The sequence below is a fragment of the Notamacropus eugenii genome, chromosome 2, assembly GCF_028372415.1.
Source record: "Notamacropus eugenii isolate mMacEug1 chromosome 2, mMacEug1.pri_v2, whole genome shotgun sequence".
Taxonomy (NCBI): domain Eukaryota; kingdom Metazoa; phylum Chordata; class Mammalia; order Diprotodontia; family Macropodidae; genus Notamacropus; species Notamacropus eugenii.
Genome location: NC_092873.1, coordinates 94,919,216 through 95,063,394, shown reverse-complemented (window position 1 = coordinate 95,063,394; position 144,179 = coordinate 94,919,216). Strand labels below are relative to the sequence as shown.

The following is a 144,179-nucleotide window of genomic DNA, read 5'->3' as shown; positions in this document are numbered from 1 at the left end:
GTTAGAAGAAGGAAACTAGACACAGGTGCCTGGGGCCTCCTCTGATACAGAGAAAATCTACCTTAGTGTGGTCAAATCTCAATAGATATAGTAGTGGTTAAGCAGTGAGCTGGAGCCCGGACACTGAGGAGTAACTACAAAAGTGAGACACGTTTGATTCGCAGCAGGGCTTCCTGACTAGAACATGAGTCCTGCAGGTGTTTGTTAGAGCTCAGGTACCAACTTGTGCTGGTGTGAAACAGTTCTGGAATTTTGTTGCAGATGTGTTCATCCAGAGGGTGAGCAGAAAGGATTGTTGTTATGCTAGGCTCAGGACACAGCTTGCTTGCTGGGCCTTAGCACTGGAAAACAAGGTTGTCTCCTAAGAGTAAAGAGAGGGGAGCAAAAAGAGAGCGCTGGTCTTGGCATGCGGATCCTGACATTATCATGCTTCATATGTTTATTGTAGAGCTCAGCTGTAAAATTAGGGGTTTGTGTTAGATGATCTCCAAGATCTGTTTCAGCTCTAAATCAATAGATCCAAACTTTATTCCTCCCCCCAAAAAATGGACATATAAAACCTGTGACTTAAAATTGCTTATCTTTTTTAGTGCATAACTTTTTTTCCTTTTTCAAAGTGAGGCTTAGGGAGGTAATCTATATTTGGGGATGGTTTCTGTTTGTGCAAATAGAGTATTTCACATTGGCTTCTCCTCTTTCAACGTCATTTAATCTTATTCTGTCCTTATTGAAACAGAGATAAGGGCCCCCTGGCAGGAGTGTGCTGTTAAATGTTTAACTGGCTCTTCCAAAAAAAATATGCAAGACACTTTTAAGTTTAATCTACATTATTAACATTTTCTCCATCACTTTAGACAATCAACAAAACAATAATTCAAGCCTTTGTTGATTTCAGAGCATTTAGATGACCATAATAGGTTCTTCTTTTCCCAGCTGGCTCCAGCACACTGCCTTGGGTACACCTCATATATGGTGCATCTTTTCATACTTTGCTAAGTTAGACCCCTTTGACGTTTTTGGTTAGTCTCCTTTGCTTTTACACAGAATGTTTAACGCTGGTTTTATTAGTTCATGTCATTCATAAAACAGCAAGGCACCCTGAGAGACAGGAGGCCATCATGTGCCTCACTCAACTCAACAGAACCACCATCTTGACCACCACCTCCCCTCAGACCCAGATAGAGACAGCCTAGGACGATGAATACAAGAGCTTGAAAATAGCCATGCTTCCAGACCAGCCATCATCCTGGGAAGCAGCCCCTGTGAAGATACAGCCTGTTCACTGCTCCTGCAGGTGCTGCAGCCATGGCTACTGAAGATGCTTTTCTCACCAAAGTCCTTGTCATTGTCAAATGGTTTGGCATCAGAAACTGACAGATTTTATCAGTGGAAATGACATTAAGAAACATAACTAACCATATGCTTTGCCACTGCCCCCTAAGGATCCTGGGTCTTTTCCATCTGTCTTGGAGTTGAACCTTTCCATGAGTGTTGTCTCTTCAAGTTGAACGTGAGCTCCTTGAGAGCAGGGACTGTCTTACTTTCCTATTAGAATCCCCCGCACTTAGCACAGTGTGTTGCACACAGCAATGTTTAATCAAATGCTTTGTTCATTTGTTGTTTGAGTCATTATTTCTGAGACAGTTTTGGTCCCCTTCTTAGATTCTAAGGAGAAAGGTTCAGAGGCAATCAAAGACTACTCAGTTTGGGGAATAGCCAGAGGTGCGGTTTGGGTAGAAGGTAGACTATGTGAAGAAAAGTAATGTTAAATAAGGCTGAAAAGGTAGGTTGTTGCCAGATTGTGGAGGACATTAAATATCAGGCTAACCACTTTGCATTTTATTCTAGGGGCAACAGGGAATCGCTATTTCTTCACTTTTTTTGAACAGAGAAGCAATCTGCTCGGACCTGTATCTTATGAGTATTATTTTGACAGGTTGTGGAAAATGGATTGGAGAGAGATGACCAGGGAGGAGGCAAATTAGCAGGTTAATAACAGCAGTCCAGAGGAGAAAGTGTTGAAAGAAAGAAATGTGGCATAGGTAGAATGACAGGATGTGAGAAATGATTGGATGTTGGGGGTAAGAAGAGCATAGTATCAGGGATGATTCTATAGTTTTGAGCCTGAGCGCCTGGGAGGGTGATGCAGCATCCTTAGTAGAACTAAAGAAGTTTGGAAAGCAAGTGAGTTGACTTTTGGTCAGGTTGATTTTGAGATTGTTATAGAAATTTTTTATTTTCTTTTATTATTTGAGATTCAGGGCCATTCCTTTTTGCAAATTCTGGCTAACTAAAACCCTGTCTTAATATCAACCTATCCCATAAGATGTGAAAATTTACTTAAAGCCATAAACATTCTTTAGATAAAAAGCCCATGGAAGAATCTCAGCTGTTCCTGACTCCTTGCCAACATGTAAATCTGCCTATTTGTGAATAGAAATGTAGTTTAATCTGTAACCTCACTTAGTTTACCTGTAGAGTCTGTTTGACAAAGTTTATTTCCTTAAGGCGATGATGAGAGATCATGAACTAAGAGATTATAATTCAAGTTTGTTTGACTTTTATGACATTGGAAAAAGTATGAGCTGATGGATCTATCTTATGTTTAACTTATGTGATCTAAAAGAAATTTACAAGATTGCAATATGTAAAAGCATTATTTCTCTTGTCACTCTGATATAATTTTACCTATAAGAGGGTTTGTAAGACGTCTAGTTGGGGTTCAGGTTTTGTCTTTCTTTGAAGCATACTGTGCTTGAGCATATAAATAAAACCTAGGTTTTTTACCTTTAAAATTTCTGCATTGGGGTAAATATATACAGTATTTGGCAGCAGTAACCTACCATATGAACTCAGAGAGGAAATATTTTTCTCCCATAAGAAAATCTAGATTAGAAACACTCCAAATCAGAGACAATGGGAAACTGGTGCTGGACCCCCATAGCATCCTGGGGGAGGACTGTGAACTTTCCTCCAGGGAGGGTTGATTCTTTCCAAACCCCTCCCAATGTTGGTGGCCTTATCTGCCTGCTTCCTTCTTAGTCAGAGCATCCCATCATCTCTCACTTACCCCAAGGGTCATTTGTCTACCCAAGAATCTCTCCATCTGGCAAAGGGATTGCTTTCCCCCAAACCAGATGAATTGCCTTGCCTTGGAACCCATGCCCTGGATCATCACAGGATCAGCTGGGGTGGGGAGGAGCTGGGGCAAAGGGGAATCATCATTGAAAGCAGCTTCCCCTTGAAATTTGTAAGCTGCCTCTCTTCCCCCAACCCTCCACTCTCAGTTTAATAGAAATAAAGCACCAGTTCAAAACCAGACTCTGCCATTTAATACCTGTATGGCCTTGGAACTTCACTTTTCTTTGTGGACCTCAGTTTCCTCCTCTGTAAAATGACTGAATCAGATTGGATGATCTCCAAGGTCCTTTCCACCCACCTCTAAATTTATGGTTCTGTGATCCTACATCTCTTCCTTTGACATTCCTCTGTCTTTGATGCTTACGGAAATTTATCTTTCACTTGAAGACATCTTGCCTCTTGACACGCTCTCCAAGACTGACTTTGACTTGGCTACTTCTTTCATTCTACTGGACACAGAGCTAGAAGGAGGAGGAGTTGGAATACTCCTAGTGATGTGGATACAAACAGTGCCTTAAGAGTTAAAAATAAAATTAAGAGTTGACTTTGTGAGGCCACTAGTTTATTCTGTAACCTAAAGCCCATGGAAGCTGATGAGATCACCAAATAAGACAATATGGAACAGACCCTTCCTTCTTCCTTCCTTCCTTCTTCCTTCCTTCCTTCCTTCCTTCCTTCCTTCCTTCCTTCCTTCCTTTCTTCCTTCCTTCCTTCCTTCCTTCCTTCCTTCCTTCCTTCCTTCCTTCTTTCCTTCCTTCCCTGAGCCATCTCCAGTCATCCTGATGAATAGCTGGTCACTGGATTCAGATGGCTCTGGAGGAGAAGTGAGGCTGGTGACCTGCACAGCCCTCCCTCACTCAAAACAAAGTCAAGTGCAAGTCATAGCATCATTGCTCTGATGCCATGGTCTTCTTTGAAAATGAAGGAGGAACACAATCACAGTTGTCTCTCACAATGAGAGACACTGAGCAAAGAAGTCAAAGTGATGTACTGAGATCTAGGGGTAGCTGATTCTCTTGGTACTAATGCTTTTTTGAAGGAACTCAAAATTCTGGCTATGAATCTCATCAAAAAGTCTTCTTATCATGTAGTTGGCAGATCAGAATCAGTAACAGAATATATACACATGCTCAAGTCTCTCCAAAGGTGCTTGTATTACACACCTTCCCATAATGGGAAATTGGGTCAGCTGAGGACATTGATGCACTCTGCACACACATACACACACACACACGAGTCCCTCATTCTATAGGTAAGAACATACAAGCTACCTGCAGAATAACTTGGGATAGCATTACAAAGGAAGATATTAGCATCTGAGGAGACTAGGAAAGGCCTCCTATAAGAGACTGATTTCAACCTGAGTCCTGGAGTAAGCCAGAGATTCTACAAGGTGGGGGATGGGAAGGAAAGCATTTCAGGTATGACAGGCAGAGCTACACATTAGGAAGATTAGATTGGCAGTTATGTGAAGAAGGGATGATAGTGGGGAGGAGGAGTAAAGGAATCTATTTACAAGGCTATTGTAATAGTTCCAGCAATTGGCAACAAGGGATTTCCTGAACAAGGTGGTGGTTGTATAGTAAATAAAATGGGATGTACATGAGAAATGTTTAAGGGAAGAAATATTAAGATTGGGGTTGCTATTTTAACCCTTGAACTGACTCAGTATTTTATGAAACAGCCAAAGAAAGGACTTTTCTATATCTTCAGTATTTTGTTCTTTATCCTAGAGTGGGAGTTAGTGTTAGATGGACCTATCAGAGATGTTTAGTTATTGAATTGCCTCTACACTGCCTTCAGAAGAATAGACCCAAGGTTGGGAGTATTTCATTTTTGTCTTTATAACTTAGAACAATACCTTTCTTTTTTTTTAAAAAAAATTCAATGGATATGTGAGACAAGTAAGAAAGAGGAGTTGAGGATAACACTGGGGTATAAGAACATGGATGATTGGAAGTGGTTCCATGGGAATTTGAGATGCCTGTAGGACACTCAGTTCAAAATGGCCAATAGGTGATTAGTACTGTGGAACTGGAGCTCAGGAGAGAGATTAGGATTGGATAAGAAGATCTAAAGGTCATCTGCATAGAATCCAGGGGAGTCGATGAAATTACCAAATGAGAGAAAAGAAGAGAGCAGAAAGGCTAGGAGAGAGCCTTGGGGGGAGGGGAGGCTATTTTTAGTAACTGTGATATGAATGAAGATCAAGCAAAAGAGACAGAAAAAATAGGTCAGACAGGTAAGAAGAACCAAGAGAGCAGAGAGGAGAGAAGTACCCAGGACATCAATATTGTTGAATGCTGCGGAAACATAATGAAGGATTAGGTTTAAGAAAAGACCAATAGATTTGGCAATGATGAGAGCACTGGTAACTTGAGTTAGAACAGTTTTAGTTGAATGATCAGGTCAGAAGTCAAATTGCAGAAGGTTTAGAAGTGCATGAAAGGAGAAGTGTCTACTTTAAATTTCCTGGTTTTTTTTTTTTTTTTAACACAGTTCACATTTATTATCATTGCTATATTTGTTACATGTCATCCTAATCTTACCTTTCCCTTCTATCTCTTCACAACTGAAAAAGAAAAAAGGAAAACAAATCTTTGTTACTGATAATGTTTAATATAAAATTTTGGAATAATCTCTTTGTTCTCTCTGAAGCAAACTCAGAGAATGCCTTTTCCTATGTCAGCAAAAGCCAGCCAAGGCTGACTCTACACTCCTTAGGAGACCTTTAACCTAGGTCATAATTTCTATTGAACTTTGTTTACCCTTTCCTATGTCAGTTATCTGGTAGGGCAGGAAGCCTGCCACTTACTAGTGGTGGGATTTCCTTCTTTATCACCGAGACATGTGTTTACCCAGCTGGAATCCCAAGCCTGACCAACATTACTTTGTTAATTGTCTTGTCTTACTAAATTTATGATTTGTTCAACTAGGAGAGTTCCTTTCTCATGGCAAAATGTGTGTAAGCCAGAAGATTTCTGCACTGGGTAGCCAGAACATTTCTGGCTCCATAATGCATTATGTTACTGTTTTCTTTAATAGGGAATTGATTAATTAATTAATTAAATTATAAAATGTATGCATTTAGCCTGTTGCCTTTTCTTAACAAAGTTTTCAGGTCAACATTACAAATATCAGGACACCATGAGAATGAAGAACAGGGTTTGGGGTTGAAAGGCAAAGGGGATGGTGGAATGACAATGAATTGTGACCAGATAAAGGAATTTTAGAATTCATGAACATGGAAGCAGAACACTTGTGGGTGATGGTATGACCATATCTGTGTGTTGCTGAGGATGAAGTCATGGGAAATAAGTTGAGGAACTCAGAAGTTAGAGAGTTTGAGGGAATATCAATATATTTATATTAAAGTCCCCTAGTATAAGGGCAGGATACTGAGAAAGATAATGAACTAGGCATTGAATTAGCTGAGGAAGGAAGAAAAGCAATTAGCAGAAATTAGTAGACATTTTGATTGGGTAGTAGATATGGATTGAGCCAACCTCAAAGGAGGAGAAGTTTCTGAGTAGTGGTGGTAGAGGGAGAGTCTGGAAATGTCAAGGAGTATTCCAACTCCTACACCTCAACCAGCGAGTGAGGGAAATGAGTTAAAATGCAAACAGTGCTAGAAAGAGTAGCAAAGAAGCTGTATGGTCAAGAGGGAGCCAGGTATCAGTGAGAGCCAGGAGACAGGAGTAGGAAAGGTAAAGATCTAAGATGAAAGCAATATATCATAATTTGCTTAGCCATTCCTCAATTGATGGACACCCCTCAGTTTCCAGTTCTTTGCCACTACAAAAAAAATAACTGCTATAAATATTTTTTAACAAATTAGTTTTTTTCTTCTTTCTCTCATCTTTTTAGGGTATAGGTGTATTAGTGGTTTTGCTAGATTAAGGGGCATGAACATGTTAGTGGCTTTTTGGTTATAGTGCTGAATTGATTTCCAGTACTATATCACAACTCCACCAACAATGCATTGGTGTATCTGTTTCCCCATAGCCTTTCCAACATTTGTAATTTCCCTTTTTGTCATCTTTGCAAATATTATATGTGGGATACTGAACCTCACAGTCATTTTACTTCTAATTTCTCTAATGATTTTGGAGAATTTTTTCATCTGGTTATTTGTAGCTTGCATTTCTTCCTTTGAAAGCTACTTGTTTATGTCCTTTATCTGTTAGGGAATAGTTCCTATTCTTAAAAATTTGAATTGGTTTTTCTATATATCTTGGAAATAAAAACGATCAGAATAACTTTCTGCACTGATTTCTTTTTCTAGTTAACTGTTTCCTTTCTAATTTAAATCTGTTATTTGTGTTTGTGTAGAAACATTTGAACTTTAATCAAAATTATTTTATTTTCTGTAATCCTCTTTATCCTTTTTTTTTTGGTTCAAGAAAGCAGATCCATGTACCTGAAGTATAATTTCTTCTTTATCTAATTTGTTTATGATGTGACCTTTTATATCTTTTTTAAAATTATTTTTTCAATTAACAAGCGTCTGTACTTTCCCTTTTTTATTTGCTTTCTCTCCCTCCCTAAGAAAAAAAGAAAAAAAAAACCCAACAAAAACATATAGTCCACAAAATAAATTCCCACCGAGGCTGTGTCCAAAAGTGGTAAGTCTCACTCTGTATATGTATTTCATCATCTCTCCTTCAGGAGGTAGACAGCATTTTAAATCACCGGTCTTCTGGAATCATGGCTGACGATTGGGCCTTTCAGAGTTCTGAGGTCTTTCAAAATTCTTTGTTTTTACAGAGTTACTGAAGTATACATTGTGCTTTCTGTTCACTCCACTCAGAATGAGCTAAAAGGGAGACCTGAGCGTTCCCTGCTCTTCCCACAGCTTCCTCCTTTGTATATACATCTCCTTACATTCCCCGATTGGGTGAGATACGATCTGCCATTCCCCCCGTCATTGCTCTACTGGATCGGTATTTCCCTCCATTTCCTTTTTTTTTTTTTGGAAGATCATCATTTAACAAAAGTCACTAGCAGGCCCTCTATCCCTTTTTATTTCTTTTATGACCCTTTAATGTAGATACTTGTTTCTTAGGGGCTCATAGCATTCCTCTTCCTCCATTAAAATGCAAATATGCGGGGAGCCCGAGGCGCCGGGGCCGTAGAGGCGGCGGGCGGGGCGCCGAGGGGAGGGTTGGGGGGATGGCGCGGACCCCGGCACAGCTTCCCTGGGCTTGTCCCCGGAGCACAGCTCCTCCCGCTCCCCCCGTTCCCCCCGTTCCCCCCGTTCCCCCCGCTTCCCCCGCTCCCCCCGCTCTTCCCGTTCCTCCCGTTCCTCCCGCTCCTCCTGCCGCTGCTTTTCCAGCTGTTCTTTTTCTCCCGGTCCTGCGGTGCCTTAGCTGGACCAATTATTGTGGAACCGTTTGTCACAGAGTATGGGGGAAGAATGTTTCATTGAAGTGTATAATTGAAGTAAACGAAACGATAACACAAGTTTCATGGGAGAAGATTCATGGCAAAAGTTCACAGACCGTTACAGTTCCTCATCCTCAATATGAATTCAGGAGGCCTATCAAGGGAGAATCTTATTTAAAAATCATTCACTTAACGATGTAACAATTGTTCTCCACAACTTAGACTTTTCTGATTCAGGAGAATATATATGCAAAGCAGTTACATTCCCATTAGGAAATGCAGTCATCTACAGCTGTAATTATACGGTTGAACCTACTGAGAGCTCAAAAAAAGGGAGCATACCCTTTAATAGATGGTGGATATAAAACAGTAGCAGCCATTTGTACAGCAGCCACTGGAAAACCAGTTGCACAGACTGAGTGGGAAGGTGATCTTGGTGAAATGAAATACACCATAACTTCTTTTCCAAATGAGACTGTGACTATTGTAAGCCAATGAAAGTTTATTCCAACTAAATTTGCTCGAGGAAGATGTATTACTTGTATTGTGAGGCATCCTGCTTTGGAAAAGGAAATTCATTACTCTTTTATATTGGATATGCAATATGCCCCTGAAATTTCACTCACAGGGTATGATGGGAATTGGTTGGAAGAATGAATGTTAATCTCAAATGTAAGAGGGATGCAAATCCACCACCTTCACAGTCTAAATGGAGCAGGTTGTATGGACAGTGACCTGAGAGTTTAGAGACTTCAGAGAATACTCTGTATTTTATCAGTCCACTGACTTACAATTACTCTGGTGTTTATATCTGTAAGGTTACAAATTCCCTTGGCCAATGAAGTGCCCAAAAGATCATCTACATATTAGATCCTTCTACTACTACCACTCTACCACCTACAGTTCAGTGGTGTTTCTCAACAGTTGAATTTGAAGATGTAGATGCACCACCTAAAAAATTGCCTTTTCCATGATCAACTTTGGCAACAATTAAGGATGGCACAATTGGCACCATCATCAGTGGTACAGTGAGTGGGGCTCTCCTCCTGATACTTGTGTTTTGGTTAAAATATTCTTCTATAGGAGAAGACAGGCGTTTGGTGGTGACTACTTTGCTAAGCACTACATTCCACCATCAGATATGCAAAAAGAATCACAAATTGATGTTCTTCATCAAGATGAGCTTGATTCTTACTCTGACACTGTAAAAAAAGAAAATAAACATCCAGTTAACAATCTAATATCTGAAAACTACTTAGAAGAACCTGATAAATCTCAGTGGAACAATGTAGACAACCTGAACAGGTCTGAAAGACCAATGGATTATTATGAAGATATAAAAATGGGAATGAAGTTCGTTGGTGATGAAAGTTATGATGACAAGAAGATAACTTAGTTTCACGTGTAGATGGTTCTGTAATTTCCAGGAGGGAGTGGTATGTTTAGCAACCACTAAATGAAAATGACTGTACAATGTTTCATTCATTTTAGTTGATCATTTTCAAATTGTTCATACTTTTTCTTGAAGGAAGAATAAGCTTTTTGAAGTTGATTTTCAAGCTTACTTTTTATATTCTAACTTGACAAATGGAAATGTAAAATCTAGGTTGAATGTATATGAGCTGCTTTATACATTTTTTCAATGCTGTACTGTCTCAAAATTTGAATTTTAATGCAGGGTACTTTATTGGTCTGTGGCACAGGTAAGAAGAAAAATGTTAACTTAAAGTTAAATGTATAATTTGTTTTGGTACAAAAATTTAAAACAGCAACTACTTTGGCAAAGAAAAAAATGCGAATATGGGACAGCTGCAGTAGATAGAGCACTGACCCTGGAGTCAGGAATACCCGAGTTCAAATTGAGCCTCAACTTGACACTGAATATCTGTGTTGATGGGGTGCTTGGGTGCGTGTGCTTGGACTCCAATTCTAAAATCACATTTCTCTTTAAAAATCACATTTCTCCCTAGCCTCAAAACTCCATCTCAGACAGTTTCTTCCTAGACCAAGGATACAACCTGCCCTAACAAAACTTTTATCTCTTTTCCTGATACAGCAGCCAGCTACACCTATAGAACTTATTAGTCTGAACCAGTTGTTTACTGGTTGAACAGGTTGTGCATGGTCATAACGACATTTACTACTCACTGACCAATTATTTGTATCCTAGACTTAGACATACATATACTCCCTTACATTTGTCTTGTGTAATGAGATATTGATGAGAACAGCCTTGTATTCTTTAGTCAGGAATAGTTGACTTTGTGACTTTTCAGGCATAAAACCACACCTCCATGTAGCCCCACCTTTGGCTATTTCCCTGATGAACTCTGGATAAAATATCTGCACAGTAGATACTAAAAGTGTATGTTCCTTTAAGAAGTAAACACTCCCTAATCCTGCCCTGAATCACCTAGTTAGCATATTTGGCACAAGTTTTACTATAGAACATCCTCTATAAACTTTACCTGCACCCCATTCAAATTGCAGGTTCCTTAAGAACTCTTGCTCACAGAAAAGCATAATAAATCTTTACCAACTTGAACTCATTGTTGAGTCTGTGAATTCTGTTCCAGATGGCCCACACTGGGAGCTGCAGCCTTAGAGTTCCTGTACCCCTATCTCTACAGTCCTTATCAGTGTGACTTTGGGCAAGTCACTTAACCCAAATTGCCTTGCAAAAAAATTTGCATATATGTCACACTTTTAAAGTCTTTTCTCATCACTTACTTGTATTTACTTTTTGTTTCTCCATACTCTGGTGTTTTTATTTAAAGGTTTTAACTCAGCTCTCATCTTTTCATCGAGAATTCTTGAAAGTATTCCACTTAATTAAAGATCTTTTTTTGTTAATCCACTGTAGGACTATATTCAGTTTCTTTGAATAAGTTATTCTTGGTTGTAAGCCCATACTTTCTGTCTTTTGGAATATTGTATTCCATGATCCTTTTTTTAAAATAATTAATTTATTTGTGTTCAATTTTCAACAATCACTTCTGTAAGTTTTATATTTTTCTCCCCCTTTCCTCCATGTGATGGTACGCAATCTTATATGGGTTCTACACATATATTCTTATTAAACATATTTTCACATTAGTTATGTTGCATTGAAGAATTAAAATGAATGGGAGAAACCATGAGAAAAAAAAAACAAAATGTAACAAAAGAGAAAATAGTCTGCTTCATTTTGTGTTGGAACTGTATAGTTCTTTCTCTGGATGTGGATGGCATTTTGCATCAAGTCCTTTGGAAATGTTTTAGGTCCTTGCATTGCTGTGAAGGGCTAAGTATATTAGAAATAATCCTCGAATGCTGTAGCTGTTACTGTGCATAATGTTCTCCTGGTTCTGCTCATTTCACTCAGCATCAGTTCATAGAAGTCTTTCCACGTTTTTCTGAAGTCTGCCTGTTCATCAATTCTCATAGCACAATAGAATTCCTTTACATTCACATACCACAACTTATTCAGTCATTCCCCAATTGATGGGCATCCCCTCAATTTCCAGCTTTTGGCCACCACAAAAAGAGCTGCTATAAATATTTTTGTACATGTTGGACCTTTTCCCATTTTTATGATCTCTTTGAGATACAGCCCTAGAAGCAGTATTGCTGGGTCAAATGGTATGTACATTTTTACAGCCCTTCAGGCATAGTTCCAAATTGCTCTTCAAAATGGTTGGATCAACTCATAGCTCCACCAAGAATGAATTAGTGTTCCAATTCTCCCACATTGTCTCCAACATTTACCATCTTCCTGTTTTGTCACTCTAGCCAATTGGATAGATATGATGTGGTATCTCAGAGTTGTTTTGATTTTCATCTCTCTAATCAATGGTGATTTAGAGCATTTTTTCATATGATTATAGATAGCTTTAATTTCTTCCTCTGAAAACTGCCTGTTCATATCCTTTGACCATTTATCAATTGAGGAATGGTTTATATTCTTGTAAATTTGACTCAGTTCTCTATATATTTTAGAAATGAGACCTTTATCACAGACAGTGCTTGTAAAAATTCTTTCCCAGTTTTCTGCTTCTCTCCTAATCTTGGTTGCATTGGCTTTGTGTAAACATTTTTCAATTTAATGTAATCAAAATTATCTATCTTGCATTTCATAATGTTCTCTATCTCTTGTTTGGTCATAAATTTCTCCATTCTACATAAATCTGACAAATAAACTATTCCTTGCTCTCCTAATTTGTTTATAGTGTCAGTCTTTATACCCAAATTGTATTCCCATTTGGACTTTATTCTGGTATATGATGTCAGGCATTGGTCTATGCCCAGTTTCCACCACACTATTGTCCAGTTTTCCCAGCAATTTTTGTCAGACAGTGAGTTCTTATCCCAGAAGCTGGGGTCCTTGGGTTTAATCAAACAGTAAACTGCTATATTCATTGACTACTGTGTCTTGTGTACCTAAACTATTCCACTTATCTACCTCTCTGTTTCTTAGCCAGTACCATTTTTCTTTCTTGATAATGTTAGTTGCTAAGTCTTGTTTGATCTTGAGTGTGACTCTTTCTGGTTGCTTTGCAGGACATTTTATTTTTGTTTTGTTTTGACTAAAAGCTTTGGATTTTGATTAAGATGTTCCTGGGAGTTTTCATTTTGCAGTTTCTTTCTAAAGGTGATTAGTAGATTCTTTCCATCTTTACTTTGTCCTTTGGTCTAAGAGATGTAGGCAGTTTTCATTCATGATTCTTTTTCTGAAAAATGACATTTAGCCTCTTTAAATTCAGGTAGTGCAATGATTTTTAGATGATCTCTCCTTAATTTATTTTTCTAGGTCATTTGGTTTTGACATGATATACCCTACATTTTCTTCTATTGTTTTTAATCATTTTTGTTTTAATATATCTTATTTTCTTGTGAAATCACTTCATCTTTCTAATTTTCTTATTTATTTATTTTTAGATTATGACATTCATTTCCACAAAATTTTGAGTTCCAATTTTTCTCCCCATCTCTCCCCTCTCCCTACCCCACAACACCCTGCATTCTGATTACCTCTTCCCTCAATGTGCCCTCCCTTTTATGACACTCCACCCTTCCCTTATCCCCATCTTCTCTCTTTTCTTGTAGGGCAAGATAGATTTCTGTACCCCATTACCTGTATTTCTTGTTTCCCAGTTATAAGCAATAACAATTCTCAACATTTGTTTCTAATACTTTGAATTTCAACTTCTCTCCCTTCCTCCCCCCCCCCCCCCCCCCCACTCATCCCCACTGAGAAGGCAAGCAATTCAATATAGGCTATATATATGTCATTTTGCAAAAGACTTCCATAATAGTCATGTTGTCTAAGATTAACTATATTTCCCTCCATCCTACCCTGTCCCCCCTTTATTCTATTCTCACATTTGACCTTGTCCCTTCCCAAAAGTGTTTACTTCTAGTTACTCCCTTCCCCCATTTGTCTTCCCTTCTATCATCTCCCCCACACCCCACTTGTCCCCTTCTCCCCGACTTTCCTGTAGTGTAAGATAGATTTTCATACCAAATTGAGTGAGCATGTTATTCCTTCCTTAAGTCAAATGTGATGAGAGTAAGCTTCACTTTTCCCCTCTCACCTCCTCCCTTTTCTCCTCCATTGAAAAAGATTTTTCTTATCTCTTTTATGAGAGATAATTTGCCTCATTCCATTTCTCCCTTTCTCCTCCCAATATATTCCTCTCTCACCCCTTAATTTTATTTTTTTTATAGATATCATCCCTTCTGATTCAACTCATCCTGTGCTCTCTGTCTATATGTGTGTGTGTGTGTGTGTGTGTGTGTGTGTGTGTGTGTGTGTATAATCCCTCCACCTATCCAAATACTGAGAAAAGTCTCAAGAGTTACAAATATTATCTTTCCATGTAGGAATGTAAACAGTTCAGCTTTAGAAAGTCCTTTATGATTTCTTTTTCCTGTTTACCTTTTCACATCTTTCTAATTTTCAAGGCATTTATTAGTTAGGAAAGGTTTTGTTTGTTTTGTGCTATGTTATTTTCTTTTCAAGTCTCTCTTCCATAACTCTCATTTCCTTTCTGATTCCTCCCTTTATTACTTTACTTAGTTTGTAGTATTTTTAAACTCTTGCATTTCTTCTAGTGATTCTAATAGATTTTGTAGGCAAGCTGTGCTTTTCTTTGAGGATTGGCTTTTAGGTATTTTGGAGTTAGTCTCCTTTTTTTGAGTTTGTGGCTTGGGCTTCCCTGGTTTCATAACAGCTCTAAATATGTAACAAAAATTAAATTAAATCAATACAAGACATCTCTAAATATTTTTGTTTTCTCTTTTTTCCAGAAATCTGCTTGATTTGCTTTGGATAACCCAGCATTTCTAATCTAGTTAGGAGCTCTGGGGGCTGAGTCTACAATCCAGGCCCCTTTAGAAAGGGAAAAGAAGGCACTAAGGGAGTGTTTATATAGAGTCAGGTGCCAGGCACTTTGTAAGCACTTTTTACAATATCTTCTTTGACTCTCACAATAATCCTGCAAGGCAGATGCTATTATCTACATTTTCCAGATGGGGAAACCAAGGCAGAGATTAAGTGACTTGCCTGGAGTCACACAGCAAGTAAGATTCAGAGACTGGATTTTAACTTAGTCTTCATGACTCCAGCTCTATTCACTGTGCCACCAGATACCTGAAAGACCCTTGCACTGCTATCCAGGGTAGAGGGTTGGCTCTGAGATCACCTCTGGGTGCCCCAGTACTTCTGGCCTAGTACCCAGAGCTCTAAGACACTTTGGGAGACCCCATAGCCTAGCCTAGGGGCTAAGTCTATGATCAGCTCTGAGTATCCTTACTTTCCACCCTGATTACTGCCCTAGCTTGAAATTCTGGGCGCTGAGTCTATGATCATAGCTTGCACCTGTTCCACAGTTCCTGCCCTGATCTCTTCCCAGTAGGTCAAATTTGAGATCTTGAACAAAAAGATGCCCAACTCTAATTTCTCCTTCAATTTCCTGAAGGTTATTAGAGGAAGCTGGTCATACTGCTTCCTACTGGTCTGCTATCTTGGCTGATCTTCCTGTAAAAGACTTTTTTATTAAGTCTAGCTGAGAACAGGAGAAATAAGGATGTGGACATGGTAGAATTCTAGTGAAGGATTTTTAAAGACAGAGCTGTAAATAGATAAAGATTAAAGATTAAGGAGAGAGGCAAGGGAGGATGGTAAAGGCAATCTGTTGAAGTCAACAGGAAGGGATAAAATCAAGAGTTCATGCAGAGGAGTTTGCCTTGGCAAGCACAAGGTTTATCCTATCCTCATTGACGAGAGCAAAGAAAGATACAGTGGAGGCTGATATCAGAGAGATATGAGATGAGAAGGAAAGGAGAAGGGGGAACTGTCCTCAAAAGGCTCCTTTTTTTTTTTTCCAGTGAAGTATAAGGCAAAGTTCTCAGGTGAGAGGGCAGGGGAAGGAGGTGATATGGGAGGAGAGACCAGAAGGTTTGGAGCAACCACTGTGGTGAATAGGATAGGGAGCTGGTTAAGGAGGATTACGTTAAGTAGGTAAGGTGTGTGTGTTCATCTTTTATTGCCAAAGAAGACCATGCCATCAGAGAAATGATGACATGACTTACGTTTGACTTTGTTTTGAGTGAGGGAGGGCTGTATAAGTCACCAGCTTCACTTCTCCTCCAGAGCCATCTTGAATCTAGTGGCCAGATATTCATCAGGATGACTGGAGATGACCCAGGATGAGGCAATGGGGTTGAGTGACTTGCCCAAGGTCACACAACTAGTGAGTATCAAGTGTCTGAGGTGAGATTTGAACTCAGGTCCTCCTGACTCCAGTGAGGGTCCAGTTGAGACTAGATCAGGGGTGATGAATCTTTTATTAAGGGGATTTGTTCTGTGAAGTTTGGATTCAGTCAAAGGTCACACTTGAGGACCTGAGGGCCACAGGTGGCCTCAAGGTCAAATGTTCTGTAGCCCTGACCTAGGTAGTATAAATCTATAGTGGATACAGTCAGCATAATGTCTTTATTTCCTTCCAATTCCATTCATAAATATACAAGTAGAAGGGGATAAAAGGTAGTCGGTAGGAATAATCCAGGGCTGAAATTTGGCAAGATACCACTGGTGACAGGACAAGAGAACAAAAGAACAAGAATTTCTAAAGTAGAGAATAGTGTAGAGTTGAACTGAGATTGGGAAGGAGGAGAATGTAAGTCAGAGCAAGGATGACTGCCTGGAACAGAACTGAAAATGGGAGGCATTCAAGTTCACAGTGAAGATGCAGAGTAAGCTTAGGAAGAGTTGTGTTGGTATGTTTGTCCTTCATTCTCGAAGAGGACCATGACATCAAGAGGATGACATGACTTGCAGTTGACTTTGATTTCAGTGAGAGAGGGCCGTGCAAGGTCACCAACCTCACCTTCTTCTCCTGAGCCATCTGGACAGCTGGAGATGGCCCAGGAAGAGTAAGGCATGGAGGAATATGGAAAGATTAAAGATGCTCCGATACTGGAAATTCAGAGTTCCCATGCATGGAAGTGGCAAGATCAAGATTATGACCTTCTCTGAGAATAGCTGAAGTAGAGAAGAGGAACAGGTCTTGGTAGCTGAATCTTCCAGAGTGGCCACATTGTAGGCTAGGCTAAATTGTTTCCCCCTAAAAGGTAAGGAAGCTGTCTCTAAGACCTTACTGGTCCACAGTGTTAAGGCTTAAGCCTTTACTACTTATGGGCCTGAGGTCACTTGCCTCTCAGACTTGTTGAACGTCCTACTGCCATGCCAGTAATCACACTGTACTGATCAGATGTATTTCTATGTGGAGAGGAGAGGGTAGAGCTGCATTTATCTGAACCAGTGCTGTGTCCTTGCTAAGTATCCTTTCCATGCTATGGCTAAGAAGCTTTTTTTTTTCTTTTTTTTTTTTTTGTAACAGAGAGATAGTCTATGAATGTCGTTATATTCTAATCTTGAACCTGAACTACAATCCTGACCTGAGTCAGTCCTGATCTATAATAAGTGTACAACTGAACAGGTAAAGACTACAAAGGAAGTACCATGTAGTAGGGAAAACCCATTGAATTTAGAGTCTGAATTGACTATGCTACCTTTGTAACCTTGGGCCAAGTCACAACTTCTCTTGGCCTCAGTTTCCTTTTGTAAATTGAGAGGACTGCACCCAATGACTCATATGGTCCCTTCTAGTTCTGAAAGCTGTGGGCTCATGAAAGCAAAGCCAAAGTTGTGATATTGGACCAGAAGAAGCAGGTATGGCAGGCCTAGAGATTGCAGTGGGGACAAAGAATAGTTTTAGGAAGATTGAAGCAGAAGGTGTTGTTGAAAGGATAGGAGAATATAATCAGAGATGGGAATTTCAGAGTTAAAGAGTGAAGGCAGCAAGTTCTTAACCTCTTATGTGCCATGTACCTCTTTTGTAGCCTGATGAAACCTACAGATCTCTTCTCAGAATCATGTTTTAAAATGTATAAAATAAAACACAAAGGGTTACAAAGAAAATCAATTATATTGAAATAAAGATGCATTTTTTTCTCATACAAGTTCATGGATCCCCTGAAATCTGTGTAACTGTTAAGAAGACTGATGAAATTGGAGACATTAGTTCAAAAGTACATTGGTATGAATACTTAAGTCTCAAAGTATGAAGACAAAGGGTTGGGATGCAGACAGTGGTATGCTAGAGCCACCTTGGACAGCTCTGGTTAATGACTTTTATTAAATTTTCAGTGTGAGTATTTACACCTCAGAATTCAGTTCAATTCAGTCATTTTTCAGTTCTCTCCAACTCTTTATGATCCCATTTGAGATTTTCTAGGCAAAGATACTGGAGTGATTTGCCATTTCCTCTTCCAGCTCTTTTTACAGATGAGGAACTGAGGCAAACAGAGTTAAGTGACTTGCCCAGGGTCATACTGCTAGTAAGTGTCTGAAGCTGGATTTGAACCCAAGTCTGCCTGAGTCCAGGCCTGGTAGTCTATTCACTTTGTCACCTAGCTGCCCCTCAGAAAGTAGTAAATACTATGAATTGGGGGCTTGATTCATCGTTTTGTTGTCTAGATGAAAAAGTGTTGAAGAAAATATTAGTAATGCAGATTCAGTTTAAAAGTATGTCATGTGTACACCCTTCTCCCTCCCTCCTCCCCTTCCCACCAAAAGCTGGTTGTTAAATATTTTATAAGCACACTCCTGAGTGCAGAAGGTAACCCTTCAGGTCAAGTACTGAACTCTTTGTAAAACAGGAGTGACCAGAAAGCTAGAACATAGAAACAAGGTTTAGACAGGGTGATCTTGACAGATCAATTGAATCTCAAGAAAGTCTGCTGAATGATACAAGCAGAGGGAAGGTCTGGAAATGTCAATGAGTGGCAAAGATGTTTGAGGGTGGGGTTGGGATGGAAGGAGCTGAGCTAGAGAGATAGGAGAGGAGAGGTATTATTGGAAGAGGGATTTTTTTGCCTCCACAAGATAGCATTTCTGAAATACAAAGATGGGAAAGAAGGAAGTGGGACTTTTGCCCAACATGGGATGATGGCCATTGGTGGTGATGGAGCTGCATTGATTTCACAGAGAGTAATGGTGGGTTGTACATAATGAGGGGGGGGCAGATGGTGAAGGCCACCAGGAGGATGATGTGGGCAGGAAGACCTCTAGTCCCTAAGCTGAGGTACCTTTCCCCTAGTCATGTGATGATGAGAGAGTCTGTGCTGCTTCCTCTTTCTTTAGCTGTGGTAAACTCCAACATACCAAGACCTTAGTTTCTTCTTCAGTTAAATGGGCATACAATTTGTATTAATTATTTCACAAAGCTAGAGTGAGAAAAATGTAAACATTAAAGCCCCATCTAAACACAATTATTTTTGAAAATTTCTTCAAAACAAGGCATTATCTGAGTATGTAAACATCAAAGGACAAGTATAAGGAAGTAGATGGGGGTTGTTCATGAAATCAGAAAGATCTGACATGTGATCATACACAAGTCACTTCCTGGTACCACAAACTATTCTCTTAAGTTACAGGGGAGCTGCCAATAAGCATCAGGAGAGGAAGTTTCCACACTGGGAAGTTTACTACAGCAAAGAAATCACAGATCTGATTTTTAAAAAATAAAGAACAATGTTTGAAATTTGTGTGCATGTGCATGTGTGTACTCCATGTTCTCAACTTGCAGAGACCAGGGAAATTTTGAGTATTTTGGCATTTTTGACCAGCAAGCTTATAATTTAATCCTTCCTCTTACCCTGCTGTGCCCTGATCCAATCTAATTAACAATTTGGGCTTGTTGATTCTCCTTCCACAATGTCTCTTTTCTCTTGTCACATCATCCCTTCCCCAGGTTAGCCCCTCTGCAATAGTCCCCTAATCCACCTCCCCCCTTCTAGTTCCCCCTTTTATCCTACACACAGCTGCCAAATTGAAAATCCCTGAAACGGAGATCTGAACAAATCACTTCCTAACTTCTCTCTGATTATATTGGCTTGTCATCCGCTCTTCCCCTCATAGAACACCCTATCTCAACCTCTGGGACTTCGTGCAGGCTATCTGTCCTCCTTGTTTTCTATGTATTCCTTCCTCATCACCTCTTAGAAGTCCTAATTTCCTTTAAAGCACAGCTCAGTTGCCATTTTAAACAAAAGGATTTTTCTGACTTCATCTCTCTTGAAATGATTTTGTATATATTGTATATTTTCTTATTTTTAAAAATAAAATTTTGACATTTTTTTTTTACATCATTAAAACTTCTCCCAGGATCCAGTATCCCAGTATTCTCTTTCTAGGAAGGTACCCTAGTGACATAAAAAAGGAAGAGAAAAAAATCCCATCAAAACTGATCATTGAAAAAAATCATCAAAAGTCTGAAAACATGTGCAAGGAACCACAGCTACAAAAGAGTGCCACTGGGGCCAGGGTTTGGGTGTCTTCACATCTCTCTCCTTTGGAGCCAGGCTTATGCTTTGTAATTTTGCAATATTCACTTTGGATTGTTTTGTTTTTCCTTTCCATTTTCATTGCATTCATTGTGTGTGTTGCATACTTGATTCTGCTTTGCGTATTTACATATAACTCTGTGTGTGTGTATGTGTGTGTGTGTGTGTGTGTGTGTGTGTATTTCATACAATGGACTCTGAGGAAAACACAGAAGGCAGTATGTTCCAGGCAAGTCAGACCACCACTGCCACCTTGACCACCATTTCTCCTCAGACCCTGATGGAGACAGCCCAGGACCCAGAGCTCAAGAGCCAAGCTTGAGAAAAACAATGCCACCCTAATCATCAGATCTGCTTCAGGCCGCACAAGCTATCACTGAAGCTAATATAACATATAACATGATATATGATATAATATAAATTATCATGAAGAAGGGGGTTCACCTTCCTCATCACCACGAGCAACAACTGCTGATCACCAGCCACCACCAGGTGAAGAGATACAGGAGCCCAGAGTGGCAGCACTACCCAGACTACAAAGCCTGCTTCCAGTCCAGCCTTCATAGCCATCATCTGGGGAAGCAACTCCTGTTGAGAGAGGGTCAGATATCTCCACAAATTGCCAACCTACTTCCATACGCTGGGCAGGTAAGCAATAGGGCACCCTGAGAGAGACGAGTAGCACATACCGACAAATCAAACCTCCACACGATTTTGACCATCACTTCCCCTACCGAGCCCAATGAAGACAGCTCAGTGCCAGAAACCTTGGGAGTAGCTGTTTCCAGCCCAGGGCAGTTAGGCATCATCCTGAGAAAGAATCTTTGTGGAGATGCAGCCTGGTCACTGCTCCTACAGGTGCTTCTGCAACAGTTACTGAAGACTTGGAAAATAAAGTTCTTGTCACTATGAAATGGCTTAACATTAGAAGCTGGTATGTTTTCATTTAAAGAGGGATTGCCAATCTGCTTTGCTGCTCTACCCTAAGAACTATGGAACCTTTTCTATCTGACTTAAAAAAAAAGTTTCATGCTCTATCCCTCCATTAGAATGGAAAATCTTTGAGAAAAAGGGCTTACTTTTCTGACTTCCTAGCTCTTACCATAATGCTGTGTACATAATAAGCACCTACTGAATGATTCATCCATCCATTCATTCACATCTCAATAAGATCTACGTTCCTCGAAAGTGGAGACTTTCATTTTTTTAAAACAAGTTTTTATTGATGTTTTGAATTTTTACATTACCATGATTTCCTACAACAAATAGTATTCTTAAAGACATAAAAAGAAAAAGAGGAAAAAAATCAGCATAACTGACCAATGATCAAAGAAGTCTGAAATTCAGTGCAGAGTACACTGGCGGATCTCCCATCTCTGCAAAGGGGGAGGAAAGGGATGTCTTTTCATATCTCTTCTTCAAACCATGCTTGTTGTTCATAATTACCATTTTTGTTATTGTATTCTGAGTGCCTAGCACAGGGCTCTGCACATAGTAAGGCTGATTAATATTTGTTGAACCTTTGTTGAAGTTTAATCAATGTTTGTTGCACACTTGCCCATAAACCATTTAGTCACCTAAACAGGCTTTGTCCTCCCTGAAGACCCCATGATGACCTACCTGGTGTCCAGGAAAACCACAGAGATGTCCAAAAAAACTTCTATGTTGGGCAGCAGAAGAAAATTAGGCATAAGAATTTGGAAAAGATCAAGTCTCTGCTAACTTTTTTTGCTGTTGTTTGCTTTTTTTGTGACATAAGCAGGGTTAAGTGACTTGCCCAGGGTCACACAGCTATTAAGTGTCAGGTATCTGAGGCGAGGTGGAACTAAGGTCCTCCTGACTCCAAGGCCAGTGCTTTATCCACTTCACCACCTGGCTGCTCCCATTTCAATTCTTGAAGCTTTACAGCTTTTGGCTTCTGGTTCTCTAGATATGTGCCAGAATGAGTCAAGTACAGTTATCAGGCAATGGATAGATTGCTGGACTTATATTCAGGAGGACCTAGGTTCCAATTCTACCTCATACACATGAGGTAGGTATGTGACTCTGAGGTGTCACTGAACTCTCTGAACTTATATGAAAAAAATGAGAATAATACCTACTTCAGAAGTTGTAAGGTTCAAATGAAATAATAAATAGATCTCAAATGAGACAATAAAGTGCTCTGCAAACGTTAAAGTGCTATATAAATGGGAATTATTATCTGGACTTGGCTGGGATAGCTTCTGGAGAAAAGAATATGGAGGAAGCTCTCTCCATAGGTGAGTGAAAAGATGCAAGAGGGGCCAAATGAAGTTTAATTGTGGAAAGTCAGTTACTGGCAAACTGGAAAAACTGCAGGTCAGACAGCTGCCTTTAGTTTGGAATACATACATTGGTATCATCGATACAGACAAAAACACCCAAACTTTTGGGTAGTGAGGTGTTGCAATGGAGAGTGTTGGACTTGGAGTCAGGAAGACTTGAGTTCAAATCCAGCCTCTTAGTAGCAGTGTGACTCCGGGCAAGTCACTTAACCTCTGCCTCAGTTTCCTCATCTGTAAAATGGGGATAATAGCACCTACCTCCCAGGGTGGTTGTGAGGATTAAATGAGATAATAACTGTAGTGTTTAGCACAGTGCCTGGCAACCTACTAAATTCTATGTAAACATTAGCTACGATGACGATGATGATGTCAAAATGCCATCCATCTCTACAATTACCTTCCTGCACAAGGACAACATCAATGAATGATATGAGGGAAAATTACAGTGAACCCATTATTTTCTCCATTGGTATCACAAAGAATAACCTCTCTCTAAATACAAACACAAGAGGGGAAAATATTGTTAGCAGTTTCATATACTTAAAGATCTAGGGTTTCACTGACATGGGTCCTCTCTTCACTCGTGCAGATAGCAACCTCTTTGTGACTTGTGTATTTCAGAGCTGGCCAAAATTACATTACCCTGTCATTAATCTGGTGAGCCTCCACAAATAAGTTGTGCTGGTCCCCATCAGACAATAATTATAATATAGTATATTTTCAGGCAAGCCCTGGTAGCCTTGATAAACGCATCTGTCATATTTTATACTCTTAGAGTATCCATGCGTACAATGAGACACTGGAGAAAGGCTGTAAATTCCAAGGATGATATACAGTCATGCTGAAGTTGAACGTTAAATTTCCCCATATTGTATATGGGAAAGTCCCACCTTCAACTGCAATGTGGTTCTACAGTAAATTCCCAGAAGACTAGGAAATATTCCAAGAAGGACCTATTAGAAGATCCATAACCATCCATCTGTAATTGTGGGTGGAACGCACTCAATGATTTTATAAATATTCTATGAAGAGGTTGTTAGGGGAAAAATATCTGACAGAATCTTCTAGCTAAACCCTGCAAAGGGCACCACCATCCTTTTAGATTCTCAGCCTTCTCTTTTGCTCCTTATTCAATTGAAACTGTTCTTTTTAAAGTTACCAGTGGATCTCTTAATTGCCAAATCTTTTTTTTTTTTTAAAACCTTTCCGCTTTTGACACTACCGACCTACCACCCTTCTTTTCCTGGATAGTTACTCTCTGGAGTACAGATACTCTAGTCTCTTCCTACCTGTCTGACAACTTTTCCTCAGTCATCTTTACTGGGTCATCACCCACATCATGCCTCCTGTTGGTGGAATGGAAGGCTCTGCCCTGCACCCTCTTTTCTTCTCCCTGTACACACTCATCTGGTGAGTCAGTCAGCTTCCACAGGTTTAATCGTTATCTTCTCTATGCAGATGACTCCCAGGTCGTCTGGCCCTAATCTCTCCTAATGTGGGAGCTTCGGTCCCACATCATGAACTGCTTATCAGACATTTTATTTTGGATGTGCTTGTAAGCATTTCACTGATCACATCCAAAACAGAACTTATTGCCTTTCTTCCCAAAACCTATCCTTCTTCAGAACTTGCCTGTTTTTGTTGAGGAAAGCACTATCCTTAACCCAGGATCTCAACCTTGGTGCTATCTTGCACTCATCACTTTCCCCCACCTGCCCCTCCCCTTCCCCTTGTCCCAATATCCAATTAATTGTCAAATCTTAACATTTCTATCTCTATATCATCTCTCACATCCATCCCTCTTCCTACTCACAAAACCACCACCTTTGTTCGGGGCCTCAGGAGTCAGGGGGACGTGACTACAAATCCTATTTCAGACACTTACCAGATATGTGTAACCCTATCTTGTAAAATGAAGGGGCTGGATTTAGTGACCACAAAGATCTCTCCTGGCTCTATTGGTCTACCAGCCTCGAATTCCCAGCTCACTCCATGTCATTCTCCACATAGTCAGCAATAAGTGAAGTTCTACATCTGTCACTTCTCTAATCAAACTCCAGTGATTCCCTGTTGGTTTTGAGGTCAAATGTTATTTAATCTTTATCTTTTAAAGCGTTTCCTGTGTAAATCTTACAAAGGTACATAATTATTAGTACAATAACACATGTAATTTGTAAGTAACTAAATAGACATCTGCTGGGGATTTAATTTTATCAAAAAATTTTGGAGATCTGTCTAGATTAAAAAACCTTAAAGCCCAGACTCTGTAGGATTACATTAACATGTTTAAAGCCCCAAAGTGCTTGCTGAATCTCTCAGTTCCTCTTATGACCCGGAATAACCTCTGCCTCTTATTTAACTATTTTTCATAGTGTCATAATCTAAGAATTGAAGACATGTCCTTAAGTCCCCAGGTTCCGTATCTCAGGGGATGAAAAATCAGCAAATGGAGGAGGAAATTCACTATTTATTTACAGTTCTTTCACTTTATCCACAATTTCCCATACAAACGTAAAAACTAAAAAAATAAAACCACCACTTGGGAACACAAGTGTCTTTCTTTAATTAGTCCAGCTGAGGAAGGACCACAAACCCCCTTCCTCTGGGTAGAGACCACCTGAGATGCCCATACCACAGAAAAGGGGAGGAAAGGGCTATGAAGAATGCCTGAGAAGCAACTCCAGATGAGGAAGACAACACGGTACCAGAGTGGTTCGAATTTATTGGCAATGAAGGTTGTGGGAGTCATCTCCTGGAGACACTGCTGTTCTCTATTAACCACCCCCAAACCCCATAGCATACTGTTCTGAGGGATGAGGCTGAGATGGGGTGGGAGGTGTGTGACATTTAGCTCTTTCTGAGAGTAAGAGCCAGAAAACCCAGGGCACACACCACACCTCCCTGTCCCCTTGGCACTGACCAGTCACAGTTTCCATTCTGAATAAAATGCTGAATTAAGATTAAAAAAGGAAAAAAATGATCTCCAGATACAAAAGGAAGGAGAGGGACTAAAATCCATGGATCTGGTTTGTGAGAAGTGAATGGGAGAGGAGTGTGAGGTGCTGAGCAGAAACTCCAGGGAGGACCAGGTAAAGAAGGAAGAGGAGGATGAAGGAAGCTGTGAGAAACAAACGCATGTCCAGGGGCTGGTGTTAGAGGAAGTCCAGCCTACTCCCCCACAATCGCTCTGACTCTGAACAGCCTTCCTCCAAAGCTATTCCCACCAGAGGGCCTGCAAAACCAAACTGGAGCTCAGCACTTTGTTAGGAGAGGAGCTTTCTAAACTCAAATGTGATAGTGTGTAGGCAAAATGCTCCACCTTCCAAATCTGGCAGAGAGAATACCTACTGCATTGGACTGAGACTGGCTTCAAACATGGGTGCACGTTATAAATATAAAATCATATCTGCTACAAAGAGGACATATATTGTACATCTTTACCCATATACATAAAAACACAATATACACATAATGACTAGGAGTGTCATGATGGAGAATGGGTCTGAGGAGGCAAAACATCCCTTTCCTTCCCACCCCCATCCTTTTTAAAGGGCTGCTTGTATACTTGTTCACTTGGGTCATTCACAGCTGGTTATGGTGGGGCTAGTCTAGACACAAATGGACACCTTGCCCTGAGGGTGTGCACACATGCCAATACAGACATGCACACCAACACGCACACACACACACACACACACGCACGCACACACAAACAGATCTACACACACAGGAAGACACACATGCACACATGTGGGTGAATAAAGGGAAAATAAATGTTCCCAGTCCTTAAATGCACTGCATTTCCCAGATACTCTCAGGAAAGCTCTATGCCTCAGTACATCTGATAAAAATGGTCCTAGAAAGCTATCCATCATTGGGCACTGGCCAAAGGGAGTGGAGTTGGTGAGAGAATGATGGAGATCAGGTGTCTTAACAACATAAGGCATTTTTACCTGTGGTCGGATCAAGCTGTGTCTGAAGAGCAAGGGACTCAGCCAGAGAAGGGTAACAAGAGACAACCAGGCAAAGCAGGGGCGCAATCAGGCACACACCCTGAGCCTTTACCTTGTTCTGTCAGCTTCTCTCTTGGCAGGAGACAATCCTGCACTCTCCTTTCCACCCTCTCCCAGAAGTGAGCCCACCTACACAGCAAGGAATACTGATATCCAAGAGACATGGAGTGGTGTACAGGCACACACAAAGTCAAGACCTAGGTTGATGTGAGCTTTTTACAGTAGGAGTGGTTCCTGGCTTGGGGTCCAAGGGCTCAAACAATTGCCACAGTGATTAGATTGCCATCAGTGATGGGGGAAGTCCAGGTCTCTACATGGAGGCAGCGCCTATCGTCGGTAGTGATTGGGAGCATCTGCAAACATATACTTTAGTCTGTATGCTTCTGCCAGGAGCAGGCCAATCTCTTCATTGCCCCAATGTATCGTAGGTAGGTTTTGCAACAACATAAGGAGACCCTGAAATATAAGAAAGTTTTATTACACAAAGATGCTAAACAACATGGCCAGCTGTTCCACGGTTAAGAACCAAAACAAAAATTTGATCATCTCTCCTGCTCAGAACATCCCAAATGACATGAAAGTTTCCCTCTCTACATTCACCAAATCACACCTTCTACTTCCTTTAAATGATGGCCCAAAGTACAATTTAATTCACTTAAACTGACTACTGCAGGAATGGTGGTGTGCTACTTGATGGGGATACAAAGACAAAAATCAAACAATCCCTGTTCTCAAAGAGTTTATCTTCTACTTGGGGGGAAGAGAGGAAATTAATATCCTTCAATGAACAGATCAATGAACATTTATTAAATGTTTACTATATGCCAGGCAGGGGTAGACAGGTGGCACAGTGAATAGAATACCAGGCTTGGAGTCAGAAAGATCTGAGTTCAAAAACGGCCTCAGACACTCAGCTGTTTGACTCTGGGCAAATCTGCCTGTTTGTCTCAGTTTCCTCATCTGTAAAAATGAGCTGGAGAAGGAAATGATAAACCATTCCAGTATCTTAGCCAAGAAAACTCCAAATGGGGTCACAAAGATTTAGATACGACTGAGCATCAACAACAAATGTGCCAGGCACTATTCTAATTGCTGGGGGATACAAAGACAAAAGTGAAACAGTCCCTGTCCTTAAAATCTACTGAGGGTGAAAAACATACACATACATAAGCACATACAAAATATATATCTTTTTCTTCTTTGTAGGGGTAGGGGACGGGACTAGTAGCTGAGGAGATCAGAAATCTTAACACAGAATTGGGACAGCATTTGAGTTTTAAAGCAAACTAGGGATTCCAAGAAGTGAAAGTCAGAAAGGAGTGGGAGATAAGAATGGGGGAAAAAGAGCAGAGGGGGACGGGGATGGAGATGGAGTGTCATGTGTAAAGCACAGAGAAACTAATCTGATTGGACCATAAAACGTGTGAAGGGGAATAATGTGCTATAAAGTTGGGCAGGTAAGTTAGGGACAGGTTGTGAAGAGCTTTGAATGTCAAAGAGATGACCTTATATTTTATCGTAGAGCTAAAAGGGAGGGATAGGGAGTAGGGGAGTGACATGGTCAGACTTGTGCTTTAGGAAACTCACCTCTCCCTTAGTATTTTGTACTTTTTTTTATAAATTCATATGCTATTTTATATTATAAATATCTCTTCCACAAAAGCAGGGGTTCTTCGGGCAATTTTCAGGGGAAGAAATTAAAGCTATCTATAGTAATATGGAAAAATGTCTTAAATCACTATTGATTAGAAAAATGCAAATCAAAATGATTCTGAAGTGTACCACATCATACCTATAAGATTGGCTAACATGACAAAACAGGAAAATGACAAATGTTGGAGAAGATGTGGGGAAATTGGAACATTAATGCACTGTTGGTGGAGTTGTGAACTGATCCAACCATTGTGGAGAGTAATTTGAAACTATGCCCAAAGGGCCATAAAATTGTGTATACCCTTTGACCTAGCATGGTGGGTCAAAAAAAAGTGGTATCACTTCTAGGGCTGTATCCCAAAGAGATCATAAACAAGGGAAAAGGATCCACATGTACAAAAATATTTATAGCAGCTCCTTTTGTGGTGGCTAAGAATTGGAAATTGAGGGGATGCCCATCAACTGGGGAATGGCTAAACAAGTTGTGGTACATGAATGTAATGGAATACTATTGTGCTATAAGAAATGATGAACAGGAAGACTTCAGAGAGGCCTGTAAGGACTTTTATGAACTGATGCTGAGTGAAATGAGCAGAACCAGGAGAACACTGTACACAGAAACAACCACACTGTGTGATGACTGACTTGCATAGACTTAGCTCTTCTCAGCAAGGCAAGCATCTATGACAATTCCAAAGGACTCAATGAAAAATGCCATCCATATCCAGGGAAAGAACTTGGGAGTTTGAACACAGATGGAAGCAGACTATTTGCTCTCCTTTTCTTTTGTTTGTTTTTTTTCTCATGCTTCCTTCCATTAGTTCTAATTCTTCTTTCATCATGACTAATGTGAAAACATGTTAAATATGAATGTATAAATAAAGCCTATGTCAGATTGCATGCCCTCTTGGGGAGGGGAGAAAAAAGGGTAGGGGACAAAATCCTAACTCAAAATCTTATGGAAGTGAATGTTGAAAACTAAAAATAAATTAATCAAATATTTTAGAAAAATAAATAATTGCAGTGTTTAAAAAATAAAAAGCAGGGGTTCTTAACTTTGGGTTGATAGATAGATTTCAGGGGATGGGATTTAAGGTTTTTACTGTATTTAAGAATGTCATTTTGAGGAGACTGTAGGTTTCACCAGATTGCTAAAAGGATCCATTGCAGAAAAAAAGGTTAAGCATTCCTACATTAGATTGTAAACTCCCTGAAGACAGGGACCAAAATTCTGCATCTTCCCTAGGACATATCCATAGCAAGAACTTAAGCAAATACTTGAATTTAATGAAGCACACTTCCTATTTTCTGTCTTCTCCCCACCCTTTTTTTCTCTTCCTTTAATAACTGATATTTACAGTGTGTTAAAATTTACAAACTACTCCACACACAGCATTTCATTTTCATATTCAAAACAACCCTGAGAAGTATGTTATAAAAGTATTATTCACCTCATTTTACAGATGAAAGAACTGAGGCTCAAAAGGGCTAAGTGATTCACTCCCAGAAGTGACTCCACATAGCTAATAAATGGCAGAAGGTCTGGGGTATTCTGGTTAACTGAGTCTAAAGAACACCAGAAGTCAGATGATTTGGGATCTGAGTCTCACCCTGTCCTTCTGCTGTAAGAACCTATATAAGATACTGAATACCTCAAACTTCAGTTGAATCTTTTTTTTTTTTTTAATAGGGAAGCCACAAAGTTTGTGATTAAATGATTAAATAAGGGGGAATGGATAGATGAAAGTGCTTTAAAAAGTTTAAAGTATTGCAATTACTCTTCCTTCCCAAATTTAACAATATTCAGTTCTTACCACATTATTCACTGAAAGAGAAAAGATAACTTTAGTTTTAAAACATGATCAACATAATAGGAAGAAGGAAAAGGAAGTTTCTCCTGCACAATAAATCATTTCTATGCAAAGCACTCTCACTTCTATTTTTATTCCAGTCTAGGTAAGCTACACACATAAGAGACCATCATTCAGAAGCTGACAAGTCACCTGCCTGCTCAGAAATCTCAAGTGATTTTTCATTGCTTCTAATATAAGTTCCTCAGGCTTTTAAAGCCTTATGCAATCTGGCTCCTATCTATCTCTCCAGGCTTATTTTATATCACTCCCTTTCACATATTCTGCGTCCTAAGGAAACTAGTTGTTTCTGGATTCAATTCACTCTTTCACTGTGGGGTTTAATAAAAATGGATATTACTCCAAGGCAATATGCAAAAGTTACAGCTCTTAAAGAGCATGTTTAAATTTCTGTTGGACACACTGTGGTGACTGTTGAGTGTGGATAGGTCAAACTTTTCAAGAACCATTCAGCCCATAATGAAACTGTATCAATCACAATATTGAAGGCTAAAAAATGAAAAACACCACCAAAGACTAACAAAGGGTTAATGGAAATAGCCTAATAAATCCTTAGAAAACTAACAAAGACAAATAGTCTTGCTAGAGACCTGGCCGCTGGAGGGGCTATTATTATTTATTCTTTTACAAGTCAACTCAGACCTCTTTTTTTTTTTTTTTTATTTAGCTTTTAACATTCATTTTCACAAAATTTTGGGTTACAAATTTTTCCCCTTTTCTCCCCTCCCCCCCCAAACGCCAAGCATTCTAATTGCCCCTATGACCAATCTGCTCTCTCTTCTATCATCCCTCTCTGCCCTTGTCTCTGTCTTCTCTTTTGTCCTGTAGGGCCAGATAGCTTTCTATACCCCTTTACCTGTATTTCTTATTTCCTAGTGGTAAGAACATTACAGTTGATCCTAACACTTTGAGTTCCAACTTCTTTAGCTCCCTCCCTCTCCACCCCTTCCCTTTGGAAGGCAAGCAATTCAATATAGGCCAAATCTGTGTAGTTTTGCAAATGACTTCCATAATAGTTGTGTTGTATAGGACTAACTATATTTCCCTCCATCCTATCCTGTCCCCCATTACTTCTATTCTCTTTTGATCCTATCCCTCCCCATGAGTGTTGACCTCAAATTGCACTCTCCTCCCCATGCCCTCCCTTCTATCATCCCCCCCCACTCTGCTTATCCCCTTATCCTCCACTTTCCTGTATTGTAAGATAGGTTTTCATACCAAAATGTCAACTCAGACCTCTTGAAGGAAGAACAGTGAGAACACCAGTAAACAAATGAACAAACAGTGGTTAACTATTGCTATGAAGAAAAAAACACTTGTTATAAGCACAAGACAATCTAATTATTGGAGCACTGGAGTAATGACTGGAGTAGGCTGGAAATGGGTAGTTTTTACTGATAAACTTCACCTTTTCATTTAAGGTCATACTGAAACCTTTTTCAGAAGAAGTGTAAATGAGCTTGTAAGATCTGGGAATCTTCATCAGATTGTAAAATATCCACCCTAAAAAATGTTTTAGGGATCATTTTACTTACAAGAGGACTAGAAGTCTTGTCCCCACTAAAGAGGACCCTGTTTGCTTCAGTTTCCTTATCTGTAAAAATGAGCTGGAGAATGAAATGATAAACCACTCCAGTACCTTTGCAAAGAAAATCCCAAATAGGGACATGAAGACTTGAACACAACTGAAATGACTGAGCAACTACAAATGTGCCAGGCACGGTGCTAATAGGTGGCAATACAAAAGACAGAAATGAATAGTCCCTGTCCTTGAGAAGCTTACAGTCTACTGAGGGTGAAAAACACACACATAAATAAGCATATACAAAATAGATTCAAGGTGCTTTTTTTTCTTCTTTGTAGTGTGTGTGTGTGTGTGGGGGAGGGGACTAGTAGCTGAGGAGGGGTCAGAAATTTTCCTTACATAGAAGGTGGGGCATGGCCTGAGGTGAGCTCTGACAAACACGCTGATATGTTTAGAAGAATTGTTTCAGAATTACAGATATTCCCAAATGGAAATAGAATACTTGGTATTGGGAAATGTTAACTTGACTTTGCACCATGCCAAATTTCATAAGAGTATAAGAAATTTATCTGAAGGTGGAGATAAACATACTCTAATGGCTTGGGAAAAAGAAGCAGAGATCATCCAAAAACAGCCTTTCTTATATGAGGCTGTCTGTCCTAAACAACGCCCATTTCTGAAACCCTCAACTTTTTAATCCCTGGCTATGGACCATACAGGTAAGGGATTATGATGTGACTCAAGAAAAATGGAGGCACCCACTTGTCCCTATAAAACCTGTGGCCCTGAGCTTAAAGCACTGTATAGGGGCTTGGGTTTGAGAAGTTCTCCATTCAGTGATAAGGAGATCGTCTCCCTGAGACATGGTTGTATCCTTGTCTCTGCAGTGATGGCAAACCAGACATGGTCTTTGTCATGTGTCTTTCTTCCCTTGCCATATCCCTGTCCTCATTTCCCCAGCTGTGTAAACTTAGGCCTTATGCCTTCTCTTGTGTATTTAAAATGTAGCTGTAACAAAGTCCTATGTTGTGCTCTATTTGGTGGGATACATACTAAAACTAGAATGATATAGGGAAGATTAGCATGGTCCCTGTACAAAAATGACTCACAAATTTATGAACTGATCCATATTTTAAACATCAAATCCTACTCATTAGTTCATGCTCTAAAGTAACTGCCTGATTCTTAACTGTAATGATGAAGCATCATTACATTACTGATAATCATAGAACAAGAAAAACTGCTATAAAGCAGAGTAGGTGTAATGAGCCCCAGTCTTGATTCGATGCTCAATTTAGAGTTCAGGAAAAGTGGCAGAATAATCTGCTTCCATCCCATCAGTTTGGGTTCAATGTGTTCCAACTTTAGCATCATGGCATCATGTGATTAAAACATAAATCCTGGGATTCTTTTTTAAGGGTGCAAAATATGCACAAATACAATGTTCCAGTGGTTGGGGGGAGCCCACATTTCTTTAACACATTCCTGATTAATCTGTCTCTTTTGTGAAGGATGGTTAAGTTCAGTGACAAGGGCTAAAGCAAACAGTAAGGGAAAAGGCATTCAGGTCTGTGATGCAGGGGGGAAGGAACTAAACTAGATCTGAGAGGTAAATGAAGAAAAACTAGAGTTAAGGAAACCCTGCATAAGGATGACTCAAACTCACGAAGCAGGCCATATTTTTAGGTGCTCTTCAATACCATGACACTGGTCTCCTGGAAGCTCCACCAACAAGGCAGTCAGCTTGCTCCAGGCATTTTCTCTGACTGTCCTCCACGCTTGGGATGTTGTCTCCTTCCTCATCTCACCACCTACTGGCTTCTCTGGTTTCCTTTAAGATCCAACTAAAATCCCATTTTCTATAGGAAACCTTTCCCAACCTCTCTTAATTCTTGTGCCTTCCCTCTGTCAATCATCTCCTATTTACCCTGTAGATAGTTAGCTTTGCATATATTTGTCTATATGTTGTCTCTTCCATTTAGATGGTAAACTTCTTGAGGGCAGGGGCTGTCTCTTTTACTTCTTTTTGTATCTTTAGTGCTTAGCACAGTGCCTGGCACACAGTAGGCACTAAATAAATGCTAACTGGTTGCTGGATTATCAAAGGGGCTTAATATAGGATGAACTGTTTGAAGTAGATAGAAGAAATGAGGCAGCATCAAGACCCAAAGCGAGAAGAAAGAGAAGGCTGGAGTAGCTTAGGCCACACAGAGTAAAAGAAAGCTAATTTGAAAATGTTCTTGATTACACTCAGGAATATAAAAGCGTAGCTGAAAACTGGAATGTTAATAGTAAAAGACTAAATGCAACATAACCAAGTCACCCCAAAGTTCCCAAAGACAAGCCTTTTTTGGGATAAATTTCTCTCTCCCAGCATAATACTTAATTTACCTGTGCTATGGCCATTTTTACATAGTGGCAAACCAGGCCTGCACAACATAAAGCCTGTGGGCCACCAGCAGCTCACTAAAGAGGTCCAAGGGAGGCAGGTTGCGCCAGCCTGTTTCATCATCTACATTTTTCACAAGCCAGTTGAAATCCTTTGGCGGGCCATATGTTGCGCAGGCCTGTGGTAGACCCATGGACAATACCTAGACCAAGTCCTGTCCACAATTCAACAATCTACTATTTCCTTTCCTTGCAAATCCTAAATTAGCTAGTTCTGAAAAGAAGTTAATTCTTGATAGGGTGATTATACCAATCTGTAGGTGGATAATGAAGTAAATAGGGTACACTTACTATTGCTTGAATTAATTTTGTAGCTTCTGGGATCATTTAAAATGTCAAATTAAGTTGGGAGTAGAATTGTAAAAAAAATTGTAGAATTATGAAAAAAAAATTCTATCACCATAATTTTATTAAATGACACAGGGCTCTTCCTTTGCTCAATAGTTCTTACCCTTCCACTGTTAATGCTGCTCCTACTTCTTGACCGCCCACTTCTATCCTTCCGACAGCACCTGCCCCTTAGCAGCATCCGAGGAGCTGTCACACAGAAGAAGGACTGGGTCTGATCTACTTGAGCACGAATAGGTTAAAGTAATGGGAGGTTATGGGGCAGCTGACTAGCTCAACAAAATGACAAACTCACTAACAATTAGAGCTTCCCAAAAGCAGAATGGGCTGCACCTTGGGAATCAGGGTGTTGCCCATCTCTAGAAATTTCAAATTGAGACTAAATGACAGCACTTGTTAGAGATGCTGCTTCCCTGCATTCCTGGGGGAAGAAGGGGTTCTTCTTCAGATACAGGTGAACACGGTCTCTCTGAGATTCTTTCTGATTCTAAGACGCTCAATGGTAGCCTCCTATATTCCATCAAGTCTCTAAGATGTTAATTATTACATATTAGTGATTTTCTCATGAAATTCTGAGCAATCCAGTTCACTTCTTATTTAGGCACCTGGCATGAGTACTGAAACTTCTACAAATTTCTGGTTTGGTAATTTCCTACAATTTACCAATTACTTGACTGAGTGGATCAATAATTTTCCTCAAACATTTCCTCTAAGCTATCCTAGAGGGACCAATATTGATCTGAAATTTCCCTGCCAGAGTTATTAACTTTCCTCAAATTTCAGTTTGGAAACTTTAGCCTTTTTTGTGGGGTGTGAGGGCCAGGGACTTTTAGGACCAAAAACTTGGTTCAAGTGGAGTCTAACATTCCTCAACAAGTTCTATCTATTTCCAAAAATCTTCAGATTTCGAATACATCTAAAAACCTTATTTTTTTTTATACCTGGACAATGTGGAGTCCCAGACTTCAGTCTAACAATCTGAACATTAGCTTCTGGGATCCCCTTACTGTAGTCACTGTGACCTTCCTTTCAGCCTTTCACATCCCCCGTATTGAGTTGGGTTGACTTCTGTGGTTACAAGAAATGAACAATCAAGAGGGACGTGGAAAGAGCATGAGAATAAGGTCCTTGGTTCGTGGAGGAGGACCTTGCAAGTTCATGCCCCAGCTTTGCTATTTACTCTCTATTTTTATTTGTGACTGAGGACAAGGCACAGCCTCCCTGAGGGGATGGGAGTAAGTCGTCTGCTTCACCTTCATCCTAGTTGTCCAAAGTAGAGTCCAAGCAAATATAAAGCACTTAGATGACAACTGCCGAGCAAGAGAAGCAACTGGGATGTCTGAGGTAGAAAGTCCAGGAGCCAGCACAGGAAGGGAAATATAGGAGAATCATACACTAATTCTAAGCTTCACTTTGCTTCTTACATACTCTGTTTTTTGGGAAGTTTCTTGATGCCTCTTGCTGCCATTCTCAATGAACAGTCCACTGAAACACAGAAAGGAGCTCAGGAAAATAGACTAACAGCCTCTCCATTGAATAACAGATGTCATATCCTGTACCTCCATCCTTCCATCTCCTTGAGAAGAACCCAGTATGCGTCACAGTCCATTCTCTGGAACCAGCACTAGTTATTACAGTTAATGAGAGGTGACGTGGCCACCTTTGGCCAGAATTGTTTTCATTTACTTATTGTAATCCTGGATATATTGTGTTCCGGTTCTAATTTTTCCGTATCAGTTCATAAGGTGTTTTCTGAAAAAAGCTTTTCACAGTTGCTCATATTAACTGTTTCCTTACTGTCTAATAAAATCACATTACATTCTTATTTTACAGTGTTTCCAGCCATTTCCCATTTGATGAGCATTCACTTTAATTCCAGTTTTTTGATACCACCACAAAGGTGACTGGAATATTTTGACAAACAAGGGTTTCCCAAAAGCGAATCTTCATCATTTCACAGGATTCAGAGTTGGAAGGGATCTCCAGGATCCATTTAGTCCAATGTCCTTGATATAAAGATGAAGAAACTGAGACCCAAGGAGGGGAGTGACATGCCCAAAGTCATACAGGGTATCATGCAGCAGAACATGTGATTCATTCTCAGGTTTTCTGATTCCAAATCTAGTAATGTTTCCCATAGATTGTGCATTTTCCATTCCTGTTCATCACTTCCCTCAAAGTGACCACCTGATAGCCATGCGGCTAAAAGCTGTTGTCCTACCTTGCTGTGAGACCAAACCAATATCAGGAAACCTGTGCATTTTTCCAAGAATCATCTATCATCACTACAGATGATCTGGAAAGCGCTTCATCATATTTGAAATGGGTCTGTGAGCCTGGTTCAAGAGGATAAAATTAGATGACATTCTCAATAGCAGGCTCCATTTTTGAAAGCATACTTTTGGTAGGAGGCCATCCCAGAATATTCCTCATTTATTTCTAACACCTACCACATAACACTCACTGGCAGCAGCTACGAGCCTTCATTAGTAGGCTGCAGTCTTGGCAGCATGTCCAGAAAAGACGTGGAATCACTTGAGTGTCTGTTTCTCTTTTCTGGATCCTTTATTTGGGGTAGGTCTGGTACTGTCTTTCCCTCTCTCTTCTGCATGGGTGTCCTTGCTGCAGCTTCATGACACTGGCATCAAGGCTAGTACCACTCAGTGAAATGGAAATGCTGCCCTGAAAACATCTGCTTTCAGTACCTGACTTGTATGGTACCAGAGGTCAGAGATGCTTTTTGCTCTGTGTTCCCTCTGTTCATAGGTCTCCCTTAGCACCACAGACCTACATATTTCTTAAGTTCTGCTTCAAATTCATAATTATCTACAAATCTCCTTTTGGCAGAACTGTTGGAATATCACCATCATGGTTGCTTAGGTCCCCACAGCTTTCACAACTCCTGTGTAACACAAAGATCCTTTCTTTTCTCTTGCTGAAAAATTTCTGGTCCTATCTGACACAGTCCGCTGGACAATGGGCAAAGTCTCCTCTGTTTATCCCGCTTCAGACCATGCTTCAGACTTTCTCACTCTGGGACATCCAACTTCCCCTGTGGCCTCCTCACCCTGGCATATTCCTTCTCCCATGTAAGAGTTCCTCATGATCTCTATTTTGGGGAGAGACCCAGCCCAGTCAACATTCATTCCCTTCCTGGTTGTGCTTCTGACTTTTGGGACTTCAACCTCACCCAAAGGGCACTGTACCTTCATCCTTGCACTTCTGCCCTCTCTTTTAGCTCCCTTGGGGTAGTCTTTTCTCATTAGAATGTAAACTCCTTGAGAATAGGGACTATCTTTCTTTTTGCTTGTATTTGTATCCTAGGGTTTAGCATAGGATCAGGCACACATTAAGTGCCTAATAAATGCTTGCTGTCATTTTTGCCTTATTATCCTTCTCCCGGGAGGTCAAATGCTGCTCCTGGTTACAAAAGATCTCGGCCTTGTTGAGGAGCCCACCCAATAACAAGGATTTTCATATTTAGTTACAAGTCAGCCAGTCAGTCAGCACTTATCAATCATCTGTTATGTGCCAGGCACTGTGATAATCCCTGGCGATACAGAGAAAAGTAAAGGATTATCCTTGTTCTCCAGGAGCTTGGTGCTGAGGCTTCCATGCAAGAAGGATGGGCACTCCTTCCAGGGACAGACTGGAAGCCCTTGGGTATAGCCACAGCAGTCATGCTGGTCTTTGGATAACAACATACAATCCACATTGGGGCCCATACCTGACCAGAGCTTGCACTGTTGGCACAGGCCTAAGGGGTCACCTCCCAGCCAAGATGAGTCATCAGACAAGGACTTAAGTGTACATATATTTAAAAGAGCCTCCATGCTTCCCCTGGATGTGTTCACATATGCAGGCAGGGTCTGGAGGCAGATGTCTCCACCTGTTCTAAGGAGGTACTGAGTGTTTCAGATGGGCCCCGTGGATGAGAGGCGTTGGCTTCCCTCAGCTTATCTCTCTCAAATCTAACAGGCTGTCCTGCTGTCTCCCTTATTAGCTGAAGCAGAGGACAGTATGATCATAGCCGATATTATTTAGCATTTATCATTTATTCATCCAAACTTTTGCGAAGTGTTTTATGTACAGTATCATCTGAGCTCCATAAAAGTCCTCTGAGGTAGGGCTAATTACCATTTTATAAATGAGGAAACAGAGGCACAGAGAAACTATGTGACTTGCTCAGGATCACACAGCTCATAAGTATCAGAGGTGGTATTTGAAACTAGGTCTTCCTGACTCCAAGTCCAGCACCTGTCACCCTGAACAACCTTGGAATCTACCATGGCCTCCTCCAACAACAACGAATCATGCCCAAAGCCACAGCGGGTAAAAAGGAATCACTCAAACCTCCTCACTATACCCGCTGTGTGTGGGAGCAATTACAAGTAATAAACTAGTTTTCTTGTCTTCGCTACAAGCTCACAGATGTGGTGCTACTACTCCAATGCTCAACATTCAAGCTCAGGGTAGGCTCCTGTCTACTCACCTGAAAATCCTCTTCATCCAAGATCTCCTTCCGCCACTTAATCAAGAAGGCAGCACACACATAGAGATGGAAATGAGAAAATCCTTCTGGTTCAGACTGGAAAAGGACAAACTAGAGTCAGCATCCCAAACTCAGATGAAGATACCAGGTCCCACTCTTCCCTAAATTAAAATCTATTAACTGAGAAGTCTACCCTTTGCATTGAGGTAGCCTGAATATCACTTTAAAAAAAGAGTTTTACTGGTTTCTTTCAATGCTGCACCACAGACATGTTGCTATATCTGCCCTCATTGCCCCTCATCTCCCACGAAGCCTCCCTTTATTACAAAGTAAAGCAGCTAAACCAAATATAATGACAGAGAACCTACCGCTGACTACTTGAGGGAAGGAGGGAAGTGTTTCTGCTGAAAATTATTTATTCCAAATACCTTACTGAGTCTTTGGCAGACTTAGACAGATAAATGAGCAGGTAGCTCAAATCTGCTACTTAACAAAAACATTCAATTTAACCTCAATTAACTGTCTATATGATGGTCTGAGGCACCATGCTTGGTGCTGGGAAGATGGTTCAGATAAAAAACAATCCTTGAACTCATGGAGCTTATAACCTAGTAGTAGGATGAAACACAAACATCTAATCATGATCCAAAGCATCAAATAAGCACAAAACAAAACAAGGTATTACACAGAATGATAAATTAGGGAAGGCCTCATGGAAGAGGTGGCATTTGAGTTGGACTCTAAAGGATAGGTCAGACTTCATCAGGATGAGGGGGAAGGGGACATTCTGCTCATAGGAGAGAAAGTGTGAGCAAAAAGGGACAAAGGGCATATTAAATGGTAGAGAGCAGTCCATATGGACCAAAAAATGGAAGTCACAGAAAAGACTAGTGCCATCAGCTTGCTGAAGGATCTGAATGTTGGCCAACGGAGCCTGAACTTGTCAGCAGGCACAGAAGATTTAAGAGTGGAGGAGCAACATGAAGCCCAAAGATGGAAGGCACAGCCTTAGTGTGGCATGGGGGGAGGGCATAGAATGTCTTTGTACCTGATAGGTGTCCCACAATCGAATGGTACACCGGAGAGGCAGCTCCCTCATAAGCAGATTATTCATCCATCGAAAGGCAAACTGTAGATATTCAACCTCGTACCTCCTGAAGTGATTGTGTACCTGTTCTAAAACAAGAAAATGCCATTGGGCTCAGCAGCATGACCTATGGAATTGGGCCTGCTAAGGAATTAGACAATTAGTTAACTAGACAAGCACTTAACATTTTATGCTAGGCACTATTCTAGGCCCTAGGAGGAAAAACAGTCCCTGATCTCAGGGAACTTTTATTCTATCAGCAGAAACAACATCTACACACATAAGTAAATAGAAAATATACATGAAGTGAATACAAAATAATTTGAGGGACAGACAGCACTAGCAACAGAGGAAGATTTAAAAAGGCCTCATGCAGGAGAGAGAATGTGAGCCAACCTTTGAAGGAAGCTTGGGGATTCGGAGAGGTGGAAATGAAAAGGGCATAGGATGCGGGCATGAAGAGCAGCCTATGAAAAGACACTGGGACAGAAGCTGGATTGCTGTGTATGAGAAACAGGAAGGAAGCCAGTTTGGCTGGAATGAACTCTTCCTGAGAGGGAGAGTCTGGAAAGGTGGGCTGGAGTGAGACCATAGCAAACGGGGAGTCTATACTTTATCCAAAAGGGAACAGAGAGCCACTGGAACTTTTTTGAGTGGTAAACTGACAAGGTCAGATCTGTGCTTCACGGAATAGTCATTCAATCCTGCTGAGATTGAACTGCAAAAGGAGAAAGGAATAAGCATTTATATGGTGACTACTATGTGCAAGGCACCATGATAAGCACATTACAACTATTATCTCATTTGACCCGCACAACAACCCTGTGATGTAGGTGCTGTTATGATCCCCATTTCACAGTTGAGAAAACTGAGGCAGGGAGGATAGTTAGGAATCTATTGCAGTAGTCCAGGTGTGAGATACTGTGGGACTAAATAAGGCTGGTGGCTATGAATAGAGAATAGGGGATTTGGGAAATTCTGTGGAAGGAGAATTGACTTGGTGAGTGAGGGAAAATGGAGAGTGGAGGATTAACAAGTTTTCATCCCAACATGAAAAGTAGCTCTAGTTCTTATCACTGTTCTGAAGTTAGAGACAGGCAGGAATCTTCCCTCCCCTTCATTCTGCCCCAGTGTTCTCCTTCCCAGACACTTCACATTAATACTGCCCATGAAATAAATCTATCGTGTTGTTTAGTCTAAGAGGGCAAAAATTTAACAGCTTGCCTCATGTGTCATAATTACTCTCCTTCTCAGTGTGGGCATCTCATTTGTAAAACAGAAGACAAAAGTTTTAGTTGCCTGGTATAACTTGTTAATCCTCCTCGGTAAGTAATGAAGAATTTGTTTCAAACTTCTGAATTATCAAAGAATTTCAGGGGGCCTCTCAGCTCATCTAATTAATGTCAGATTGGGTGAAAAGTAAGGTCTACAGCATGCCTGAGAGATGATTAACGATACTTTGCCTAAATACTTGTAGCGTGCATGTGCGATCATCCTTCCTTACCAAAGAAGTAGGGGAGCTTGTTCCTTCTAGAGACAGGTGATTCCATTAATGGATACATCTATTATAGGAAAGTTCTTGTTTATGGTGAGAGGAGATTTGACTTTTTACTTAACTTCTATCCCTCGGGGTTTTTAGATGGATAGAGTAATAAAAAAATGCTCTATCCATCTGTCTGATCCTTCCTTTTCTTCACTATGGCCTCCAAATGTTACTTAACAGCTATATTAAAAATCTTTGCTCTAAAATACCATTCCTCTGTTATCAAACTATCAATACTAAAAACAGACGCTGACCATTCCACTTCAGTCAAGTCTCAGACATCCAGTGATGAAAGGGGGCCACATGATGTTACTTGCCCTAATGAAACCCTGAAACCAGTAATTACGCAAAGGACAAGAGTTTTCTGAGTGTGCACTTGAGACGCTGTTTTAGGCATTTAGAGGATAGAATATAAATATAATGACAATAATAATGTCAAAGTTCGTATTTACATAGTGTTTTAAGGTCTGTGAAATATTTTACATATGTTACCTCATTTGGTCCTCACAAAAATTCTCCCTGCCCTTTTCCTGATGGTGCTAACGATGTAATATGGGAGACATTAAAAAAGGGGCTGTAAGCAACATATATAATACAAGTGCAGAGAAATGAGCCATCAGAAACTAAAAACATACACACCATGGCGTTTTTCTTCATAGTATATAAATGGGGTTGCAGAGAGTAAGTAGTATCATCTTAGCGGCCATTTCCTACCACTTTGAATCATACAAAACTTATGAATTAGGTTATCACTTGACTCAAAAGCTAAAACATGCTTAATGTAAAAAGCAATGGGAAACTAAGGAAGATTTCTAAGTAGCAGAGTGATATGATACAATTATGCTTTGGAAAGATAATTCTACTCTGCTTAATGTAATGATCAATGGTGACTTCAATAGCATGCTTCTCACTCCTCAAGAGAGAGGCAGCAGACTACAAACGTATATATTTTCAGACACGGCCGATAAATTGATTTGCTTTGCTTCACTTCACTTCTCTGTCATATGGGAAGGTTCTATTATGGGAAGGAGAGAAGAGAGCCAGTAGAAAGTCCTGGTGGCAAAATACGGAAAAAAGCACCATTAAAAAAAAAGCATGCTAGCTGTTAAGTGTTAACCAGGTTCCAGAGAGATAGGACCAGAGTTACAGCTATGGAAGTGAATAGGAAGAAATATGTTTAAGAAATGATGAAGGTTAAGAATTTTTAGGAATTCACAGAATGGTTCTTTCTTTTCTTTCTTTTTTCTTTTTTGGTCACAAAGGGAATACTTCTCCCGATGATTCATGTTCTTGGGTTTATCAAACATAGTTGTTTTTTTTTTGCTTGCTTCCATTTCTGGCGTACTATCTTGTCATTGCAATGAAGGGCACACTCTGAGAGAGTTCAAGTTCAATAAATGACTGATATAATGACAAAAGGTATCAGTAAATCATTAGAATGATTCAAAAAAAAATTTTTTTTAGGAGTTTGTAACAGAAAATAAGGAAAAGAATCTGTCATGTCACCAGCACTGTAAGGTCAGAGGGACAATTAGATAATGGTATCACTGATGATAATGGATAGATTGGGAAAGGGTTACAACCGCAGGGTGGGGTGGTGTTAAAGATGGTTGGTTTAGATGGAAATCCAATGTCCTCTGGACCTACCATCTATCCGGCTCACCAGCTCTTCCAGGGCCTGGACTTTTTTCTGGATCCCTGGCTGGGCAAAGGTGTAGTTATCCTGCAAGGACACAATTCAAGATTACAGGAGGTCTGGGTACTGCTGAGTACAGCACCACTCAAAAATAACCACGGAGATCACATAATGCATTGCATCCTCACTCTAAAAGCTGCCATTTAAATAAAACACAAATTCAAATTTGGAGTTTTCTTGGGAACAATGTAATCTGGAGCATTACTTACTGATGAAGCTTAGGGCAAATAAAGGAAAGGAAAGGAGGCACCCACATGGAAATATGTTAGTAACACAGCTTAGGAAAGGGAAAAAAAAAGGAGGAAAAGAAGGTTTGGGTTCATTGCAATGATTTAGGGGACCAAAAAGGCGATCTATATCAATATGCACACACCATGCTCATTCTCCCTTCTGTGCTTTTCTCTGACACTGATTCCCTCACCTGACTTTCCATCTATTCAAATCCTGCTTCATTCTTCGCAGAACAATAGGAACTCTGAGAGTCAGAGCTGAAAAGTATCTTCTGGAGCTACAGACCATCTAGTCCAATTCCTTAATTTTATAGTGGCTGACATCACTGCTGACACTGTATCATTGTCACAGCTAAATCAATAGGATTTCAGCATGAAACATGATATCATTCAATCATAAAGGACAGGTGTATTACACTGAATTTCTGTGACAGACAAAATTCTGGTCTCAAGCATTGTTTTGGCATGGTATCAAACATGTAATACCTATATTGTGCTCCTATGTATATCAAGACTCTCAAAAAGACAAGCCTACTGAGCCCTAATAAAAGCATTATTTTGATCTAGGCGTACTAAGAAGCATAGTGCCAGCTTGTCATCGTGGATTATTAATTCCGTGTCAACAATTAGTTTGCTTACTCACAGGAGATTTTAGTAATAATTTTCATAAACTGTCTTTATTCTAGCCTTCATTACTTGCTGACAGGTACCCATGATGGGTCAGAATCAAGTCTTACTTCCTACCTGAAGCCTTACTGGGCTGCTCTAGTTCCCATTAACCTCCCTGTCCTCTGTAACTGCTAAATCACTTACAAATCTATGAGACACAACTTAATTTACATACGCATACATGAGGAGAGGAAGAAGGAGGATGAGTGAGTGTGGTCCTGTGATTTCATTGCTATATTCAGTCAGTTCTGGTTACTAAAGCTCCCTCTGACAAGACAAACGAGCAGTTACACTGCAACCTATAGACTTAAAGAATACTGACAGATGAACCCAGGTTATCCTGACCCAAAGGCTGGCTGATGTCCATTATATTGTTTCTTAGCTAAATAGGAGATAGGGACTATACCTACAGGGTATGATACAGGAACTCCAGGGTGAGTTCTACTCCTACCAATGCCCCTTCTTTGCACTCAGCATTAGAGATCTGTCTGCAGAGGGTTACACAGTCAATAAGTGGGGCTTGAACTCTGGTATTCCTGGCTGCTTCTCCTTATTTAAATCCCACTTCTAAATCTTTTTTTTTTTAAAACAACTATTGCTCATCTATACTCATAATAGGGGCAGGAGTTATGATACTGTCCTGTAATTAGAAACATTAAGCCCTACGAGTAATGTGAATATGGCTACAAAGAAATTCGATACTGAAGCCAGGACTAGAATGAACAAATGAATGGGAAAAAAAGCATATATTAAGTGCTTGTTATAAGCTAAGCACTAGGGATATAGACACAAAAGAAAGACTCTCTCTGCCTTTAAGGAGACAATACAGATAAGGGAGTGGTAGCCAGGAAAGAGTATTCTGGTTTGAGACATTGGAGAGACAGGCAGTGGATCAAAAGGACAGTCCAATGACACGCCTTGATAATTTTGACCTGATTACAGAAGGACTTCGAAAGCAGGAGGGAAGGAAGAAGGGAAAACACCCACGGAATATGATGGCTAAAGTAAAGATAAGGACAAGTGGGCCCCAGCCCTCCAGATGAACTGGTTGATTCAGTTCATCCTGGGCATGTTTTCTGGCAGTCCAATTTAGAGGGTGGATCAGCAGCAGCAACAGCAAGGGAAAAAGCAGATTTTTATCACTCCCAATATCATTTTTGACTCAAAGGGAGGAAGTGCAATTCATCTGCTTTGTTAGGGACAGACACATTTACATGAAGAGGTGCTAGTGAGCTAGATATTCTGAAGCTGAGCCTTCAGGACTGACCTCATTATTGATCAGGTCTTCCTTCCTCTTTCATTCTCTCTTCCCCACCCTCCACCCCCAAATCTCTCTTCTTCCTTAAAGCTTGATGGCAGAGGTCAATTCACCACTGGCAACTGAAGACCCGAGTTAAGAGAAGCTGGGTCAGCAATGCTCAACAAAGAGGTTGATCCAATGTTGGATCAGGAATTGAGAAGGGACAAAGGCAGGCCTGAGTCTTGGTTATGTGCGAAAGACTGGTACCTAACGTCAAACAACCAACCTGTAACAGAGAAAAGGCAGTGGATTGGGTCTAAAAATGAAGCTGATGGCCTTAGTGAGACAGGACTGCCTTAGATTCTAATGTCAGAGGGCATCAGGACAGAAAAAAGCATGTGGAGATTTCCAGATATCAAGTAAATTATTGCACCTTTCTTTCTGAAGTTGTTTTATTTCAATGAAAAGAGGAAAGGAGCAGTTAAGAGCTTGACTGAAGTGGTGACCCTGAATGAAAAGGAAGAACATCCAGAAAGGGCCAGGTAATTAGTAGCCGAAGTGTGTTACCCTGACGTGGACTCAGGGAAAGCTCACCTGTATCCCATCCAGCAGCTTACTCATGCACCAAAAACTGTCTGCTTCGATGCTTCGTAAAATATCTTGAGACAAGTTTGTCACATCAAAGTTCTCCACATCCTCTTCTGTAAAACAAAAGGTGAAGAGAGTCCAGAGGACTTATCTAAAAAATGGAGAGAGAGAGAGATAGAATCTAGTGTCTTCATTGGGGTCCTCAAGTATAGGGGAGAACCACACTAACCCACTAATTAAAATAAGATGGCTCACACTTTTCCTCCCAAGGACACATATGGACAATATGTCACTACAAGCCCATTCTCATCCTGACCCTCTCTAGCCCAGAACATTTCTCCCTTTCTCTAAGACATTCAATTTTTACTCCTGCTTATTTAAAAAGAAGAGTTTAAGTTTTTAAATTTTAAAAAGAAGACACTACACATTTAATGTTGAACAGATTACACTGTAGAGTCCTCAACACATTCTGGAGAGATGTTCATTTATCTCAAAGGTTTAAAGAGTGGCACAGAACCGTCACATGGTGGTAGTGAGCTAGGCATATAAAAACCATTCTTCTCAGGGTATTTTGAAGGAATGAGCCAATCATGATTGAGGAATTTCCCTAATCTACATATGGCAACTTTGTCAGAGTAGATGATAGCAGTGCAGCACCAGGTGTCATTAACCGAAATATTTTTAGATCCAAAGTCCACCTGACATAAACAGACCATACTACAAACAGGCAAAGCATTTGTCATTTTAACTCCCTCTGCCAAAATAGAGTACAACCAACTCTAACTTAGTAGAGAAATCTTACGGAGCTGCTTGAGGCACACAAAGGTTAAATGACTTCCCCAGGGTCACACATATAGTAGGCATTTAATACATGCTTGTTGACTGGCAGTAATAGAAGCAGGGTCTGAACCTTGCCTTCCTCACTCCAAACTTAGCACTCAGCTCACTATACCGTACTGCCTCACGTTAGGCCAAACAAGTTACCTGTGATAAACCTTTGGCATTAAAGAAAAGTTAATGACCGTGCAGTCATTTCTCCCCATAATCCTAAGGCATTATCTTTCCTTTATTAGGCAGAAGCAGAGAGAGTGAGGTAGCTTTTGTCTTCCTTTGACATAGACTATGGAAAGCTTATTATAGATAATAGAGAAAAATTGTTCAAAATCTTCAAGTTCTACTCCTTAGGTAGGACTCATTCCTTAGATGATATAAACAGACACTTGACTATCTATTGTTGTTCAGTCGTTTTTCAGTTGTATTGGACTCTTTGTGACCCCACTTGGGGTTTCCTTAGCAGAGAAACAGGAGAGGTTTGCCATTTCCTTCTCTGCTTATTTTACAGATGAGGAAACTGAGGCAAACAAGGTTAAGCAACTTGTCCAGAGTCACACAGGCAGTAAGTGACTGAGGCCAGATTTGAACTTGAGAAGATGAGCCTTCCTGACTCCAGACCCAGCGCTCTTATCTACTGCCCACCTAGCTGCCCATGTCCATTGTACTTAAACTATTTAAATTCAGGCCAGGCAGTGGAATAAGTGGTCATGCATAAGCCCAGCTCCCCGAAACCACCTCACAACAATAACAAATATAACAAATAAAGTAAAATGAAAAAATAAGGAAGAGGAAAGAAATGCTTATAGAAAATTAACAGGAAGAAAGGAATAAGCAAAAAACAGCTGCCAAAACAATGAATAAATGTTACATGGTATAAGAAAGCAAGGACAAGTTTGCAGCAAGAAAGAACAAAATGACAATAACTAATTTTCTTCTAGAAGAGAGTGAACTTATTGAAAGAACCTCTTAAGTAATTTAGAATCACAATGGAGAGATAAAAAGGAAGATGGGGCATGTACAACACAAGAAACAAGATAGCTGAAGGAAGAATTTAGCCAGATGAACAAGAGAATTGACAAAAGACAGTGAAAATATAAAAGTGGTTCAAAAAGAAAGAAAAAATTACAGGGATGGAAGAAGAAACAATAGCACTAGATAACATACATAAAAAATTATCCAAGAAAACTCCCTAGAAGCATTAAAAACAGAGAACAAAGGGCAAAAATTTATGGAATCCATAGGTTGCTGACAAAGAGGAACATAAAATTTGACTCTTTGAGAAATACAGTTGATAGCTTCCAGTGCTTAATAGTCATGTGAGTCTTTCAAGCAGTTTTTGTATTAATAAGCCCCATTCAAACGAGGACAAGAAAACAAAGAGGTTGAAAAGAGATGTACTGTAAGAGAAAGCATCCTGCACTCCAAAATTAATTATCCCGCAAAACTGATCATACTGTATTACAGGAAAAGATCCGAATGCAATAAGAAGTAAAGGATGATTTAATTTTTAACATGTTATAAGAAAATTACTAATCAAGTGTAGCTTTTAAGTCATAACTAATATCAATCAACACAATTAATCAATTAAACTTCTACTCTGTGTAAACTCATTGAAAAAAAGTGATAAGGATTTTAAAGACGAGATCTCTTGAAAAGAGAACACAAAATACTAGATCATCTAGAGATCTGATGGGAATGAGTATGGGAAGATGTAAAATAATATTTCTTTAAATAAAATACTCTAAATGAAGTTTAATCAAACAAAGCAATGGAGTGGGGGGGGTGGGTAGAGGAGTAGGATGATTCCTAAACCAAACTCTTATCTGGGATACAGCCAGGGAAGGGTGATTTTTAAAAAGAAGATTCTGTCAATAAAGGCAGAGTCCTGGAACTTGTCCTGGGTATGAACAGGAGGAAAGAAGGAGAGGGCTGTTTAAGACTGAACTATTGTAAAGTAAGATAAGCTTCAACTTAAAGGAAAACCAAATCAACAACTATGCCCTCAAGATGTCAATGGGCTGAATTCACTAGTAAAAAGGAAGCAAACTGTAGAATGGATTAGAAAACAAACGCTATTATTTGCAGCTCATAAGAAAAACATTTAAAGCAGAGATTCAAAGTGTCAGAGTCAGTATTTCAACTAAGGTCTTCTAAGCTAGCACTCCGTATAGTATATCATAGTTTCCCAATGATCCTAAAACAAAAAGATAACATTATAAAAAATAAATGTAAGATAAATAGAACTGAACATTTTAAAACTAAACAAAAAGTGGGCTTGGGGGAATATTAACACAACTTTGGCTAATTTTATCAATGAGAACACTAAACCCAATAAAAAATGAAAAGGGAAGATTCACAACAGAAGAAATTAAGAAATTATTAGAAACTACAACAATGAACACAATAAAATACAATGCCACTTATGGCAAAAACAAAAATCCCCTAAAGGAAATGGATGAATATCTACAATAACGTAAAATACTAAAAGTTTTTTAAAAAGAAAAAGATAACCTAGCTATTTTAAAGAGAGAAACTGAGGAAGCCATATCACTCCCACAAAAACCCTTCTAGGTATAGCTGAATTTACAATTGAATTCTACTAAACATTTTAAAAATAAACAATCCCAGCAGTACATACTGGCTCTTTGACTAGTTTGCTACAGAAAAGTATTTAAGGTTTGCCCATGCATATTTGTTGTAAGGGCTTTGTTTTGTCCTCTATCCCTCCCCTGCATTCTTTATGGGGATGGAGGATGGGAGAGATGGGAGAGAAAAAAAAAGATTATTAATTTAAAATAATTAATTTTAAGGTTTTTTTAACTGAAAAAGAAGACACTCTCTACTAACTTCTTTCAATGAAGCAAATATGATCCCGGTTTCCAAATAGAAAGGATAAGAGAAGGAACTATACTAATCAACACTGATGAAAAAAATGGCAAAAAATTGTATTAATATAACAAAATCTTAGTTACCACTAAGTTGGACTAAGTTGAATGAAATGATACTTCATCAACAGGAAAACCATTAGCATAAGAAATATAAATAAATCCACACTTATATCAACAGATGGATTAAAGTCCTCTGCTAAAATACAGCATTTGTTTACACTTAAAAATATGCTGAGGATAGAAATCAAAGGGCCTTTAAAATTATCAAAAAACATTTGTCATAAGCTAAGAGTTGGCATTATTTATAAAGGAGAAATACCAGAAGCTTTTCTAATAAGATCAGGAGTAAAGCAAAGCTACCCATGGTTAGCATTATCGTTTGACAAAGTATTTAAAATGCTAGATGTAGTAATAAAATAAGGAAAATTAAGGGAATAAACAGTGGCAAGGGGCAGGAATAATTATTCCTATTTGCTAACATATTCTGAAACAGTGGATAAAGTGCTGGGCCTAGGAAGATCTGTGTTCAAATCCAGCCTCAGATGCTTACTAGCTGTGTGAACCTAGGCGAGTCACTGAAACCTCTATTTGCTCTGGTTTCCTCAACTGTAAAATAGGGACAATAACAGAATCTACTTCATGAAGTTGTCATGAGGATCAGATGAGATGATAATTGTAAAGTGCTCAGTACAGGGCTTGGCATATAGTAGGCACAACATCAATGTGTATTCCCTTCCCTTACCTCCCCTCTTAACATGTTAACATATTTGGCTCAGAGTCTGTCACATTGCAAAGTTTCTTCTGATCCCTCCAGTTGTTAGAGCTCTCTCTCTCTCCTCAAAGTACCTTGTTCTAACTAACTTATCTGTATCTATGTAGTGTCCTTTCTCCTGGAGGGAGGAGACTACTTCAGTTTTGTGTTGCTATCACCAAGGCACAGTACTTTGTGTATACTAAGTGTTTAATAAACAGTGAATTATGTAGTAGCAATATTTGTAAATAAATCATTTTTTACTCATAAAAAAATATAAACAAATTGTGTGTCCAGCGGTTAGGGAGTGGATTAATAAACTGGTATATGGATGCAATATAGTCTATAACAAGCATAAAAATGAAAAAATCTAAAAAATATGAAAATATTTGCATGAAGTAATGTAGAGCAGAACCTAAAGAACAATACACACAATTACTACAAATACGTAAATGAGGATAACTTTAAATGATAACAAAACTCAAATACTTGTCCTTTCCTTTAACAAACATAAAACTATTTCAGTGTAAATTTGAAGAGAACACTCTTCCGTTGTTGTACTTAACTGTTTTCAGGGGTTGTATATTGTGGGTAATTCAATTGAAGTAAAATGGAGGCTTATATAATCTTATGAAACCAAAATTACCAAAATAAATTTTAAAACAATAAAAACATTGATTAAACTCATACAGCGACAGTGTAATAGGCACTAAAAAGGCTATAAAGATAAATAAGACATAAATAAATCCTGTGTTTTCTAATTCACGATGCACAACAACAAATAGCTAACATTTATAAAGTACCTTTTATGTGCCAAGCACTAGGCTAAGTGCTTCACAACGATTATCTCACTCGAGCCTTACAACAACCCTGGCAGGTGTCAGTGTTATTATTATCCACTCCCATTTTACAGATGAAGAAACTGAGACAAACAGAGGTTAAGTGACTTGTCCAGGGTCAGACAGCTAGTAAGTGTCTGAGACCAAATTTGAACTTAAGTCTTCCTGACTCCAGGCCTGGAGCTCTACACTACCTAGCCGTCCCTCGGTACAATGTATATGTGTAATACGTGTTGTACGTATACATGGGCAATTACCTAAAATGAAACATTTAGATACCATAACAATTCTTACTTTCTTCCTCAAATGTTTTATTAGAAAATTTGTGACACTAGCCTTTGAGATCAAAAGGGGAAATGATTTTGTAAGAGAAAATTAGGCTCATAGGAACCCAAAATTCAAATGAACACTTAAGACTAGCCTTTCCAAAGAAGGTTATTTCCTGGGAGGCAAAGTTAGAATGTTCACCATTCTAGGTACTGAGTGACACATTCATACTGGTAAAGTTGCAAAGAAATAATGAGAGTTCTACGGAACAAAAAAGAAAATCATGCTAACTTCTGTTAGCTCCTATAGTTATGTCAGCTCCTATACATTCGTAAACTATTAGAGATTGGAAAAGCCTCAGAGATCTATTTTAATCTCATTTGACAGATGAGGAAACTGAGGCCCATGAAGTGACTTGTATCACTTAGCTGTCAGGGAGGATGGCTAGGCCTGATGGATGGGTGAAGATAGCAGTCATCTCTCAGTCACAAGTCTCTGTCCACCATAGTCCAACTTCCACTCTGCTGCCAGAGATCTTCCTAAAGTACAGATCTTACCATGTCACTCTCTCATTCGCCCCTAGTGGCTCTCTATCAGCTCTAGGACCAAATACTAATTTCTCTGGTGTTTAAAGCCTTTCATAATCTATTTTTCCTACCCTACCTTTCCAGTCTTGGAAGCCTTGATCTCTCTTGGGGCAGGCTAGGAGGCACAGTGGATAAAACTCTGGGTTCAAAGTCAGGAAAGCCTGAGTTTAAACCTGACCCCAGGTACTTACTAGCTGTGTGACTCTGGGCAAGTAACTTGACCTCAGTTTGCCTCAGTTTCCTCACCTGTAAAAAGGGAATAACAAAAACAGCTGCCTGACAGGGTTATTGTGAGGATCAAATGACATAATATTCATAAAGCACTTAGCATAGTACCTGGAACATAGTAGGCACTTAATAAATAGTTCCTTCCTTCTTTTCTCTCTACTTTCTTTTCCTCTCTTGTTCTCTTCTCTATTTCCATTTCTCCTTCCAAGGGGCAGCTAGGTGGTGCAGTGGATAGAGCACCAGTGCAGGAGTCAGGAGGCCCTGAGTTCAAATCTCCCCTCAGACACTTGACACTCACTAGCTGTGTGACCTTGGGCAAGTCACTTAACTCCAATTGCCTCATCCTGGGCCATCTCCAGTCATCCTGATGAATGGTCACTGGATTCAGATGGCTCTGGAGGAGAAGTGAGGCTGGTGACCTGAACAGCCCTCCCTCACTCAGAACAAAGTGCAAGTCAAGTCATCATTTCTCTGATGACATGGTCTTCTTTGGCAATGAAGGACGAACACACATTTCTCCCTCCAAATTTTCTTCAATCATGTGACACTAGCCTCCTTGATGTTCTTTGAACAAGACACTTCATCTCCTATCTCCACACATTTTCAGTGGGCATTCCCCTTGCCTGGAATCCCCTCCCTCCTCATCTTTAGGAAGCCTCCTTTAGGTCCCAGGTAAAATTTCACTTTCTATAGGAAGCCTTTGTTTTTTTTTAAAAAAATCCTTTATATAGCATTTTTTTATTTTAAAAATGAATGAATTTTTAGTTTTCAACATTCACTTACATAAGATTTTGAGTTCTAAATTTTTCCCTTCCCCCATCCCCAAGATAGCATGTAATCTAATATAGGCTTTATATGTACAATCATATTAAGCATATTTATAAGAAGTCTTTTTTTAGCCTCCTTAATTCTAGTGCCTTTCTTTTGTTATCTCCAATTAATCCTGTATATACAAGTGTGTTCGCACACACACAAGTAATGGAAATGCACCCAGGCTAGTTCTCACAAATGTGGGAGGTAAGCTCAGTTCTCTAAACATCATTAGCACTAGATAGATCTTATTCTTTCCCACTTTAACTGTTCTTAATTTGATGAATTTTAAGGTCCCTTACAGGTCTAAATCCTGAAGACACTAAGAAGGACCCCTAGGACTGATCCAATGGGTGGCCATGCTGCACAGCTCTTATTCACAGGGAGGTCTCTGGTCAGATGCCTGGGCTCAGAGCCAGAGGTGCCGCTTGGCACCACTCAGGTCACTTACAATGCCTAGGATGGTTGATTTCTTTTGTGAAAGCTGTACCAATCCAAAGAAGACAAAAAGCCTTACATCCTTTTCCTTTGCAGCCCTCCTTCATGCTTTTCCCATAAATCTTCCACTGAAGATTTAACTGACTGGCTAGAGGCCTTACTATGTCAGGCACTACTTGGTTAAAAATACACCTACCCACCCACAAACATATTCTTTTCTACTTCTCCTCTTTTTGGAAGGCCAAATACATCTCTACTGACATAAGATGGTAAAAGCATATGATAATATGTGATTGTGCAAAAGGTTAAATGCCAATCTTACAGACTTCCAAATATATTTAAGTATGATTCAGGGCAATTTGGCCTTCTCTGGTCAACCCTCTGCACTGTCTGTTTCCCAGGGTTGGAACATATGCCCTTTTCACTGCCACAGTTTAGGATTCTTAGCTTCCTTTCATGTAGGTGCTAACCCTACTTGAAACTTTTCCTAATTCCCTTAATTGTTAGACCCACTCCTCTACTCAAATTATACAATATTCACTTCTCTGTGGAAAGGTTAAAAGACCTATATACCTTCCACTTCCTCTGCTCTCACCTGCTTCTTAATGCTCTAGAAGCTGGCTTCCAGTCTCATCACTCAATTGAATCTGCTCTTTCTAAGAGGACTGTCAGTCTTCATTCTTCTTGATCTCTACAACACTGGATCCTTCTTGGGGGCGTTGTGACACTGCTTTCCTGCTTCTTCTCCTACCAGTCTATTTCTTCTCAGGCTCTTTTGCTGGTTTACCATCCATGTCACATTACCTGACTAGGAATATTCCTCAAGGATCTGGTCCCTGGGCACTCATCTCAAATTCTATCCTTTCATTTGTTTACCTCATCAACATGGATTTGATTATCATCTCTATGGAGATGACTCCCAAAGCTTATCCAACCTTAGTTTCTCACCTATGCTCCAGAATGGTGTCATGAACTGGCTCTTAGACATTTCTAACTTGATGTCCCATAAGGACCTCAAACTCAATGTAGTCAAAACAGAACTGATTTTCTTATCCCTCAAACCCAACCCCCTTCAAATTTTTTTTTTTCTGTTGACAGCATGCATCTTTTTAGGTAACGAGGTTGTCAATCTTGGTATTATCCTTAACTTCTCAGTCTCACTCATCTACATCTATTGCATCTGTCCCCATCTCTACTCACACAACTACCACCCTAGTTAAAACTAGCCTACAGCAACAGTATAATTTGTTTCTTTGCCTCAGATGTCTCCACATTCCGATCTGCCTTCCATACCCACTTGCCAAAGTGATTTCCCTAAAGGATAACTCAGACCATGTCATCCTTCCCTCCTACTCCATAAACTCTAGAGTCAAATATAAAATCTTCCATGTGGCATTTTAAAAAACTCTTAACAACCTTGATCTTTCCTCCGTTTCCTGTCTACGCACACATTTTTCTCCTCTATGCTTTCTACAAGTCTATCTGCTGTTATTTATCCCTGGCTTCCCTTAAGATTCAACTTTTGCATGAGATCTTTCCTGCTCCCACCATTCTCTAGTGCCTTCCCCTTCTCCATGATTACCTTGTATTTGATTCTGTATGTGTTTTATCACACCTATATATTTACATCTCATCTCCCTCACTAGAATATAAGCCTCCTTGAAGGCAGGAACTGTTACCGTTTCATCTTTGTCTCCCTAGAATTTAGCACTGTGCCTGGCAAGCACTTAACAAAGGCTTGCTGACCTGTTCACACCTCCAAAGTAAAATGTAAGCTGGAAGGCAGACCCTGCTCCAGAGTACGGAACTGCACATAGAAGAAAGCGCAACTGACTTGCAGTCTCAAACATACATTTAATGGGAACATTATCTCCCAGGAAACAGATGCCAAAGTTCTGCCTTTCAACTCCTTGGCCTTAAGTGAAGAATGTGAAGAACATGTATAAAAAGCTGTGTCTGTCAAGTTCTGACATTTTTTCAGAATCCAAGTCATCTGACAGGAGAGTGTCAGTAAGAAGGCACTCCTAGGGGGCAGAAGCTCCCCATCTCTGTCTGTGCACTGAGCCAGGAACAATCAAGGCTCCCGAAATTGCGTTCAAGGTGTCCCTGTTTTTTTACACACCTATTCTATGGTTGTGCTGTACTTGTTCTGCTCAATCTAGCACTTAGACCTTCCTCTCACAAGCAAATGCTGGCTTGCCAGCATGTCATACTGCAAGAAGGGAGAGCATTGTTCTATTCTTCTGCCTGCAGGCAGGCAGGGAGACTGAGAATTCACACATTCAACTCAGAAGAGCATCAGGAAAAATGGAGATTCTGTGAAGCTGAGTGCTCTGGCAAATAACAGGGAAAAAAGGACCAAAAGCTCTCTGAAGTGGTTCACTCAGCAAAAACAATCTGTTCAGAAGGATCATTAAAAGTCCCAAAGAAGAGTCAGGCTACTCTACACATGATTGAAGCCAAAAGGAGAAGAAAGTATGCCAACAACCAACCTCTCAAATGAAGGCAGATGATATCTGGCTGCTGTTGCACATAGCCCAGGGCAGTCAGGATGGAGTTATGAACAAACTGGCAGAAACCCAGAGCCAGGGAGGCTTCGTGCTTTTCATGACTGCTTTATGAGTCAAGGTTTTCCTCAAACAAGGAAGTTATTGCAGCCTGGCTCACCCTGGGGTTGATATGGGCATGCCATTTCTAGCTCATCAATATTACTCAGGAAAGTGAGTTCTAGGCCTAAAATCTATCCAGTTCCCAACAGGTTCTTCTAGGTGTAGGTCTGACTATAATACGGCCCCTGCTCAATAAATGACAGTAGATATATCCCTTATTCCTTCCAGGATCAAATATAAAATACTCTGTTTTTTAAAGTCCCTCACAATCTTTACCTCTTACCTTGTCAGTCTTTATACTTTACTCCCCTGCAGGTACCCTAGGATCCAGTTATACTGGCCTGCTGTTCACACATGGTACTCTACTTCCCAAACTGGTGCGTGGGCACCGGCTGTAACCCATCTGCCTGAAAGGTTTGTTTCCCTCACCTCTGACTCTTAGCTTCTCTGGCTTCCTTCAAGACTCAAATGCCACTTTCTTCAAGAGGCTTTTCCAGGTCCCCACCCTACCTCCATCTCTCTGAAATCATCTCTTATTTATACTGTATTTATCATACACACACATATATAGTTATTTGCAAGGTGTCCTCTCTATTAGAATGTGAACTCCTTGAGGATGGGAACCATCTTTGCCCTTCTTTATATCCCCCAGTGCTTATTATTAGCACAGTGTCTGGCAAACAGAATGATTATTGGCTGATTTATTTTTAACTCTCTTACACATTTGCATATTATTGTTATAATTATTTGCATGCATCATATCTTCCTCCTAGACTAAATTCCATGAGGGCAGGGAAAACAATGTATTTAAACTTTGTATCTCACCCACATGATATATATAAGCAGATGCTTATATACGTACACATATCCTAGTCTTCAAAGGTATGAGTTGTCAGTTTCTGCAGTTCTCCAAATTATAAATTCTTCCTTGGTTATATAAAAGAACTCTGTATACTACCTGACTCAGAGAAAAAGTAGGCTGACTCTATTTTCTTGCTATCAGTCCTGCTACCTACCTTCTAGGATGGTGGGATGTTAAATAGTAGGCGCTAGGCCCCCAAGCTTCCCCCAGGCTCTACGAGTTCTAAGTAGCTGAGCTCAGCATCTTGACTGAGTTTGTTGATCAGCTCAAACAGCAGTAGCATTTTCTGGCAGAGACCCAAATATGTCTCCCAGCCTCAAGACTGTTTTGACTATGCAGATAGGCACAGGTGACAGCTTGGAGAAAGGGTTGGAGTCTAACAGGCTGGGCTGGGAGATAATCAGTCCATTCACTCAATCTCTCTAAACTCAATCAATCAATAAACATTTATTAAGTGCTTGCTCTGTGCTATGCACTGTGCTAAGTCCTAGGGGTACAAAAAGAGACAAAAGACAGTCCCTGCCCTTAAGAGGCTTACAATGTAATGGAGGAGACAACATGCACACACATATGACAAAGCAAGCTATATACAGGATAAACAGGAAATAATTAAGAGAGGGAAGGCACTGAAAGGAAGAGCAGATGGGGACGACTTGCTATAGAAGGTGGGATTTTAGTTAGGACTTGAAGCCAGAGAGGTCAGTAGTCAGAGCAGAGGAGGGAGGGCATTTCAGGCCTGGAGATGGCCAGAGAGAATTTTCTGCCAAGAGATGGAATATCTTTTTCATGCAATAGTCAAGAGGCCAGTGTCACTGGGTCAAAGAGTACATGTGTGGGAGCAAGGTGTCAGAAGAGTGGAAAGGTAGGAAGGAGCTAGGTTATAAAAGGCTTTGAATGCCCAAAACGGCACTCTGCATTTGCTTCTGGAGGCAGTAGGGAGTCAATGGAGTTTACTGAGTAGGGGGTGATGTTATGGACCCATGCTTCAGTAAAATCACTTTAGTGGCTAAATGGAGGATGGATTAGAGTGGGGAGAGACTTGAGGCAGGCAGATCCACTTGCAGGTGACTGCAGTAGTCCCAGTGTGAGGTGATGAGAGCCTATACCAGAGTGGTGACAGACTCAGAGGAGGGAAGAGGGCATATGAGAGAGATGCTGCAAAGGTGAACTCTACCTTTGCCATGGCAACAGCTTGGATATGGGGAGGGGGGGAGTAGGGTTGAGAGATAGTGAGAAGCCAAGGATGAATCCTAGGTTATGAGTCTGAGGGTCTGGGAGGAGAGTGTTGCCCTCTACAGCAATACGGAAGGTAGAAGAGGGAGAGTTTAGGGAAAAAGATAATGAGTTCAGTTTTGGACATACTGCATTTAAGATGTCTACTGAGCATCCAGTTTGAGATTTCTGAAAGGTAGTTAGAAAAGTGATATTAGAGTGAGCAGAGAAACTGGGGCAGGATAGATAGATTTGAAAATCACTGGCATACAGATGATAATTAAATCCATGCGGGCTGTTGAGATTACCAAGTGAAATAGTAAAGAAGGAGAAGAGAAGAAAGTCCAGAATCCTGTAGAGTTGAACTGGTTCACCAAGGGGTCAGGATGGGGAAAATAGGGAAGAGTGGCAAGTGTAGAAGAGATGACCTGGGAGAGAATGGAGGGTTCAAGGGACTGGAGGTCATGGTGTAGATAAAGAGTAGGGTTATGTAAAGGCAGGTAGGGGGAGAAGTGAAAAGCCAGTGGATTATGGTTGGATGAGGAGATTTCAGAACTTTAGAAGTAGTACATTTGTGGCTGATGTCATGATTGAAGGCATGATCATCTTTGTGTGTGGCTGAAGTGGAGTGGAAGAATAGTCCATGGGGAATGAGTAGGTTGAAGAACTGAATGGTTAGCATATTTGAAGGAAAGTCAATATATATGCAGGGATTGGTAAGGAGAAAAAATTATGAACCAGAGAGAAAACTTATTGAAGATGGATGGGGAGTGACCTGGGGGTTTGTAGACAACAGCTACCAGGATTTTGAGAGGGCAGTAGATATGAATAGCATGAATATCAAAGGAAGAAAGGTTATTGAGCGATGGAGGAAGGAGGAGAAACTGGAAGTGGCAATGGGGAGCAAAGAGTATTCCAACTCCCTTGCTTCAACCAGTGATCCAAGAAGAATGCGTGAAGGTGCAGTCAGTACTGGGGAGTATGGCTAGGGAGCCTAAGCTATCAGGGGAAAACTAGGTTTCAGTAAGAGCAAGCAGACTGAAGGAGTGGGAGAGGAAAAGACTTAAGATAAAGGGAAACTTATTATCTATGGAGCAGGCATTCCAGAGGACACAGTGGAAGAATTGTGTGTCGTTGGGATGAAACCTTGGGGTGGAAGGATTGAGGGGTGTGGGAATGAGGATTGGGGGGTATGGAGTGGGGTTTGGATGATGCCCTATAGGAATTTAGAGCTACTGGGATGTGAAGGGTATGACCAGGAGTGAGAAATCTCACTGAGTGAATGGTGCTACTGCTCTATCATCAAAGAACAATAAACCAATAACACTCGTGCTACATGCCAGTAACATAAACAGCATCATAAATACATGCTTATTTGGTGTTCTGTTTACTGGACTATAAATCTGTCTAGGAAAAGACCTAATTACCGACATAGTATACTAGTTAGCAGTATAATATGTTACCATACAGTTCTCTGAAGGAATCAAACAAGCAATTGTGCCTCTTTCCAAAATTACTTGTCATTAAGGATGTAACCATTACTTAATGAGGATACTATGGTTTATTCTTCTATTTACCATTAACACAGGGTTTTCACATTCTTCCAGTTAATCCTCACAACTGCCAACTGTACTCAGGAAGGCAAAACAGTTACTATTCTCATTCTATAGATAAGTAAATAGTTCAAAGGAATTAAGTGGGTTGCCTAAAGTTACACAACTAATACATGATAAAGCCATCGCTAGAACACAGTGCTTTTCTCTCAGGTCCATGTTTTCTCAACTATGTGGCACATATCATAAATCTCCACTTGTAAGCAGATATGAAAAGTGATTTGGTTAGGGGAGAACGATGCTCTGGGTCTGACTCCCAATTCAGAATACATACAACTTCTTAAGAGCAGCTGAAAAGTCACGAATAACACCAGGGCTTACTTTTATTTTCAACAAATGTAATTCATGGGTAAGAACAAACCAGTTATTACAAATTATTTATAAAACCAGGGAGAAGTTCCTCCTCAAAAAGAATGAGAACCATCATAATACTTCTTATTGACATGCCCTATATATGGACCTACTGTCTCACTCATGTAGATATTCACATAATGATTCAGATCAGAATCCATCCATGTCTTCTCATCCTGGTCAACTCTAATCTAAGTCCTCCTATTAACCCTTCAGAAGGGGTCCACACCATCTGCTAGGGAAGTTTTTCTTTCAGGAGGATGTAACAGCAGGCAGAACTAAGAAGACTGTCAGGGTAGGATGGGGAGAATCAAAGCATTTTGGACTAGAAAGGAGGTGAGCTAATTATATATGGAAAGTGAGGCACACTGACAGCCTTTGTGCTGCTTTAGGACCTAGGGCATCACACTAATAGCAAGGTTTTTTTTGAAGTTTAAAGGCATGTTGATATAGGAGAAAAAACCTTGGACTGGGAGTAAGATGACCAAGGTTCCAGCCCTAGCTCTGCCACTGACTAGATAATGTAATCACAGACAACTCATTTAATCTTTCAGCTTCAATTCCTCCTATGTACAATGTAAAGAATAATATTTTCATTACTTCTTTAACAGGATTGTACTGAACCAAATGAAATAATGTGTAAAGTATTTTGTAAATGTAAAAAGCTACCTATATAAATGTGAGTTATTGAACTGATGACCATAATATTGAAAAAAAGAATAAATAAAAAATTAAATGAGAAAATATTAATTCACTTCAATAAATGAAACAAAACTAAGGTGATACCGGTTTTGACATGCATTTGGTCATATAATATAGTTCAATAATGACTCAGAAGTCATGTTAGTCTTCCTGGCAAAATATCTCATATTAGAAGTCAAAATCAAAAAGGTAATGCCAACTGTTTATTTTGTTCTTATAGTAAGTCTAATAATAACTTCTATAAGCTGATCCTGAGCAGAGCAGAGCACTGGGTGCTGGGGAGATACCAAGTTCAGATAAGATACTCTTTGCCCTCAAAAAGCTTATAATCGAGGAGGGGGAATCCACGTGGGAGACAGGTAACTCAGGTTCAAATGCAGCCTCTGATTCTAGTTATGCAACCCTGGGCAAATCATGTTCCCTGGCTCAGCCTGTTTTCTCATCTGTAAAATGAAGAGGAAAAACCTTATACTATGTCTCACGGTGAGGAAAATACAGCCTTAAAACTATGTGACTTCCATTAGGAAATACTAAATATGAGCACTAGAGAGGTATGAAACATTGGTCTTGAGGGGAAAGGTCATTACAGTCCAACCAGCAAAGGAGAGGTACTCTAAAAAGAAAAAGGAAAAAAGTCAATGGTTACACTGGGCAGAACAGCTTCTGTTTCAGGCTTGTTTTAAAACTTTGGCTGACTCCCCAGTGCAACAGGACACTGTGCTCTGGAGCCCTCTAGTGGTCAGTCCTGGTAAGGACAATCAGTTTCTCAGTTGAACTACAATCTCCAACATCAATACAGTTAATAGTATGTGACAGAGAGAAGTCAATCTGCTGGGTCCTTCAAGAAAAACGCTTTTCCTAAAGTGCAAAAGATACATCACTGCCATTCTCCAAAGGAGAAAGACTGCAACCAACGGTGCCGGGGGAGGCAGGATTGGGAGGAGGGTCCTAAGTGAATATCCCATAATTTCTCCACTCACACACTTCTATAAAGCGTCATCAGGTGTCACAAGGGTGAGAAGTCCAGTACATACTGAGGAGGAGCTTTAAAACAGGAAGTCATGTTTGTACTCTGGGCCTAGATACCCTCATTTTATAAATGAGGAACTAAACTACATGACCTCTAAAGTTCTTTCCAGCTCTGTGATTTTATGCTATCCTTGCAAACTGTTGTTTATAATTTTGTTAGCTGACTGACATGCACAAAATTATCTGTCACTATGAGCAACCTGCACTATGGGTTGGTAGAACCCTAAAAAAGCCTTACACTAACACCTGAACCACCTGCAGCCCAGAAGAAGAAGACATTATAGAGAACAGAGCGAGATTTGGTGCCTACCCTTATTAAATAATGCTGACTGATGCTTACAATATGAAGGACACATTTATTGAACATCCACTGTGTTATCAGACACTACAGAGGGTGAAATTTACCCATGTATGACTGTGGGGCTAAAAACAGGATAGGTGACTGGAGGTCTTTTTTTGCATAAAGACTGTCTTTTTAATTTGCAGTTGCTAACTGCTGAAAGACCACTTCACACTCACTGAGCTTGAAGCATCTGCACATAGGCTGTAGTTGCTACAAACCGGGCTGGTCTGTCTTTGGTTTCCCAGCTGCACACAATTATCTGCTATCTCATATTAAGTTCCATTAATGAGCATTTAAGTGAGCAATGTTCTGGGAATGCCCTAGGCTAGGAGGCCTCGATTCTGATTCTGGCCCTGCCATTAATTAACTGGATAACCTTTAGCACATCACTTTCCCACTCTAGGCTTCAGGTTCCTCATCGGTAAAGTGAGGAGGTTCTAATTCTAACATCTACGAGGTGACATAAGAGTGATGTCAAACTGGATAGCAATATGAAAAAATTAGATAAATCTGATATTAGAACATTGATCCAAAGGCAGCAGGTGCTCCCCTACAAGGCAGATCGAGTAGGCCTTAATTTTATGAAATAGCCTGCTCACGTGACAAAATGCTACACAGTCAATTAAGCCAGTGCCCTCTTAAAAATATGGCATCCCAGGACTATCTATTCATGTCAAAGTATTTTGCATATAATCTTACTAACTCCCCTCTGAAACAGTTGCATGGTTTTTTTCTCCATCATCAATAACATTTATAGAGAAACTGCAGGGCAGAGATACAAAGCTTCAGTCCTTGAGGAGTTTCCAATTTAAATGGGGAGATAAACACACACATTTTGCTAAAGGAGCATATTCAAGAATGAGGAATATTCAAAAGAGGAAGCATGATTTATTATGCTTTTAAAGAGGCCTCACTCCGTTTCCTTTTGGAACCTTTTTTTTTTAAAAATAAAAGTTAAAAAAAAAGTAAGTACATAGTGGTTTCCTCTCACTGTACAGAAGACTGCTCCTAGACCTGCTGTTCTAATGACTACCATCTTACCAAACAGCAAATCCCTAAAGATGTCCAAAGCTGAATCAACAGCTCAAACGTATTTGTATGCTATTCTCTGTCCACCTGGTCTCCAAAGTTCTGGTTCTCTGGGTAGGCCTGGGTAAGTAAGCCTGCCATGAAGGACTTTCCCATAAAGCTTCTCCAACTATCTGCTGCTGTTGGCTGTTCTTGATTTTGAGGGGGAGTTGCTACAGAAATCCAAAAGGCTTGTGAATACTACAACCAGTGGGCACAAATGGGACATATTCATCAACATGCCACAGATAATTAGGGAGGTTGCCACAGGTGGTGATGGGCTTGTGGCAGGGCTGGTGATGGGTAACTTTTCTCAGAACACTACATGCTTCTAGCATTTAAGTCTTAGGTGAGTAGGGTCAATGTAAAGTGCTGTGGATGGGCCACTGGAGGAAGATAGTCTGAGAAACTGTTGGTATAAGATGAGAGTTAGACAAAGTCAGCAGAGCAGAGGCCACTTTGAAGCAATGCCAGCTCCCTTTACGTACAAATGACACCTTTTACACAATTCAGCGAATTCCAGAGGCAGATGAGATGTTAGCGATTACCTGGCTGAATCTCCAGTTGACGGATTACTTCCCTAAGCATTAAACAAAATAACCCCTCAACTCCAGAAGCACAGGATTTACATTATCCTGAGATGCCCCCTTCTGAATGAGTGTGATTTCCTCAGGAAGTAAGAAGACAGGGGTCTAGAACTGGTTCTCCCACTGACTATCTGTGAGAGGCTGGTCAAGAACTTTTACCTGCTTTGCCTATTTGGTGTCCTGGGCTAGGGGCCAGCAAGCAGGAGCTGTAAAGCTGGCCCTAGCTTTTGCCCTGGAATGGGGGGTCATTTTGTCTCCTTGCTTAGTCTGGATCTTTACCTCTCAAGATGATATAGCCATGAAGGAAGCTTTGGGATTACTTGAGAGGAGAGATAAAGAAAACTGGTAGAGTGGAGGTGGTAAGGATAGAGAGGTCACTCACAGACACCTCTACAGGCTCCATGGTGTAGGAAGACCTTTTCAGTTTGTAGAATTGCCCATGCTCAAGAAAACTAAGGCAAGAGTTGAGCTTAATCAGTTTCAAAGCGGAGAGGTTATGGAGCTGATCAGGATGGCAGGTAACAAGCAACTATCAAGTGCTGCCTACATGCCACTATGGTGGATGCTGGGGAATGAATGGTGTGTTGAATAGCAAAAAAAGGCTAACAATATCACTTCCCTACCACAGAGATTCTGACCTTGGGTCTATTTTTGGGATGAGGAAGGCATGGCGGCAAAGAGGTTAAGTGACTGTTCAAGGCTTCACAAGCAGGAAGTAACAGAGTCAAAATGGGAACCCAGTTCCTCATTCCAAATTCAGTGCCCTTTTCACTATTATTTTGGGAGATATTTTCCAGTCAGGTGGAAGGTGAAAGGGAAGGAAACAAGCATTTATTAAGTGCCTACTAAGTGCCAGGCACTGTACTCACTTTACAAATATTATCTCAAGAACTCATTATTTAACAAAAACTGCTGGGACAACTGGAAAATAGTATGGTAGAAACTAGGCATAGAGGAATATCTTAAACCCTATACCGAGATAAAGTCAAAGTGGATACATGATTTAGATATAAAGGCTGATACTATAAGCAAACTAGGAGAGCAAGGAATAGTTTACCTATCAGATCTATGGAGAAGGAAAGAATTTATAACCAAACAAGAGATGTAGAACATTATGAAATGCAAAATGGAGGATTTTGATTACATTAAATTGAAAAGTTTTTGCACAAACAAAGCCAATGCAACAAGATTACAAGGGAAGCAGAGAATGGGAAAACAATTTTTATAGCCAGTGTCTCTGATAAAGGCCTCATTTCTTTCTTTTTTTAAAATTAATTTGTTTTCAGTTTTCTACAATCACTTACATAAATCTTAGATTTTCTCTCCCTTCCTCCCTGAGATGGTGTGCAATCTTATATGAATTCTACACATACATTTTCACTAAAGGCCTCATTTCTAAAATATATAGAGAACTGAGTTGAATTTATAAGAATACAAATCATTCCTCAACTGATAAATGGTAAAAGGATATGGACAGGCAGTTTTTAGATGAAGAAATTAAAGCTATTTATAGACATATGAAAAAATGCTCTAAGTCACTACTGATTAGAGAAATGCAAATCAAAACAACTCCAAGGTACCACATTACACCTATCAGATTGGCTAACATGACAAAACAGGAAAATGGTAAATATTGGAGAAGATGTGGGAAAATTGGAACACTAATGCATTGTTGGTGGAGTTGTGAATTGGTTCAACCATTCTGGAGAGAAATTTGAAACTATGCCCAAAGGGCTATAAAACTGTGTATACCCTTTGATCCAGCAATACCACTTCTAGGTCTGTATCCCAAAGAGATCGTAAAAAAGGGAAAAGGGCCCATGTTTACAAAAAAAAATTTATAGCAGCTCTTTTTGTGGTGGCCAAGAATTTGAAATTGAGGGGGATGCATATCAGTTGAGGAATGGCTGATCAAGTTGTGATATATGAATGTAATGAACTTCAGAAAAACCAGGAAAGACTTATATAAACTGATGCTGACTGAAATGAGTGAAACCAAGAGAACACTGTACACAGTAACAGCCACGGTATGTGATGAGTGACCTTGATGGATTTAGCTCTTCTCAACAACGCAAAGATCTAAGACAATTCGTGATGGAAAATGCTGTCCACATACAGAGAAAGAACTTTAGAGGCTGAATGCAGATGGAAGTATACTATTTGCTCTCTTCTTCTTTTGTCATTTTGTTTCATTTCTTCTTTATTATGGATCCTCCCACTGGTTCTAGTTCTTCTTTACATCATGTGAATTTTTTACATAATGTGAAAATATGTTTAATATGAATATATATGTAGAGCCTATATCAGATTGCACGCAGTCTTGGGGAATAGGGAGGGGAGAGAGGGAGAGGAAATTTAAAACTCAAAATCTTATGGAAGTGAATGCTTAAAACTAAAAATAAATTATATTTTAAAAATAAATAAAAATAAAAAAACCAAATATTATCTAATTCGATCTGGTGAGGCTAACTTTCTGGTGAGGCTAACCTTCTGCTGCTTGGATGGGGTACAACCTTTGACAGACCTCGTCAAGGACAGGCAGTCAGATACAGTACATAGAAGTCAAGAAGACTTGGGCTTGAATCCTGCCTCTAGCACTTACTCTCTGTGACTTCTCTAAGTTTCAATTTCCTCATCTTCAAAACCAGGGCTAATCATACCTCCACCTCACAGAGTGGTTGTGGGGCTTCAATGATAAGACATATGTAAAGAATTGTGCAACTGAAAGTGCTATCAATATAAGGCATCACTGTCTTGAGTTGGTCAAAAGTTTGCCTTTGCATACAAAGTACATTAATCCTTGGTGACAGCTGGTTCTTTTCTATTTTCAAAGACTAGTTTAGCAAAGATTTAAAGTCAGTTCACACATGGCAGAAGCCAAGCATGCTTGGAGATAAAGGATGTTATTGTAGCGATTCAGGATGAAGCAATTGCCACCAGAAATTACTTCAAGTACATAGAGTAGGAAATTTGAAACAGATGATAGAGGGTCCTAGCAAAGAACATGAATGTCTAAGCAGCCTCAGCTGCTTATGCCAACAAGTTTAATAATGATGCTAAGCATTTAAACCAGCAATCAAACTTCAAATGGGGATTAAAAAATGCTGTAACACATGCTTAAGTCTATCTTTAAGAGCATTATTTCAAAAAACAATCACTACACTTAAGAAGTAGGCTAGATCTGTAAGAAGAAATCAAAAAATTCTGACACATAGATCAATTATTCTAGCTGATATAAGAGCAACTCACATTTATGTAGACCTTTATCATTTATGAGGCCAAAGAAGTAAAACAGGTCAAGTGAGGTGCCCTTAGTTACATGGCTTTTAAATGTTAGAACAGAATTTCAAACACCAGTCTTCTCTCATACCAAGTTCAATATTTTCCCTATTACACCAAGCAGTCTCCCAATAAAACCCAAGCTATCTCATTTAACAGAATGTTTTAAAAAAAAATCTCCCCTCATATCAAAGCATAAACTGATGTTTTACTTTAAAAAAATACCTCCCCTAGCCCGGGATCATTTTGTATGTATGCCAGGAAGGTAGATACTGCCTGTCTCTTCACTCATCCCTTACACTCAGCCAATATAACTATTTTTCAAAATTAAAAAAACTATTTAATATAAAAAAAATCACTAATGATTAGCCTCAAACACTTCTCAAATCATTAAATCATAAAAATTCATTTGGCACACAAATCTTCATCAACTTTATCAGTATTCATTAACACTCTTTCACGTCGTCTCCTTTTGACCTAAGACTCACATGGGTAGACACTCTAAGAAAGACCATCCAGTCTAAGTTCTCAGATAGGAAGTGTCTGGCCTCAGGGCACAGTCAGTGAATGCCGTGGCCACAAAAAAAAAAATCCAAATGTCTCAACTCCCTATCTAGTGTTGTTCTCCTCATAGCATGAGGCAAAGAGAACAAAACTATCCCACTGCAGCCATTATCCTCAAAAGTACAAAGTCCCAAGAACACAGTCCTCCTAAAAGGTCATAGGAAGGAGATACAGAAGCTGATCAAGTTCTTTTCAGCCTATTACCTGATTTCAGGACTATGTTAATTTCTAGAGCCCTACGCAGTTAGTCTTGTACTTTCAGGGCTGTCTGCCACAATGCTCTCTAATGTACTGCACATGGGCTCCAGGCCTTAAGTTTTCCATCTCTCCCACTGGGGGAAACATATCATGGAAGACCCATTCTCCTTTCTAGGGCCTTTCTATTTCTGCCTTTGAACTAAGGAGAATGTCTGAAGTACTGCCAGCAAAAAGAAAAACAGAACACTGAAGACATGCCCATAGTTTAAATGGAAACAATCACACGTGAAGGTCTTTGCTCAAGATTTGTTCAAAAGCAATCCCAAAATAGCAGAACATAAACAAATCTATTTGTTTGGTATCAGAGTTTTTTTCATGTCCTGAAAAAAGCAGGCTTCCTTAGGTGGGATCAATGCAGCTGTCCCAAGAAATGAATTTCTTGCCACTCACATTAAAACAGGTTTAGCTATGTAGTAAAACTGAATGGTAGAAGCATTATCTGTTGTCAGTGACACACAGGGATACTAATTACATCAGGACTGGTACCTTGGAGAACAAACAGAAAGAGTGAAAGAAAGAGTAAATGCTTGTTCCAGGTGGTGCTTGTGCATCTTACCCACATATTCTGAGAGGAAGACGACAAAGAATGGAGTGACCAAATCATTAATTCCCTGCACGTAGCCACTGGCAGGGTGTCGGATGGCCCAAATGAACAGAATTCTTTCAAAGATCTAAGAAAAAGAGAAAGAAGAGAAACGGTGGGGTTAAATCCTGGCAGACCATCACCTCCAATGCATCCCTCTCACAGTATGTTACTGGATTAGTGCTAGAGTTTAAGAAAAAGTCTTAGCACACCAATATACTCATGCTAGGAGGCCGAAGCTGCTTACCTAATTCTCAATTATGTAATTATTAAGTGTTTTTTATTTCTTCCTCCTTTGGTTATTTGATAATCTCTACAAGGTGGGGACAATAACTGATATGTCTATAGTCCTCACAACAACCCCTCAAGGTACCAAGGTACCAAGATTATCCCCGCAGATAAAGAAACTGCGGCTCAGAAAGCTTTAGTGACTTACCCACAGTCACACAGTCTTGGAGCTGACTCCAAGTCCACTGCTTTTTCCATTAGATGAATGAAACTCAGAGCAGTTCATTTTGCTACCTGGACAATGACCTCTGAATGGGGAAGTTACCCAATCAGACTATTACTCTCCTACCACTGTAAGACATGAGGGTTGACTGATTTTTAATTGAATTTTCATTTTGAGAAGGGTATCAAAGGGTATTTGAGTTCTATTTCTCAAAGATCATTTCTCTCTTTTTCATGGATAGAGGAGATAAAGGAAAAGAAGATGAGGAATGCTATTCTGTAAAAAGGATGGGGACCTAAAATAATAACAACTCATATTTAACAATTTAACATGTACCAAGCCTTTTACTTACAACTCTGTGAACTAGGTACTGCAAGTATTATTCCTGTTTTAAAAATGAGGAAACTGAAACTGAGGGGCTGAGTAATTTTTTCACAGCTACAGAATTAGTAGCAGGTAGCCCAAATAAACTATACATAGGGGAAGTCAATTTACAATCAGGACAAAACAGAAGGTAATCTAGACATTATCTTGGGATGGGAAGTCATGTACATCACAGTCAATTGAATCCTTAAGTTGGGAATTTGAAGACAAAGACTGTAGTCAAGGAATCAGTGAGAAAGGCTCTAAGGATAACAGAACCTCTGCAAGTGAAAAGAACTGTACTGGACAAAGGGAAAGGCAGCACTGATGTCCTGGAGCTCTCCTTCCTGCCCACTCCAGCCCAAGGTACTTCTCTTTTCCTTATCTGTACTCTTCATGTATACATGTTCTTTGCTTCACTCTGATTCCTATGCTTTTGAGACCAGACAGACACATCCAGAAGCTGAGTAGGGACCCACAAGACCTGAATTCCATTCCTGGTTCTGCCACTGACCTATCATCATGTGTAAGTCCCATCCCAATGCTGGGCCTCAGTTTCTCATCAGTAAAAGTAGGGGGTTGAAGTAATGATCCATTCAGCAACTTGATTTCAAGTTGTATTCAGAGACTCCATATTTTAGAAATCTAAGTAAGCCATAAAAGACAAAGGCAAACCAGAAGCAAATAACAGGTGAAGGAGTGCTCTGTAGTAAGATTACATAATAATCTTAACCCCAAACTCCTTTTAAATATATACATATATAAACTTTTCTAATTATATGTAAAAGCAATTTTTAGCATTTTTTATATAATTTAATTCTAAATTCTGTCCCTCCTTCATCCTAAACCTCCCTCAATTAAGAAGGCAAGCAAATTGACAAAGATTATAAATGTACAGTCATGCAAAATATATTTCTATATTGGTCACACTGTAAAAGAAAACACAGATCTCCCCCCCAAAAAACCCCAATCCCCAAAATAATGAAAGCAAAAGATAATATGCTTCAATTTGCATTTGGACTCCATCAGTTCCTGCTTTGGAGGTGGAGAGCATTTTTCATCATGAGTTCTTTGAAATTGTCCCGAATCCCAATCACTTTTATTGCTAAGAAGAGCCAAGTCATTCAGAATTAATCATTGTACAGTATTGTTATTGTGTACAATGTTCTCCTGGTTCTGCTCACTTCACTTTCAGTTTATATAAGGTTTTCCAGTCTTTTCTGAAAATATACTGTTCATCATTTCTAACAGAACAAAAGTATTTCATTATAATCATATGCCACAATTTGTTCAGCCATTCCCCAACTAATAGGCATACCTTCAATTTCCAATTCTTTGCCACCACAAAAAAAGCTGCTATAAATATCCTTGTACAAATAGGTTCTTTTCCTTTTTTTTCTTTTTTTTATAACTCTGAGACACAGAATTAATAGTAGTATTGTTGGGTTAAAGGGTATGCAGTTTTGTAGTCCTTTGGCCATAGTTCCCAATTACTCTCCAGAATGGCTGGATAAGTTTTCAACTCCGCCAACAGTGCATGAGTGTCCCAATTTTCCCACATCCTCTCCAACATTTATGATGTTCTTTTTCTGTCATTTTAGCCAATCTGAAAGGTATGAGGCAGTACCTCAGAGTTGTTTTAATTTTCATTTCTCTAATCAACAATTTAGAACATTTTTCATGTGACTATAGCTTTGATTTCTTTGTCTGAAAACTGCCTGTTCATATTCTTTAAGCCAGTCATCAACTGGGGAATAATTTGTATTCTTATAAATGTGACGCAGTTCTCTGTATATTTGAGAAATGAGGCCTCTGTCAGAAATATCTGCTATAAAATTTTTTTTCACCAGTTTTCCACTTTCCTTCTAACTTTGGTTGCACTGGTTTTGTTTGTGCAAAAACATTTTCACTTAATGTAATCAAAATGATCAATTTTACATTTCATAATACTCTCTATCTTGTTTGGTCATAAATTCTTCCTTTGTTCATAGATGTGACAAGTAAACTATTCCATGCTCCTCTAATTTGCTTATAGTCTTACCTTTATGTCTAAATCATGTAGCCATTTTGACCTTGTCTTAGTATATGGTACGGGACATTGGTCTATACCTAGTTTCTGCCAATCTGTTTTCCAGTTTTCCCAGCAGTTTTTGTCAGATAGTGAGTTCTTGTCCCAAAAGCTTAGATTTCTGAGTTTGTCAAATACTAGATTACTATGATCATTTAGTACTGTGTATTGTGTACCCACTCTATTCCACTAATCTATATATTTCCTAGCCAGTATCAGATTGTTTTAATGATTACTGTTTTAAGATTTCATAAAGGGGCTTAGCCACCTTCCTTCACATTTTTTTCATTAATTCCCTTTTATTCTTGACCTTTTGTTCTTCCAGATGAATTTTATTATTTTTTCTAGTTCTATAAAATAATTTTTCAATAGTTTGATAGGTATGGCACTGAATAAGTAAATTAATTAATAAGTAAATTAATTAATTGACTATTTTTTATATTGGTTCAGCCTACCCATAAGCAACTAATATTTTTCCAATTAAATAATTAATGTTTTTCCAATTGACTTTGTGTTTAAAGTATTTTGTAATTGTATTTATACAGTTCCTGAGTTTGTCTTGGCAGGCAGACTTCCAAGTATTTTATAATATCTACAGTTATTTTAAATGGAATTTCTCTTTCTATCGCTTACTGATGGCTTTCTTGCTAATAAAAAGAAATGCTGATGATTTATATAGGTTTATTTTACATTCAGCAACTTTGATAAAGTTGTTATCTCAACGAGTTTTTTAGTTGATTTTGTAATATTCTCCAAGTATAACCTCATTTCATCTGCAGAGTGATAGTTTTCTTCCATCATTGCCTATTCTAATTCAATTCTTATTGCTTTTTTTCCCCTCTTATTGCTACAGCTAGCATTTCTAGTACAATACTGAATAATAGCGGTGATAGGGGGTATTCTTGCTTCAAGCTTCTCCTCCTTACAGGTAATTCTTACTGATGATTTCACTTAGTTACTACTTATTTTAAGGAAAGCTCCATTTATTCCTATGTTTTCAGGTGTTTTTAATTTGAATGAGTTGTATTTTGTCAAAAGCTTTTTGTGCACCTATGAAAATAATCATATGATTTCTTGGCTTTGTTATTAATATGGTCAATTATGCTGATAGTTTTCCTAATATTGAACAAGCCCTGCATTCCTGGTATAAATCCTACCTGCTCATTATGTATAATCTTTGGGATACATTGCTATATTCTCCTGGTTGGTATTTTATTTAAAGTTTTTGCATCGATATTCATTAGAGAAATTGGTCTATAGTTTTCTTTCTCTGTTTTTACCCTTTCTGATTTAGGTATCAGCACCATATTTGTGTTATAAAAAGGAATTTTGAAGGAGTCCTTCTTTGCTTATTTTTCTATATAGTTCATGTAGTACTGGAATTGTTTTTTAAATATTTGGTGGAATTCACTTGTGACTCTATGCTACAGTGGGTGGCTGCAGGGGAGTGGAGACCCTAGTCACAGTTCCAGGGCAGGTCTAGGTGATTTTTTCCTTAGGGAGCTCATTCATGGCTTGTTCAATTTCTTTCTCTAAGATGGGGTTATTTAAGTATTCTATTTCCTCTTCTGTTTATCTGGGCAATTTATGTTTTTGTAAATGTTCATCTATTTCACTTAGATTGTTAGATTTATTGGCACATGATTGGGCAAAATATCTCCTAATAATTGTTTTAATTTCATCTCCATTGGTGGTAGAGCATTTTATCATTAGACCAAAGGTAGCTTTGATTTTTTCGTCTGAAAACCATGTATTCATATCCTTTGACCATTTATCAATTGCGGAATGACTTGCGTTCTTATCAATTTAACTCAGTTCTCTATGTATTTGAGAAATGAGGCCTTTATCAAAGAAATTTGCTGTCATTTTTTCCAAAGTTATGATTACTGTGCATTTCTATCCTATATTTACCATTTTTCTTTTTCTTTTCTTTCATTATCATTTCTTTTCTCAAATTTTATTTGATTTTAAAAATCCTTTTAGAGTTCTTCCAGGAATTCGTTTTTATGAGGGAGGAGGGGTGGCTGAGATCAATTCACATTTTTCTTTGAAGCTTGGGTGTAGCTGTTCTGACTTTGTTATCTTCTGAGTTTGCTTTAAATCTTCCCTCTCACTATAGTAACTTTCTATGGTCAGGTTCTTTTTCTTTTCTATTCATTTTTCCAGCCTATTTTTTTACTTTTATTTATATTAAAGCTAGGCTCTACTCTCAGGGTGGAAGAAACACTGTCCCAAGCTTAAGGTTTTTTGTGCTGCTGTTTTCAGAGGTACCTCTGAAAAGGGAGGTCTGTAAGTTTTCAGTTCTTCCAGGGTGGTATAAGATGTGGTCACTGTTCTCCTGGCCAGGCTTCTAGTCTGTGAGTGACAAGTACTCTTTCCTGCCCTGGAACTGTGACCAGGGTCTCCACTCCCCTGCAACCATCTACTCTAGTGTGCTAGTGCTTCTCCTTACCACAGAAACCAGGTATGGGCAATGCAACAGAGTCCTGCACTCAGTGCCAGCAAAAAGGCCCCTGTAAATTCCTTCTGACCTAGTAGTGGTATTGCTAGATTAAGGGGTATGTGTAGTTTTATGGCTCTTTGGACACAGTTTCCACCAACATTAATCCACCAACAGTGCATTAGTGTCCCAATTTTCCCACATCCCCTTTAACATTTATTGTTTTCTTTTCTGTCATATTAGTCAATCTGACAGGTATGAGGGTGACACCTCAGAGTTGTTTTAATTTTCATTTCTCTAACCAATAATGATTTAGAGCATTTTTTCATATAATTATAGATAGCTTTGATTTCTTTGGATTTCTCTTACCATTCATGAGCTAAAAGCCTAGGAAGCCTCCACTGCTTTAGCTGCCAATTTAGTTGCCCTGCAAGGTTTATTGGGGCATGGTCTGAGCTCCACTCTTACCCAAGTGAGACAGATCTTTCCTACCAACCTTCTAAGTTGCCTTGGGTGGGGAAATTGTTTCACTTTGTCCTTTTATTGGTTCGACCACTCCAAAATTCATTTGGAGGCATTATTTTCAAGCTGTAAGGAGGGGAATTTGAGACAGCTCTGGTGAGTCTTTGCCTTTATTTTGCCATCTTCCTAATCGCAAACTCTTGATTTTGCAAACATCAGTTATCAGAAAACAACTCTGGCATTTTCTATGACTGAAGTAGTATTCTCAGAGCTCAGGTACAGAGGAGAAAATACTATCAAGAAGACAGATCATGAGGAAACTTTTATTTGACTTTCGGTCCTTCATTAAACAAAAACAAAAAAATAAGGTAGAGAAGGAGGCTAGAGACTCTATAATGGGGTTCTTAACTTTTTTTGTGTTATGAACCCTTTGACTGTCTGGTGAAACTCATTCTTTTTCAGAATTATCTTTTGAATTTATTTTTTAAATGCACAAAATTACATGGAAAACCAATTATGTTGGATCACAGTTATCAAAATATCAATTTTTTTCCAAACAACAAATTTATGTATCCCAGGTTAAGAACCCGTGGCTCTAGAGGCACCCTGAAAAATTAATATTAGCAACAATCCATCATGAGTACAACGGACTTTAGATCGAAAACTGATGGTTTCAGAGTACAGACTAAAGCATATTTTTATTTCCTTTGTTTTTTTTGCTTTTGGGGGTAGGAGGTGGGGAGGCAACATGGCCAATGTGGAAATATGTTTTGCATGACTTCATATGTATGATGAGTATTGTCTTTCTTGCCTTTTTGATGAATGGGAGAGGAGACAGAAAGAGAGAGAGAACTTGGAACTGAAAATTTTTTTTTTTTTAATTTCCTTTGGGGGTAACAAAAGATGTCAACAAATATCTATTTAAAAATTAAATTTAAAAAAAGTATTTGAGTCAAAGAGAGTAGAATACAACATCCTGCTAGAAATATGGCTGCTAAAATGTCTTCACTGTCAATACTCCTACACCAAGGGTGAGGCAGCATCAACCATGACCAGAAGTGACTGGCACACTGGTCTGGCAGCTGAGCAGAGGGGCTATCATGCTCAATTACTCTGTGTCCAGCGCTGCTGTCAGAGTTTTCTAGTACTTGTTTTCTAGTACTTGTAGGCTTCTTATACCCTCTGGATTAAATAGAAACCTTTAAAAGAGGCCTCCCTGTGTGAGGCATTCCCCCAATGACTTTGATCCACCTTTCCCCATACCTCACAGGCTCTTCCCTCTTCTTTCCAGCTTTATAGAACTTTTTACTCATCCCCTCTGACTAACACAGACTTTTCTGCCCTACTTCTTCCACCTTCAAGCCTTTACTCATAGTAAATATTTCAGTTAATCCAATTTACCTTCTTTTAAACTGCAGCAATCTAAATGCCAATGGTTTTTTTCACTTGATTATTTATGCCAATTATTAATCCTGACACTTCTATTAGAGAACAAACTTCACAAAGCCCATACACAATCTTGATGATGTTCTTCCAAGCGTAAATGAAGGAGTGCACACCTGGTGAGTCCTCAAACACTGGTGAACTGACTACAAAACTTTGTTTTAACAGTAAAGTACATATAAGACTATTGTACAGAAACTGATGATGTAGTAATTCTCTTTGTCTAATGAAGTCAGAACAAAGCAGCAATGGGGTCAAAAGTGCAATCCTGGGGATTTAAAATAGATCCGAGAAAAATACTGTGATAACAACGGCCAAGAAACATATTACTGCGGGAGATCATGAAACAACCGCTACAGTAGGTCATTAACAATGTCTGGATTGGTGTGGCTGTCATTCTGCTTGTGAACAAGGGAATGGACCAGGTGACCTTTGAAAGTCATTCCTAGCTCTGTGACTCAACAGGTTTGCTGTGTACAGCATACTATCACCCTCTGTCCCAACAGAGACAAATGCCTAAAGCCTTTGGGGTTCATTGCTTCTGCACAGTGTGCAGCACATGCTAAGTACTTAACAAATGCCTGCTAACTTATCTGCTTCTTCTGGGTGCTCTCCTACTGCAGCATACTAGAAGTTAGAGAGAGTGGTTTGTGATTCTCTCTTTATAGTTTGGTTTAGCTACAAAGAGAAGTCTTTAAAAATACTTAAATTTCTTCCCAAGCTCAAAGAAAGATGTGAACCATGTGTTAAAGCACACATGCACAATTACATGTCTCTGAAGTACTAGATTCAATAGACGACTGGAGCTTGCTAGGGTCTGAAAACCATCTAATCCTCCCTGCTCCTTGATTTTACAGACAAGACAACTGAGGCCCAGACCACAAGTGTGAGTGAAGAAGAAAGGGGCTGAATAGCAGGGAGTTAAGTAGGGGAGCAAGCTGGGGAATCTGGAAGGCTTTCTGTTTCCTCTTGTGTAGTATTATTGTCTTATTTAGAGTCTTGTGAATCCCTAGAATAAGAGAGAGATACATATTTATGTGGACTATCAGCCTGATGCAATAAAAAGCACATCCTGTCCTTTGGTCACAGAATCACATAAGAGTCACTGAGAGAAGGAGCCCACTGTCTCTCATTGCACGAGCTGGGAAATTTCCCCATACGCTGAGCCTTACTTTGAGTCTCTACAGTGTTGTTCCCCTCAGCCCTGCTGGTTCTGAAAGAGCCCAACAGGACAAGCTCAAGTCTTCTTCCACATAACCCTTCAAATATCTGAAGGTCACCATCATGTCTTCCCAGTATATTCTCTTCTCCAGGGTAAGCCCTCTTAGTTGCAGTCCCCTCACCATCCTGTTAAATCTCTGCTGAATTCATTAACAGCCATCCTAAACCATGATACCTCAAACTGAATATAACACCTCAGCTGTGGCAGGACCAGGAAAAAAACATGGTGGAACCACTGCTTTGCCCACAGGCATTTCCGACTGATGCCTAGAAGAGTATGCCACATGGTTGACTGACATATGGTTAACTCATCCTGAGCTAGTAATACACTAAAACCCTACTATATGCACTATTTCTAGTCACACCTCTCCCCATTCTGTACTTGTTTTGTTGAACATAATATAAAAATTTATTCCTATCAAATGACATTATTAGATAAAGCCCAATTTTTTAACTTTTCAGGATCTTTCTGGATCCTGAAATCTACTGTTACATTATCCCTTTCTGCTCGTGAAGAAAAATAGTAAGCAACAGTCTGTCACGCACAGACTTCGGAGACTCTGCAATAGAGATATCCATCCAAGATGACAGCAAATCATCAATCAACTGGACCTTTGGAGTCTAGTCATTCAACTAATTCCAAATCTGCATAACTGCAGATCTGGAAACTGCCGCATATTTCTCCACAAAATACAGGACAAGAGATTTTGTTAAATGTTTTTCTAAAATATAAGAATGCTATATCTACAACATTCCCCTGACCTTCCAGTATAGTTACCTTATCAAAAAAAAAGAAAGAAATAAGGTTAGTATTCATGAAGTCATATTATCTTTTAGCAATCAATGCTTCCCTCTCTGCTCACAAATCATCCTCTTTAATGTGCTCTGGAATTTTGTTACAGGAATAGAAATCACCTGCCTATAGTTTGCAGATTCCACTCTCTTCCTGAAGAAAAAAGTCCAAAGATCTGAGTTCTAATCCTGACCTTGCTTCTATAACCTCTTCAAGACTGAATTTCCTCACCTCTCAAATAGGGATCTTTGCTTTCCCTAAGTTATAGATTAAATGACAGATTAATGCAGAGGAAAGTGCATTAAAATGTATGAAGTAGTATATGAATGTACAGCATTAGCATCTGTAGCTATATAATCCACTGCAAAGGGAAGAGGTCTTAAGAGCACAAAGAAAGAGCAACAAGAACACATTACACAGTACAACAGTAGGCGAAGGGCCTGAATAATAAAGTGCCTGCCTCACCTCTTGGACAAGTGGCTGCTGGAACAACGGAATGAGAGGATTCGTCCTTGGAATGTCAATGTGTATCTGAAAAAGAAGAGTTGTGTCCAATTAGGCCCACGGCCAAAGACAATCACTAGTCTACACTTGTCAGGGTTATTTTGGGACTTGAACACAAGGAGCTGATTACAAGCTAGTGTAGAGGAATGACATTTTCTTTCTGTAGCTCAGAAAATTCCCTGAACACACTCATTGGTTTCCCCCAGAGTGCACACATAAGCTGAATTTATAGGGTAACAACTGGTTGAAAAGTAAAATAAAGAACGGGTTGAACAGTGTTAGTCACACCACCTACACAGAATCCACTGCTCTCCCTGCTGGCCAGTCTTTCCAATGTGTTACTGGGATGTCTCACATTGGGAGCTCACTAACCAATGCAGATGCAGCACACCCCCAGAAAGATGCATTTTTCATGCTTTTTTCAGAGTCTTACTCAGCAGAAACAGTCACAGCTCCTGTGATTCGAGAGGTCTGCCAAATGCAGCTGTGGCCCTGATAGGGGACCCAGGAGGAGTGTCTCTGCCTGCCAATGCAGCAGCAGCAGGATATGGAAAAGGAGCACATGGTACTTCTGTGAAACAAGTGCCACCTTCATTTCCCAGGGGTGGAAGCACTTTGGCTTGTTGACTTCAGGGAAGGGAAATCTGTGAGAGTTCTCTCTGAGATGAGAGCATAAGGGCCTCCCCCATGCTGTGTCTAACAAACAAAAGTGTCAGGGGTATTAAAAGAGGCCAACAACAACTCAGAAAATAGTTCAACCAACATCTATGCAATGTCTGCTGTATGCAAAGCCCTGTGCTAGGCTATCCAAAAGTGTAAACTCTTTAAAGGGGATGAGATAGATATAAAAAAAATTATCATACAAAACAAGACATCATTAGTACACAGGAAGGGTGTAGAGGGTTGAGATGTGGAAGGAAGGAACCACAAACGGAAACCGATACTTAAATTGAGGGTACAGCTCCTCCCTCTAGTCTTCCTCCATCTCTTTCTACAAGTATGATCATGACTAACTCCTCTAACTCACTGATGTTGCCAAACCTCTTCAGTGCGTGACAGTTAGAGCAAATGTCCTGACAACTGCCAACGGCAGCTGTGGGCAAGCAGATACGAATGTTGAATGGAGGCTTTGGTCAATCGGTCTCCAGTTTTTTGGCTGTGCACCTCATTAAGAAATTTATAAGTGTGTACGCGGTGTGTGTGTGTGTGTGTGTGTGTGTGTGTGTGTGTGTGTGTGTGTGTGTGTGTGTGTGTGTGTGTGTGTGTACACTAGACTGCTAATAATATACGTTACACAACTTTCACAAAATAGACATTATAAAGCAATAAGGTAAAGATGAATTAATACTTTTTTCTAGAGTCCAAAGAGAGTCACTGCAATTTACTGCGGAGGGCCATCATGATAGGATCAAATTTGCAATTCTGGAAAAAGGAGAAACTATTGCCGCAGTCCAGGCAAAAGGTAATGAGAGCCTGACCAAGAGAGATGGTTGTGTGAATGGAGAAAAGGCGAAAGATGTTGTGGAAGTAGAAATAAGATCTGATGATTGACTGGCTATGTGGTGTGAGGGAAAATAAGGAGCTGAGGATGGCACTGAGGCTGCAAACCTAGGTGATGGGAAGGAGGGTGGTACTGATCTAGTAATAAGGAAGTTTAGAAGAGGGGTTAGTTTTAGGGAAAAGATAATGTAATGGAAACGGCAATGAAGAAAAAAAATCTCATCCATGTCTGCTCCACCTCAGCGACTCACTTTGCTCTATCCAAAATGAAAAGGAGCGAGGTAGAGCTCTCATCCAGTGAAGGTGACTGTGAAATTCAGGCTCCAGTCTCACTTGAAGGAGAGCCTGTTGTAACTGTAAAGTGATCTGGGGGTAGGGAGCTATTATTTCAAAGAGGAGTGGGGGAGTAGAGGACAGGGACATTTTCCCAATAGGACTTTCTGGCTGGTAGAGGATAGGTTACAATTGCCATGAGAAGGCCATACTTGGCTCAGAAGGGGAAAGGCTGGGAATTTGCATTTCCAGCTGTTAAGAAAGCTTTCCCTCTTCATCTCTACCTCCTAGCTTCCCTTCAAGTCTAAGCTAAAGTCCATCTTTTGCAAGATGTCTTTCCTAGTCTTCCTTAATCTTAGTGAGACTACTCTGAGACTACCTCCAATTAATCCTCTTTACAACTCACTTGTACATAGCTGTTTGCATATTGATTCTCCCACTGGACTGTGACCTCCTTGAGAGCAGAGACTTTCCTTCTCTTCCTTAACTCTCCTTTGCCTTTCTTACCTCTCCTCCCCTACCCTCTAAAGGAGGTAAAAAAAGGGGAGTGTATGGGGGATAAGAATAAGAAAGTTTGTGTTGCAGACAAATCCCAAAACAGCCCAGGAGGGATAGGGGGAGAAGTAAAATGTAATCTATCTTTCCATCCATCCATCCTGATTGGTTAATTATAGAGTCCTTGGGGTCAGGCTTTGAGAATACTCCACTTTGGAGAATACTGCTTTACTCAAGTGGAAAAATATATGATATTGAAAGAAGGAAAGGTCATAGTGCTACAATGTTTTCAAACATAGGTATGCCAAGAGACTGATGACTTAGGGAGCTGGAAATCCATTGCCTATCCCCTGGAAACAGTCTGGGGCATATGGTACATTAGGGAGAGAAGAGGTAGAGTCAGCAAATAGTAAATATACCTGTCGATAGGTATCCTGGTGGTGTTCTTCATTTCTGGAGTCATAATACTGCTCAATGAAACCAAAGTACTCTTCCCGCTTCCGCTGTAGTGTCATCTTCCTCCTCTCAGTGTTGGCTGGCAGGTATCCCTACAGACAGGAGCCCAGGTCAGAGGTGAACAGGCACTGGTCATACGGAGCCATAACTTCATTTAGCCTTGCTATTGAACTAGAAACTGTGAAAGGAAAGGAGGAAAGGCTTCCAAAAGGATGATGATTAATCTTTTTTAGTTTCTCCCATTCAATGAAATCCAAGGGTAATCAGATTAAACAGTGTTAACCTCCATAGAATATTGATTACTATGGCTCTAGGACTGAGCTCAGTCTGTAGGGCTGGGAACTACTCCAAGACTTAGTTAGCTGGCACAACAGGGCACTGAATGTGGGTCAGAGAAAGGGGTGTGAACTTCAAGCTAGGGGCCTCCCAAAGTCTATAACTAGACTTTGGAGGCATATGGATATTACTGAGCAACATTAGCTGTTGCCTGTTTCCCATTCTACTCATCTGCACATCATCAGAATCATAAACCTAGAAAGCTGAATGGAATGCATGATACAGTAGCTGCAACACACGAAGCCAGATGATTAAATGAGCCTCTGTTGGATGCAGGCTCCTTCCTGGTCACAGTAGCTGCTCTCTTCTTCCTGCCCCTGGCTTAGATCTCACTCTCTGCACTGATCTGCTGCGCTACTGCCTTCTTCCTTAATTAAATCCACTTTGTATATCTTTAAAATTTATCATGAGTGTAAAGACAATGGATCAAATCAGGGGATTTGAAGGGAAGATCAACAAGAGGAAAAATGGGCTGCCTCAAGTCCTCTGGTCCTTGTTTTCTAGGTCATTTAGATTACATTTCATGATAGGTTCCTTTAGGACAAGTGCTATGTCTGAATTCTCTAGCACAGTCCCTTGAAAAAAGTTAATTTTCAAAAAATACTGAGTAAATGAATGAATGGAAGAACAGACTGTGCATGGTGAGAAAGTCTATGCACAGCTACTATGATGCCTGAGAGGAAACTCAATAAATGTCAACTTTAAATGAAGACTCATTTATAAGACTTTTCAAAATTACAAAAATTTTCAAAATACTTTAAATAATTTTTATTATTCTCATTAAAAAGAGGATGAGGGAATAAGAAATACCAAAAATATTTTTAGTAGCACTTTTTGTAGTAGCACAGAACTGGAAAGAATGTAGATATCCATCAAAGATGGAACGGTTAAAAAAAATTTTGAGTTACATGAATATGATAGAATGTTACTGCACTATAAGAAATGATAAACACAAAGTATTCAAGAAAGATTTCTATGAACTGGTGCAGAGTAAAGTTAGAAAAAACAAGGAAACAACATGCACAATGACAACAATGTAACTGGAAAGAACCCCAACCGTGAAAACTGAAACTGAATGGTATGTGACTCCAATGACTAAGTCTGGCATCACAGAGGAGATATAAAAGATGTACCTCCCTCTCATCTTTGCAGAAGTGAGGCCCGACACAGGTGGAACACAGTGTTAATTGTTGGACTTGATTAATGTGTTGGTTAGTTTTGCTAAATTGATTTTCCCCGCCTTTAAAAAAATCTGTTATAAAGGACAGCCCTCAAGATGGGGAGGAGAGGGATATATGGGGAAATGAAAGTGATATCTTTTTTAAAAATGAATAAAAAGGGGAAAAGAAGTGAGAAATTTGTCCAAAGTCTATAATGTTGGTTAACTAACTACTTGGATTACTTTCTCAGGGATGAGCATGCTCAACTCTATACTTTCCTCATGTAAATGTGAGCACTCATGTAAAAGCAGGGACATCTCTACTAGTTAAAGACTACGAACAGAATATTTTTAAAATTTTCATGGTCTTTATCATGTTCTCTTCATTTCTTGAGATTGAGGACACCCAATTCCAGGATTCTCTTTGCCCCCAAGGAGCTTGGCTTCAGTACGCAATTGAAGCCATTCATTTATATCCTCTTCCTTTATTTCAGGGCCTTCTCTCAATCACATTAAACTGCAAGTTTTTTTTCCTTCTACCTAGATTACCTAATATCATATCTTTACCTTCTCTTGCATGTGGCAAGATGAACTTCTTGAGCCTCACAATACATTCCATCACCACCTCTCATGAGATTGGAACTCAAAAGAGGGTACTGAATTGTCTAAATGCATGTTTCTCTCAATGGACCTCTCTCTTTTTTAAAATATATAATTTATTTATTTTTCAGTTTCCAACATTCAGTTCCACAAGAATTTGAATTCCAAATTTTCTCCCTATCTCTCCCCAGCCCCACTCCAGGACAGTGAGCACCCCATCCACCCCTTCCCTGAGTCTGTCCTCCCTTCTTTCATTCCCCCTTCTTACATCTCCCTCCCCTCTATTTTCCTGTAGGGTAAAACAGATCCCTACACCCCATTGCCTGTACATCTTATTTCCCATTTGCATGCAAAAACAATGTTTAACATAATTTTTAAAGCTTTACATTCCATATTCTCTCCCTTCCTCCCTCCCCACTCACCCTCAATGAGTAAGCAAACAATTTGATATAGGTCATACATATGAACCCATGCAAAACACTTCCGTAACAGTTACTGGACAGACTATGTTTAAGAAATACAAGTTGTCATCAACCATGTGAAAGAAGACTCCAAATTACTACTAATAAGAGAAACGTAAACTAAAACAACTCTGAGGTTCCATCTCATACCCATCAGGTTAACAAAGGTTAACAAAAGATGAAAACGACAATTGTTGGAAGGGCTATGGGAAGACAGGCCCACTATTACACTGCTAAGGAGACTATGAATTGGTCAGATGATTTTGGAAAGCACCCTGGAAGTCATTAAAACTGCCAGTCACAGAACAACCAATTATGGGTGTTCCCCAAGGCTCTATCATGAATACTCTTCTCACTTTATACCAAAGACTCTTAATCTGGGATCCATGGAATTGTTTTTAAAGAATATTTTGAAAACTATATATCAATATAATTGGTTTTCTGGGCAGTTGTACGTATTGAGCTTTATGTGCTTAAGAACATTACTCTGAGGTGTTCATAAGTTTGTCCATGACACAAAAGGTTAAGAATGTTTTCTCTACAGAACCAGGAGAAGATTGTACATAATAATAGCAATTTTATAAAGATAATTCACTGTGAAAGATCTGCTCTGATAAATACAATGACCTACGACAATTCCAAAGAACTCAAGATGAAAAATGTGATCTGCTTCCAAGAAAACTGGTGAATTCTGAGTGCAGATTGAAGAATATTTAGGAAGGGAGGGAGGGAGAGAGGGAGGGAAGGAAGGAAGGAAGGAAGGAAGGAAGGGAGGAAGGAAGGAAGGAAGGAAGGAAGGAAGGAAGGAAGGAAGGAAGGAAGGAAAGGAGGGAGGGAGGGAGGGAGGGAGGAAGGAAGGAAGGAAGGAAGGAAGGAAGGAAGGAAGGAAGGAAGGTAGGTAGTTGGTTCTATATTGTCTTATTTGGTGATCTCATCAGCTTCCATGGGTTCAGTTATCATCTCTATGCAGATGACTCCCAGTTCTCTTTATATTCAACCCTAACTTTTCTCCAACTGACTCTTGGATGTTTGGAACCAGATGTCCTCCAGACACCTCAAACTAACAAGCTCTATTTTGAGCTATTATCTTTTTTTGAGCTATATAAATAATATTTGAGCTATTATCTTTTCCCCAAAACTGTTCCCTCTTCCTAACATTGCTGATTACTGTCGTGGGCACCTTGACATGGCACCTTTCCAAGGCACCCAGGCTCTCACCTTAGTGTCATCCTTCATACTCACAAATACTCACCCCACATATCCAAACTGCTGATAAGTCTTTTCATTTCTACCTTCACTGCATTCTTCCTATATTTCTTCTTCTTTCCACTCACACAGCTGCCAGCCTGGCGCAAGCCCTGTTCACCCTGCATCTGATCTATTACAATAGTCTTTTGGTTGGTATCCTGCCTCAAGTCTGCGTCTTTCCATTCCCATCCATCCCGAGCTCCGCTGTCAAAGATATTTTCCTAGAAGGCAGATCTTACCATTTTACCATGCCCTCCCCTCCAAATAAATTCCAGTGGCTCCTCATTACCTCCAGGTAAATCCAGGTCAATTACCTGTAGGATCAAATATGAAATTTTCATTTTGGCTTTTAAAGCCCTTTACAATCTGGCCCCTTCCTATCTTTCCAGTCTTCTTCCATGTTACTCCATTCCATGATCTGGTGACATAGGCCTCCTTACTGCTCCTCTCATACGACGATCTAGCTCCCTAATTCCATGCATTTATACTGGTTGTACTCCATGCTCACATTCCTTGCCTCTTACTACCTGGCTTCCTACAGGCTTTTCCTCCTCCCCTCTCAGTGCCTTCCTGCTGAGATTACCTTCCATTTATACTGAAAATATCTTCTATATATATAATTATCTGACTGTGGTCTCCCCAATAAACACCTTGAAGGAAAGGGCCCTGTTTTTGCCTTTCTCTGTATTCTCAGCACTTTGCACAGTGCCTGGGAACATAGTAAATGATTAACAAATGCTTTATTGTCTGAATAACAAGGATTATGACCATGTAAATCCCTGGCCCCAGCTAGAGTTCAACTAGGCAGAGACTCCAAAGGATCAAAGATAGAGAGAGTGGACTGATATGTTACTTTTTGTTATAGGAAAGAAACCTCTAAGCACAGTGGGTATCCAGGACTGGAGAAGAGTTCAACAAATTATGGTATATGAATGTAATGTAATACTATCATGCCTTAAGAAACAATGAAGGGGATGGATTTAGATATACCTGGGGAAATTTGTACATATGAAATGATACTAAGTGAAGTGAGCAGAACCAGGAGGAAAACTTAGACCACTAGATTATAAGCTGCCTGAAGGCAGGGACTGTCTTTTGCCTCTTTTTTTATATTCCTAGCACTTAGCACAGTGCCTGGCTCATAGTAGGGCTGTAATAAACATTCACTGAATGAACGAACTTTCATGATGATCACAGTAGTGTGAAGTAAGACAGCTGTGAAAGGCTTCCAAATTCTGGTCAATGCAGTGATCAGTCATGACTTAAGAGACCTGATGAAGAAGGCTTCCAGTCTAGGGGTAGGGGAGAAGGAGCAGAGGGTTCAGAAATAGCCAGTGTGTTGATCCGTTTTACTGTCTACACTTTTTTTTATAAGACAAGAGCTTTGAATGGGATAGAGGGGGGAATGAGTTAAGAAAAAGGAAGATAAACAGGGCAATTTTGTTACAGTATTGTACAATTTAAATATACTCGTGTAAAACAAACTGTATATCACAGAAATTCACAGTTTCATATGCAATTCTCTTTTTGTTCCTCTGGTATTAAAATATCATTTGTTGATGATTGTTAAGTACACACAAAAATATTAAAATCAAGAACATACTTTTCCGTAAATTAGTTTGTAAGAAGAGACAATTAGGAGGTGCAGTTTCCTGTGTACAACAGCTGGTAGGTTTAGTGGAGCTAGTAGAATAAGATAAATGTGCCACCACTGTCTAATCAGACAAAAAGGATTGCTTGGAGCTCACCAACCTTCCAGGAGTACAACTCACCGACAAGAGCCTCCACGTGACAGGTCGAACCTCCCTGGGAACTCCTGGCCAGCTACATTTCCTCAGTTCATCTGCAAACAGAAAACAGCCTCAGTGGATTATATTTTTCCCAAAAGATAACTTTTATCAACATTCAAGCAATGATGCCAAACATCTGATCACTGCCCAGAGTAAAGGTATCCCCTTCCACTGGCTCTTGATAAGGCACAGGGAATAGCCCAAATCGATAACCCTGCACAGCAGAGAGCCACAGGTCACAAACCCATCTGCTCAGCAGCTGACCTGAGAGAGAAAAATAAAAATCCATTCACTGATTGAGCCAGGAATAGGACCTTCAGAAAGACTCACCTCTGAGGCAAGTCAGAAGGTCATGAATTATTCCCTGAACAGTGCAACTCCAGGTTAGAAGACAACAGAACCCAGACTCATCTAACTGGCACCCTTAATAGCCCTTAATCTAACTTAATATCAAGTCTCCACAAATAGCATTTTATTAGAAGCTGAAAAATTTTTGAAGAGACCAGATAAAGAATAAACCAAGGAAGACTAAAAACGACTGCTCTTTCCTTATCTTCCTTTGACTTTTCTAGAGTCTTTTAGTAAAATGCTTACCACAGAGACATAGACGTATTAAACAATCAAAACGACCTGCCTGTGGTGCAACAGTAACTCACCGAGGTCTGTATTGTGGCTAGAGAGAAGCTGCCGAAATTTCTCTAAGCGTGTTTTCTCTCGGACAGTCATTGGGGGAGCACCAGAAGCATTCTGGTCTGAGATCCGGGCGACAAGAGGGATGATGGGTCGAAGTGGAAGTGATTGTTGTTTATGAAGAGGGTTCCTTAAGCATGTGTCACCTGGGAAAATTTTTAAAAAGAAATTTAGGCAGTTTTGTGAAGTAGTTCAGTCCCCTTTTCTTTACCTTAACCCAGTAACCCCAAGAACTCTTTTTTTCTCATTCTCATTTTTTTCTCATAAACCCAAGTTTATAGCACCTACCCTCAACCTTATGATTTACTCAGTATAGATTCTAAGGTCACAACTCTCTAACCTAAGATGATCTCTCATATGTAGTTTTAGTTTCCCTATACTGGAGATGAGAAAGGTTAAGTGATTTGCCCAAGGACACACAGGTCACAGGCAGAATTTGAATTCAAGTTCTCTAAGGTGCCAGTGTTCTTTTCAATGTATCATGTTGCCACCCTGCAGCATTCCTTTATAAAATGTAACCTCAGAGTTCAGCTTCAGTTTTTGATACTTTTTAGATAGAAACAAAATTACCACTGGCTAATGAGATAGGAGGACCTGTGTGCCTATGTATCCAACAGAGGCTTAGCAAAGGACACGTGAAAGGGACTGGTTACTCCTCCTCATGCCTGTGGGCATAAAGTTCTCAAAAGGGGCTCACTTAGATCCTCAAGCATCAGAGATTGGCAGACATGGCAATTATAAGAGGCCATCTATCTTTCTAAGCAGTATTGAAAAAATCTGGAATTTTAATGAAGGATGTCTTCCCAATACTTCTGATTGCCACAAGACATCTTTATCCTCAACTTCCAGGCACTTTCCACAGCCTCTTACAATAGCCACAATGTTGCTTACTAATCACTTAACAAGAGTTTCCAACAATAAAGCCCTAGCAACTAGAAGCACAACACAACTCCCTGGACTCAAGAGTCTCCTCTGAATCACCCACATGGTTTGCTATCAAGGTGTCCCAAAAAAATTCAGTATTCATGAATTAAGAACTGTACAAAAATTGTGCTTAAAATTAAAATGTTATCTAAGAAGTTTAGCCAGGATGTACTCCAGTCACTGAGACACCTTTCCCTTTTCCTGTGGATAACTGACTCAAGTAATCACAAAACCTCTAAAGGCAATATTACATATGGAGGATGGGCCCCAAAAAAGTATAATGGAGGATAAAGAATTGGGCCAGTTTCTTAAAAAGGAAAAAAAAAGGCTTGTTCATTCTTCATTCTTTGTTCCCCACTCCACTCCCCATGAACATACTCGGGGCTACCAGGGAAATGTTTCTAGAAAAAATTTGTTTTAAAATACCTTGGGCACAGAAAAGAGGTCAAACTTGTGCCAATGGCTCTTTGCAAATGTTAAAGTGTATTCAAAGGAACCAAAGATCTGTAAAATTCATGCACAAAACACTTTAAAGTCCCTTGACAAACTGTAAAGTGTTTTTGAAGCAATCAAATTTAATGAACCCTGGGCCTTATCATAAAAAGGGAAGGGGTACAAATACAAAGGGGTCATTGGCAGAATGCTACCAACAAGGGGGACCACGTCTTGGAATTGTGTGTCCACCCATCACATTATAGTAGATTTGAGTGAATAGACACTGAAAGATGTTTTTCTTCTGCTAAGAAGCTCTGCTCAGAGAGTTCATATTATAGAGAGAGGCTTACCAGAATTTCTAGACAGCTGGGCATCACTGCTGGACTTGATGACTTTAAAATTAGCTGTTATATCAGCTGCTGTAGATTGGGACCGCTCTGGCTTCACCCGTAACTTGCTGTGGTTCTCCAGAACTTGGGCTGCAGTTGCCAAAGCAACCTTAGAGTTCAGAGTTTGGAAAGAGGATGTGGAAAAATCCTCATCCTCATCATCTCCAATGTCCCAAGCATCACTGGTATTTCGGGCAAACTCATGAAAACTGGAAGCTTTTTTATTCTTCAAGGGTACTGCATTGACTTTTGAGCGTTCTTTAATGAAGCTACCAAAAAAAAAAAAAAAAGGCAGAAACCATTATCAGAGAAAAATTAAGCACTTGTGACACTACAAACTGGTCCCATACAATTAAAACCCTCATGCTTGCTCTTCTCTAAAGTTATTGTATATCCAGTGTTAAGGAATATTAAGGGATCCCCTGAACTTGTCTTTTTGAGTTGCCATATTTTCCAGATAAATTGGATCCAGAGCTGACCTATACAACTTAGCAGTACATAGGGGCCAAAACTAAAATAGGCTAAACTTCTTTGGGGCTGCAGACAGGTTTTTAGCAGCTCACTTTCCAAATAAAGGTATAATTAATGATTAATGATTAAATTATTAAATTAATAATGGTTAAATTAAATTTAATTAATTAATAATTAATGATTAAACCATTGCAAATAGACCATATTTTTTAAAAGTGAAATATTTATTAATATCAATTAATTATACTTATTACTTAAGATTTTTATCATGAAATCACATTAATGTTAAAAGAAATTACTTTGCTGCACTCACTTTGTCCCAGTAACAACCGAAAACACAGCAAAAAGATAAAATTCTTGCTCCTCTCAGAGGAGAGAAGGACTGAAGATGGTTGGTTGCTGAGGGTCATGTGACAAAATGGAGAGAACGTGCAGTGTCAACCCACCCGTCAAGTTACATGATGGGCACAATAGTGACTAGCAGAAGGTGGGTTAAGTTGGGCATAGATAAAGTAATCATTACAGCTTTACTTTCTTTTATATCCTCTACATCTTTCTTGGGCTTCCTAAAATCCTTTGGCAGACTGCAAGTGGCCCTTGGGTCATATGTTGTGCAGGTCTGATCCAGAGTATGTAGGAGGCCCTGAATGTTTCAAGGACAAAGCCCCATCCCCGCCAGCTGACATCATTTGTTGTTTGCACCCCAAACTGGACTCCTATGTGTCCTTGGGAGTCAAGACAGGTGCCAGTCAATCTGCACTAGGCTGAGAAGCTGCTTGGGCAGCTGGAATCCTTGTAGATAAGCAGACCCTCCCATCTTCAATCCAGTACTTCCCAAAGGAGTAGAATGTGGGCTTTTGCCATTTCCTTGCTCCTCCCCTTCAGGGAGGATTTTGTCCTTTTCTCATCTTTCCCCCCTGCATGACTCTTTAGGTGGAGATTTGTGTTTTCTCCTCCTCCCTTTGTCCCACAGTCAGAAATATGTAAACTTGTGTATGGATCATGAACTCTATGGGTTCCACATGTATGTTCATTTCTCTTGTAATAAACTTGGTTTGTCAATTTCGTGAAGTTGTGATTGCCTGTTGTAATGTTAAGGGAATTTGGAGATCTTCCCTGCTCCTTAATAGGCCCATGTGACCTGCTCTGAGCTTTGGGCACAGCCCACAGCTTGGGTCACATGCAACTAATGGTAGGAGGAGTTTGCAGAATGGGTGGAGAAGGAAGGGTGGAGCAGGAAGAGAGAATGAGGTGGGCTCAGAGGGAGGAGGCAGAGCTGAGCAGAGCAACTAGCAAGAGTGAGACAGGGAGGAATTTTGCCTAAGGGAGCTTGTTTGTGGGGAGACCTGATGGAGGGAAGGCTTGGGGATGGCCATGCTCACCCTTTATTGGTAATGTGTACAAACTTCATTGTTACCATGGTGGAATTGGTTTTCTGGTATCTGGATAAATATTTTGGTTTTGTCTTTGAAGAAGAGAGTTTATATTTTGTGAATTTACCCTGTAAATATGCCTACATATCATGGTGTTACACCAGGGTACACCAGGGTGTAACTTGGGCCCAGTTTACTCCTTAGGTAGGTGATCTTTATTTCACAACAAATTAAACCCATTCACTATCCCATGAAGTGGAAAACAGCATGGAATTTAAGAATTTATCTAAATATCAGGAATCCTACTTATACCACTAGATAGGAGGACCATGGAAATATTTGTTAAACCTGTACTATGTGCCAGGTAGTGTGCCAATAGCTTTACAAATATTATTTCATTTGATCCTCAACAAGTATAGGGGGTAGGTGCTATTATTATATCATTTTACAGTTGAGGAAACTGAGGCAGTTAAGTGATTTGCCCAGGGTCATAACACAACATAGTCATTAAATATCTGAAGCTGGATTTGAACTCAGGTCTTCCTAACTGCAGGCCTAGCACTCTAGCTATTGAACAGCCTAGCTACCTCATGAGAGAGATTTATGCCACTCAAAAGTCATGTCCGCTAGCAAAGAGATTCATCAAAAAAGAAGTCACTTTAAACGTATCCCTACTTAGCATGCAGAACTGAACCAGCCGTCAGATGAAGGGGACTTTCCTCAGGCTCTCCTAGCTTTGTAAACCCGCCTCAGGGTCTAGAGCAGGGCTAGGGAACCTGTGGCCCTGAGGTCACATGTGGCCCTCTAAGTCCGGAATCCAAACTTCACAGAACAAAGCCTCTTAATAAAGGATATACTTGGACTCAGTCAAAAGGCCACACCCAAGGATCTGGAAAGCCACACAGCCTCAAGGCTGCAGGTTCCCACCCCTGGTCTAGAGGTCATTACTCTAGTGCAAGGGATTATTTAGCTGAATGGGACATTTTCGATCCAAAGTTCTCCCTGCAATTCCCTTCCTACCTCAGAGTAATAAAGGACATGGTCTTGTATTTGTAGTAGGGATTAAAAAAAAGAAAAGCAAGGAAAGGACAGAATTCAAATAAAGACAAATAAATAAAGTTTAAAGTTTACCACATGCCCTCACTACCTTGCTAAGAGGCTTTTCAACTTTATGAAAGGATCAAAGATTTAGAGCTGAAAGGGATCTTACAGGTCATCCTCAAGGATTGATTCTCTCATTTTACTAATATGGAAACTGAACTCAATATGGGCTTAAATTCTTTTGTCAAAAATCATATAGCTACTACATGGAAAAGGCAGTATTTGAACCCAAATGACCTTACTCTAAATCAAACACCACTGCACTGAACTGCTTATCTTTAGTAACATAAATTATTATTTTGAATAATAATGGCTGGCTCACACCACAGTTGCCCCATATAGGGAGTGGTAGCTCATCAAACCTTTATTGTATAATCAACAAAAAAAGGAAAGCAGCTGAGGCATCAAAAAGCACTTAATTTTCAAAGGTGAATCTCGAAGCATGGTAAAACAGTCAAGAATCGGAAGAAATTTAAAGGGCAACCAAGACAAGCGAGATACTGTAGCTCAAAATGTCTTGACAGATAAAAGTCACCCAAAGTACCATTTTGTAGAGGATGGAATACATGAGTCATCAAAAACAAAACAGGACAATATTCCAAGCACACAATTCTGAAACAGCAAATCAATTAGTTTATTATCAATCAATAAGGCTTATCAAATCCAGGCGCCCTACTAGAAGTGCAACCATCAAGAATGCAACAATCCTTATTCACAAGATGCTTATGTTCTATCAGGGAGACAAATACACATAGTAAGTATGTACAGAATAGAGAGAGAAGATAAAATCCACGGTAATTAGGGAGGGAGGACACCAGCAGCTGGGGGACTAGGGAAAAGCTTCATGTAGAAGAAAGTGTTGCATCTTCAAAGAAGAGATTTTATTATCTTTTCCCAAGAGGCCAAATTTTATTTTTCTTTTAACATTTGTCAATTTCTTTTTTCTTTATTTTTAATTTATTTAGCATTTTATTTTCCCCCAGTTACATGTAGAAACAATTTTTAACACTAGTTTTTAAAACTTTGAGTTCCAAATTCTTTCCCTTCCTCCCTTCCCACTCCCCCTTATTGAGAAGGCAAGCAATTCAATACACATTACACATGTGTAGCCATGCAAAACATTTCCATAATAGTCATGTTGTGAAAGAAAACAGACCAAAAAGAAACCAACCCCAAAACCTCAAGAAAAATAAAGTAAAAAAAGTATGCTTCAATCTGTATTCAGACACCTTCAGTTCCTTCTCTGGGGATGGATGACATTTTTCATAAGTGCTTCAGAGTTGTCTTGGATCACTGCATCGCTGAGAATAGTTAAGTCATTCACTTGATCATCCTACAGTGTTGCTGATACTTTGTACACAGTACATTTCACTGTGAGTCAGCTCTTGTCAATCAAGGAGAGATTTTATTGAGCAAAGATGGGGCGGGGAAGGCATTTCAGATGGAGGGGACAGCCAGTGCAAAGGCATGTGTGAAAAAGGGAGAAAAGGCCTGTCTGACTAAAATGCGGGATACAGGAAGGAGAATAATATACAATGAAGCTGGAAAGATAGGTAGATGTAAAAGCCAAACAGAGGAGTTTCTATTCTATCCTACAGACAATAGGAAACCACAGGAGTTTAGAAAGTGAGATATGTACTTGAGGGAAGTCACTTGGGCTGCTCTGTAAAGATAGACTGGAGTGGGGAGAATTTAGGGACATCTAAGTGCAATTAGGAAGTTGTTGCAATAATCGAGGCAAGTACTGATAAGAATCTGAACTTTGTGAAAAGAGAGAAAGGGTCAAATACGAGGGATGTTGTGAAGGGAGAAACAGCCAGATCTGGCAGACTGATGTGTGGGGAAGAGGGAGAAGGTGAGATCACTGAAAGAGAAAGAGTAGAGAGTGAATCAGAGGGCTCAGAGTAGAGTCTTTGGAAACATTCACAGTGGGAAGATGGGATGGATGATAAGACAGTCAAGGAGACTGAGACGGAACGGTTGGACAGGTAGGGAGAGAGCCAGGAGAAAGTAATATCATGAAAACTCAAAGCAGAGAAGATGATCAACTGTGTCAAGGAATTGTTAATATTTATATAGTGCTTTCAGGTCTGCAAAACTCTTTACAAATGTATTACCTCAGATCAGAGAAGTCAAGTAGGATGAGAAGTGAGAAAAGATCATGAGGCTTGGCAATTAAGAGATCTCTGGTAATTTTGAAGAGAGTAAGTTCAGGTGAATGACAAGGTTGTAATACAGATCATAAAGGATTGAGGAGCAAGCAAGACAGTAAATGAAGATGAATGTAGATGGCTTTTTCTTTTGGTTGAGAAAGGGAGGAGAGATACAGTATAGTAGTTTGAAGGAAGGGCAAGATCTAATGAAAGTTTTTTCAGGACAGGGGAGGCTTGGATATGTTTGAAAGCAGTAGGGTGGAGAGAAGAGGAAACAGAAGAGAGAGGGAGAGGTGCATTACAAATAAGAGCAAAAAAAGGATGGAGAGTGAATGATTGAGGAGGCAATCTGCTGTAGAAAATGGAAGGGGCTAGGATCAAGGGCACACGTAACAGCCCTGTAATAAGGACAACCTCATTATCAGAGAGAAAAGAGGAGGAAGTGGTAGAGGATGTCAAACAGTTTTATTATATCTGGGCAACATTTCTATTCTAGAATTTATTCATAATAAATACCACTTCTATACCATTTTAAGATTTATGAAGTATTTTGATGACTAGTCTCCAACAGAGGCTATCAGCTAATCAAAATGGCATGTTTAACAGACAAGTCATTAATTTTGTTAACATTTGTAATTTTGGGTCCAATAACGTCTTGCTTAATTTTCTAAAAACTTCATGTCAGTTAAATCATTAGCTGAGAATTAAAACTCAAGTACAAACTACCAATGGGGATGGTATAGAGGCAATTTTATATTTCAGGAGAGGAAAAAAAAGTCCTTCCTTTCAATTTGAAGATTTCATGACTACTAATTTGCTAATGATGAACATGAGCTAGATGTCCGAGATTCAGATAAGAAAGTTTCCAGGAATTTACTACTAAATATTTCAAAATGAAAACTAGATCAAACAGAAAAAATGGTGCTGAAGGGCAGAAGCAGAGATAATCTATCTTAAGAGGAAGGCTGCTAAGTGATACTGGATGTCATGTCAAACATGAAGTTGTGGAAGAATTGAGATTTTTAAAAAAATGAAACCTCTGCTCATTGTCAATCAGAAGACAGAGTTATATCCCAGCACAATAAACAAAAAAAGAAAAGTGGAACCAGTAGTGGCAGTTGAGAACAGCGAAGATCTGCAGACTTTCAGGTAAATTAGAAATGCTTCTAAGTGCTACCATGAATGCATTTCTAAGTTTGTGATCCCACAATCTAGGCCTGGGAATAAGTTCCATGGGTTTGCCAATGTATTAAGAAGGCGAATAAAGTAAGGATGCTTGAGTGAACAACTTCTAAAGTAGCTTACTCTGAAGTCTGGGGTTGGGTTCAGAAAATAGTTTCCTAATTGGTCTCCTGATTCTGGTCTGTCTCTCTTGTTAAATCCATTTGACACAGTGTCAAATTAATATCCATAAATCATAGTTCTAATCATGTCACTGTCCTGCTTGAAAATCTTCAATGGCCCCCTCCTCCACAGGGAATAAAAATACAAACTTCTCAGTCTGGCTCCTGTTTACACTGCATGACATTTCAGATTATTCCCCCTTAAACACATGATAGACCAGCCAAGCTAGCCTACATGCTGCTGCATGAATTCCATACTTCAGCTGCTGCTCACTTCTGGGCCTTTTCACAGGGTGCCCCCCTCCATACCTGGCACTTCTCCTCCTTCCTTCACTCTCTGCTTCTCAGAACCCCAGCTCGTTTTGAGATTCAATTTAGATGTCACTTCCCACAGCTGCTAGTGTTCTCTCCCCCTGAATTTACCTTACTTATATTTAGTGATTTGTATTTCCCCCCAAAGAATGTAAGCTCCTTGAGGCAAAGAAAGAGTAGGCACTGAAGGCAGAGACCAGTAAAGAAACTAGTAAAATAATTCAGGGAAAAGGTGACAAAAACCTGAACTAGGGTAATGTCTAGGAGAGAAAAGGAGGAGGGAACCATGTGAGGGATGCTTCAGAGGTAAAATGCATAAGAATTAACTATTGCTTGGATATGGGGGGGTTGGGAAGAGAAGTAGTGTGAAATAAGAGAATGGAAAGAGTCCTGGCATAACCAATCACTTGACAGGTATGTTACAGTGGGGATTTCTTTTGTGTATGGATTGGATTAGCTGACTGTTGGGGCTCCTTCCAACTCTCCAACTGATTTTTTTGAGCCAAAGATTATTTTAAAGTGAGAAGGTATGGCTAGAAGGATGGTGATGCCCTAATTCCACTTCACACTGGGAAGCTACCCTCACTAGGGTCTATGATTTACAGCCCTTCCCCTTTTCACTCAGATCTTTACCCCATCTTGGATCTAAATAATTGGCTGCCTCAACCCATGGCCTCAGGGTACCCTATTTTAGTGCAATTCTATCCACATCCTAATTTTGTTTGTTCTCTTAACCTATTCCGAACGAATACTAGGCCATAGGATCCTTGGAAGAGTCCTTATAGGTCAGGTCACTTAGTCAAATTCTCCCTCCTCTCACTCTTTCTGTGGATCGACTGCTCTGCCTCGCCACCATTATCTCAGTCCAGTGAGCTGCTGGATAAAGTTATACAACCACAAAGCCATGGTTGAGCACGAGTTCATGCTGTTCACCTTCTGCACACTTACTCCTGAGCTACAATCCTTTAATTACTGTCTCACTCAACTCCCTGTGGAACATCCCTCAACAGATTTCCTTCTGATCCTCCTCTCCTTTTCTTCTTCATTACTTTGAAGAGGTAAGTTTTTTTTTATTGTATTGAAATGGGTTTTCACAAGCTCTCTGTGTGCTTCTGTTATCACTTCTGTCTCCTGTCTCTCTATCTGTCCTTTCATTCTTCCCTCCAGTTTCATAGGATGACATTCCTCTTCCCCTCTATCAGTGTTCCAGAACCCAGTCCTTTCCATTTCCCTGAGGCACCTTTCTACTCCACTTATTCCTTCTCTTCAGTCTTTTCCTTTTATCTTTAACTTCTGCCTTCAAACACGACACGTTTTTCTTACTTTAAAAAACACTTCAAATGATTCTGCTGCCTCTTTTGGTCTTATTACTTTGCCTTTTCACGACCAAATTCTATCCTCTGCTCCCAAACCACCCATACTCTCCTTACCCCCAAAGCCTCTAAGAGCTTTAACAAACTGCATTCTCAAAGGTCATCAATGTTTTCCTTCCAGACAAACAAAAGGCCTTTTCTCAATCCTCATCCTCTTTAAACACTAGAGCAGCACGTGATAATGCAGACCAATCTCTGCATTCTTGAAATTCTCTCTGGACTATTTCTGTGACTGCACTACCAAGGCTCCAGCTTCTCTTACCTCTAACCATTCCTTTATTTCTTTGCGGTCCCTTCCTCATATCCCATGACTACAGGCATCCTTCAAGTCCCCCAAGGCTCAGTCACCCACTCTTTTCTCTCCAAACTCACTCCTTTAGAGAGCTGATTCACTATGTCACTTCAGCTAAAGACTCCCAAAGCTATATCTCAAATCTCAATCTTTCACCTCAGCTGCAGTCTCATATTTCCAGCTGCCTATAGGATAGTTCCACTTGGACCATGGCCCACTATCGCTTCCAATTCACCACATACAAAACCATTTCTCTGACTACCTGGCTCATCTTTACCACATTTTTTAGTGACAATATCCACCAGATACTAACCTTATAGTTGCTAAGACCTGGGTTCAAATTTTGCCTCTGACCATACTAGCTATATAAGCGTGTCAACTAATCTCTCTAAGCCTCAATTTCCTCAATCAACAAACATTTAGTAAGTGCCTCCCACGTACAAGACAAAAAGGAAACTATCAAAATGAAACAGCTTATGTTGTATAAGGGGAGACAACACATACACATAAGTACGTACACAATATTACTAATAGTAACAAATGCTGGCTGTCCTGCATTAACATGAGAACATCTACATCATCTACCTCACAAGGCTGTTCTGTAGCTCCACTGGGAGCAATGCACAAAGTGCTTCGCAAATTATAAATGCAAGTTCTTATACTTGTTCATCTAATGCATCTTCTTTTACTTTCTTCTTACACAAATCAGACACGGACACTAATCAGTATCAGTTAAATTTCCCTAAAACTTTCATCACGTTCCTTGCCTCAAAAGTCTATTACCACTTTCCCAGCAGATCCAACTTAAATAGTGACATTCACTACTTACTAACTTTATTTCTCCCTGTTCCTTAACAAATCTTCTGAGCTCTAGTCAATCAGATCTTTTTATCATACATATCCATTATATTTTCATTTATGTTGTCTGCCAGGCTTCATGTCCTTCTTATCAACTCCTCATGGCTAATCCAAATCCCACGTTTCCTTCAAAGCCCAACTCAAAACCTATATCCTCTACGCTCATGGGAGTAACCTTCCCTTGGCTTTTAATTCCCTCACCACTTAAGGCAGGTCTTTATTTGCATTGGCAGCACTTGGAACACTGCCTAAAGATGATAATTAAATCTATGGAAGCTGATGAGGTCTCCAAGACAAAGAGTACAGAGAAAAGAGGGCCCAGAATATACTCTTAGTTAAGGGGATGATATGAATGACCCAGCAAAGGTGCCTGAAAAGAAATGGTCAGAAAGTAAAGAGGATAATTAAGAGTGTGATTTCAGAAAATCCACAGAGGAAAACATCTAGGAGGAGAAGGTAGCCAACAGTGCCAAAGGCCGCAGAGAGGTCATGAGCAATGAGGAAAGAGGGCCTTGGTAACTTTAGAGAGAATATTTCCAATTTAGTAAAGAAGTCAGAAACTGGATTATAAAGGCTGCTGCTGCTCCTGCTGCGATTTGGCCTTGTCAAAGAGGACCATGACATCACGGAAGTGAGAAGTAAAGGCCGAGGACTGAGAGAGAGAGTCATGGAGGAAACAGGAACAAACAACTTTTGCTATTAAGTGTGGCTATTTAAGAGGGGGAAAGATTTGGATGACAGGCTTGAGGAAATAGTAGGATTAAGTGAAGGCATCTTAAGGATGGGGGAATGTGATTGTGTTTTCAGGTAGTGGGCAAGAAGACAGAAGATAAGGAAAGATGGAAGATTTGGGGCAGCGAATGATGGCTGTGGAGGCAATCTGCTAGAGGAGTTGGGAAAGGATAGGATCAAAGGAACACACAAGGACCTTAGCAAGAAGGTCAACTTTTCATCAGATACTGGAGTAAAGAAGGACAGAAGAGGAGATGATATCAAAAGGCTTTGTGAAGCAGGGGAGGGGAGAAGAACTTCTAATTGATGGTCTCTATTTTCTCCCTTTGTATGAAGCTCTATGGAAGCAGTGGGAAGAGGATGGTGCTATGTGAGGCTTGCAACAGCCACAGAGTGCTGCAGAGAATTACCCAGGGAAGAATATAAAAGGATTCATGAAGACAGTGTGATAAAAGCAATATTATAATCCCTGCCCCATGTAGGCTAGGCTAATTTTTCCTTAAAAGGTATGGTTGGCTCAGAGAACTAGAGGCACAGGCTTTATCTAAAGGCACTTCTTCATCATCTGACTACAAAGCAACAAAGTGTGTTAGGAGGATTTGGCTGGTGGATGATGAAGGTTATGCTCAATCAAGCCGGGAAGGTCCTCATTTCCCATCCTTGAGAGATAGCTTTAGAGTCAGGAAGACCTGGGTTCAAGTCCTACCTCTGATATACACTGGTTATGTGACCATGAGCAAGTCCCTTAACTTCTCAGTGCCCTAGGCAACTTTTTCAGAGTTTAAATTATAGACATACATTACAGTTATAGATCTGCTCTGATGGAAGGAGTTTCTACATGTTGGTTCCCTAAATGGAAGAAAGTACAGATCTGGGCCAAAAGTACTTATGTCATAACTTCCCAACCAGATCATAGGCATTACAAGGTAGAGACATATCCTCTACTTCCTTTATATTCTCCATAGCACCTGATGTAGTGTTATACATTTAAAAGGAACATTTAGTAAATATTTGTTAATATAAAGTTACATTACTCCAGCCTGTCAAAATGTGGAATGATTGATACACTGTTTGTCTCAGACTTATACAATAAAATTTAGGAGGATATGCAAAAAAAAGTTTATAAATGATCTGATGCGAAAAACAGTGATCTAGTACTTACCACCTACCTACCTGCATTGGGGTTAGTAGGTATACTTTATCAACTAAGAAAAAAAGGTAGCTACTCAAAGTTTCCAGTTGTCAGAGAGAACAGTGCAAGTAGTAGAGTAAATAAAGTATTAACCAAAATCAACAGGGAAAGAGCAATGGGAAGACAGGCATACAATGCACAACAGTTCAGAAAACATGGAATTACACTGAAAAGATAAATTAAAATGTACAAATTCCAGCAATATAACTACTGGGAGGATTGACCAAAGAGGTCATAGTTAAGAAAAATTTCCATGCACACAAAAAAATTTACAGCAACATTTTTTTATTAGAGGAAAAAACTAGAAACATTGTGAATGTCAACTTCTTGGGAAATGGCTGAACAAATGCTATATGGATGTAATTAAATATTCTTTCATTAAAAGAGATGACAAAAATCTAAGAAATGTGAAATGTCTTTTATGAACTGAGGTCAAATAAATACACAGAACCAAGAGAACAATGTACGTGATGACAATACCAATAACAACAATACCAATTTATACCTATATAAAATTGTATGCCATCTCAAGGAGGGAGGGGGAAGAGAGGGAGGAAAGAGGGGGAAGGAAAAAAAAAGTTAAATGGAACTGATTGTAGAACACTGAAAACAAATAAAATAAAGAAGAAAAAAATCATAAAAAAATAAAAAAGCTACTATATAAAGGAAAGGCATCCCTGGGTTTATTAGACAGGCAAGGCAAAGGAGACCTAAGGCAATTGTTCAAAGTTTTCAGTTTTGTGAAGATACAAAAAGCGGCCTGGGAAATGAAAGGATGTACTTAGAGTTTCTCAAGAGCTTTTAGTCTAAGTTATCCAGCCCTACTTCTTAGAATTTGAAGAGGCACAAAAGCTATAACATTATTAAGAGAAAAAAAAGTAAAATTGTTTACCACTGCTTAAAAGTTGCTGTGTTTGTCTTTCACTGCTGACGAAGACCATGCCATCAGAGAAATAATGACATGACTTGCACTTGACTTTGTTTTGAGTGAGGGAGGGCTGTGCAGGTCACCAGCCCCACTTCTCCTCTAGAGCCATCTGAATTCAGTGACTAGATATTCATCAGGATGACTGGAGATGACTCAGGATGCAATAGGAGACCTTGGCCCATTTAGGCTAAAGTCTATTCAGGAACTCACTTAGGGTGAGGTAATGCCCATTCAGTGAATAGGCCTCTTTAAGAAGCAGCCAAGGGATGGCCCCTTTAGGGAGGGCTAGGTTTAACAGGCAGATAACTAGGCCAAATACCCATTTACTAAGTTGTTTAAGATATAAGAAAGGAATATAACTTTAGGTTGAATAGCTCAGATCTTTTTTTTTTAATTTATTTTCAGTGTTCCACAATTACTACCATACAACCTAGATTTTTTCTTTCCCTCCCCCTCTCCTTCCCCAAGATGGCATACAATTACATAGGTTCTACACATACATTCCTATTAAATACATTTTCACCAGTCATGTTGTATAGAAGAATTATAATGAATGGGAGAAATCATATAACAAACCAAAATGTAATACAAAAGAAAATGATCTTCTACAATCTGTGATTGAGTTCCATAGTTCTTTCTCTGGATGTGGGAGGCATTTTGCCTTAAAAGACCATTGGGACTTTTTTAAGTCCTTGCATTGCAATGAAGTTCTAAGTCTACCAAAAAAAATCCTCACACACTGTGGTTGTTGTTGTATACAAAGTTCTCCTGGTTCTGCTCCTTTCACTCAGCATCAGTTCATATAAGTCTTTCCAAGCCTCTCTGAAGTCTGCCTGTTCATCATTTCTCATAGCACAATAGCATTCCATTACATTCATATACCACAATTTATTCAACCATTCCCCAATTGATGGGCATTCCCTTGATTTCCAGTTTTTGGCCACCACAAAGAGAGCTGCTATAAATGTTTTTGTACATGTGGGACCCTTTCCCATTTTTATGATCTCTTGGGGATACAGTCTTAGAAGTAGTATTGCTGGGTCAAAGGGTATGCACATTTTTGTAGCTCTTTGGGCATAGTTCCAAGTTGCTCTCCAGAATGATTGGATCAGCTCACAGCTCCACCAACAATGAATTAGTGTTCCAACTCTCCCACATCTTCTCCAACATTTATCATCTTACTGTTCTGTCATGTTAGCTAATCTGTAGGTGGGATATGGTATCTCAGAGTTGTTTTGATTTGCATCTCTCTAATCAATAGTGATTTAGAGCATTTTTTCATGACTATAGATATCTTTAATTTCTTCCTCTGAAAACTGCCTGTTCATATCCTTTCACCATTTATCAACTGGGGAAATAACTCAGATCTTAAACACACACTTTAATATAGTATCATAGATGTATCTCAGCCTTAGCTTAAAAGTAAATTTAAGGAGAAGACCATATGTAAAAGGCAGTGGCAAAAAAAAAAAATCCCTTTTCCCAAAAGAATGTTAGTCTTTTCAAGAGTGCTTATCTTAGGACAGAAATGAATATGCTGATATATCCTCATGTGGTCAAATATTTCAAAATTTTAGGAGAAGGCTATATACTGGAGTTTTTTAAGTACCTTACACTTCAATATCCTGATTACAGATGGAAGGTCTGATATACAAGTTATCTACATTTCATTGCTTCTTCTCCACTTCTCATTTCTCAAAATTTCACAATCTGGATTCCAACCCTCTTACTCTACTGAACTTGCACTTTCCAAAATTACCAATGATATCTCAACTGTTAAATTCAATGGCTTTTTCTCAATCATCATTCTCATGCCTCCTCTACAGCTTTTGAAATTGGTTACCTCCTAAAATAATAACTCCTTTCTTGACTTGACTAACACTGGTCTCTCCTGTTCTCCTCTTATCTGTCTGGGCACTCAACTATCTCTTTTGCTTTATCATTATCAATCTCCCATTCTCAATGAGCTGTCGTAGATACTTTTTCCTCCCTATATTCTCTCCCTTGGTGATTTCATCTTCTCTCATTGGTTCTATTATCATTTCTACACAGATAAAACCATCTTACCTCACATCCCATACACCACCAAGTTCAGGCAAGTCTATCTGCACATCTCTTATGTTCATTCCCTTCTCTCTACTCATACACCATTACCCTATTTCAGACCTTAATCACCTGGTCTAATGTAACAGCTTCTTAACTGATCTCCCTAATGCCAATCTCCTCCCTCTTCAATTCATCTTCCAAATGGCTGTCAAAATATGTATGGCACAGGTTTAAACATGTTGCCCTGTATTAAAAAATCACCAGTGCTTCCTTATTTCCTGGAGGATGATAATGATGATAATAAATGACATCCATACAATGCTCTAAAATTTAAAACTCAGTGCTCTAAAATTTGAAGTCTCAAAAAGGTTAAGCGATTCATAGAGGGTCATACAGTCTCAGAGCTAGGATAAGAACCCAAGCTTTCCTGACCCCAAGCTCAGCACTTTATCCACTATACCATACTGCCACTCAAATATAAAGTATAAACTGCTAAGCCTGGCATTTAAAGCCCTCCACAATCTGATCCTAACTCACTTTTTCAGACTTATTTCATATTACTTCCATTTATGCACTCTCCACTGGCTAAACTGATCAGCTATTCTCCACACTCAGCATCTCCTCCCCTCTGAGTACCTTTGCATTATCTGTCTCCCAAGCCTAAGAGACACTTATACCGGGTCTTCAGCTCTTAGAATTCTTATCTTCCTTGTGCCAGGTACCACTTCTTATGCAAAACCTTTTCCAGATCCCCAAGGCTGTTAGGCTCAAATTATTTTACTTATCAATGACCATGTAACCAGCCCACAGTAGAATGTAAGCTCCTTTGGGTACAGGTTGTTTTGTTTTTATTTTTGTCTTTGCAATCTCAATGCCTAGAACTTTAGGCACTTAATAATGTTTGTTGAATTAACATGTGCTTGCCAGAATGGGAAAGGGGCATTATGGTAATCCTTGCAGAGAAGTTTAGTTGGATAGCAGATGGAAGATAGGTAGCAATATTGTTTTGAGGAACATATTTAGGGAGAGGTAACAAAAAGCACGAGACAACCTCATCTATAGAGAAGGAACAGAAGTGTTAGATGAGTCTTAAAAATAAGGGAGGAGAAAGAAAATTTTAAAAGGAGCAGAAAGAGCAGAAGATGGGAGGGAAGTGGAGAAGAGATCCCAAGATGTGCTGACAATTGTCCAGTTCAGTTCCGGGGAAATGAGTAAGGGACTGAATACCTTTAACCAAAGAAAGGTTAGTCAAGAGATTTTCTGTGGGAAGAGCCCAAAAGGATAGAGATATGGAGAAGGAAGACAAGGATTGAGAAGTAACCCTAAGAGGACCCTCAAGAAAGAAAAAGAAAAGGTAGTTGACAAAGCAAGGTAACACAAATTCCAAGTAAAACAAATAAGAGATTAGAAAGAGAAGGAAAAAAAGTAGAAAGGGATATCAAATTGTTAAGAGGTGAAAAGACTGTAAAAGTCTTAAGAAGATACTTAGAAGATAAGGTATAAACAATCTCTAGCTATTCCAAAAACAAGGATGAGAAGAGCAAGTAAAATTTTGTAGGAACTTGTATCAAGTGTGAGAAATTTACATTTCTATCACAACCAAGTGCTATATTCTAAGTGTGGGGTTTTTTCTCCTTTTTTAAAAAAATTAAATTATTTTATTTGTTTTCAGTGTTCGACAATCACTTCCAAATATCTTAGATTTTTTTTCCCTCCCTCCCTGAGATGACATACGATCTTATGTAGGTTCTACACATACATTCCTATTAAATACATGTTGCATAGAAGAATTAAAATGAATGAGACAACCCATAAAGCAAAGCAAAACAAAACAAAACATAATACAAAAGAAAATGATCTGCTTCTATCTGCGATCCGATTCCATAGTTCTTTCTCTGGATGTGGAAGGTGTTTTGCCTCAAGAGTCCACTGGAAATTTTTTAAGTCCTTGCATTGCAATGAAATACTAAGTCTACCAGAAAAATTCCTCACACACTGTGGTTGTTACTGTGTACAAAGTTCTCCTGGTTCTGCTCCTTTCACTCAGCGTCAGATCATATACGTCTTTCCAGGACTCTCTGAAGTCCTCCTGTTCGTCATTTCTTACAGCACAATAGTATTCCATTACATTCATATACCACAACTTGTTCAGTCATTTCCCAAATGATGGGCATCCCCTCAATTTCCAATTCTTGGCCACCACAAAGAAAGCTGCTATAAATATTTTTGTACATGTGGGACCCTTTCCCATTTCCATGATCTCTTTGGGATACAGTCCTGGAGTTTTTTTCTCCCCTTAAAGAGAAGGTAAATGAGCTGAAGCATCACTTCTCCACATTCCATATTATTAGGGACAATGAAAAGTTCCTATAAAAACCAGAAACAGGGCTTTAATGGAGAACAGGACATGAAACTTCTCCTGGCAGAAGGGAAATTTGACCTTATCAAGATACTGAAGTATGAAAGGGAGGAAAAGGATGGCTGTACATTTGGAGCTAAAAATAAAAAATAAAAAAAGGAAGGAAACTAGAGGTCCTAATGGGGAAACAGATTCTTTTCCTCAAGGGAATGACCAATCAATCAATAAGCATTTAAATAAGTTCCTACTATGTGCCAAGTACTGTGCTAGGAATAAAGGAGAGTCACAAAAGATGTTAAGTGAAATGTCTACTAATTAGGGGTCAGAAAAAGAAGCAAATAATTCATGGTTTATGACTCCCTCCACAGAGGCATCAAGGCACCTATTTATCAACCTGAAACAATGGAGACATCTGTTGTCCTTCTGCGGTATGAATCCAGGACATAACAGAGAACCTCCCCATGGCTAGCCAGAATGGATGACTACCAGATACTTCCAGTGATTCATATGGGCACAATGATACTGCCAGGAAGAACTCAGAAAGCATTTACCAAAGATTAGAAAGTTTTGGCATGAGACTGAAGGTTACAGGGGCACAGGTGGTGTTTTTCTCACAGCTGCCTATCAAAGGCAAAGGATGCAAAGAGAAAAACTGATCTGAGAAGTGAACAGCTGGCTAAGAATATGGTGCCTGAGAAAGAGATTTAGATTTGTGGACCACAGTTGAAAATATAACAACAAGAAGCTCTGGGACAGGGAAGAAGTTTACCCAATTAAAGGTGATAAGACAGTATTTGCCTGGATGTTAAACAAAGAAGTATAGGGGAGGGTAAAACCTGCGCGTGCTTGTGCGTGCGTGCGTGCGTGTGTGTGTGTGTATCCCCACTAAGGCAAATACCATAGAGAGTAGATACAATGAAGGAAAAACAGTAGTTGAGATTCTCAATTCACAGGAAACAAAAGTGAAGAGCCAGTAGTAAAACCTATAGACAAATGTCCAAATTTTAGGCATCAAGCAACATGAATTAGAGGTCCTAATGAAAAGAGGCAATCAAGAATCAATCAACAAGCATTTCTACGCTTATTATGTGCCAGGCACTGTGGTATAGTGGAAAAAGAGTGGAGGCAACATGGTATTGTGGATAACAAGCTAGCTTCAGAGTCAGGAGGATATGAATTCAAGTTCTGCTTCCTACACATACTAGCTGCGTGACTCTGCAGGTTATTGAACCTCTGGATGTTCCCGGCAGTAAGTCCCATAATATGGCTCTAAAATAGTAAGTTGCAGAAGGAATTCACATACAAAGTGTCCCCTTACATCAGTGAAATCACAGGCCTGGATAAAAAAAGTATAAGGAGGCAAATTTGTTTCTCATACATACAACATTCTTATCCCCTGTTTCTGTAACTTTGCACTAGCTGCTCCCTCTGCTTGGAAAGCACTCATTCCCTCTTTATTTCCAGCTCTTAGAATCCCTCGCTTCCTTCATAACTTGGCTCAAGCCCCACCTTCTACACAAAGCCTCTCCTGATGCTCCCGGCCACTGTTGCATTTCTACTCCCCACATGTGTGTGTATGTATACACATGTATGTATGTGTATGCATACATGTGTGCATACAAATATACCATGCATGCATGTATATATGTATGGTGTGTGCTGATTTATGTATATGCTATCTCCCTGAAGAGAAATACAAATTATTTTTTAAATCATGATTCCACTCTGTCCTCTCAGATTTTCATTCTTGCCTTTAGTGGATTAGTCAGTGGATAAAGAACAGATCTCGGAATCAAAAAGTACTGGGCTTGAAATACTGCTTCTGATACATTGTGATTATGTGGCCCTCTACAAGTCACAACTTTCTAGTGTCCCCAAGTGACTCTAGGCTCTAGAGTAGTCACAAATCTGCACTGGCAGAAGTTAACTACAGCAGTGAAATCAGAGTCTGGTTTAAAAAAAACAAATTTAAATCTGAAGACAAAGGAAAATAATTTTCATGATGTAGAAAAACCAGAGTTGACCAAAGAGTTCAAGGTGGACTCAAAGAGAGCTCATCAACCAACTTAAATCTTTAAGAGCAAGTACAAGAGATTGAAGCAGGAGGCTGGGTCATAGAAGACAAGTACAAAAATATAGTATAATTCTGTAAAACTAAGTGTCAGGAATACTATAACGCTCAGAATGAACTTTAGTAAGAAAAGCTAAAGAGAGCAAAAAGGGCTGTTGTTTTTTAAGCTATGTGATGGAGAAAGATCAAAGGGCTAGGACTATGGATTGGGTTGCATTACAAATCATGTATTGGGTTGTGTTGCAGAACTGAAAAGTTCAAGAGGCATAATTTTTGAGTAATTAAGAATCATTTTATTAATTAAGCTACCAAATAACTAATAAAAGGATGGTTATTTGGTTTTCTCTTGTAAACCAAAGTGGCATCATGGACTCGATCAAGGCTTACATGCCCTTGGAAGCGCAGGTGTTCCCAACAGACAGACGTCAACTCTGACTGGTTAAAAATGAGAGAATAAATATTATAATGAAGGTGGGTTTTTTCTAATGAGGGACTAGAAAAACTTTGATTATATCACTCATAGACAAAGAGAGGCTCATTTCAAGCCAGACCACTCCTGCCTTGGGCAATCCATACAAAAGGATCTACCCACTCAATGAGCAATGAATGATGGTGGGATAAGAGTTCCACCTAGGTAAGATGGTCTGGGTGTGTAAATTTTGGGTCAAGGTCAGAAATATCCTTGAGAAACTTGGCTTTGAATGAGGAAATAGGAAGGGAAAATTTTAATTCTACTTTAATAATTGTTTATTAATATAAGAGAAAAACAATCATTTTTCTCAATTGGAAAGAACAGTGATAGCTGACAATGGAGAGAAAGGAGAGCAGTACAATTCATATTTTACTTTTGTTTTCTCCCTCAAGGAGAAAGACTTTAAGTTGAGAAAGAACAGAACAAAAATGGTTGAGAGTGAACTGATTCCAAGACAAGGAGATAGGAAGAGAATGCCTGGTTAACCTGGAAGAATTCAAGTCTCCCGGCCCAAATGAACTGCATCCTCAGGTACCAAAAGAAATGGTGGATGTGCCTGCAGAATTACTGCCAATGACATCTGAAATGTCAGAGAACGAGATGGTTCCTCAACACAGAAGAAGGGCAAATTGTCTTGATTTTAAAAAAAGAGAAGGAAACAAAGTTTATAAGCCATAGGTCAGTGAAACTGACTGAAAGATTACTAAAGTGATGTTCTGGACATCTAGAAAAGGAAATTAGAATCACAAACTGCCAATGTGATTTTGAATAGGTCAGTCAGTCAACAAGCATTAGGTATTTACAATGCACCAGGCAGACTAACCTCAAAGAGTAGGTGTTAGTAATTCAATGTCAACCGGGAAGCAGTTCTCCAGTGGAGTGTCTCCCCAGCCCCAGGAATTCTTTGCTTGCCCAGTGCTGTTTAATATTTTTATCAATGATTTGCATAAAGTTATACAGGACATGCTTATCAAATTTGCATGTGATACAAAGTCCAGAGGGAGAGCTAACTAGATGACAAGAGTGAAGACCCCAAAAGATAACGGCAGGTAAGAATATCAGATTAAATCTAAAAAAGATAAAATTCAATAGGGATAAATAAGTGTAAAGTCCTACAATTGGGCTCAAAAAAATCAACTTCATAAGTATAAGATACATTAGACAGAATGTTCTTCTGAAAAAAGAATGGCAGGGGGAGAAGGGGAGAAGAATTAGTGGACTTCAAGCTCAACATCAGTCAACAGTGTGAAATGGCAGCCAAAACATGCTAATGGCATACTGTGCCGCATCATGAGAGACACTGCTTCCCTAAGGTTCTATCCTGGCCTTTCTTCCCTTCCCTCTCTACACACTTGTGGCAACCTTATCAGCTCCAATGGTTTAACTGTCATCTTTATGTAAATGACCTATAGAAAGCTTCTGATTACTGACTGAATAAGAAGGTGACAGTCCTGCTGTACTCTGCCCTGATCAGACTGGAGCTAGAGTATTATGTCCAGTTCTGGGTACCACAGTTGAGGAAGGACATTGATAAATTGAACTTGTGTCCAAAAAAGGGTAACCAGGATTGTGAAGGATCTTGAGTCCATACCATATAAGGACTGGTTGAAGGAAATGAAAATGCTTAGTTTAGAAATGAGAAGACTTGGTGGCAAGGCAGAGGGGAGAAGGAAGATGTTCCTAACAGTATTTGAAGGGTTGTCATGTGAAGCGGGGATTAGATTTGTTTTGTTTGGTCCCAAAGATAAGAACTAGGAGCAATTTGCAAGGGCAGATTTAGGCTTCATTTCAGAAAAACCTTCCTAACAATTATAGCTATGCAAAGGTAGAATGCATTGTCTTCAAGCCTGGCTGCATAGGAATTCCTCTGTGGGAATGGGTCAGACTAGACGAATCCAGAGATTTCCTCCAACTCTAACATTCTGTGAATTTGTGGTACTGGTCAACTAGGTATGTTAGGTAGGTGGCTTACCTGAAGAAGACAGGACTATGACTACAGAGGGTGGCCCAGAATCAAAACAAAACAATCCCCAAACACCAATGCAACTCCAAGGAACTAGGTAGTTAAAACTTCATATGGGGTCTACACAGGGGAAAACACGATCTCAATCGTAAAGGAAGGGTGAACTGGAAAAATGGGGTAGCAGTAAGAAGCATCTAAAAGTGACAGTTTTAAATCTGTGCTGAGTTTCTTGCCTGGTCTTCAGCTTACTCCAGGAAGAGGAGAAACATCATTCCCCTGCACACCTGCCTTGGGGGGAAGAAAAGAAAGTGCCATTCTGCAAGCAAAGTCTCAGGCCTCCAGTTGGAGGAAGAGAAAGACCAGTCCCTCAGATCTCTAGATTGGTCTCTTTCTCTAGCTCTCATTCTTCCTCTCACCAAAGGGTGATAGGTGTTCCACATATTAGAGATTTTGTTTGGCTGTTTCAAGAAATGTCTTGGGTGAAAATACTATTCCTTTAAATGTGGAAACAGGAATAGAAAACTGGTTATCTCTTTCTCCTGGAATGGAAGGCAAGTATTGGCAAACTAACTTATATGAGATGACTGCCATAGGATTGGTGGATTTATTCTATGGAATCATGGAATTATTCAACTAAGAATAAATTGAAAGATGGCAGAACTACAGTTAACTACTTTTCCCCATAGTTTCCTTGCTGCCATTATGTAGCACTTCAACCTATCCTGCTAACAGAGGTAACTGTGATTTTGCTGCCATGCAAGTGCCAACTTTTGACAATCAGGAGACAGGAATCAGAGAGTCAAAGAATTTGAGAATTGGAAGGGAATTTTGTAGCCATCTAGTTCAACCTATGCAACAAAGGAATTCCTACAATAACATCCCTACAAAGCAGACATCTAAAATCTGCTTGAAAAATACATTGGAATGTGATCAGTGAAAAGGTAAAATAAAATTGTTTCCACCCAAGAATAATTTGATTGCATCAATCAACTTTGGTCTACAAAACTAATCAGAATCTTACAGAGGAAAATGAACTTCTTCATTAAAAAGGAAGAAAAGGACTGGCAAATATTCTCAAAGCACTCAGTTAAAACAGATTACAAACTTGAAGAAATACTTTTGGAACACCATATCATTAATAGTAAAAACTGATAGCAGGTATACAACCACTGGACTTGTCAAATATAAGCTAAACTGGTTTATTTCTAGTTTAAACCTAGGAAATAAGATCCAAGAGGATAATCAAATAGCTCTCTATGGGCCACATCCACAGGAACTCAACCATCAACATGTCAACAAAAAAGCATCAAATAATTTGGCTGAGTCGTGAATGTTTATTTATAGAAACAGAGGAGTTTATGAGGTCAATTCAAGATTTGGTCATGTTCACCAGAAATTATGGAAGCATTATGATTAAGGACCTCAGATTTACTGATTAATGATGATTATAAAAGGAAATAAAAGCTATGAGATCCTTAAGAGCAAGGACTATATGTATTTTTTCTTTTCTGTGTATCTCCAGCACTTACCACAGTGTCTAATGCATAGCAGATGCTTAATTAATGTTTGTTGACTTCATTTGACTTGGTATCACTTCAGGTTGCTAGCACCTGCTGAATACTTACACATACATATCCTCTTAGTTGGAAATGTATATCAAAATTTCTTTATTTGTCATAAACTAATAGATGACAAAACACAGCTTTAGAACTATAGGCCTCAAAAAAATTCCTAAAATTTAATAAAATGTACTGCAATAAAACATTACCATAAATAAAACTGTTGTCAGGTTAAAATATCTGTGCATTAATCCACTCTACATTAAATATAAAAAAAATAGCAGGACAATAACTTGTCCCAAGATAATTTCTATTTGCATCCCACATACACATACCTATATACATGCGAGTGCACATGTGCATGTGCATACACACACACATGTATTCATTCTTATTCTCTCAAAAATTCTCTGAGATAAGGACTACAGAAAGGCCACGGTCACCCACTACATCCTCAGTCATTGTCAGTTGTCTTATCACTGGACCCCAACGACTCTGGAGGAAAGAGCAAGGCTGACGACTTCACACAGCTCTGCCTCACTCAAATCCAATTCAAGGTATTTGGTGCATATACATTTAGCAATGATACTGTTTCATTAGCTATGGAACCTTTTATGGAACTCTGGTGATGTCATAGGTCCTCTCTCAGAGCGAAGGGTGAACAGCAGCAACCACCAGCATCTCCATGTTTCTATGCACTGAGCCGGACACAAGGCTGTGTCTCATTTATGGCTAAATCAAGTCATGCTGTTTGGTGAAACTGAAGTATTCGCTGTAGTGATTCAGGAACAACAAATGTCCTTAATAATTTTCTCAAAGATATAGGATTTATTTATCATTTTTCCAGGAAGGAAAACGTGACTACTTGACATCCAGTGCTAGAACAGAACACTTAATTAAAGAACACACTTCCTTGGCCGATGTTGTTCCTAACAACGGGCATAATTAGGCTAATCAGACTATACTTTAGGTGTTAGCTCTCAAATTCATTTTAATAATCAATCAATAAGCATTTATTAAGTATCTACTACACATGCCAAGAGCTATGCTAAGGGTTGGGAATACAGAAACAAACAAAGTGATCCCATACTTCTGAACAATAAACTCTGCAAAGGGGAATAATATGTAAGAAGAACAGAAAGGGAAGAAGAGATCAGATTGTAAAGAACTTTCAATGTCAAACAGTTTTTATTTGATCCAAGAGATCAAAGGGAAGTACTGGAGTTTATCAAGTGTGTGGGGAAAGAGTGGGGTGGCTGACAAGTTCAGACCTGACCCTAAAGTAAATCACTTTGGTGTCTGTGGGGGGAGGTGGGGAGACCAATTAGCAGGCTATTTTAACAGTCCAGGCAAGAGATGATGAGGGCATGAACTAGGGGGTAGTGAATAAGTGAACAGAAGGAGAATACAAAAAAAAATGTTGAATCAGAGAGCATATAAACCCTAAGAATGTTTTAGGAAATAATTGCCACAAATTGTGCTGGCACAAAACCAAAACGAATCAGCGCATCCAAAGTACAGCAGAGCTTACTGGTATATGCCAAAGAAAGACTGGCTGAAGAAACTGAGGCTGTTTTATTTAGCCAGGAGAAAAGTAAACTTTGTGGGCACATGGTAAAAGTATTCAAGTAACCGAAGGATTAACACGCAGAAAGAGAATCAGGCTGATTCTGCTTGGCCCTAGAAGGTAGAACCAGGAGCAATGCACTGGCTAAAGTTATGGAGACATAAATTTCAGCTTGATGTAGGGAAAAACTATTTAATAATTAGAGCTACCAAAAAGTAGAACAGGCTGCCTTAGGAGGTACTGGGTTTTCATTCACTGGAAGCCTTTTAGTAGAAGCTGGACGGAAGTTTGTTAGAAGTATTTAGTCCAGTAGCACAGAAACTCCTTTAGGGCAGGAACCATGTCTTCTCTGTCTACCATATTAAAAAAAAAAAGGAAAAAACGGTTACAATAGCAACAACAAAATATCAAATGAAGGTTTTCCTGGTCAGGTAAGAGTCGGACAACACAACTCCTGAGTTCCCTTCCCATGCTCAGACTGTGATTAGGTGGTAAATGACTTACTGTTTGTAGAGTCATCTATATTTCTATTTGTCATTTATTTGTATTTATATGCGTCATTAGGACAATGACTTCAGTAGAATCATAGGATTTACCTCCCCCCACCCCAATAGAGAAGTAGAAGATTACAAAATGATACATATGTGGTCAGGCACAAACACTATGACAGTCACTTTTGCTTAACAATTTGTATAGACAGTAGTGACTGTGGAAGTTACTAGGGAATAACTGTGATATAAAAAAAAAAGCATAGCCACATAGGAATTAATACTGTAATCTATTTGGGAAATCTCTCAAGTCTGACCCCCTTCATTTTACAGAGGAGAAAATGGAGCCCTAGAGAAGGGAAGGCTCTGTCCATGGTCACACAGGTTTCCAGGATCAAGGACTCCAAAGTGGAAGGGACCTTACAGGTAACATACAATATCTTCATTTTATAGATGATGGAACTGGGAGAAAGGAAAGTCAAACAACTTGTCCAAGGTTACACAGGTAACAAGTGTCAGAGATAGGATGGGAATCCAGGTCCTCTGACTCTAGAACCAGGGCTCTTTCCACTGTATTCACTTTGCCATTGCCTTGCAGGTGGTAAGTGGCAAGGGCTGAGATTTAAATCCAAAGCTTCAAACTTAAATCTGATATTCTTTAAATTTCCAATAATTTGCTGCTTTAATGGAGCAGTGATTTCTCAGTGTGAGTACTTCCACCAATAAAAATGGCAACCTTTTTCTCCTGGATAATTCTTGTTCATGTTTTCCCATAAATCCTTCTCAGAGTTATCTACTCAATGTGCTGAAGGTTAGAGAACTTCATAAAGTGGTTCAAAAACCAAAATAATCTTTATCTTATGCAAGTCTCTTCACTTCTACCTGAACTGAAATGCCTAAAACGATTCATCCCTTGGTGACCAGCCTTCTGGTACTTGGCTACGATAGTCTTCCACAAACGGTATGCAGGCCTTTACTTGAAATCTTTCCAGCTTCGTAAGAGGTTCCAGAAATTGTGTGCCATTGGCACAGCCTTCAAAGGTCAATATTATTTCCAAGTCAGAACACTTGAGTAGGCCTTTAATGGAGGAATAATTTATACAGAAAAAATTACTCTGAAGCTGACAGAGGAAGAGAAGTAAATGAGGAAACAGACATCTGCAAATGAAGTTTTACATATGCTAGTTTGATGAGTTACTGAATCAGAGAATTGATCATGTTTAGTCATGAGTTCAAAAGATTTCTAGCTTCTTTGTAGATCACCAAGATATTTCCCAATAATAAATTAATTTAACAGTCAATAATAGTTTTAGCTAGCTTTAGCTGAGCTACAAAAAAATAATTACATATAATACTATAGGTAATAATAATGATAATTTGGTAACTAAATTCATAATCAAACAAAAAGCATAAATTATTCACCTGTAAGCCAGGCACTATACTAAGTACTGAAAATACAAAAATAAAAATGAAATAGTCCCTGATCCCAAGGAGCTTAAGTTCTTTTAGAGAAGAAAAAGTAGAAACAAGGTATACGCAAAGCAAATAGATGGTACCACGAGGGAGAAGAAAAGGCACTAGACTCTTGGTAGAGGACCCTGATTTCTTTAGCCACTCTGGAGGTTGGAGGTCTCTAAGAGAAAGAGGTAAAGAGGAGGTATGTTACAGGCATAGGCAGGTGGTGTAATTTGTTGTATGAGAAATTGCAAGAAAGCCATTTGGGCAATTCCCATTTCACAAATGGAGTAATGTATTAAATCTCCAGAGTCATGGGAATGCTCTACCTTCTCACCTTCACCTCTTGGCTTCCTTCCAAACTCAGCTTCCATCCCACCCTCTGCAGGAGGCCTTTTCCAGTCCCTCCCCCAGCCCACCCCCTACTTGTGCCTTCCCTCAGAGATTACCTCACATGTGAAACCTGAACAGTCTGCCAACACCATACCAGAAAACTGAACTGCTTTCATCTGAATTGTCTTAGTAAGTTCCTGAAGATCACCTGGCAAGATAAAGTCCTGGACATTGAGATCCTCTCTCGAGCTGAACTGTCAAGCATTCAAAACTCTACCACAGAGAGGGCAACTATGATGGGCTGATTACATAGCCCGGATTCCCAAACATACATGTACCTAAAAGGCTTTTTTACATAGACCTCAAGCAAGGCAAGCACTCTCATAGAGGTCAGAAGAAGCAGTGCAGGGATACTTTCAAGGTCTCTCTGAAGAACTTTCCTTTCAATTGTGAGACTTGGAAGAGGCTAACACGGGATTATTTAGTGTGGTGAGCCGCATCAAAGAAGGCCCTGAGCTCTATGAGTGAAGCAGAATCTCAGTAGCACAAAGGAAATGTGAGATATGCAAATCTAGAGACATCTCCATCCCAAACTTCAAACAGACTATTTGTGCCTGACCTGGGGCACAGCCTTCTAAATTTGTATTGGACTGATCAGCCATGTCACACACTGTACCTTGACCCCAATATCGTGATGCTGCTGGTCCTCTCTGCAGACAGCTGTTTGAGAGTTGTCTCTCCTATTAGTATGTAAACTTCAGGGCTGGGACTGTGTTTTTACCATTCTTGGTATCCCCAGCACTTAACAAAGTCCCTAGCACGGGCTTAATACAGGGACTGAATAAGGTTGGAAAGGTAGGAAGTACTTGGTACTATATACAGACACTTTTGTTTGAGATGGTGATGGGATGAATGAGAGCAGAACAGCCCAATTCCCACATATGTACTCTAGGAAAGATAGAACAAAAAAGTGCCAGAAATGAAGAGTGTGCAAAAAATAAACTACCGTGAGTAGCTACACGCAGCCTAGTTTGGATACTTGGAAATCTACCAGAACTAAAAAAGGGGCCTAGACTTAGTGTTGGTTGAGGCAAGCACAGTTCTGGGAGGCTGCCTAGCTCTGACAGCCTCTGAGGGCTCCAGTCAGAAAGCCCCAAGGCAGTACCCACTCAGGGACCAGAATACCAGAGCACTGGGGTCAACTCAAATAGAAATAGGGCTGCCATTCTGTAAATAAGGATCCCTGTGGACACATATTAGCTTAGTTTTGAAATGTAATGTTGTCTTTGTTTTAATGTATTTTTATTAATTTTGTAGAATATTTTCCAGTTACACTATAATCTGGTTGGGCACACACACTGGAGGCATGCACCCTCCTGTTTGATACCTCTAGATGAGAGCTCTCTATAAGGCCTCAGGGTAGTTAAGGAATCTTGGAGCAAAGCCTGCAAAGAACAAAGAGGACAGCAATCAATCTTCATGGGGTTCTGAAAGTTTGCAACAAGAAGGTATGAGCCAACCCTGATGACTTGAAAGAGCTTAGTGCTCTTACCTGGAAGATACAAACAAGCCTGGAAGCCAGCCGCATTCTGTGAGTAGCAGACAGCAGGGAATGGAGGGTAAGCAGCAAAATCCAAGACAATGGGGGCCCACCATCCCATTCAAGATGCAAGAACAATTGGAGTCTGACCCGAACAAAGTCTCAGTTTAGGAACTGAGTCTAGAAATGTGGATATACAAAAGAAAATACTGAAAAGGAATTACTTTTATAGATCTAAGAACATCTAGGACACAGGCCTAGAGGAACAGCGGAGCTCCACAGTCATATGGGTAGAAGCTCCAATATAGCTATAGTTTACTAACAAAGTCTATTAGAATTCCTGGAAGAGATAAAATAAAACAATTTTTAAAAGATATGAACTACATGAGAATGCTAGAGGAAAGAGCTAGAAGCTGAATGAAAAGCTTAGTACAGGAGGTACAAAAGCTTATTCAGGTAACTGACTTGCTAAAACTCAGTGGACCAAACAGAAGTCAACAACTATAGGGGACAATAAGAAATATGAAAACAAAACTGAAATACTAAAAAAAGAAGAAAATGTGAAACAACAACCTGGAAAAAGTTAAGGAGAGATAATGGCAGAATCACTGGACTACCTAAAGAGTTTTGATCAGGAAATCCATGGAAAAGTCACAGTGAATAATTTTTCTAGGCTAGGCCAGCTTAGCAAGACAGAGATTTCTGTGGACACTGGTATGGGAGCCGGCAAAGAACATAGTGGGAAACCAGTAGCAGTGGTGGAGGGTAAATGGGGAGCATTCCAGGACCCAGGAATAGGAAGGATGTTGGGACAGAACACCACAGCAGGAAGATATCCCTAATGACCCCTGGGCTAGTGCTGGCAACAGCTGTCATCTGGCAACTCTCTCACTCATTATCTAGTCCCAGATCACAGATCCAGGGCAGAGGAGAGCAATCTTGAGTGAGTGCAGAGCCTACCTGAATACTGAGAACAGAACATGTTCTGGAAAAGTAGCTATGTGGCTCTGAGCCCAGGAGCAGGTGATTCAGTTCTAACCTTTAGCCTAGTACATAAGCCCACAATGGAATAATTAGAGCAGAAGACCAAGACCACAGGGGAGCCAGCAATTCAGTCACTCAGAAACTAAGAGTAATAGAGTTCAGCAGTCCACTGAAGCTCAACTACACAAATCAGAGGACACAAACCTGGTCAGGAACTTGGAGAGCTCAGACCAGAAGGGCATACCACTAGACCACACCACTTGAAAATTTGCAGGCCCCAAGACTGAGCTATGAAAACAGCAGAAGGACATGAAAGGAGAGAAGACCAGGCCAGTTCCTTCAAAACTGAGCAGAGCCCAACACCAACATAAAATCCAAAATAAAGAAGTAGGCTTGAAGAATAAATAAACAAAAAAAGAACCCAGTCTTAAAGAACTACTGTGGTGACAGGGAAGCTAGTGACATAAACAGACTTGAAAACATCTGTCAGCAAAGTCTCAAAGAAAAATACAGATTGGATAGAAGCCCAACAAAAATTCCTAAAAGAGTTAAAGAAAGAGATTTTTAAAAGCCAAAAAATGGTTAAAAAATCACAAAAGAGGCAGAGGAAAAATGGGAAAAGAAATGACAATTATGCAAGAAAGTTATGAAAAGACAATTAACAGCTTGGAAAGAGAGGTACAAAAATCTTACTGAAGAAAATAACTCCTTAAAAATCAGAATTGGCCAAATGAAAGTTAATGACTCCATAAGACATTAAGAAATAACTTTTTAAAAAGTCAAAAACAAAAAAAAAAAAAAAAAGAAGAAAATATGAAATATCTCATAGGAAAAACAACTGACCTGGAAAACAGATTGAGGAGAATCACTGGACTACTTGGAAGTCAAAAAAAGAAATACCCTATACATCATATTTTTAAAAATTACAAAGGAAAATTGCCCAGATCTCTTAGAACTAGAAGACAAAGTATAACTTGAAACAATCTATCAATCACCTCCTAGAATAAATCCTCCAAATGAAAACTCTTAGGAATATTATAGCCAAAATCAAGAACTCCCAGTTTAAACAGAAAATACCGCAGTCATAAAGAAAGAAGTTAATACAGCTGAACTACATTCAGAATTACTTAAGATTTAGCAGCTACTACTATAAAAAACCCACTGGGTTTGGAATAAGATATTTCAGAAGATAAAGGATCTAGGATTACAACCAAAATTAACATATGCAGCAAAACTGAGTATAATTCTACAGGGGAAAAATAAGGACAGTTAATGAAATAGAGGACTTTCAAATAATCTTTTTGAAAAGACAAAAGCTGAATGGAAAATTTGACAATCTGACACAGAACTTAAAAGATGAGTAAAAAAAGCAAACATGAGAAAGAAATCATAAAGGCCTAAACAAGGTTAAAATGTTTACATTCTTATATAAGGAGATGATCTATGCAACTCCTGAGAACTTCATCATGACCAGGGGTTTTAGAGGGAGTCTAATTGGACAGAAGGCCTGAGTGTGATTCTATTATGTTTGGATGATCTCCCAAGATGAATGGAATGGGGTACAGGGAGAAGAATGGGGAAAATTATCTCCCATGAATGAGACATATAAGGAAGAGTATACAAAGGAGGAAGCAGAGGGGGAGAAGTGAGCACCACTTGATCTTCACTCACATTTGAATTTATTCAAGGAGAAAAGTATATATCTATATCCATACACACACACACACACACACACACACACTATATATATATATATATATATATGTATATATATATATTATTTATACATATACACAAAATATATACATTACATATACATAAAAGCATATACACACACACTCCTATTCAGGTACAGAATCTTACTTGAAACAGAAGGAGGGAAAGATGTTAACATAAAGAGGAAGATAGGTTAAGGGAGGCTGTGGTCAAAAGGAAAACAGACTCTAAAAGACAGGACAGGGTAAAAAAGAGAAGGATAAGCATAAAAAAATATGATGGAGGGAAATACACAATTAGCGATCACAATTGTGAATGTGAATGGGATTAATTCATTCATAGAATGTAAGAGGACAGCAGAATGGATTAGAAATTAGAACGATATAATATAATGTTTACAAGAAATACTCGAAAGAGAAAAGATGCACATAGAATTAAAATAAGGCATTGGAGTAGAATGTGTTGTGTTTCAGCTGAAATAAAAAAGCAAAGGTAGCAATCATGATTTTAAAAGAAAAAAGCAAAAATAGACCTAATTAAGAGTGATAAACAGGGAAACTATATTTTTCTTTTTTTTTTTTCAAGTCTTTTTTTTTTTTTGAAACTATATTTTTCTAAAAAGGTACCATAGACAATGAACTAATATCTAAATTTTTAAAGGAAAGGAAAAGTTATATGAATTGTAGGAGGAAACAGTAAAACTGTAATAGTGGGGTAAAACTTGGTTTAATCCTCTCAGATCCAGATAACTCTAAGTATAAAATTAAAAAAAGAAGATATGGCAAGAAAGAATTTTAGAGAAGTTAAATATGATAGAACTACAGAGAATACTGAATAGGAAAAGAAAGGAATACACCTATTTCAAATGTACATGGCATTTTCAAAAAAAACTGACCAAGTAATAAGACACAAAAGTCTTATAAATGTGAAAAAGCCAGGAAAAATTAAATGCATCTTTCTGCTCTGATCATAATGTAATAGAATTACATTCAATAAACAGGCTTTGAATTATAGATTAAAAATGAATCATAAACTAAATAACTTAATTCTAAAAATAGGTGACTAAAAGAAAAAAATCATATAAACAATGATTTCATTAAAGATGATGACAACAAGACAACAATGAGACTACATACCAAAATTTGTGGGGATGCAACCAAAGCAGTACTTAGGGGAAAATTTACATCCCTAAATGCTTACATCAAAAAAACCAAGGGACAAAATCTTATGTAATGGAGAAAGGCTAGAGAGACTTTTCCAATAACAAAAGTAAGGTATGGCTATCTATTATCATAGCATGGTACTAGAAATTCTAGCTATAGGAATAAGACAAGAAAAAGGGATTACAGGAATAAAAAACAGGCAAAGAGGGAACAAAACTATCATTGTTGAGAAAATATGATATTGTATTTAGAGGACACTAAAAGTTTAACTAAAAATTGAAGCAATTTGAGCCAAATGGTAAAACAGGAAAAAAATTCACATAAATCATTAGTTTTTCTGTACACCACCAACAAAACACAGTAATAAAAGAAAGAATGATAAATTTCACTCAAAACAAGTACAGAATGTGAAAAACATTTGAGACCAACATACACAGAGACTACAGGAATATAACTGCAAAACACTGTTTATAGAAATAGACAGATCTAAATAATCGGAGTACTATCACTTGCTCTTGTGCAGGCCATGACAATGTAATAAAAACAATGACATTAATTTATTAAAGAATGCTAGACCAATAAACAAATACTTCACAGAGCTAGAAAAAGGTCAAGTATCTTAAGAGAAAAAATGAAAAACTGTGAGAAGGAAGGGAGCCTACCAGTACTACAAAACAGTAATCATAAAAACAATTTAGTACTGGCTAAAAAATAGAAAAGCAAATAAGTTGAACAGATTAGGTACACAAACACAGAAGCAAGAAGAGAACACAATGCTTGATAAATCTGAAGTCTCTCAACTTCCAAGGTAAGGTCTACTCTTCCACAAAAACTGGGAAAAATGAAAAGCAATTTGGCAGATATCAGGTATAAATCAACATTTATATCATATACAAAGATAAGCTCCAAACAGAAATATGACTTAGCTATAAAAGATCCTATCATAAGCAAATTAAAGGAGCAGAAAATAATTTTTGTAACTATGGATCTGGTAGGGATTCACAGCAAACAAGAGATACGTATTTGAGAAGAATTCATAGTAAATGACAGAATGGACTAAAGGAAATAAAATGGACAATTGTGATTACATAAAATTTTGCATAAATAAAACAAATGCAGTTAAAATTGGAATGCTTCAAATCACTAATAATTAGAGAACTACAAATTAAAATGTCTCTGAGGTTCAACCTTGCACTTAGCAGACTGCCAAAGATAATTTAAAAGAAAAAGATAACTATTGGAGGGACCATGGAAAGAGGTATTTTAAGGCACTATTCATGGAGATATGAACTGCTTTAACCATTCTGTAAAGAAATTTAGAACTAAGCCTCAAAAGTCATTAAGCTGTCCACTCCTTCTAAGAGAGTAATACAGCTACTATACCTGTATCCCAAAGAGACAGAGAGAGAGGGAAAAAATAATACGTACAAAAATGTTTATAGTAGTCCCATCTGTTGTAGCAAAGACCTGGAAACGATAGGAGTGTCCTTCAATCAGGAAAGGTTGAATAAATTATTGTACATGAATGTGACGGAATATTACTGTGCCATAAGAAATTACCAAATGGATGGTTTCAAGGAAAGCTGGGAAGATTTATATGAACTGATACAGATGAAATATGGAAAACCAAGAGTATTATTTATCCAATAACAAAAACATTATGAAGAAAGTCATCTATGAAAGATCCGAGAAATTTCAGCAATGAAATGACTAATCATGATTCCAGAGCACTCATGATAAACGGTGCTATATACCTCCTGAAGAGAGATCACGGTCTTAAGGTGCAGAATAAGATAGAGGCTTTCAGACATGACCAGTGTGTGGATATGTTTTACTTGATTACGTATATTTGTTATAAGAGGTTTTGTTTTTTTAAAAAAAAAAAAAAAGGAGGGGAATTTAAGGAGGAGGAGACTGACAATGATATTATTAAAAAAGAAGAAAAGTGGGTCAACGAAGCATTTTTTAAAATGTGCTAAAATAGAAGGTAGCTCAGAAGAAAATATGAGCAAGACAACTCTGAAAGTAACAATTTATTATCTACTTCAAAAGTACTAAAAGATTCACAGTTTCATTACGATCCTCGTTATCTGCTCTACTTTTTATATGTAAATGCTCATTCCATTTGTTGGTGTTAAGTTCAGAATTTTTTTTTTTAATGTTTTTAAAACTTTGAATGGATAAAGCAAAAATATGGGAAGCTAATGCAGTTAATGCTTTACAGAGACAGCTTGAGTCCTGAGGAGTATAATATCAAATATAGCCTAATGGGGACAAATGTTATGTTAATTAACTCCAATTTTTGGTGAACATTATCACCTATCTTCATGGAATTGTTTCTAGCCACATTGACAAAATTGGCAAAGCTGTGCAAGGCAAAAAACAAAAAATATACAGAGCAGTTTGTATTTGTTTCTGCATGTGGTTAGGAGCCACTAGAATCTACTGATCTGAAAAATTACATGGTCAGACATGCTTTAGAGATATCACTTTGGCAGCTGTGTTGGAAGGAGAAGGGAGAGACTTAAGGCTGTGACAGAGATCAATTATCCATACATCATCCCCAAAGAAATCTAGGGTGCCTCACCAATCATGAAGAAGGCATTTTCATGTGAAGTTTGAACAGGGACTACTCCATGACAATGGCAAACAGCTGTCAAGAGCCTGTCTTATTGGATGCCTCATTTAATATTGATAAGAGGACTGCTAAACAAAATTACCTCTGTAGTTTCTAATGTTAAGTCATTTTTAGTTGTCTAACTGTGCGATCTCATTTGAGGTATTCTTGGCAAAGCTACTAACTAGAATGGTTGTCATTTCCTTCTCCAGCTCATTTTACACATGGGGAATTAAGACAAACAGGGTTAAGTGACTAGCCCAGGGTCACACAACTAGTAAATGCCTGAAGCCAAATTTGTATTCAGGTCTTCCTGACTCCAGGCACAGCAATCTATCCACTGCATCACCTAGCTACCCATCTATCAGTAAATTTTGTTATGATCTTAACATATATGTATGAGAGACATTGTTGGAAGACAGTCTTAAATAGCGAATTCTGCTCTACAAAATCAAATAAAGAACAAGCCAGCAGGATCTAATACAGGGTTCTCCCTACTTTTCAGTAAATTAAATGAATCTGAAGATGTGGTCCATTGAAGACAATTGATTGCAAAAGACTGTTAAGATACTGGCCCAGTGATCCACACAAGAACTACCAAGTGGATGGGCAACCAATGAGTGTATATCAGTATATTTAAGTTGGACAGGCCCTGCTATGGACAACGGGCAGGAGTCAGAATTAAATATGAAAATAATGGGAAGGGCCTCATTTGGGAAACTACACAGAGCTTTCATTAATACTAAGTGGTTTCCTGCCACTAAGCTCTTTTAGCACCAGCATTTTAATGATACTACATGGTCCCAATTTATGAAACACCACAATCCTAGAAGAATCAAAATGATGGGTCCTTCAAAAGTCAATGGAAAAGTGTCTAGTGGTTTTTAGTCAGCTGCAGCATATCATCAACAATACACATATGCAAGAAGTAGAATAAATGATTACAAAAAGAAGGTGAGCTAGTCATGTATCAAGAGCAGACTCCAATTCACAGCCTGAGTACTGCACTAGTATCCACAAAATATTGTTTCAGATGAAGGGCTCACATGCTTGGGTAGAGTCATGATAGAGAAGATTTATGGAAAAACATCATTCAGGATAAGAAAGCATGGATGGGTTACCCATACTGATGAGATCACAAATGAACTGAAGTAACTGTAAGTTAATACGAAGGGTAGGGGGTCAACTTACTGCAATGATGCTGTTCAAATTACTGACAACCAGTACAAGGAGAAACCTATAAATATCTAAGTTTCCTGCAGCTGACAGGAATGAAACACAGAGCAATGAATGAAAGGCTAAATAAGACACTCAATTTTCTTGGGGAGAAAATATTTTAAATTTATCTTAATGCAGATAATGAAATAAAGTCAACAAATGGTCTTCAGTCCTTGCTTTGAAATACTAATTTGGAATTTTTAAATTTCAAATGGGATTTTTAAATTTTTATCGATCTAGATGCTATGGCAACACAGTGTTAATAGCAAACATCATGAGCATCTAAAAGTTACATTATATGTTTCATTTTAAGAAAGGAGAGCAATTAGCATTAATAATTTTTATTACTTACAGATTGTAAAACTGCTTTTATTTCTATAGCAAGTCTGACTGCAACTTATATAAACTGGTGATAAAAAATGTCATGTTTGCACCACTGTTTTGAGATAATAGTATATGAAACACCTAACAAATTGAAACTGAAGTGTTGAAACAAAAAGAACTTCACAATATATACCTTCATAATTTAGTCAAAATTAGCAAAGTCACGACAGGGAATTAGTGGACCCTAAGCAAGGTTTGAAAACTGTTTCCATGACTTTTAGGAACAGGGGGAAGTGAGCAGAACCAGGGGAACAATTTCTTTGATAACACTGTAAAGACAAACAACTTTGAAAGACTTAAGAACTCTAATCAGTGCAATGACCCACCATGATTCCAGAGGAGGTGATGGATTCAAGATTGTTTCACAGGTAACACACAGGAGGCAATGAAGTTTTTGGTCTCCAGCCTCTAATAGGTTCACTCTTAATCTGGTCAAACAGGCAGACACCACTGGAGGGGTTAATAATCAGCTTTATTCTAGTCTAGTCTTCTCAGAAGGGTTGCTGATAATGGAAGCATTAACTCCTACAGCATTTCCTAATCACTCCTCTCAAAGGGGCCACCAAGAAGGGAGGGGCATCTACCCCTACGTCTTGATTGGGTCAATGGAAACAGGCACAGCTTGTGCACTCCCCTAAATTCCCTCAAGCCTCAGACTGGTTGAGGTAGGTACATGCATTCTTTATGTATTACCCATGATTTCCCCCACTCACTGACCAGTACCCATTTGCTTTATAGCGCAACAGACAAAGAAGGCATCTTGCCAACATTAAGCTCACAGGTTAACTTTAGCAATATTGTCATACTGCACAGGTATGGTAAATATCACATTATGTCACCCCTTATCTTATGGCACAGCCTCAGCAGGACTGCTTGTCACTATGATTCTGGGCATTACTATCTATGATCCTTGAGATTATTCTAGGAGTTATTATCAAACTCTTGGAAACTAGACATCACCATGGTCACAGATCCTGAGAAACTGAACTCTAAAAGGATAACAAAATCCTCCTTACATACAAAGATGCAGACTGAGACATATATTTTTTTGGATGTGGACAATAAAGGAATTTGTTTTGCTTGATTATGCATATTTGTTACAAGGATTTGTTTTTCTTTTTTTTTTCTTTTAAATTGGGGGAAAGGATAGGAGGGAAAGAAAATTAATTGAAATTAATTGAAATTCAATTGTAAACTGAAAAATAAAATAGTCCCCTCAAGTCATGTCTACTAAATATTCTGCACCTACACTGTCACATATGTTGACATGTCACAAAATCATAGCGTCATCATTACAATGGAGGCTTACAAAACACTTTTACATGTTATCTCATTCGAGAGTCAAACAATCTCATGTGGGAAATATACCTACAAAGTAGAAGGCAGAATTTTCTGGCAATAAAAATATGTTCATTTATAAAAAGAAATATTAAAAAGCATAAGAAACATCCCTCATTATGTCCCTTTTATGTAGTGCTAAGTGGCTGCCTGCCTTGAATAACCCGGTCCCAGCTTTGGAGATTACAGACAGGGTGTTGCAAAAATCTTGAGACAATTTTAATTTACTCAAGCTTAAAATTATATCTAATCTTTCGTTTAACTAAGTTATTTGGTTAACAGGAAGGCTTCATATGAGCAGTTCAGTATAGAATAAATGTGATGGACAATATAGAATTACAGTTACTAGCAGACCAAACATAAAATGTAAGTAAGAGATGACAAATGTGGGTTGATAAATGGATAACACAAAATTCAAATACTAACCAAAGAGTAATTATTACAAGATGTTCTGGATTAGAACCATTACACACCAAGAAATGCTGCCTAACAGGTCAATCTGCTACTGGAGAAAACTAAGGAGTAGAATTAATTTAATCTACTAGAAACATCACAAAAAAACAAAAGAAAAAATAAAAATAAGCATGTAGATTGAGTAGCTAGGCTGAAACACCAAGGAAAGCTAGTCATTTAAGCAACAAACAGTTCCAGATGCACTCACTAGATGTTCATCTCACAGAACTGGAGATCAATGTTTTAGCAACAACTCAGAAAGTACTTTCTACATACTTGTTGTATAACTATGAGATAAGGACAGAAGTATTATAAGGAATTTGTAATACACTCATCTGAGATAATCTGTTAATTCAATAGGCATTTATTAAGCACCTACTATATGGCAAATACTATGCTAGGAATTTGAAATATGAAGAAAAAAACCCAAATAATCCTTGCCCTCAAGTAGCTTACATTCTATTGAGGGGGAAACATGTACATGGGAACAGTAAGTGTAAAATAAATATAAAATAATGTGGGGAAAAGGGCAGGCTCTCTGGATAGAAGAGGAGGGAGGGATATATTTGGAAATTAAGGTGATATAAAAACAAAAGATATTCATATATTTTTTAATTTTAAAAATAATGTCAATTTGGCAATTGCATAAAGGATGGATTGGAAAAGGGAGAACTTGAAAGGTCAATTAGGAAGCTACTGTCATAATCTAGTTAACAGGTGAGGCTAGTCTGAGTTAGAGGGATAGCTGGGAATTGAAACGGACTGGATGCAGATGTTGTGCAGTCAGAATGGACAAGACTTTGGCAAATGACTGTATGTGAAGGGTGATGATGAGAGAAAATGGAGGATGAAGCTGAGGTTGAAAAGGCACTTGGTGGCAAATTCAACAAAAACTGGGAAGTCAGGAAGTAAGGAGGATTTAGGAAAAAACAGTGAGCTCAGTTTTGAAGATGCTGAGTTTGAGATATTTACAAAAATCCAGTCTGACAGATCCAACAGGCAATCAAAGATGCAGGACTGGAGTTGTAGGTAGAGGCTGAGTCTGGCTAGAAAGATCTAGGAATCATCTGAAATACAGGTACAGCAATGACAATAAAGAGTTTTATGTAGCATTTTTTCTTCTAAGTAGTTAAAACATTTTTACAGAAGTGATCTAACTATCAAAACACTCCTGTGAGGCAAGGAGAAAAAAGGACTACTAAATCTTAAGTAAGGATCCCTGTGGGCTGTGTACGGATTTCGAAAAACCACATATTAACATTGTCTATGCTCTATTTTATTTTTATTTGTTGTATTCAGTATTTCCTAGTTACACTTTAATCTGGCTCTGACCCAAGGGCTGCATGTTTGACACCTCAGTTACGAAGGACAACGGAGCATTGTTTGTCCAATTTTCAATGCGGAGAAATTGAGAAACAAAAGATTAGCATCTGCCCTTCATTCCTCAGCGGCTGAAGTGGATTAGAATTCAGATCTTTCCTGTCTTTTCACTTATCAAATCACTCATCTTTTCACAAAAAGATTCGTCCTTCACAAAACAGACTCCTAAACTTAGTGACTATGATGAAGTGGAGAGCCCAACAGCATACAGGGGAAACTGAGACTTGAGATTTAACTTAGATTAAGAGAACCTCTAGGGCGCCTGTGTGTCTATGTCCGCCCTTATTCCTCAAGTATCTGGTCATCCTCAATAACAAAGCCAAAAGAAAGGAGAGTTCAAAGTTTGAACACATAAACTTAAAGTTTCTATTTGTTTGGGATTTAACCAGATATTAAGGTCTCTGGTTTTATCTTATTAATGTTTTAGAAGAGAGATAATTTCTCTCTTGTACCGTAACAATTGTAACAGATTTCTATGTCTGTTACAATAGGAAATGAAGACATGCCACCCCTCTGGTCATATCTTCTTTTGTCTGAACTTTCAAGAGATATAAGAAAAAAGATGGAAACTAGATTCAGGAACTCTTCCTAGGAAAGAAGGTTAGTCAGTTCCATATCTACAGTCCTTCCACCAAAAACAAAAACAAATTTAAAAAACTCCAAATCTCAGACAGGAGTTCATCTTTTACTCAAGAAGACAGCTCATCTGACTTAAACTAGGGAAGAAGTAAAACTGAAAAATGTCCAAAGTCATTTCAACAAGGTAAGGAAGACCATGAGAAGTACATATGTGAGAAAAGTAAATAAATGGCTTACTTTTTTGTGAGACGAGGATCCAGTGGAGGATGCTGGGCTCCATATACAGGCTGGATACTGAAATGGAAAAAAAAATAAGAAAAAACAATCATCAATAACCCAACTGATTAGTAGTCTTCAAGCAGATGGTGGAATAAGTCAGAAAATTTCCAAGCTTTCCTTATTTCCTCCACAAACAAGGCAGAATAAATAAACAAGAGTTGGGATGGAGCAGTGGTCCTTCAGGGACAACTGCAAAAGACCACAGGGAAGGAGGTTCTGCCTGAGTGAAATGCAAACATCTTTAAGGCTACCTCTGCTGAAACAACAAACAACAAACAATAAGGCCTGGGGACAGCTGGCAGGAGAGGTAGCCTCAGCCACAGAAATTCTCACCTCACAGACAGTGTAGGGGGTCAGACATCTGAGCTGGGAAAGACTGCAGAACCCTCAGTTTTCCAGGGATGCCAGATCCAGCAGTGAAGCCCAGGTGTGATGCCCAGACACAGTCCAGGCTGCAGCTGAAGGTGAGAAGGAACCAGCACACACCCAGACTAGTGGGGGAACTAAAGATTACAGCCAATGAAGGATTCTCAGGGAGCAAGAGTATTTCCAGCACAGTGTGTGGGTGTGGGTGTGGGTGTGTGTGGGGAAGGGGGCCCTAGATGTGACTTGGAGTGGAAAAGGAGGGCCAAGGTTGGGCCCTGGATAAAGCTCAAAAAATAACAGCAAGAAGAACTTCAGGCCAGAGGTATCATCCCCCAAACCCCAGGACTAGAGGTGTTAACAATAACAAATTGCTAAAAAGAAAAAAATAAAACAAAAATGAGTAAGCAAAAGAGGAAACCACAAAACAAAACAAAAAACCACAGACAGCTACTATGGGGATGGAAAAAAATCTGATTTTCAAAGCAGGATATTGAAGCAAAAAGTAACATCAAATGGTCATGGATCTAAAGAGTTCTTAGAAGAACTTAAAAAGTACTTTAAAAATAAAATAAGATTGAGAGAAAATTAGGAAAAAAATAACAACTCAAGAAAACCAAGAAAATTATGAAAAGAAAGTCAACCAACCAGAAAAAGAGATCCAGAATCTTAAAAGAGAAAATAACTCCTTGAAAACTAGAAATGGGCAAGAGGAAGCAAATGATGCTATAAAATACTGGGGAGGGGGGATAGAAGGGAGGGCAAATGGGAAGAGGGGATAATCAGAAGCAAACACTTTTGAGGAGGGACAGGGTCAAAGAAGAAAACAAAATAAATGGGGAGCAGGATAGGATGGAGGAAAATGTACTTAGCCTTTCAAAACATAAATATTTACATGACTACACATGTATAACCTATACCGAATCCTCTGTCTTCTCAATGAGAGTGGGTGAGAAGGGAAGAAGGGAGAGAATGTGGAACTCAAAGTTTTAAAAAAGAATGTTAAAAATAATTTTTAGATGTAACTGGGAAATAAGACATACAGGCAATGGAGTATAGAAATCTATCTTGCCCTACAAGAAAATGGAGGGGAAGGAGATAAGAGAGGAATGCATATGATAGAAGGAAGAGCAGAATGGGGGAAGGGGTAATCAGAATGCATACCATCTTGGGATGGAGGGAAGGGAAGAAAATTTAGAACTCAAAATTTTGTGGAAGTGAATGTTGAAAACTAAAAATAAACTAATTTTTAAAAAATTAAGAACCCTTCCCCCCCCCAAAAAAGAAAAACAACTGATCTGGAGAACAGATCAAGAAAATATAAGAATTATCAGACTTTCTGAAAGCTACAATTAAAAAAAGGAATCTTGATAGAATATTACAAGAGATAATTAAAGAAAATTGCCCCAAAGTTTTAGAAAAAGAGGGGAAAGTAGAAACAGAAAAAATTCACTGATAACCAACTGAAAAGGATCTCAGGATGAAAACCTTCAGTAATATCATAGCCAAATTTCAAAACCCCTAGGTTAAGGAGAAAATATTATGTGGAACAAGAAAAAAACAATTCAAATACTTGAGAGACACAATTAAAATCACACAAGACCTAGCAGCTGCTACACTAAAAGATCACGGGTCTTAGAACACTATATATTGAAGAAAAAAAGAACTGGAAATATGGCCAAAAATAACTTACCCAGCAAAGTTAAGTATAACCCTGAACAACAACAACAAAAATGGATATTCAGTAAATTGACTGACTTTTAGGGTTTTGTCTCAAAAAGATCAGAACTTAACAGAAAATTTGATATATAAGATCCAGGAGAAAAATAAGTTAAACACCAAAGACCGATTACAAGGGATTCAGTAAGGTCAAACTTTAGTTTTTACATATGGAAATGTAAACCACCTTCTTAAGACTGTCATTAGTAATTGGGTACTTTGAAAAATTGGAGATGAACTGAATATGATGTGGTAGTTCTAAAAAGCAGAACTATGTAGGAAAAGGTAAAAACAGCAATTACCTAATATAAATGAAAAGGAAGAACTGATACGGAGGAATCAGTTGGGGGTGCAGAGCTGGTAGTGCTGGAACCCCAATCTCATCAGATCTGGGTTAAAGAGGGAATAACATACATCCAGAAGGGTATAAAAGTATTCTAAATTTATAAAGAAATAAGAGGATGAGGCAGCAGGATAAGGGGGAGTGGGGTTTAGAAGGGTATGTAGATTAAGAACAAAAGGAAGGGACCCTTAAAAGAGTCGGAAGAAGAAGAAAAAAGAGGGTTGGGAAGAGGATAAGGGAGAGATTCTTAAAAAGGGTGTAGAATAGGGAGGTAGTGGTTAGAAGTAAGCTAGAGGAGAGATAGGGTAAAAAGTGGGGCTGAGAAGGGCAATAATGAGGAAAAATAGGATGGAAATACAGAAACAGTCATGATAACTTTGAATGTGAATGGGATGAATTCACCCACAAAATGGAAATGGATAGCAAAATAGATTAAAAATCAGAATTCAATAATATGCTGCTTACAAGAAACATTCAAAAAATGAGATACACACAGAGTTAAAATAAAGGACTGAAGCAGAATGAATTATGCCTCAGCCAATGCAAAAAGAAAAAAAAATCAGTGGTAGCAATCATGATATCAGATAAAGTCAAAGCTAAAATAGATTTAATTAAAAGAGATAAACAAGGAAACTACATTATGATAAAAAGTTCCATAGATAATGAAACAATATCACTACTAAATTTATATCCACCAAATACCATAGCATCAAAATTTTTTAAAGTTAAATGAATTACAGGTGGAAATAGTATAGTGGGAGACTTTAATCTTCCCTTCTCAGAACTAGACAAATCTAACCAAAAAAGAAGTTAAGAAAGTGAATAGAATTTTAAATAAGCTAAATAGGATATGGAGAGAACTGAATGGAAATAGAAGGGAATACACTTTTTTTCTCAGTGGTACATGATACTTATAAAGACTGACAATATATTAGAGCACAAAAATTTTATTGCTAAAAGCAGAAAAATTAAGCATGTCCTTTACAGAGCATAATGCAATATAAGTATATTTAATAAGGGAACATGTAAACTGAAAATAAAACTAACTGCAGACTAAACAATCTAACCTTAAAGAACGTAAGAGTTAAAGAACAAATAACAGAAATAATCAGTAATTTCATTAAAGAAAATGACAATAATGAAACAACATATCAAAAACTATGGAATACTTCAAAAGCAATAATCAGAGGAAAATTTATACATCTAAGTGCTTATATCAATAAAAAGAGAAAGAGCAGACCAATGAACTAGATATGCAATTTTTAAAAAACTAGAAAAATAACACATTAAAAATCTCCAATTAAACATGAAATTGAAAATCCTAAAATTAAAAGTGAAATTAATACAATTGTAAGAAACTGTAAGAAAACCACTGAATTTATAAATAAAAGTAGGAGTTGGTATTATCAAAAAAAGTCAATAAAATTGAAAAACCATTAACTAATATGACTTTAAAAAAGAGAGAAGAAAATCAAATTACTAGTATCAAAAATGAAAAGGGTAAATATATCACTAAAGAAGATAAAATCAATGCAATTATAAGTAATTATTTTGTTCAATTATATGCTAATATAACAACTTAAGAGACTGGAAGAGTATTTACAAAGATAGAAACTGCCTAGATTAGCAGAAGAGGAAATAGAAAATCTAAATAGACTATGTTAGAAAAAGATATTGAACTGATTATAAATGAGCTTCCTAAGAAAAAAGCACCAGGACCAGATAGATTTAAAAGTGAATTCTATAAAACACTTAACGAACTAAATCCAATATTAAATAAAATATTTGGAATAATAGGCAATGAAAGGATCCTATCAAACTCCTTTTATGAAACAAATATGATACTGACACCTTAACCAGGAAAAGTAAAAACAGAGAAGTAAAATTATAGACCAATTTCATTAATGAATCTGGATGCAAAAATCCTAAATAAAATACTAGCTAAAAGATTACAGCAATATATTACAAAGATTATGCATTATGACCAAGTAGGATTCATATCAGGAATGTAGGGATGGCTTAATATAAGGAAAACTCTTAACATAATTGATTATATCAATAATAAAAGTAACAAAAATCATATGATAACATCAATAGATGCAGAAAAAGCACTTGATAAAGTATAAAACTCATTTCTATTAAAAACACTTGAACATATGAGCATAAATGGACTTTTCCTTAAATTGGTAAGAAGCATTTACCTAAAACCATTAGCAAGCATTATTTGTAATGGGGATAAGTTAGAAGCCTTCGCAGTAAGATCAAGTGTGAAACAAGAATGCCCACTGTCACCAATATTATTCAGTACTGTACTGGAAGTCCTAGCAATAGCAATGAGAAGAAAAAGAAATAGAAGGAATCAAAACAGAAAATGAGGTTAAAAAAAAACTCTCCCTTTTTGCAGACAACATGATGATATACCTGGAAAATCCTAAAGACTCAACTAAAAAGTTAATTGAAATAATTAATAATTTCAGCAAAGCGGCAGGATATAAAGCAAAACCATATAAATCATCAGCAGTCCTATCTATCACCAACAGGATCATGAAGAAGAGATAACTAGAGATACCCCATTTAAAATAATTTTAGACAGTATAAAATACCGTTAGTACACCTACCAAAACAAACCCAGGATCTATATGAACAAAACCATAAAAAACCTTGTACAAAAATAAAATTAAATTTAAATCAATGGAGAAATATTAATTGTCCATGGGTAGGCAGAGCCAACATAAGAATGACAACTTTATCAATTAAGTTATATACTCAATGCCATACCAATTAAATCACCAAAACCTATTTTACAAAGCTAGAAAAACAATAATAACAATATTCATTTGGAAGAGCAAAAGGCGAAGAATATCCAAGGAACTAATGGAAAAAATGTAAAGGAAAGAGGTTTAGCAGTACCAGATCTTAAATTATATTATAAGGCATTATCAAAACTATCTGATATTTGCTAAGAAACATAAAGGGAGATCAGTAGAACAGAGTAGATATACAATCTACAGCAGCAAATGAATATAGTAATCCAGTGTAAAGACTGAAGCTTTTGGGATAAGAATTCATTATTTGCTTAAAAAAAAAACTGTTGGGAAAGCTGGAAAGTGGTCTGGCAGAAATTGGACATTGATCAATATCTTACACCATTTACCAAGATAAGGTCAAAATGGATACATGACCTAGATATGAGGGAGATATTACAAGAAAATTTGAAGAATATGGCACATATTACCTATCAGACTTATGGATAGGTGAACAATTTATGAACAAGCAAGAAATAGAGTGTTGTGAGATATAAAATGAATAATTTTGATTACATTAAATTTAACAGGTTTTGTACAAAGAAAACAAATGCAGCCAAGATTGGAAGGAAAGCAGAAAACTAGGGAGAAAATTTAGACAGTTCCTCAGATAAAAGTCTCATATTTGAAATATATAAAGAACTCTGTTAAATCTATAAGAATGCAAGTCACTCTGTAAATGATAAATGGTCAAAGGATATGAACAGGCACTTTTCTGATAAAGAAATCAAAACTTACAGTCATGAAAAAAATGCTCTAAATCATTATTGATTTGGGAAATGCAAAGTTATGACCTTGAGATATCATTTTACACCTAGTAGACTGGCTAAAATGATAGAAGGGGAAAGTGACAAATGTTGGAGCAGGATGTGGAAAAATTGGGACCTTAATTCACTGTTGGTGATCTGTGAGCTGATGCAACTATTTTGGAGAGAGATTTGGAATTATGCCCAAAGAGTTATTAAACTGACTATGCCCTTTGACTTAGCAATACCACTACTGGGTCTGTTTCCCAAGATAATTAGGGAAAATGGAAAAGAACCTACATGTTCTAAAATATTTATAGCAGCTCTCTTTGTGGTGGCAAAGAACTGGAAATTGTGGGGATGCCCATCAACTGGGGAAGGGCTGAACAAGTTGTGGTATCTGTTCATAATGGAATATTACTTTGCCATAAGAAATGACGAGCTACATGATTTTAGAAAAGCATGGAGAGCCTCCATGAAAAAATGAAGAGTGAAATAAGCAGAACCAAGGAAACATTTTATGCCGTAACAGCAGTGTTGTTTTAAGAACAACTTTGAGCATCAAGTCATTCTATTACAAATACCCAAATTAAATGCAAAGATCCTATGAAAGAAGAAGCTATCTGAATTCAGAAAAAGAACTGACATACATCACACACACACATATATGTATGTATACGTACATTATATATGTGTATATGTATATGTACTTTATACACACACACACATTTGTGACTGATGATAGCCATCTCAAAGTTTAGGAGGGAAAGGAAAAAAAAGAAAGTCACATGATAACTGTTGTATATTTGAAAGGAAAAGCAAGTTGTACATAATGGATCTGCAAATTCAGATGTAATCCTCTGTGTTTCTATCCCACTTGGTTTTATTTTTTAAGCTCAGAATAAAATAAATTAAAAAAAAAAACAAAAAGCCAGATGATTAACCAGTAAAAAAAAAAAAAAGTCATCTGCCTCCAGACAGGCCTGTACTCAAATGATAACAGTCTACCAACATTCTAATTTCTCCACATAAAATTTTCAGTGTATTTCACAAACCTTATAGTCACAATATTCTTCTAGATATGACCAATTTCTCTGTTTGACCAGTCATTGGATGCTGCTCCTAACCCTTGAATTTCTCTTTAATTTCTTTGCTTTAAGCAAATGGGAGTTGGTATGGAAAGGTAAGAAACAAAGAATCATATCATAAGGCAAATCATCAAGTTGGTACATAGAGATGTGGACAGAATGCTGGATCTGGAGTCAGAAAGATGGTGGTTCAAATTTCACTTTAGATATTTACTAGCTGTGTGACCCTGGACAAGTCACTTCACCTCTGTCTGTCTCACTTTTCCTCATCTGTAAAAAGAAAGGATCAAACTCAATGATCTATAAGGTCTCTTTAAGCTCTAAATCTATGATACTAAGAGAAGAATGAGTGGTGGAATGGAAATGAAAGTCATTTCCCTAAATGGAAAAGTATAAAAGGATCCCCCTTACCCTCAAGGATCAGTTAGTGATGGTACTACTTAACACTTTCATTATTGAACCTAAAGAGGAAATACCCAGGATAATCTCTAAATTCCAGAAAACACCAAAGTCTTCTTAATAGTAAAATATAAAGTCAACTGCAGTAAAATGCAAAATTTCATCAAGTTGCTATAAGTATAGGATATACTATGAAAGAATTGAGATACTAAAAATCTAGTCAACACCTAAGGTAATTGTACTACTTGATAATGCTGACAACAGAGGAGAATTCACTGTTACTTGTTTCACTCATTTATTGATAGTTATAGAAACCTGGATCGAAAAAAATGAACAGGCATTTGTTTGGCCAAGACAGGACGTAAAGCAAACGCAGACGCGGAGGAATATAGAAAAGGACACAAGATTAACAGCTGGAAGGGCCATTAGAGATCAACTTGTCCACGCCCTTCATTCAACAGATCAAGAAACATTAAAGAGAAGACAATTATCTTACGAACTGCTTTGTTTCACATGTGTTCATTACAAAACTATAATTCTACCAGATTTTGACAGTAACTCACTGCTTTTCAGATACGTGCTACCTCACTAAGACATTTCTATCCCCAAATGCTTACTGTAATGTACTTAACTAATAGACAAGCTGGAACAATCATACTGAAAGTACCCTCTCAAGGATCACTACTGACCCATCTCCCAAACTCAATGAGTTTTTTTTCTGTCTTCCTCTTCCTTCTGGGTTTCACTGCATTTGACATTGTTCATCAACTTCTCTTTCTAAGACTTTTTCTCCCATGCCTCCTAAAGTTCCATACTTTCTGAACTCTCCTTAACCTCTTTAACCTTTTCATTACTTCGCATAAGCTGCATCCTAAACCTGGAATGACTTGTTCCTCTCCTAGACTTCTTAGAATCCTTACTTTCCTTCAAAGCTCAACTCAAATGCCACCTCCTTCATGACAAGAGATTTTCCTGATCTTCCTGGTTGTTCCCCATCAAAATTACCTTATTTTTATTTTGCATATACAGATGTGGATATTGACATGTGTGTTTTTTCCCCTAACAAAATGTGAGCTCCTGTGGGCAAGGACTGGTTGATTTTTGTCAGTGTAATCCTAGTGTCTAGCTAGCACAGTGCCTGACACAAAGTAGTCTCTTAAATAAAAATTTACTGATTGAGTGATTCATTTTTTTCTTTTTTTTGAGGCAATCAGGGTTAAGTGACTTGCCCAGGGTCACACAGCTAGTAAGTGTCATGTGTCTGAGGCCACATTTGAATTCAGATCCTCCTAACTCCAAGGCTGGTGCTCTATCTACTATGTCACCATCATGTCCTGTGATTCTTCATCTTTCATTGGTTCTCCCTCGTGGCGATCCCCATAAAGTGAATATTCCTAAAGGTTCTGTCCCTGGCTGCTTTCTCTTCCCTCTCTCCATGCTCTCCTTTGACATGGTCATTCACTTCTATGGTTTCAACTATCATCTCTTCTTATACAATTCCCAAACCTTTATTCCAGCCCTCTCCTCTCTTCTGAGCTACAGAGCATATATCCAACTACATATATGTTAGCTCTTCATGGATGTTCCACTAGCATCCCAAATTTAAAGCATTCAAAACTGAACCTGGCTGTCTAGTCACTCATGTTCAAAACTTCTCTTATTCTTGACTCTTTCCCCACCTTCACTCTTACATTCAATCAGTTATAGTACTATCACTACAATATATCTCAAGGCGATTTTCTAATCTCTCTCAGTGCTTCCATCTTCATAGTATAGACCACCTTCACGGTACACCACTACCGACCTGAAAACAACTATATAACCTCCTTACAGGGATTCCTGTCGCCACTCTTTTTCCCCTAGAAACTATCCTTCATTTCAATTCCAAACTTATCTTCTTTATGTACAGACTTGGTCACCATCATTCCTCTGCTCAAAATCCTTCAAGAGCTCCTTGCTGTCTACAGAGTTAAGTTCAGACATCTTTGATTGGCATTCAAAGCCCTCTTCCATCTGGCAGGACCCCACCTTTCAGGTAACCAAAGGGGAATACTTGTCCATATCTGTACGTAGCCTATACCTGTCTACTTCCTGACTTTGCTTCTGTTGTTTCCCTATAACCAGAAATGTCCTTATCAAATAGCTCACAATTGTACAGGTTTTAAGGCTTGAAAAGCACTTCGTATAATTATCCCATCTGATCTGACTTCCTTAAATTCCTACTCATCCTTTAAAGCCACTGCTAGGAGTTGAGAATCACCTCCTTAAATTCCTACTTATTCACTCAAATGCCATCTCTTTCCAGAAAAATTTTATCTCATAAACAGATAATGATTTTTCCTGTCATAAAGCTATTCTCTGCCACTTCTCTGATGCCCTAGACATGCACTATTTCATTCAAGTTAGAGGTGTATGAATATTATATCCTCTAGCACTTAGCACAGTGATGTGCATACAGCAGGCATGTAATAAATGTTTGTTAAATAAATTCCCCTACCAGATTGAAAGTTCCACAAGAGCAGTGGCGTTCTCTAGACTTTGATCTTTTTAACTGAATTGAATCAAATCATACCGTGTCTATATGAGATTCAACTGAAACTATTAGAAAAGTAAATCCAGCCTTTGTTAAGACCTAATCAGCATGATGTATCTAGCAGATCCAGACTCAGAAGTAGTGGAAGTAAAGCTTCCCTAAGGAGTTAATTTAGGTACTGTCTTAAGTCTTCCTGGATCCCAATAAAGCAATTTTTCTTGCTTTATTAACTGATTTATTGCTGAGTAACGGTCATCATTTCTGTGTGAGAAGAAGGAAGGGTAGGAATGAAAATCAGGATGTGACGACTGAGCCTGAGGCTCAGGCTTTCCCCCTATAGTTCTAGATCCCTTCCACGTCTCTTATGGGGTAAATCCATTCCCTGAAACACTGGTGCTGGCAGGAACAGGATCATGAAATGAAAGATCTGCAGATAGAAGCAGCCTTTGTGGTCATTTTGCAGAGAGGAAACTGAGTAAGGAAGCTGGAGGCTGGGGTGATGGCCATGGGGAATAGGGACAGTCACAGAAAAGATGGAAAGAGAATACATTTGTATAGTCAATAGAACCAAGAATTCCCATACTCCTAACCTCAACACTCAAAAAGGGAAGCATTAATTTCTGCCTATAAGAATGCTCCGGGGAACTGTCAGAGCATTAGAGGAATGCAATCCATTGTTGCCACCAGGAATAGGAAAGTTTGATCAGACTAATGGATAGACATAGAATTTCAGCTCTGGAAAGCCAGTTAGTTAGTCAGTATCTACTCAAATACCCTTATTTTATAGACAAAGAGAAGGGAGGCCTAGAGAGGGAACCTATTTGTCCAGTCTCCTGGCTAGATCACCTGATGTGTGATGATGAAGCCTGATGTAGTGCTTTTTCCACCTCACCATGCATTATAATCATACTTCATGTTTAAGTTTTACAAAGCATTTTTTTTTACAATAATTATGCCAAGTAGATACTGTCAGTACCATCAAACGCATTTTACAGATAAGGAAACTAAGGCAGGGAGAGGCTGAGTGGCTTCTCCAAGTTCAGATAGACATGGCTTACAATTCTGTTAATCACCAATTAATATCTAACTACCTATAATTCTCCTGAGCAGAACTTATTTTCCCTGGGGCTCAGATGGGGACTAGACAATTCCTGGTTAGCAGTCCCTCATTCTAGTGTCAGAAACAAAATGGAGAACAAAGTTCAGTTCAGAAATCAAACTCATTCAATAAAAATAAGAAAGTACCATCTTCCTGAGCATCAAACTAAGTCTCAGTGACACATTAGTAAACCAAGGGGTCTTATCAAGAAGGTATAGAAGAAAAAAAATTTTTCATTCTTTAATGATTTTTGTTGGGGGGTGGCTGTATCTGAGGAAATACTTTATTAAATAAGACTTCCATTTTTTGGCACAAAGTTTTCTGGATCTGCTTTCAAAGGAACTAAAAGCAATCAGTCATTGCTTTATTTTCTCCATGTCAGCTTAAAGAATACTAAATTAGTTTTACTTCTAAGTTCTTCAACACATGTATAGCTTTCTCAGTTCTGTTGCACACAACAGAAGTTTTTCTTTAGTGTGAAAGAGGAAAAAGTTCTACGATCAGGAAGTTGTTAAAAATTTGGGTCCAAGTCAAAGCATCATTTAAGATCTTTTGTTATTTCTAAAATATGGTCCCTGGCCCAGAAATAAATCCAGATCTAAATCTGTTTAAGAAAAAGAACAAAGTACTAACAAAAATCACCAATTACCTAACACACCAAACGCATAATGGATCAAGGATTAACGCTAAGTTCCTCTATAACCAGCAGGGGTAAAGACCCAGTTATAAGGTTCACTTGTCCTGAATTTTAAAAGAATATGAAATGGTTTGGTTTGGAGGAAGGCCACAGAGCACAATAAAAAAACTCTCCTATCACCCTTCACTAAAGTATAGGGTTTCAAAAGATTACATCTTCCCCTTAATTGTTTTATAAGACAACATTAGAAATACCTAAAATAGACAGAAGTAGTGGCTGTAGCCCCCATCTTCTACACACACCCCTTTTTCAATTTAGATTCTCCAAAGAATTCCCCAAAGTTACTCATGTCATATTCCCAGGCTTCCAGGGCAGACAATATATAATGATCTCATCATGGAAAACCCCGTGAACAGCTTTTAATAGAGGTGGAGACCCCAATGAATCAGGAAGGAAAATGGAACAGTTGGGGAGGAAATGGCCTGTTAAAACCTCTCAAATATGAATTCAAAATAATATAATTAACATTAAGTTGATTTTGAAGCTGATTTTTACTCTATCCCCCTCTCCACCTTCATGTGGGTCTTAGTAGGGTAATGAATAAAACATAATAACTATATAACTTTCCCTAACCTTCACTTCTTTCATTTTTTTCTCTTAGGAAGTCACAACCATCCCATTTTTTTCTGGGGGTGGGGGAAGAAACAAGCAAAGGAAACCAACGAACAGAAAGAAAAGAGTCAGAAACATTGAAAACGACAATTTATGTGGCACCACTAGAGCTGGCCCTGTCTGCAACTGCCTTCTGTTCACTCAAGAAGCACCAGCTTCTTAAGATATCTCTGAGGAGGTTTTCTATCCTTCTTTCATCCTGCAAACCACATGTAAGGGAATGGATGTGCGGATGCCAAGGCATATTTATGATGCAACAAACATGAAAAAAGCAGTCATGTTAGCTAATTACATGAAGCATTTGGGGAGACTTCTATATACTTGCACAAGGACAGGATCATAGGAGAGTGTCTATGGATGTTAGCTATTAGAAACTTTGAGAGAGATAAAGACAGAGGGAGGGAAGGGGGAGAGAGAGGAAGAAAGAGAAGAAGAGAGAGGGAAAGAGGGAGAAAAAGAGAGGGAGATAGAATACAGAGTGAGGGAGAGAGGGAGAAAGAGATTGGGAGAGAGAAGGAGAGAGGTAGAGGGAGAAAGAGGAGAGAGAAGGGGGGAGAGAGAGAGAGAGACAAAGAGAGACAGAAAGAGACAGAGGGACAGAAAGAGAGAGAGGGAGAGAGAGAGATGGTTGAAGGGAGAGAAGGGAAGAAAGGAGGAAGGGATGGAGGAAAGAAAGAAAGATATTAAGAAAAAGAAAGAAAGAATTAAATGAGATAAATCCTCCAGACAAACGTACACTCTCCACATCCCCTTATAATACTCCTAATGAGGCTGGCTAACAGCCTTCCCCTTCTCTACCCTCTGCCCCAAGCCCAGGCACACACAAGCTGGGTGACCCTGGGAACGTCACCTAACACCTCAGCGTCCCAAGAAACTCTACGACTGCGAAGTCCTAAGAGCAAAGGGAGTTCCCCACAGGTATGAGGTTACGGGTCCACAAAGACAAGGGGCATCAAGGACCCCTCCAGGCTCCCCTTCCCCAACACGGGGGGCCACGAGCAGGGCTGGGGGAAGCAGCACCTGCAGGCACCTAGCGAGCAGATAATTAACAAGTGCTCGTTGGCCGCCGGACAGAAGGGGACGGCCTGCATTTGGGGGGCTCGAGAGGGGCCCGTGCTCGCGCACCCTCCCCGCCGTGCACCCCGAGGCTCGGAAGGAGAGGGCCTCTCTCGATCCGGCCCGGGGAGCCCCCTCCCCTAGTATCTGCTCCGGAGAGCAGCAGCCTGGCAGCAGCAGCGCAGACGGCAACGACGGCGGCCACGCAGCCCGGGCGCTCCTCGGGGCTGTGCCACCCCGGGGAAGTGGCTGCCCGTCTCGGTGCCTCAGGTTCTGCATCCCAGTGGGGGCGGCAGCTCCACGGGGCTGTGGTGTAGACGGACCTCCGGCCGACAGGACGCTGATCCTCAGCACGGCCCCCCCAGCTCCCCGGGGGGTCCTGTACGCACCTCCCAGGCGCCGGCAGCCCCCACTCCCCGCTAGGAGCAGCGCACACACGCGGGGCTGGGGCTCGGGTGGATCCCGGCCCCGGCCGTCCAGGACTCCCTCCCTCGCTAGCTCGCTCACCTCCCCGGCAGCTTAGCGCTCCTCTTCCAAAACTGCTTGCTGTTGTCTCCGGCCATGGCTCGGGCCCGGGGAGCGGGCTGTAGGCGGGGCCGGGGAGGGGGGGGAGCCGGAGAGACGCCCCCAGGACCCCGCCACCCGAGGGCCGCGCAAGGCCGCTTCCCTCCTGCTGCCGCCGCCGCCGCTGCCACAGCCGCCGGTCACCCGCTCCCACCTCCCGGGGGCGCCATGTTGGATGTGGGCGCCCCCCCTCCTCCTCACGACGCCGCGCCGCTGCCATTGGTCGACGGCGGGGGCCGTCGCCACGCAAGCCAATGAGGAGCGTGCGTCGTGTGGGCCGCCGAAGTCGAGAGTTACGTCAGGGGTCGGGCATACTTACAGGTGGGCAGCGGGGGAGGAGTCCTAGAGGATGGAGGGGCGGGACTTAGAAGCGCCAATCACCGGGAAGAGCTGGAGTAGGTAAAGAAACCTACACCTTGGTGAGAGAAAGAAGACACTTTTTTATTGAGTTGGGTCTCTTAGGACTCCGAGTTGACTTTTTTCTTTTCTTTTTCTTGTCCTCTTCTCTCCTCTCCTCTTTTTTTCTCTCTCTTCCTTTTCCCTTTCTTTTCCTTTTTCTTTCCTTTTTTTTTTTTGAGGGGGGTGTTGGCTGAGAGAGGGTCAAGGGAGGACCAGATGAGAAGTAGGAAAAGAACTCTTCTTCTAAAAGTTAGAAACTCGTGATGAAAAAATGTTATTCACCTCCAGAGAGAGAACTGATGAACTCAGTGCACACTGAAGGAAATTTTCTTACTTTT

The 144,179-nt window shown here is 39.1% G+C and overlaps 1 protein-coding gene, 1 long non-coding RNA gene, 1 other non-coding gene and 1 pseudogene across 3 annotated transcripts; 2 read left to right on the top strand and 2 right to left on the bottom strand.

The window, feature by feature from the left end:
* The first annotated feature begins 8,245 nt into the window (after positions 1-8,245).
* Positions 8,246-9,972, top strand: LOC140522767 (nectin-3 pseudogene; annotated as a pseudogene).
* Positions 9,973-25,168: 15,196 nt separating this feature from the next.
* TBC1D22B (TBC1 domain family member 22B) lies at positions 25,169-143,616 on the bottom strand. Its single transcript, XM_072641967.1, has 13 exons — positions 143,386-143,616; positions 129,378-129,434; positions 89,289-89,596; positions 87,546-87,725; positions 86,872-86,942; positions 81,259-81,387; positions 78,533-78,598; positions 68,800-68,914; positions 46,131-46,237; positions 43,349-43,424; positions 40,120-40,247; positions 39,072-39,167; positions 25,169-27,190 (listed from the first exon to the last, which is right to left on the bottom strand). The coding sequence occupies exons 1-13, from the start codon at positions 143,439-143,441 to the stop codon at positions 27,062-27,064; spliced, it is 1,518 nt and encodes a 505-aa protein (XP_072498068.1). The 5' UTR covers positions 143,442-143,616; the 3' UTR covers positions 25,169-27,061.
* LOC140526048 (uncharacterized) lies at positions 30,327-39,057 on the bottom strand. Its single transcript, XR_011974221.1, has 2 exons — positions 31,495-39,057; positions 30,327-30,900 (listed from the first exon to the last, which is right to left on the bottom strand). It is a non-coding gene; the product is annotated as an uncharacterized lncRNA (long non-coding RNA).
* On the top strand, positions 32,815-32,918 carry LOC140530544 (U6 spliceosomal RNA). The gene has a single exon (XR_011975981.1). It is a non-coding gene; the product is annotated as a U6 spliceosomal RNA (small nuclear RNA).
* Positions 143,617-144,179: the final 563 nt, after the last annotated feature.

Coding starts and splice junctions, on each gene's coding strand:
- TBC1D22B (XM_072641967.1), bottom strand. CDS start 143,441: ATGGCCGGAGACAACAGCAAGCAGTTTTGGAAGAGGAGCGCTAAGCTG. Junction 86,943..87,545: donor TAGCCACAATACAGACCTCG/GTGAGTTACTGT, acceptor TTCTGTTTGCAG/ATGAACTGAGGAAATGTAGC. Junction 43,425..46,130: donor AGCTGCTGGATGGGATACAG/GTGAGCTTTCCC, acceptor GTGTCCTTGCAG/GATAACTACACCTTTGCCCA.